The following is a 144,179-nucleotide window of genomic DNA, read 5'->3' as shown; positions in this document are numbered from 1 at the left end:
TCTTTCCGTCCCCAGCAATACCTTGAATACCCTACGATACTGCGATAGGGTTCAGCTTTAATGGTGTCTTGTCTGGAGTCTCAATAACAAAATAACGTGGCCAATACTCAATCGATAGAGACTGGTCTGTGGTCAGTATCGACAGGATCAATTTCAAGTGGACGTTTTGTTTTGTTTTGTTTTGTTTGAGGGGGTATGTCATAAGCCATGGTTGGTGTCTTTTGGTTCATCATCCGATCTCCCCACCCACCACGGAGTATCACAAGGACAATGCTAAAGCAAGCGGGCCTCCAGCTTACAGCACCAAGGATACCCGGATGATATACTCCAGTACAAGAAGCATAAATAATTAGTCTACCAGATTGGCCCATGAGCCATCGCCTTCTGGCACAAGACTCTAGGTAAAGTTCATATAATTTGGATAATTCACAATCGAAAACGTTACAGATCAGCAGTAGTGCCAACACCGAAATTCACAACAATTCCAAATCAAATTTGTGTAATGACACATACATAGTCCATGCACAGGGCTTGGCATGACCAGCCGATTGGTTGAATCGGGCCAATTCAAACACCCGTCTAGGTGAAGTAAGGGCCAAAATGGTGTGTTGGGCAAATGGAATGCAGTTAAAAGGCCAACTGCCCTCAACCACCAGGATCCCGTCCTCCACTGACACGGGACGCAACCCACGGCAAACAGGTTGCCCAATTTAGTCGCCTCGTACGTCAAGCAATGGTGTGCTGTGGACACATTCTGTCCTGGGTCCACACGGAATAATCGAACTTGAACTACAACAAACAATGCTTTTACATGATGAGATATAATTTTGTCTCAAGTAGTTAATAAACATGAACACTATCTCGGGAACGTGATCTTTGACCACCTTACTATTAAACTCATGATAGAGTCGTATTCATAAGGGTTTTATCGCATCTGTTCCCCCCCCCCCCCCAACCCCCAAACTATTCTATCCCGTTGTTCTATCCCTTCACATGCCTCACACATTGTACCTATTAAACACGGATCTTTAGTCATTGTGTTAATCACGATTTTTTGGAATATTTAATATTTATGCGCAATAATACACTTGCACCTCAGTGCATGCAGTCCTTATGTGAAAACATTGAGGTGTAAATGCTTTGATTCGTCTAATCAGAGCATGTTCAGTTTTAATTATGGCCTAGCATGCCTATGTTATTTTTCCACAACCATTATTTTGATAAAATTAAATTGAATATCCATTACGTAAGAATTACATTTTTCCTCAACATTATAAATACCTTTCCGGAGATCATCATGCCATCAGATGTCAAGTGTAGTGACAATGTCGAAGATGGAAATACTCAAGAAGGAGCTGGTGAAATACGACTATGTCCGATTTGCTCTTTGCGATTTGAATGGCATGAGCTGTGGTCAAGTCGTCAGAGGCTGTCATGCTGCAAAGTATCTTGACAAGGGGCTGACTATGTATGAGGGTACGTATTATAAAGACGATGTTGATGTTCGCTGAGTGAGTGAGTTTAGTTTAACGCCACTCTCAGCAATAATCCAGCTATATGTAAATAATCGAGTTTGGATCAGACTGAGTAATATTATCTTTGGTGATCAACTGTCTGACTTAGAGATTGAGATATGCAAAAAATAAATAAATAAATAAAACAAAAAAATAACCCAAAACGGTGGGATGTGCTACCGCCGATGAAATATGAAGGAAAATATCAGAGAGATATTGTACGTGTTTTCAGAGTAAAGGGCTTACATGTGTATAAATACATTGACTGCACGAGGAATGTAATATAAACTTAACTTTGATATTGTTCGATGTCCAAAATTATCTCTGACTAAGTTCTTGAAAGGCATTAAGAAATTAGACGAACATGAATACATGTGCTTTATACGATGTTTTACTGGTGAACACATGTAAGATGATCCACGACCTGATAAATGACCCCAATTTGCATACTTGGAAACGCCCCACAGAACGATCCACTTGAAACAAGAGGGAGACAGGTTGTCTGATAAATATCGAGAAGTTCATTTTTCCAGTGCGTTTCACGCATGAATTGTTATAGCACACACGATTTGGGAACAGGTAAAATCCCAACGAATTGAATCAACACAATATACTGAGCAAATATGTTTAGGACCACCGATCCATTTCACGAAGCAAATGACATTTTCCTGGGGGTTTTTTGTAACACAACTGTTGAATATCTAAAATGCTTGTCAGTGCCCCAATCATCTACTTGTCTTCGTCTTAACTAAAGGTTAGCGTGGAATATCAGTATGTTATGCCTGAAATTACAGTCTTATCATTCGAAGGAATATGCAGTGTTGTTTTAATGGGTAAAATTGACTTTTCGTCTGCTAACTATTAAATAGATAATAACTACATATAATTAATTGTTTTTCAATTAACTTTTTAATATGTTAAAAGTTATCTGTTACTGAATGGTGGTGGCTAAATCAGAGTAGCAAGGGGGAAATATTTTTATCCCATAATTTTGTTCCTATTTCTCTGTACGGGCTGATTTTCGTCCATAATTTCGCTGGTGATCGACCGGGAATACATGTCTTGGAAACTTATATAACCGGTTCCAGAGAAATGGTTAGTATTCAAACAATATTTCCAAATTTCTGTCATATTTTTATTGTGGTCACCAAACTTGTGTACAGAAAACTGAAAATACCTCTTGACATTGATAAGTCAGTGACAAATGTCTTTGTACACAAATTGGTCGGTTTAGGGATTACTCAGTATTAGACTCAGTAGGTTTATCAGTGACTAAAAATATAAAATACAGACAACTCACCAAAGATTACTCTTTTTTATGACACAGTATGGGAACAGTAAAAACCTGATATAGTATGTGTCAGTTATTATACAGGACACAACAATGCTGGAAAATTAGGCGGACTTACTGATTTATGCCTTAATTATCACTCTCTGAGTCAGCCTCGGTGTCTGAATCACTTGCACGTGCTAAGTCAATCTCACTAGTCTGTCAATTTCCCTTTCTACTGCGATTTCGCGTTGCCAGTAACCATCTTCAATTGTTTTAACATGTTTACAACATTCCGACCATTCTTTTGCACCGATTGCAGACATCCTTTCATTTTTGGCAACTCTTAAGGAACTTTTTGTGAACTGCAAGTTTTGTGAAGCGACATAATTTTTCACATTTGCCCAAATTAACTCAATCGGATTTCTGCGTGGTATGGAAGGAGACGTAGTACATCATGACCATGTTGCTTCAACATCATGTCTGCTCTGTAGACAGGGCCCGATTTGTTGGATTTTGCTAGAAACAATAGTTCGGCTTTAAGCATTTTCTCATCAAATGAGATATTGTGCCTTTGTAGCCACTCTATTATGTCATCATTTCTGTTGGCGGTTGGCGGACATTTGTCCACTTTCTTGCTATGATATGGTACATTATCCATAACGATGACAGAGTGCAGTGGAAGGTTTGGGATCAACTTTTCCTGGAGCCATTTGGAAAAATTATCAAAGTTCATCTCGTCATGATAGTCTGCTGATTTGAGTTGGAATCAAAAACAAGCAAAGCATTTGGAACAAAACCGTTTTCACCCCGTGCATGAACCACAATAAGCCGAGGTCCGGTGCCACACGGAGGTTGAACCCCATTTATTACGACTTCACTTTCAAGTTGCCAACAGTTTGGGACGATGTGGTGTACATGCACACCGGCCGAAATCATCAAGTTTGTAACTGCAAGTTTTGGGTTTGCGCAACTTGGTGGGACTGATAAATGTAGGTCCACTCGCACTCCTACCACCTTCTGCCTTAATGCGCTTTAAAGATGCCGTTGAGAGTACAACTTAAATCTGTTTAACAGTATTGAGACAGGTGTAAAACAGTAGCAAGACTGGTGTTACACGGTAACGAGACAGGTGTTAATCAGTAGCGGTGTTGATTTCATGTCACGGTTAGCATGTATTGCACGTGCATAATCGTCAAGCTACCTGTAGCAGCCACGTGTACTCGCCCAATTCGTTGTACCGTCTCTCTTGTCACAAATGCGTTTAGTGCGCAGGATTATCTAGTATGTGTCTAGCAGTAGACCTAATTCCTGAGATTCATCAGATCACAAAGTGAATATATATAATATATATGTTTACAGAAAACGAGCTGGGAGATTTCAACATAGTATGAAGTCTGTTCGATAGGAATAATGTACAGAGATAACAATGTAACGGTGAAACCAGTAATATTAATGGTATTACAATGTAAGACAAGGCGAACGATTATTCATCATCACAGTGAATTCACTTAATGAAGGAGCAGGAATTAGCTCTTACACTTCGTATAATGAATAAACAACGTTTTTATCCATAAACACGTGACATCCTCATTATTTGCTGGGTATCTGTTGCCATAGAAGCCGCAGACTGACCTCCAGTCTATGGACATTGACAGTATGTGGTGCCATCATTAGGAGTCAGCCAATTTCATCCCAGATGTGCTCAGTCGGGGCCAAATCGGGAGATAGTGCTGGCCATGGAAGCACATCCACATTGTTTTGTGTCAAAACGTGCATGGTGTTCCTTGCTATCCGTCGCAATCCACAAAACGTTCTCTACGACGTCGCCATAGACGAACTCGCCCATCTGCATAACTGAGACGATAACGAGATTCATCAGTGAAGAGCACACCTTCCCACTGTCGCTGCGTCCATATTCAATGGGTTCTAGCCCAGCCTAAGCGACGGCATCGGTGTCTGTGTGCCAATATGGGGCCATTGTAGGAACGCCGAGCGTTGAGGCCATACTGACGTAAACCGTGCCGCATGCCGTGGTCGCTGATGATTCCACGTCTCTCCTGTATTTCCAAAGCTGTGCGTGTAGCAGTCCGGGTTTTGTTCCGATAGGCGGACAACAATGTGTTGATCTTGTCTGGGCGTGGAGACATGTGGCTGTCAAAGACGTTGACGGTCGCGGGTACTTCCAGTTTGCTGCAAGCACTGGCAGAGTCTGACGATTGAGGAATTGATGGCAGCTGAAAGTTTGAACCACTTCCCGACTTCATCCAGCATTTAAGTAACCGGGGGCTCTTTCTCGTTGTTCCCAAGTCAAACGTGGAATGGTAAAAGGGTCAATCACTGTTGAATTTTCACTTAAACTGGTGATTAACAGTGTGGAAATGTTATACTCATGTGCGTTTGTGTTATTTTGTCAGAATTTTAAAAATTACGTGCATTTCATGATTTTCATGACATCGAGTCACGAAATAGGCTGTGTTGTGATGCAACAAACTACCATGAGTCTTTTACGTGTTGAGATCCCTAGCATGATAGATGGTTCATTCATTCATACTTATCATTTCACATTTTTTTCTGTGCATCTTAGTGTGGTGTGTTTCTAAAGTTCTTCAGTATATAATGAGGTAGAATGAATTGTACAGTTTCATGAATATACTTTTGTCCCGTTGAAGGTACGTTGGCTCTTGGCCCAAGAGGATATCCAGTGAATGTAAATCACGAGAAAAACCGCTGTTTGGGCAACATGAATGTCTTTCCTGATCTCAACACTCTCAGGCCAATTCCTTGGGCACCAGAAGGCGTGAAGGTTGTTGAAATGATATGCGAATCTAGGTGGATGGAAGACGACACCCCTCAACTGGCTTGTCCTCGGTATGTTGCAAGAAAACAGATTCAAAGGTTAGAAGATCTTGGGTTTGATTTGTATTCTGGCTATGAAATTGAATTTATAATCCTTGATGAAAACATGAAGCCAGTTTTTGATAGTGCTGCTCCATACAGTCATAGGTTAATCAACAAACACAGCAAAGTCATTTTTCACATGGATAAGCACTTTCAAGATTCCAAGATTGACGTTGAAAGATACCATACTGAATGTGCCAGGGGGATGTTTGAAGCTGTAACAAAACCAAAGTATGGAATCGAGAGTCTCGATATGACCTTCAATCTTCAGGAAGGCCTTCTAGAAATGGCGGATCTGGGCGGTTTTACAGTCACCTTTATATCCCGTCTATCAGACAGTACCACAGGGGGATCCAAGCATTTCAATGTTTCTCTCTGGACTAAATCTGGAGAAAACGTGTTCTACGATGCTGATGCTGCAGACAAATTGTCTGTTGTTGCCAAACAGTTCATTGCTGGTATCCTGAAGCATACCAAAGCTCTTTATGCATTTGCAAACCCTACTGTCAATTGTTATAGGAATACTGGCATGTTTCTTTTTCCTTCGGCAATCACCTGGGGACTCGAAGATCGAACGGCATGTGTCCGTGCAAAGAACGACGGTCCTTCGAGAACATATATTGAAAACAGACTTGCAAGTCCAATGAGCAACGTATATCTTATTGCTGCGTCTACAATTGCTGCTGGACTGGATGGAGTCATCAAGAAGATGGAGTGTCCACCCCCAGGAAAAACAGAACATGAGGAATTACTTCCGCGTTCTCTGAGTGAAGCTCTGGTTGAACTGGAAAAAGATGAGGAATTGTGTGATGCTTTAGGGAAGGATCTGGTGGCATGGTTCGTCCAGAGCAAGAGAGATGCGGAACTTGTCAAGTATGAGGGTGTTGAGACTGACGAGGAACGATTTGCTATTGAGAAAGAAGATTACCTGTAAAATGAATTTGCAATGTAGCAATACGTAGGTTATAACCTTATGTGTATGCTGCCTTTGAATTTGAAACGTCTATGCTTTGACAGAGAAATATATAAATTTTGTGTAGTGTTTGTCGTAATGGAAGATAAGTTATAGCCCCGCTACATGTATAGAGCAACCAACGTGTATGGATTACCTGTAAAATTGGTATTCGTAATGTAGCAATGCGTAGGTTATTACCTTATGTGTATATTGCCTTTGAATGTGAAACGTCTATGCTCTGATAGAGAAATATATACATTTTGTGTAATGGAAGATAAGTTATAGCCCCGCTACATGTATAGAGCAACCAACGTGTATGGATAATGTGGTAGGTCGAAATATAATATATGTTTTCTTTGTACAACAATATCGCTCACCAATATTCCAGCCTTGCGAATAACTGATTCTGGACCAGACTGTTATATGATTAGTCATTAACTCACCTCTTATAACAATCGTGGGTTGTTAGGTCAATTGTATAACATAGTCGGACCTTTATCTTGAAGTCGTTTATTGTGTTTACTTTGACACTGCAGCGTAGACAAATGAATCACTGTTTAAGTACAGCTACATAATTTTGAATTCTATGTGAGTATCTTCGATGTCGTATTAATTCAATGTATAACGAAAATATGACGAAACTAGGAAGCAGAAACTCTCGTGCCTAACACGACCAAATTGAAATTATTTCAAACTCATATAAATTCACCAAGCTTAACACGCTTTTTGACCTTATCAAAAACGTTCATCAAAATAAAAAATTTTCGACTACTTACAAATCTTCTTGGCCCCTTGAACCCCACAAGTCAGTCACCGCAATGACACAAACCATGTGCTGTTGTCGACCTCAGTCGCCCGGATAAAAACTACCGGAGGGAACATTTAAACTCCCGATCATTACCGGATGGAACGAAAACAAAACGCGGATCAGTCTACCGGATAAAAACCAAATCAAAGTATATTCTTAACAATGTATCCTTATGGAACATAATATCAAGAACATTCTGTGAGTGTTCGGAGCAATGGCCCCGAAACCAGCGGTCATGCGTTGTTAATATACAAGGTAGGATAACAAATATTATTATCAGTTGTGTGTGAGTATACCTGCTAACCAGTTAGTATATATTTTGTTGGCAAATTTATACTTGTACTCAGATCGTGTGAATGTGAAGGTTTCTTCTGCTGATAATAAACACAATATTAAAATTTCGACAAGGAACAAGTATGTTCTGATGCTAGATTTGAGGTTGCTTTCAATCGTTACTCTGAGTCGCCGAATGAACACAAAACCTCAAATGACGAGATGTTGCTTGCAATAATTAGACTTACAGAATGCTGTTGAAACAGTAAACGATGCAATTCCGACTGGGGACACAAGGATCTACAATAGGGCGTCACCAGAAACAAGAGGAGATAACTAGACTAGACTCCTTTTGTTAACAAGACCATGGAAGAACAATCAGAGGCAATGGAGGGTCGCCTATGGTTATCAATCAGTCACCCCCTGGGATCTTACGATAAACGTTTGGGATATTCAACCATGACCTCATGGGAATATCAAGGGCAGTTAATTTCACGACTTTGTTCAGAGTGGTTTCCCTTAAACTGTGCTCTATTACGATTATGAAGATAGTATAAGTGATCTACATTTGAAAAACCTGATAAATAGATAATACTGGAACAAATTTGTACAGAGACACTGTTCAGGAATACCTGTTTGATACCTGCCAGTTATATGATTTACAAGTGCATATACGAACTGTATGTTCAACCAAACACCAATCAAGTGATCGTGCTACAAATTTCACAGAATTTCCTTTAGATTTACTTTTCTGCCGAATTTTCGAATAGTGAATGCTTACCTTCAAACTGCTGCATTTCGAACAAAGATGAAAGTATTTTTCTTCTGTGTTTGTGCCTACTGTTTATCAAATTATTTAACTGACATCGATAAATTATACGAAAGTTGAATCAGATGTGCTTTTTTGTTAACACGCTACCCTTTCACCCAGCTAAAGTGAATATATTCCTTTCAGCAGACTCGATATGGTCTGATTTATAGTTTGTAGTTCTTTCAAATTGCTCTTTCACATACCTGTATTTTTCATGTTCAGTATAGTGTAGTGATCAATGTCAATCAAGAAATTTTGAGTCAGGTGGTTAAGATCAATACTGAAAGGACTTTTGTATTTGTAATAACTGACGACCGTGATTCCCCATAATCTTCAGCTTCGTGGTCTAACTTTGGTTGGGGTGACCATAACCAGTGTCGTTCATTTTTGTACATGGCACTGTCACGTGAAGAATCGTTCGTGACAGCTTTGTTCCATAGAGAACAATAAAACCCCTCCGCTGTACGCACGTATTGAAGAGTTATTATCTGGTATGTAGTTGCTCAGCACCTGACAAGTACCTTTTTTGCCACGAGAAGTGTGTTTGACTCATGCTCATATGCGTAAATTGCGTACATATACCGGCAAAAATGATTTCATGTGATGCATTCATGGCAGTATTTGAATGGTTCATACGTGACGTGTTTTACCTGTATGGTTACGGGAGAATGTTATTATCATTAACTGCATAATGATATAACACATCAAACAATAACATATCTGACCTTGTTTACAACGACACGTATACTCTAATATATGTTTAATATATGAGTTATAGTCACACTATTGCACTATACTGTACAGAGTACCTGGTATATCAGTATATTGAGTGAAGACACTTTTGAATATTAAGACAACAATCTCTATAGACTCCCTGATTCAGGTAAGGCCACACCACTGAACACAGAAGGTAGTCTTTTTTATTTTTCATTCTTTCTTAGATTACAGTATAATTACGTGTATTCGGAACAAAATCTTCCTGAAATTGCAAGCAAATCTACATGAATTCCGTGTACCCATAGTCTCGAGTGAAAAAAATGGCGGTGAACGTAGCTGCACGTTTCAATTGTTGGTTGGTTGGTTGGTTTGATGAGGGATACTCTACATAGGCTCCCTGGTTTGATGTTCAACAATGCACTCAACATTATTCCAGCTATATACTGGAACATTAATGAGTGAGTTAATATTTAACGTCACATCGGCAATATTGTAGCCATATCGTGACGAGAACGATTAATTATAAAAATACAAATGAATTAATAGAACATACATTGTAAAACCCTGTCAACGAAGGACAGTAAAACTGACTAGAATATCACAGAGTAGAATGTAAAACTAGTGAATAGACCTAAAACAATGTATCTATAGAGGACAATACAATATATAAATGAGCTATAGGTTGCCACCAACTGAAGGTAGATCACCATACTGAGGAGCATGGGGATTTACAGTACATTTGCTTCCTGCATGGACCCTAGTTGGATTTACATCATCCCATCAGCTGTTAGCAACTTAGACAAATCTAACCATAAAGTAAAAACACACTTATTCTACGATTAAAAAGCTGGAAAACTGAAATTTACTTCAAATGTTTTTTGGACTTATGTACAGGAGGACAATTATTTTACGGTACCCTTTGAGGGTACAACCATTAACGATTTGAGTTACTAATTTAATCTTCCAATTTTAAAATATTTATCATTTACAGTTCAGTTAACAAATCTAATTCCTTTAACAATGCAATAATTAAATGAGGGCTAATATTGCTAAAAGATCCTTCATAGTTTGTGAATTAAAATACTGATCCCTTGTGATGGAATATTCAACACAGTCAAGCAAGATATGCTTGACTGTGATCCTTTCATCACAGGGAATGCAGAAGGGAGGATCCTCACCTTTCAAAAGGTATTCACGAGTATATCTCGTATGGCCAATACGACATCGCCGCAAAATGACCTCCTCAAATCTGGACTGACAACCCAAGTGGGTATAACCAATTTAAGGTTTTATTGCATGTAATTTATTTGAACCCACTTGGGTGTCCCACTTCTTTTGCATCAGATCACGGATATACGATCTGATTTATAATCAGAGTATGGAATAAGAAGTGGAGTCACAGATTTGTTGAGTGCTGCCTTGGCAGCAAGATCGGCCATTATGTTGCCAGAAATGCCTACGTGGCTGGGTAACCAACAAAAGACGATGTCGTATTGGCTAGTAGCAAGGGTATTATATAATTCAATAATTTCAATTAAAAGTGGATGTTTACAAGAAATAGTTTTAATCGCCTGAAGACAAGAAAGAGAGTCTGAATAGATTATATATTGTTTATGTTTATGGTGTCTTTCAATATATTTAAGAGCTGTTAATATGGCGTTAGTTTTGCTGTAAAAAGAGAACTATAATCTGGTAATCTAGAAGATATTGTTCTGGATCCAATGACACTGGCACAAGTCCTTGGACCCATCTGTAAATAAGGATTCATAATTGCTATATTTATGTTTCAATTGATTATATTCTTGTTTATACTGTAATTAATTCGTTTCTGATTTTTTAAATGTAGTTAATGTTAGGTCAACTTGTGGCTTAACCATCTGCCAAGGAGGAGAAGAAAGAAGACGGGATGGAGCTATGTTTTCAAGCTCAATGCCGACTAAAGAAAGAAAGGGTTTAATTCTGTGCCCTAGAGGTGGAGCAGGAGAAGACTTCTTGTCGTACAAATCCTCATAAAGGGGATTGAACACACAGTTATATGCAGGGTTAGATTCATTAGAGTGTAATTTAGAGTGTAATGTATTGTAAGGATAATTTAATACGACGTTGTGTAAGAGATGGTTCATCGGCCTCAACGTAGAGACTGTCAGTGGGTGAAGGTCTGAAGGAACCAAGACAAAGTCTTAAACCTTGGTGATGGACAGAATCTAATAGTTTCAGGCTGCTTTTGTAGGCTCCACCATATACAATGGAGCCATAATCAAGTTTTGAGCGGACGAGTGATCTATATAAGTGAAGGAGGGTAGTCTTATCCCCTCCCACTTTGAATTAGAAACAACCTTTAATAAATCGAGTGCCTTCAAGCATTTGGCTTTTCGGGATTTAATATAGGGCAGAAAGGTCAAATGTGAATCAAGAATGAGTCCCAAGAATTTAGCCTTCTTGACAACTTTGACACATAGAAATAGTTCTGGGTCTTTATGAGGTTTATATTTACGACAGAAGTGTATACAATTGGTTTTTGATTTAGAAAATTTGAAGCCGTTTTTAAGACACCATTTATCTATTTTGTTTAAACACAGTTGTAGTTGCCGTTCAATAGTATGCATATTTTTACCACGGCAAGAAATATTAAAATCATCCACAAATAACGATCCATCTATTAAATTGTTTAAAACTTTTGATAAACTGTTGATCTTGATGCTAAAAAGTGTTACAGACAAAATACTGCCTTGTGAAACACCCTGATCCTGATTGTAATGATCAGACAGGGTAGAACCCACACGGACTTGAAATTGTCTGTTATTTTAAAATTTGGCTATGAATTCAGGCAAACGACCTCGCAAACCGAAATCATGTAAATCTCTTAAAATACCATATTTCCAGGTTGTGTCATATGTTTTCTCAAGATAAAAAAAGATAGACACAGCATGTTGTTTATTAATCAGTGCATTTTTCACAAATGATTCCAAACGCACTAAGTGATCGACTGTACTTCTGTTTTTACGGAAAACACATTGAATATCTGTGAAAAGGTTATAAATTTCCAAGTACCAAACAAGTCGATTATTTATCATGCGTTCCATGGTCTTGCAAACACAACTAGTTAGTGAAATAGGTCGATAATTGTATGGATCCGTATGATCACGTCCAGGTTTATGTACTGGTACCACTATGGCGTCACGCCATGAGGTAGGAAAGTTACCCGATGTCCAAATATCATCAAAAATATTTAGAAGAGTTTCTAGGCAGGATTCTGGTAATGTATGTTACAGGAGCAGTATGGAGCTCATGAATAGAAAAGGTTTCATTATAATTTTCCCATTATCTGAGTTGAAATTAATAGTTTTCTTTTCTTGTTGTTTTTGATACTGCTGGGATTTAGGTAAATGATTAGATGAGGAAGAGAGTTCAGCGAGGGTTTCACCCAGGTTATTTGCTATATTGGATTTATCCATAAGTAACTGATCTCCATGTTTAAGATGATGGATACAAGATTTAGTACCTTTACCTTTAATTTTCTGGACCATGTTCCATACTTTGGACATGGGTGTCCTCGAATTTATTTCAGATACATAATTTTGCTAAGATTGGAGTTTGTTCTGTTTAAAGGTACACCGTGCTTTAGCATTTAAGATTTTAAATTTATTTAAATTATGCACCATAGGATGGCGACGGAAGTAATGTTCTGCTTTTTTCCTTGCCGTCCTAGCGTGTTTGCAGTCATGGTTGAACCATGGTTTTCGAATATGTGGAACTGCAGAGGACTTTGGTATACACTCATCGGCTATGGAGTTCAATTCATCAGAAAAACACTTAATAGCATCAGGAACGTCAATAAAACGTTCAGGTTTAAGTTTTTCAGAACACAATGTTTCATATAAAGCCCAGTTAGCCTTTTTAAAATTCCGCCTTGATGATGGAGGAATATCAGATGGAGTTACAGATTTAGTATAGTAGGAAAATGGGCACTTCCACCATTCGAATTCATTTAGTAGTTCTGAATTGTGAGTGACAAGTCGAGAGCAGAATAAGTCCCTGTACCAGGGTGGAAATATATGCTGGAAATATCAATATAAATACATAAATCATTGTCAGAACAAAGGTCCTCCAAACATTTACCTTTAGTGTTTGTATTTACACTGTCCCAGAGTGGGTTGTGCCCATTTAAATCGCCCATTATAATACAGGGCTTCGGGAGTTGGTCATATAGAGTTTGAAGATCAGTTTTGGCAAACGTCGAAGACGGTGAAATATAAAGAGAGCATAGCGTAAACGCCACATGTAAAGTATTTCTCACTGCAACAGCCTGCATATTAGTATTAAGTGAAACAGGGCTTTGAATAACGTTTTGACTGACTAGAATGGATGATCCGCCAGTGGCCCTATCATCCGGAGGTGAAAAACAATGATATGCATTACCATGACGAAGGTCAAATGTATCTGTTTGTTTTATATATGTCTCTTAGAGACATATCGCTGAAGGTGTAAAATCGTGGACTAATAGCTGTAATTCATGTAAATTAGTCCTCAATCCTCTGCAGTTCCACTGTACAATATTATTGGAATAAACTATCTTTTGGGGGATTTATTGGGGATCTACCCCGCACTCTTCTGGAGGACGACAAGCTATGTTCCCTAGAATGGACGTTTTCAGAAACGTCCATGTCTTCAAGAGACCCTTATTTATTGAACAATTGAATTGTTTTTGTGACCCTTCAGGAGTTCTGCCACTTTGTTGTTTTGAAGCATCAGGCTTTGGCTTCGGTTTACTTTTCACCGCTTGTTGACTATGAGCTGTCGATTGAGACTTTGAGAGTGACTGAGATGATGATTTGTGATCAGAAGAAGACTTTGAGGTACTAGGAAGTGATTAGTCAGTCTGTGATGATATAGCAGGGTACAAAAGCTGTGGAGAATCGCAATTTATCCACGTCAAGGTAGTTTTGGCAGAAATCTGGAAGATCGGATCTCTTTACCAGATTTTTGGGCCTCGGAAAAAGAGATATTTTCTGTAAATTTTATTTTATTGATCTCAATTTGCTCTTTCCAAATAGGGCACTGCTTAGAAAATGCGGAATGGTCGTCTGAGCAGTTGGTGCATTTTTTGAAATCACTGTCACAATCTTCTGTTGTGTGTGTTTTCTCAACACAGCATTTAAAACACCTGAGCAGGTTGGGATATCAACTTGGATGTTGCAGTAGCCTGCCGTCACTGATTTCGGAGCATTTGGACATGAGAAAGTAAACAGATACATATTTGTTTTGATGGTTTCGTTGTTTCTGCGAGTTGAAAAGCGCTTGACATAGAGCACAACTTGATCCTTTATTTCAGATCCTATATCAAGGTCCGACATATCATCAAACAATTGACCCCGACCTCTCACGATACCTTTGCTTGTGTTCAAGGTTTTATGTGGAGAGACCGTGATCGGAATGCCCACGAAAGATTAAATGTTCATCAGGTTGGTTGATTGTTGTTTTTTTCCGCATTCAATTAACAGCGCACCCGAATGTAAGCGTCTAATGTTCTTTCCGTCCCCAGCAATACCCTGAATACCCTACGATACTGCGATAGGGTTCAGCTTTAATGGTGTCTTGTCTGGAGTCTCAATAACAAGAAAACGTGGCCAATACTCAATCGATAGAGACTGGTCTGTGGTCAGTATCAACAGGATCAATTTCAAGTGGACGTTTTGTTTTTGTGTGGGGGTATGTCACCATGGTTGGTGTCATATGGTTCATCATCCGATCTCCCCTCCCACCACGGAGTATCACAAGGACAATGCTAAAGCAAGCGGGCCTCCAGCTTACAGCACCAAGGATACCCGGATGATATACTCCAGTACAAGAAGTATAAATAATTAGTCTACCAGATTGGCCCATGAGCCATCGCCTTCTGGCACAAGACTCTAGGTAAAGTTCATATGATCATAATTTGGATAATTCACAATCGAAAACGTTACAGATCAACAGTAGTGCCAACACCGAAATTCACAACAATTCCAAATCAAATTTGTGTAATGACACATACATAGTCCATGCACAGGGCTTGGCATGACCAGCCGATTGGTTGAATCGGGCCAATTCAAAGACCCGTCTAGGTGAAGTAAGGGCCGAAGTGGTGTGTTGGGCAAATGGAATGCAGTTAAAAGCCCAACTGCCCTCAACCACCAGGATCCCGTCCTCCACTGACACGGGACGCAACCCACGGCAAACAGGTTGCCCAATTTAGTCGCCTCGTACGACAAGCAATGGTGTCCTGTAGACACATTCTCACCTGGGTCCACACGGGATAATCGAACTTGAACTACAACAGACAATGCTTTTACATGATGAGATATAATTTTGTCTCAAGTAGTTAATAAACATGAACACTATCTCGGGAACGTGATCTTTGACCACCTGACTATTTAACTCATGATAAAGTTGTATTCATAAGGATTTTATCGTATCTGTTGACACCCCCCCCCCCCCCCCACACACACACACACCCACCCCCACCCCAAAAAAAAATAAATAAAAAAAATTAAATAAAAAAAATAACAAAAGAAAACAAAACAGAAAACTATTTTATCCCGTTGTTTTCAAAGTTGAAAGTGAGTTGAGAGTGTGCCTTCAGAAATATTCCAGCAAAATTAAGTCGGGAGAGATCAGAAATGGGGCTAACACATTGCAAGTGTGTGAGTGAGTTTATTTTTACGCCACTCGCAGCAGTAGTCCAGCTAAATAAATAATCGAGTCTGGACTAGACAATCCTGTGACCGGCAGCATCAGTATCGTTCTGCGACATTGGGAACCGATGACATGTGTCAACCAAGTCAACGATCCTGACCACCCGATCCCGTTAGTCGCCTTTTACGACAAGCATTGTCGTGTTTCAGAACAAGCATTGGTTGCTGAAAGTTTATTCTAACCCGGACCTTCACGGGTCACACACATTGTACCTATTAAACACGGATCTTTAGTCATTGTGTTAATCACGATGTTTTGGAATATTTAATATTTATGCGCAATAATACACTTACACCTCAGTGCTAGCAGTCCTTATGTGAAAACATTGAGGTGTAAATGCTTTGATTCGTCTAATCAGACCATGTTCAGTTTTAATTATGGCCTAGCATGCCTATGTTATTTTTCCACAACCATTATTTTGATAAAATTAAATTGGACATCCATTACCTGGGAATTACATTTTTCCTCAACATTATAAATACCTTTCCGGAGATCATCATGCCATCAGATGTCAAGTGTAGTGACAATGTCGAAGATGGAAATAGTCAAGAAGGAGCTGGTGAAATACGACTATGTCCGATTTGCTCTTTGCGATTTGAATGGCATGAGCTGTGGTCAAGTCGTCAGAGGCTGTCATGCTGCAAAGTATCTTGACAAGGGGCTGACTATGTATGAGGGTACGTATTATGAAGACGATGTTGATGTTCGCTGAGTGAGTGAGTTTAGTTTAACGATACTCTCAGCAATAATCCAGCTATATGTAAATAATCGAGTTTGGAGCAGACTGAGTAATATTATCTTTGGTGGTCCACAGTCTGACTTAGTGATTAAAGTATGCAAAAAAAATTAATAAATAAAACAAAAAAATAACCCAAAACGGTGGGATGTGCTACCGCCGATGAAATATGAAGGAAAATATCAGAGAGATATTGTACATGTTTTCAGAGTAAAGGGCTCACATGTGTATAAATACATTGACTTTGCACGAGGGAAGTATTATGAAGTTGACGTTGATATCGTTGCCTGTCCACAATTATCTCTGATCAAGTTCTTGAAAGGCATTAAGAAATTAGACGAACATGAATACATGTGCTTTATACGATGTTTTAGACCTAATTCCTGAGCTTCATCAGGTCAATGTTGTGTCAACGCATAGAGTGAATATATATATATATATATATATATATATATATATATAGAGAGAGAGAGAGAGAGAGATATATATATATATATATATATATATATATATATATATATATATATATAGATAGATAGATAGATAGATAGATAGATAGACAGATAGATAGATAGATAGACAGAGATATATAGATATATATATAGATATAGATATATGTTTACACAACACGAGCTGGGAGATTTCAACATAGTATGAAGTCAGTTCGATAGGAATAATGTACAAAGATAACAATGTAAGGGTGAAACCAATGATATTAATGGTATTACAATGTAAGACAAAGCGAACGATTATTGAGCAGGAGAGGGTATACCGGGAAGGTCTCAGTCTCTACTTTCTTTAGATCTTCATGCTTTCTTGAAGCCTTACCTCTTTTACTAGTGGTTGGTGTTAGAATGTAGAATCTTTGTTTGCCAGGAGTAATTGGATTTTTGATGAGGTGTATCTTATGTTCCTTTCTCTGGATGGCTTTTGGGTGTGATCTATATCCTATGTATTTGTTTCCACAGCTGAATGCATACACACATCTTCTAGGGTTTGGGGTGGACTCAGTGGGACCTTTTCCATGGGACCATGTAACATGAGTTCCAAGTAGTGTTCTTTCTGATATGAAAGTGATCAGGTGAGGTGCGTTGCGCAAACATGTTTTTATCTCAACATATCCACGCTGTGCACTGGATATGTTGAGTCAGGAGACACTTGAAGAGTGAGTGAGTTTTGTTTTACTCCGCTTCTAGGAATATTCCAGGAAAATCACTTCGGGTTCACTTAATGAAGGAACAAGAATTAGCTCTTAAACTTCGTATAAAGAACAGAAGACGTTTCCATCCATAAACACGTGACATCCTCATTCTTTCTGGGTTATCTGTTGCCATAGACGTTGCAGGTTGACCTCCAGTCTATGGACATTGACAGTATGTGGTGCCATCATTAAAAAACACCCAATTACATCCCAGATGTGCTCAGTCGGGGCCAAATCGGCAGAAGTGCTGGCCATGGAAGCACATCCACATTGTTTTGTGTCAAAAGGTGCATGGTGTTCCTTGCTACCCGTCGCACACAGCAATCCACAAAACGTTCTCCACGACGTCGCCGAAGACGAACTCGCCCATCTGCATAACTGAGACGATAACGAGATTCATCAGTGAAGAGCACACCTTCCCACTGTCGCTGCGCCCATATTCAATGGGTTCTAGCCCAGCCTAAGCGACGGCATCGGTGTCTGTGTACCAATATGGGGCCATTGTAGCGTTGAGGCCATACTGACGTTAACCGTGCCGCATGCCGTGGTCGCTGATGATTCCACGTCTCTCCTGTATTGTCAAAGCTGTGCGTGTTGCAGTCCGGGTTTTGTTCCGATAGGCGGACAACAATGTGTTGATCTTGTCTGGGCGTGGAGACATGTGGCTGTCAAAGACGTTGACGGTCGCGGGTACTTCCAGTTTGCTGCAAGCACTGGCAGAGTCTGACGATTGAGGAATGATGGCAGCTGAAAGTTTGAGCCACTTCCCGACTTCATCCAGCATTTAAGTAACCGAGGGCTCTTTCTCGTTGTTCCCAAGTCAAACGTGGAATGGTAAAAGGGTCAATCACTGTTGAATTTTCACGTAAACTGATGATTAACAGTGTGGAAATGTTATACTCATGTGCGTTTGTGTTATTGTGTCAGAATTTTTAAAATTACGTGTATTTCATGATTTTCATATCGAGTCACGAAAGAGGCTGTGTTTTGATGCAACAGTCCAAACTATCATGTGTCTTTTACATGTTGAGATCCCTAGCATGATAGATGGTTCATTCATTCCAACCTATCATTTCACATTTTTTTCTGTGCATCTTAGTGTTGTGCGTTTCTAAAGTTGTTCAGTATATAATGAGGTAGAATGAATTGTACAGTTTCATGAATATACTTTTGTCCCGTTGAAGGTACGTTGGCTCTTGGCCCAAGAGGATATCCAGTGAATGTAAATCACGAGAAAAACCGCTGTTTGGGCAACATGAATATCTTTCCTGATCTCAACACTCTCAGGCCAATTCCTTGGGCACCAGAGGGCGTGAAGGTTGTTGAAATGATATGCGAATCTAGGTGGATGAAAGACAACACCCCTCAACTGGCTTGTCCTCGGTATGTTGCAAGAAAACAGATTCAAAGGTTAGAAGATCTTGGGTTTGATTTGTATTCTGGCTATGAAATTGAATTTATAATCCTTGATGAAAACATGAAGCCAGTTTTTGATAGTGCTGCTCCATACAGTCATAGGTTAATCAACAAACACAGCAAAGCCATTTTTCACATGGATAAGAACTTTCAAGATTCGAAGATTGATGTTGAAAGATACCATACTGAATGTGCCAGGGGGATGTTTGAAGCTGTAATAAAACCAAAGTATGGAATCGAGAGTCTCGATATGACCTTCAATCTTCAGGAAGGCCTTCTAGAAATGGCGGATCTGTGCGGTTTTACAGTCACCTTCATATCCCATCTTTCAGACAGTGATGTAGGTGGATCGAAGCATTTCAGTTTTTCTCTCTGGACTAAATCTGGAGAAAACGTGTTCTACGATGCTGATGCTGCAGACAAATTGTCTGTTGTTGCCAAACAGTTCATTGCTGGTATCCTGAAGCATACCAAAGCTCTTTATGCATTTGCAAACCCTACTGTCAATTGTTATAGGAATACTGGCATGTTTCTTTTTCCTTCGGCAATCACCTGGGGACTCGAAGATCGAACGGCATGTGTCCGTGCAAAGAACGACGGTCCTTCGAGAACATATATTGAAAACAGACTTGCAAGTTCAATGAGCAACGTATATCTTATTGCTGCGTCTACAATTGCTGCTGGACTGGATGGAGTCATCAAGAAGATGGAGTGTCCTCCCCCAGGGAAAACAGACCATGAGGAATTGCTTCCCAGTTCTCTGGGTGAAGCTCTGGTTGAACTGGAAAAAGATGAGGAATTGTGTGATGCTTTAGGGAAGGATCTGGTGGCATGGTTCGTCCAGAGCAAGAGAGATGCGGAACTTGTCAAGTATGAGGGCGTTGAGACTGACGAGGAACGATTTGCTATTGAGATAAAAGATTACCTGTAAAATGAATTAGTAATGTAGCAATGCGTAGGTTATAACCCTATGTGTTTGTTGCCTTTGAATTTGAAACGCCTATGCTCTGATAGAGAAATATATAAATTGTGTGCAATGTTTCTCGTTATGGAACATAATATCAAGAACATTCTGTGAGTGTTTGGTGAAAGGAGCAATGGCCCCGAAACCAGCGGTCATGTGTTGTTAATGTACAAGGTAGGGTAATAAATATTATAATCAGTTGTGTGTGTGTATACCTGCTAACCAGTTAGTATATATTTTGTTGGCAAATTTATACTTATACTCAGATCGTGTGAATGTGATGAAGGTTCTTGTGCTGATAATAAACACAATATTATATTTTCGACAAGGAACAAGTATGTTTTGATGCTAGATTTGAGGTTGCTTTCAATGGTTACTCTGAGTCGCCGAATGAACACAAAACCTCAAATGACGAGATGTTGCTTGCAATAATTAGACTTACAGAATGCTGTTGAAACAGTCCCTGTCCCTTGTCCCTGTTGAAATACGTAGTTCCATTACTTTCCATATAAAATACATACACGTTAATCATGCGTATAAAAGTCCGTATACCCCATGGTTTTCTGTATTGAGGTGTGAAATAATAGAAAGTGTCACTGACGTTGTGTGCAGTAATGCCCATGTGTGATCAAGTCGCTTTTCATTCAAAGCAGTTAAATTTTCTCTATAATATACATTTCTTGAAGTAATGTTTAAATAAGAAAGCGACCAGACAGACATCAACTCAATAAAAGTAAAGATGGTTAAAAAAGGTAGTATAAGTGATCTACATTTGAAAAACCTGATAAATAGATAAATACTGGAACACTTTTGTGCAGAGACACTGTTCAGGAATACCTGTTTGATACCTGGCAGTTATATGATTTACAAGTGAATATAAAAATGTATGTTCAACAAAACATCAATCAAGTGATCGTGCTACAAATTTCACAGGATTTCCCTTAGATTTACGTTTCTGCTGGTTTTTCGAATAGTGAATGCTTACCTTCAAACTGCTGCATTTCGAACAAAGATGAAAGAATACTTCTTCTGTGTTTGTGCCTACTGTTTATCAAATTATTTAACTGACATCGATAAATTATACGAAAGTTGAATCAGATGTGCTTTTTTTGTTAACATGCTACCATTTCACCTAGCTAAAGTGAATATATTCCTTTCAGCAGACTCGATATGGTCTGATTTATAGTTTGTAGTTCTTTCAAATTGCTCTTTCACATACCTGTAGTTTTCATGTTTCAGTATAGTGTAGTGATCAATGTCAATCAAGAAATTTTCAGTCAGGTGGTTAAGATCAATACTGAAAGGATTTTTGTATTTGTAATAACTGACGACCGTAATTCCCCATAATCTTCAGCTTCGTGGTCTAACTTTGGTTGGGGTGGCCATAACCAGTGTCGTTCAAAGTTGTACATGGCACTGTCACGTGAAGAATCGTTCGTGACAGCTTTGTTCCATAGAGAACAAGAAAACCCCTCCGCTGTACGCACGTATTGAAGAGTTATTATCTGGTATGTAGTTGCTCAGCACCCGACAAGTACCTTTTTTGCCACGAGAAGTGTGTTTGACTCATGCTCATATGCGTAAATTGCGTACATATACCGGCAAAAATGATTTCATGTGATGCATTCATGGCAGTATTTGAATGGTTCATACGTGACGTGTTTTACCTGTATGGTTACGGGAGAATGTTATCAACATTAACTGCATAATGATATAACACATCAAACAATAACATATCTGACCTTGTTTACAACGACACGTATATTCTAATATATGTTTAATATATGAGTTATAGTCACACTATTACACTATGCTGTACAGTGTACCTGGTATATCAGTATATTGACACTTTTGAATATTAAGACAGGGACAATCTACAACAATCTCTATATAGACTCCCTGATTCAGGTAAGGCTACACCACTGAACACAGTAGGTAGTCTTTTTATTTTTCATTCTTTCTAAGATTACAGTATAATTACGTGTATTCGGAACAAACTCTTCCTGAAATTGCAAGCAAATCTACATGAATTCCGTTTATCCATAGTCTCGAGTGAAAAAAAATGGCGGAGGACGTAGCTGTACGTTTAAAGTATTGGCTGGTTGGTTGGTTGGTTTGATGTTCAACAATGCACTCAACATTATTCCAGCTATATACTGGAACGGACTACATTATACAAATTTTCAGTAAAAATATGGACTTCAGAGTATGTAATATGAACGAAATGACCGCACTTGAGCATACACACTCGTCATAGAGGTCGTCAGTCCGATATAGCCCGAAATAGACCAACACTAATGTTCGGAAAAGCCCGACGAGTGTTCGGAATAGCCCGACGTCATTGTTTGGAACAGCCCGACATCAATGTTCGGAATAGACCGACGTCACTGTAAAATTATTCATCATCTACAGTTCAGTTAACAAATCTAATTCCTTTAAAAATGCAATAATTAGATGAGGGCTAATGTTGCTAAAAAGATCCTTTATAGTTTGTGAATTAAAATAATGATCCCTTGTGATGGAATATTCAACACAGTCAAGATTGATATGCTTGACTGTGATCCTTTCATCACAAGGGATGCAGAAGGGAGGATCCTCACCTTTCAGAAGGTATTCATGAGTATATCTCGTATGGCCAATACGACGTCGTCGCAAAATGACCTCCTCAAATCTGGACTGACAACCCAAGTGGGTATAACCAATTTATTGCATGTAATTTATTTACAACCACTTGGGTGTCCCACTTCTTTTGCATCAGATCACGGATATACGATCTGATTGCAGCTTTATAATCAGAGTATGGAATAAGAAGTGGAGTCACAGATTTGTTGAGTGCTGCCGTGGCAGCAAGATCGGCCATTGTGTTACCAGAAATGCCCACATGGCTTGGTAACCAACAAAAGCGATGTCGTATTGACTAGTAGCAAGATCATTATATAATTCAATAATGTCAATTAAAAGTAGATGTTTACAAGAAATATTTTTAATCGTCTGAAGGCAAGAAAGAGAGTCTGAATAGATTATATATTGTTTACGTTTAGGGTATCTTTCTAAGGATTTATGATTGCTATATTTATGTTTCAATTGATTATATTCTTGTTTATACTGTAATTCATGAAGGAACCAAGATAAAGTCTTAGACCTCGGTGATGGACAGAATCTAATAGTTTCAGGCTGCTTTTGCAGGCTCCACCATATACGATGGAGCCATAATCAAGTTTTGAGCGGACGAGTGATCTATATAAGTGAAGGAGGGTAGTCTTATCCCCTCCCACTTTGAATTAGAAACAACCTTAAATAAATCGAGTGCCTTCAAGCATCTGACTTTTCGGGATTTAATATAGGGCAGAAAGGTCAAATGTGAATCAAAAATAAGTTCCAAGAACTTAGCCTCCTTGACAACCTTGATAGGGGTGCCACTTAGAAATAGTTCTGGGTCTTTATGAGGTTTATATTTACGACAGAAGTGTATACAATTGGTTTTTGATTTAGAAAATTTGAAGCCATTTTCAAGACACCGTTTATCTATTTTGTTTAAACACAGTTGAAGTTGCCGTTCAATAGTATGCATATTTTTACCACGGCAAGAAATATTAAAATCATCCACAAATAACGATCCATCTATTAAATCGTTTAAAACTTTTGATAAGCTGTTGATCTTGATGCTAAAAAGAGTGACAGACAAAATACTGCCTTGTGGAACACCCTGATACTGATTGTAATGATCAGACAGGGTAGAACCCACACGGACTTGAAATTGTCTGTTATTTTAAAATTTGAATTCAGGCAAACGACCTCGCAAACCGAAATCATGTAAATCTCTTAAAATACCATATTTCCAGGTTGTGTCATATGTTTTCTCAACATAAAAAAAGATAGACACAGCATGTTGTTTATTAATCAGTGCATTTTTCACAAATGATTCCAAACGCACTAAGTGATCGACTGTACTTCTGTTTTTACGGAAACCACATTGAATATCTGTGCTAAGGTTATTAGTTTCCAAGTACCAAACAAGTCGATTATTTATCATGCGTTCCATGGTCTTGCAAACACAACTAGTTAGTGAAATAGGTCGATAATTGGATGGATCCGTATGATCACGTCCAGGTTTATGTATTGATACTACTATGGCGTCACGCCATGAGGTAGGAAAGTTACCCGATGTCCAAATATCATCAAAAATATTTAGAAGAGTTTCTAGGCAGGATTCTGGTAAATGCTTCAGGAGTTGATAATGTATGTTATCAGCTCCTGTAGCAGTATCATGAGCTTGACAAGAGCAGTATGGAGCTCATGAATAGAAAAGGTTTCATTATAATTTTCCCATTATCTGAGTTGAAATTAATAGTTTTCTTTTCTTGTTGTTTTTGATACTGCTGGAATTATGTAAATAATTAGATGAGGAAGAGTGTTTAGCGAGGGTTTCACCCAGTTTATTTGCTATATTGGATTTATCCGTAAGTAACTGATCTCCATGTTTAAGATGATGGATACAAGATTTAGTACCTTTACCTTTAATTTTCTGGACCATGTTCCATACTTTGGACATGGGTGTCCTCGAATTTATTTCAGATACATAATTTTGCTAAGATTAGAGTTTGTTCTGTTTAAAGATACGTCGTGCTTTAGCATTTAAAATTTTGAATGTATTTAAATCATGCACCATAGGATGGCGACGGAAATAATGTTCTGCTTTTTGTCCTTGCCGTCCTAGCTTGTTTGCAGTCATCGTTGAACCGTGGTTTTCGAATATGTGGAACTGCAGAGGACTTTGGTATACACTCATCCGCTATAGAGTTCAATTCATCAGAAAAGCACTTAATAGCATCAGGAATGTCAATAAAGCGTTCAGGTTTAAGTTTTTCAGCACACAGTGTTTCATATAAAGCCCAGTTAGCCTTTTTAAAATTCCGCCTTGATGATGGAGGAACATCAGATGGAGTTACAGATTTTAGTATAGTAGGAAAATGGTCACTTCCACCATTCGAATTCATTTAGTAGTTCCGAATTGTGAGTGAAAAGTCAAGAGCAGAATACGTCCCTGTACCAGGGTGTAAACATATGCTGGAAACATCAATATAAATACATAAATCATTGTCAGAACAATCATTTACCTTTAGTGTTTGCATTTACACCACCCCAGTGTGGGTTGTGCCCATTTAAATCGCCCATTATAATACAGGACTTCGGGAGTTGGTCATATAGAGCTTGAAGATCAGTTTTGGCAAACGTCGAAGACGGTGAAATATAAAGAGAGCATAGCGTAAACGCCACATGTAAAGTATTTCTCACTGCAACAGCCTGCATATTAGTATTAAGTGAAACAGGGCTATGAATAACGTTTTGCCTGACTAGAATGGATGATCCGCCAGTGGCCCTATCACCCGGAGGTGCAAAACAATGATATGCATTATCATGACGAAGGTCAAAAGTATCTGTTTGTTTTAAATATGTCTCTTAGAGATATATCGCTGAAGGTGTAAAATCGTGGACTAATAGCTGTAATTCATGTAAATTAGTCCTCAATCCTCTGCAGTTCCTCTGTGCAATATTATTGGAATAAACTATCTTTTGAGGGAGATTTATTGGGGATCTGCCCCGCACTCTTTTGATGAGAGACAACCATGTGCCCTAGAATGGACGTTTTCAGAAACGCCCATGTCTTCAAGAGACCCGTATTTATTGAACAATTAAATTTTGTTTTGTGACCCTTTAGGAGTTCTGCCACTTTGCTGTTTTGAAGCATCAGGCTTTGGCTTCGGTTTACTTTTCACCGTTTGTTGGCTATCAGCTGTCGATTGAGACTTTGAGTGTGACTGAGATGATGATTTGTGACCAGAAGAAGACTTTGAGGTACTAGGAAGTGATTCCTCAGTCTGAGATGATATAGTAGGGGATAAAAGCTGTGGAGAATTGCAATTTATCCAAGTCAAGGTAGTTTGGCAGCCTGTGGTTGATGTTGTTTTAGAGCTAGACCCAGATCAAGTTTTTGTTACTGTAGCATAACCTTCTGGAAGATCAGAGATATTTTGTGTAAATTTTATCTTATTGATCTCAATTTGCTCTTTCCAAATAGGACACTGTTTAGAAAATGAGGAATGGTCGCCTGAGCAGTTGGTGCATTTTTTGAAATCACTGTCATAATCTTCTGTTGTGTGTGTTTTCTCTCCACAGTGAGCACACACAACAGACAATGTGCAGGTATTCACACCGTGTCCATATTTTTGGCACTTAAAACACCTGAGCGGGTTGGGGTGTCAACTTGGATGTTGCAGTAGCCTGCCGTCACTGATTTCGGAGCATTTGGACATGACAAAGTAAACAGATACGTATTTGTTTTGATGGTTTCGTAGTTTCTGCGAGTTGAAAAGCGCTTGACATAGAGCACAACTTGTTCCTTTATTTCAGATCCTATATCAAGGTCCTACATATCATCAAACAATCGATCCCGATCTCTCACGATACTTTTGGTTGTGTTCAAGGTTTTATGCGGAGAGACCGTGATCGGAATGCCCATGAAAGATTTAATGTCCATCAGGTTGGTTGATTGTTGTCTTTTTCCGCATTCAATTAACAGCGCACCCGAATGTAAGCGTCTAATGTTCTTTCCGTCCCCAGCAATACCTTGAATACCCTACGATACTGCGATAGGGTTCAGCTTTAATGGTGTCTTGTCTGGAGTCTCAATAACAAAATAACGTGGCCAATACTCAATCGATAGAGACGGTCTGTGGTCAGTATCGACAGGATCAATTTCAAGTGGACGTTTTGTTTTGTTTTGTTTTGTTTGAGGGGGTATGTCATAAGCCATGGTTGGTGTCTTTTGGTTCATCATCCGATCTCCCCACCCACCACGGAGTATCACAAGGACAATGCTAAAGCAAGCGGGCCTCCAGCTTACAGCACCAAGGATACCCGGATGATATACTCCAGTACAAGAAGCATAAATAATTAGTCTACCAGATTGGCCCATGAGCCATCGCCTTCTGGCACAAGACTCTAGGTAAAGTTCATATAATTTGGATAATTCACAATCGAAAACGTTACAGATCAGCAGTAGTGCCAACACCGAAATTCACAACAATTCCAAATCAAATTTGTGTAATGACACATACATAGTCCATGCACAGGGCTTGGCATGACCAGCCGATTGGTTGAATCGGGCCAATTCAAACACCCGTCTAGGTGAAGTAAGGGCCAAAATGGTGTGTTGGGCAAATGGAATGCAGTTAAAAGGCCAACTGCCCTCAACCACCAGGATCCCGTCCTCCACTGACACGGGACGCAACCCACGGCAAACAGGTTGCCCAATTTAGTCGCCTCGTACGTCAAGCAATGGTGTGCTGTGGACACATTCTGTCCTGGGTCCACACGGAATAATCGAACTTGAACTACAACAAACAATGCTTTTACATGATGAGATATAATTTTGTCTCAAGTAGTTAATAAACATGAACACTATCTCGGGAACGTGATCTTTGACCACCTTACTATTAAACTCATGATAGAGTCGTATTCATAAGGGTTTTATCGCATCTGTTCCCCCCCCCCCCCCAACCCCCAAACTATTCTATCCCGTTGTTCTATCCCTTCACATGCCTCACACATTGTACCTATTAAACACGGATCTTTAGTCATTGTGTTAATCACGATTTTTTGGAATATTTAATATTTATGCGCAATAATACACTTGCACCTCAGTGCATGCAGTCCTTATGTGAAAACATTGAGGTGTAAATGCTTTGATTCGTCTAATCAGAGCATGTTCAGTTTTAATTATGGCCTAGCATGCCTATGTTATTTTTCCACAACCATTATTTTGATAAAATTAAATTGAATATCCATTACGTAAGAATTACATTTTTCCTCAACAATATAAATACCTTTCCGGCGAGCATCATGCCATCAGATGTCAAGTGTAGTGACAATGTCGAAGATGGAAATAGTCAAGAAGGAGCTGGTGAAATACGACTATGTCCGATTTGCTCTTTGCGATTTGAATGGCATGAGCTGTGGTCAAGTCGTCAGAGGCTGTCATGCTGCAAAGTATCTTGACAAGGGGCTGACTATGTATGAGGGTACGTATTATAAAGACGATGTTGATGTTCGCTGAGTGAGTGAGTTTAGTTTAACGCCACTCTCAGCAATAATCCAGCTATATGTAAATAATCGAGTTTGGATCAGACTGAGTAATATTATCTTTGGTGATCAACTGTCTGACTTAGAGATTGAGATATGCAAAAAAAAAATAAATAAATAAAACAAAAAAATAACCCAAAACGGTGGGATGTGCTACCGCCGATGAAATATGAAGGAAAATATCAGAGAGATATTGTACGTGTTTTCAGAGTAAAGGGCTTACATGTGTATAAATACATTGACTGCACGAGGAATGTAATATGAACTTAACGTTGATATTGTTCGATGTCCAAAATTATCTCTGACTAAGTTCTTGAAAGGCATTAAGAAATTAGACGAACATGAATACATGTGCTTTATACGATGTTTTACTGGTGAACACATGTAAGATGATCCACGACCTGATAAATGACCCCAATTTGCATACTTGGAAACGCCCCACAGAACGATCCACTTGAAACAAGAGGGAGACAGGTTGTCTGATAAATATCGAGAAGTTCATTTTTCCAGTGCGTTTCACGCATGAATTGTTATAGCACACACGATTTGGGAACAGGTAAAATCCCAACGAATTGAATCAACACAATATACTGAGCAAATATGTTTAGGACCACCGATCCATTTCACGAAGCAAATGACATTTTCCTGGGGGGTTTTTGTAACACAACTGTTGAATATCTAAAATGCTTGTCAGTGCCCCAATCATCTACTTGTCTTCGTCTTAACTAAAGGTTAGCGTGGAATATCAGTATGTTATGCCTGAAATTACAGTCTTATCATTCGAAGGAATATGCAGTGTTGTTTTAATGGGTAAAATTGACTTTTCGTCTGCTAACTATTAAATAGATAATAACTACATATAATTAATTGTTTTTCAATTAACTTTTTAATATGTTAAAAGTTATCTGTTACTGAATGGTGGTGGCTAAATCAGAGTAGCAAGGGGGAAATATTTTTATCCCATAATTTTGTTCCTATTTCTCTGTACGGGCTGATTTTCGTCCATAATTTCGCTGGTGATCGACCGGGAATACATGTCTTGGAAACTTATATAACCGGTTCCAGAGAAATGGTTAGTATTCAAACAATATTTCCAAATTTCTGTCATATTTTTATTGTGGTCACCAAACTTGTGTACAGAAAACTGAAAATACCTCTTGACATTGATAAGTCAGTGACAAATGTCTTTGTACACAAATTGGTCGGTTTAGGGATTACTCAGTATTAGACTCAGTAGGTTTATCAGTGACTAAAAATATAAAATACAGACAACTCACCAAAGATTACTCTTTTTTATGACACAGTATGGGAACAGTAAAAACCTGATATAGTATGTGTCAGTTATTATACAGGACACAACAATGCTGGAAAATTAGGCGGACTTACTGATTTATGCCTTAATTATCACTCTCTGAGTCAGCCTCGGTGTCTGAATCACTTGCACGTGCTAAGTCAATCTCACTAGTCTGTCAATTTCCCTTTCTACTGCGATTTCGCGTTGCCAGTAACCATCTTCAATTGTTTTAACATGTTTACAACATTCCGACCATTCTTTTGCACCGATTGCAGACATCCTTTCATTTTTGGCAACTCTTAAGGAACTTTTTGTGAACTGCAAGTTTTGTGAAGCGACATAATTTTTCACATTTGCCCAAATTAACTCAATCGGATTTCTGCGTGGTATGGAAGGAGACGTAGTACATCATGACCATGTTGCTTCAACATCATGTCTACTCTGTAGACAGGGCCCGATTTGTTGGATTTTGCTAGAAACAATAGTTCGGCTTTAAGCATTTTCTCATCAAATGAGATATTGTGCCTTTGTAGCCACTCTATTATGTCATCATTTCTGTTGGCGGTTGGCGGACATTTGTCCACTTTCTTGCTATGATATGGTACATTATCCATAACGATGACAGAGTGCAGTGGAAGGTTTGGGATCAACTTTTCCTGGAGCCATTTGGAAAAATTATCAAAGTTCATCTCGTCATGATAGTCTGCTGATTTGAGTTGGAATCAAAAACAAGCAAAGCATTTGGAACAAAACCGTTTTCACCCCGTGCATGAACCACAATAAGCCGAGGTCCGGTGCCACACGGAGGTTGAACCCCATTTATTACGACTTCACTTTCAAGTTGCCAACACTTTGGGACGATGTGGTGTACATGCACACCGGCCGAAATCATCAAGTTTGTAACTGCAAGTTTTGGGTTTGCGCAACTTGGTGGGACTGATAAATGTAGGTCCACTCGCACTCCTACCACCTTCTGCCTTAATGCGCTTTAAAGATGCCGTTGAGAGTACAACTTAAATCTGTTTAACAGTATTGAGACAGGTGTAAAACAGTAGCAAGACTGGTGTTACACGGTAACGAGACAGGTGTTAATCAGTAGCGGTGTTGATTTCATGTCACGGTTAGCATGTATTGCACGTGCATAATCGTCAAGCTACCTGTAGCAGCCACGTGTACTCGCCCAATTCGTTGTACCGTCTCTCTTGTCACAAATGCGTTTAGTGCGCAGGATTATCTAGTATGTGTCTAGCAGTAGACCTAATTCCTGAGATTCATCAGATCACAAAGTGAATATATATAATATATATGTTTACAGAAAACGAGCTGGGAGATTTCAACATAGTATGAAGTCTGTTCGATAGGAATAATGTACAGAGATAACAATGTAACGGTGAAACCAGTAATATTAATGGTATTACAATGTAAGACAAGGCGAACGATTATTCATCATCACAGTGAATTCACTTAATGAAGGAGCAGGAATTAGCTCTTACACTTCGTATAATGAATAAACAACGTTTTTATCCATAAACACGTGACATCCTCATTATTTGCTGGGTATCTGTTGCCATAGAAGCCGCAGACTGACCTCCAGTCTATGGACATTGACAGTATGTGGTGCCATCATTAGGAGTCAGCCAATTTCATCCCAGATGTGCTCAGTCGGGGCCAAATCGGGAGATAGTGCTGGCCATGGAAGCACATCCACATTGTTTTGTGTCAAAACGTGCATGGTGTTCCTTGCTATCCGTCGCAATCCACAAAACGTTCTCTACGACGTCGCCATAGACGAACTCGCCCATCTGCATAACTGAGACGATAACGAGATTCATCAGTGAAGAGCACACCTTCCCACTGTCGCTGCGTCCATATTCAATGGGTTCTAGCCCAGCCTAAGCGACGGCATCGGTGTCTGTGTGCCAATATGGGGCCATTGTAGGAACGCCGAGCGTTGAGGCCATACTGACGTAAACCGTGCCGCATGCCGTGGTCGCTGATGATTCCACGTCTCTCCTGTATTTCCAAAGCTGTGCGTGTAGCAGTCCGGGTTTTGTTCCGATAGGCGGACAACAATGTGTTGATCTTGTCTGGGCGTGGAGACATGTGGCTGTCAAAGACGTTGACGGTCGCGGGTACTTCCAGTTTGCTGCAAGCACTGGCAGAGTCTGACGATTGAGGAATTGATGGCAGCTGAAAGTTTGAACCACTTCCCGACTTCATCCAGCATTTAAGTAACCGGGGGCTCTTTCTCGTTGTTCCCAAGTCAAACGTGGAATGGTAAAAGGGTCAATCACTGTTGAATTTTCACTTAAACTGGTGATTAACAGTGTGGAAATGTTATACTCATGTGCGTTTGTGTTATTTTGTCAGAATTTTAAAAATTACGTGCATTTCATGATTTTCATGACATCGAGTCACGAAATAGGCTGTGTTGTGATGCAACAAACTACCATGAGTCTTTTACGTGTTGAGATCCCTAGCATGATAGATGGTTCATTCATTCATACTTATCATTTCACATTTTTTTCTGTGCATCTTAGTGTGGTGTGTTTCTAAAGTTCTTCAGTATATAATGAGGTAGAATGAATTGTACAGTTTCATGAATATACTTTTGTCCCGTTGAAGGTACGTTGGCTCTTGGCCCAAGAGGATATCCAGTGAATGTAAATCACGAGAAAAACCGCTGTTTGGGCAACATGAATGTCTTTCCTGATCTCAACACTCTCAGGCCAATTCCTTGGGCACCAGAAGGCGTGAAGGTTGTTGAAATGATATGCGAATCTAGGTGGATGGAAGACGACACCCCTCAACTGGCTTGTCCTCGGTATGTTGCAAGAAAACAGATTCAAAGGTTAGAAGATCTTGGGTTTGATTTGTATTCTGGCTATGAAATTGAATTTATAATCCTTGATGAAAACATGAAGCCAGTTTTTGATAGTGCTGCTCCATACAGTCATAGGTTAATCAACAAACACAGCAAAGTCATTTTTCACATGGATAAGCACTTTCAAGATTCCAAGATTGACGTTGAAAGATACCATACTGAATGTGCCAGGGGGATGTTTGAAGCTGTAACAAAACCAAAGTATGGAATCGAGAGTCTCGATATGACCTTCAATCTTCAGGAAGGCCTTCTAGAAATGGCGGATCTGGGCGGTTTTACAGTCACCTTTATATCCCGCCTATCAGACAGTACCACAGGGGGATCCAAGCATTTCAATGTTTCTCTCTGGACTAAATCTGGAGAAAACGTGTTCTACGATGCTGATGCTGCAGACAAATTGTCTGTTGTTGCCAAACAGTTCATTGCTGGTATCCTGAAGCATACCAAAGCTCTTTATGCATTTGCAAACCCTACTGTCAATTGTTATAGGAATACTGGCATGTTTCTTTTTCCTTCGGCAATCACCTGGGGACTCGAAGATCGAACGGCATGTGTCCGTGCAAAGAACGACGGTCCTTCGAGAACATATATTGAAAACAGACTTGCAAGTTCAATGAGCAACGTATATCTTATTGCTGCGTCTACAATTGCTGCTGGACTGGATGGAGTCATCAAGAAGATGGAGTGTCCACCCCCAGGAAAAACAGAACATGAGGAATTACTTCCGCGTTCTCTGAGTGAAGCTCTGGTTGAACTGGAAAAAGATGAGGAATTGTGTGATGCTTTAGGGAAGGATCTGGTGGCATGGTTCGTCCAGAGCAAGAGAGATGCGGAACTTGTCAAGTATGAGGGTGTTGAGACTGACGAGGAACGATTTGCTATTGAGAAAGAAGATTACCTGTAAAATGAATTTGCAATGTAGCAATACGTAGGTTATAACCTTATGTGTATGCTGCCTTTGAATTTGAAACGTCTATGCTTTGACAGAGAAATATATAAATTTTGTGTAGTGTTTGTCGTAATGGAAGATAAGTTATAGCCCCGCTACATGTATAGAGCAACCAACGTGTATGGATTACCTGTAAAATTGGTATTCGTAATGTAGCAATGCGTAGGTTATTACCTTATGTGTATATTGCCTTTGAATGTGAAACGTCTATGCTCTGATAGAGAAATATATACATTTTGTGTAATGGAAGATAAGTTATAGCCCCGCTACATGTATAGAGCAACCAACGTGTATGGATAATGTGGTAGGTCGAAATATAATATATGTTTTCTTTGTACAACAATATCGCTCACCAATATTCCAGCCTTGCGAATAACTGATTCTGGACCAGACTGTTATATGATTAGTCATTAACTCACCTCTTATAACAATCGTGGGTTGTTAGGTCAATTGTATAACATAGTCGGACCTTTATCTTGAAGTCGTTTATTGTGTTTACTTTGACACTGCAGCGTAGACAAATGAATCACTGTTTAAGTACAGCTACATAATTTTGAATTCTATGTGAGTATCTTCGATGTCGTATTAATTCAATGTATAACGAAAATATGACGAAACTAGGAAGCAGAAACTCTCGTGCCTAACACGACCAAATTGAAATTATTTCAAACTCATATAAATTCACCAAGCTTAACACGCTTTTTGACCTTATCAAAAACGTTCATCAAAATAAAAAATTTTCGACTACTTACAAATCTTCTTGGCCCCTTGAACCCCACAAGTCAGTCACCGCAATGACACAAACCATGTGCTGTTGTCGACCTCAGTCGCCCGGATAAAAACTACCGGAGGGAACATTTAAACTCCCGATCATTACCGGATGGAACGAAAACAAAACGCGGATCAGTCTACCGGATAAAAACCAAATCAAAGTATATTCTTAACAATGTATCCTTATGGAACATAATATCAAGAACATTCTGTGAGTGTTCGGAGCAATGGCCCCGAAACCAGCGGTCATGTGTTGTTAATATACAAGGTAGGATAACAAATATTATTATCAGTTGTGTGTGAGTATACCTGCTAACCAGTTAGTATATATTTTGTTGGCAAATTTATACTTGTACTCAGATCGTGTGAATGTGAAGGTTTCTTCTGCTGATAATAAACACAATATTAAAATTTCGACAAGGAACAAGTATGTTCTGATGCTAGATTTGAGGTTGCTTTCAATCGTTACTCTGAGTCGCCGAATGAACACAAAACCTCAAATGACGAGATGTTGCTTGCAATAATTAGACTTACAGAATGCTGTTGAAACAGTAAACGATGCAATTCCGACTGGGGACACAAGGATCTACAATAGGGCGTCACCAGAAACAAGAGGAGATAACTAGACTAGACTCCTTTTGTTAACAAGACCATGGAAGAACAATCAGAGGCAATGGAGGGTCGCCTATGGTTATCAATCAGTCACCCCCTGGGATCTTACGATAAACGTTTGGGATATTCAACCATGACCTCATGGGAATATCAAGGGCAGTTAATTTCACGACTTTGTTCAGAGTGGTTTCCCTTAAACTGTGCTCTATTACGATTATGAAGATAGTATAAGTGATCTACATTTGAAAAACCTGATAAATAGATAATACTGGAACAAATTTGTACAGAGACACTGTTCAGGAATACCTGTTTGATACCTGCCAGTTATATGATTTACAAGTGCATATACGAACTGTATGTTCAACCAAACACCAATCAAGTGATCGTGCTACAAATTTCACAGAATTTCCTTTAGATTTACTTTTCTGCCGAATTTTCGAATAGTGAATGCTTACCTTCAAACTGCTGCATTTCGAACAAAGATGAAAGTATTTTTCTTCTGTGTTTGTGCCTACTGTTTATCAAATTATTTAACTGACATCGATAAATTATACGAAAGTTGAATCAGATGTGCTTTTTTGTTAACACGCTACCCTTTCACCCAGCTAAAGTGAATATATTCCTTTCAGCAGACTCGATATGGTCTGATTTATAGTTTGTAGTTCTTTCAAATTGCTCTTTCACATACCTGTATTTTTCATGTTCAGTATAGTGTAGTGATCAATGTCAATCAAGAAATTTTCAGTCAGGTGGTTAAGATCAATACTGAAAGGACTTTTGTATTTGTAATAACTGACGACCGTGATTCCCCATAATCTTCAGCTTCGTGGTCTAACTTTGGTTGGGGTGACCATAACCAGTGTCGTTCATTTTTGTACATGGCACTGTCACGTGAAGAATCGTTCGTGACAGCTTTGTTCCATAGAGAACAATAAAACCCCTCCGCTGTACGCACGTATTGAAGAGTTATTATCTGGTATGAAGTTGCTCAGCACCTGACAAGTACCTTTTTTGCCACGAGAAGTGTGTTTGACTCATGCTCATATGCGTAAATTGCGTACATATACCGGCAAAAATGATTTCATGTGATGCATTCATGGCAGTATTTGAATGGTTCATACGTGACGTGTTTTACCTGTATGGTTACGGGAGAATGTTATTATCATTAACTGCATAATGATATAACACATCAAACAATAACATATCTGACCTTGTTTACAACGACACGTATACTCTAATATATGTTTAATATATGAGTTATAGTCACACTATTGCACTATACTGTACAGAGTACCTGGTATATCAGTATATTGAGTGAAGACACTTTTGAATATTAAGACAACAATCTCTATAGACTCCCTGATTCAGGTAAGGCCACACCACTGAACACAGAAGGTAGTCTTTTTTATTTTTCATTCTTTCTTAGATTACAGTATAATTACGTGTATTCGGAACAAAATCTTCCTGAAATTGCAAGCAAATCTACATGAATTCCGTGTACCCATAGTCTCGAGTGAAAAAAATGGCGGTGAACGTAGCTGCACGTTTCAATTGTTGGTTGGTTGGTTGGTTTGATGAGGGATACTCTACATAGGCTCCCTGGTTTGATGTTCAACAATGCACTCAACATTATTCCAGCTATATACTGGAACATTAATGAGTGAGTTAATATTTAACGTCACATCGGCAATATTGTAGCCATATCGTGACGAGAACGATTAATTATAAAAATACAAATGAATTAATAGAACATACATTGTAAAACCCTGTCAACGAAGGACAGTAAAACTGACTAGAATATCACAGAGTAGAATGTAAAACTAGTGAATAGACCTAAAACAATGTATCTATAGAGGACAATACAATATATAAATGAGCTATAGGTTGCCACCAACTGAAGGTAGATCACCATACTGAGGAGCATGGGGATTTACAGTACATTTGCTTCCTGCATGGACCCTAGTTGGATTTACATCATCCCATCAGCTGTTAGCAACTTAGACAAATCTAACCATAAAGTAAAAACACACTTATTCTACGATTAAAAAGCTGGAAAACTGAAATTTACTTCAAATGTTTTTTGGACTTATGTACAGGAGGACAATTATTTTACGGTACCCTTTGAGGGTACAACCATTAACGATTTGAGTTACTAATTTAATCTTCCAATTTTAAAATATTTATCATTTACAGTTCAGTTAACAAATCTAATTCCTTTAACAATGCAATAATTAAATGAGGGCTAATATTGCTAAAAGATCCTTCATAGTTTGTGAATTAAAATACTGATCCCTTGTGATGGAATATTCAACACAGTCAAGCAAGATATGCTTGACTGTGATCCTTTCATCACAGGGAATGCAGAAGGGAGGATCCTCACCTTTCAAAAGGTATTCACGAGTATATCTCGTATGGCCAATACGACATCGCCGCAAAATGACCTCCTCAAATCTGGACTGACAACCCAAGTGGGTATAACCAATTTAAGGTTTTATTGCATGTAATTTATTTGAACCCACTTGGGTGTCCCACTTCTTTTGCATCAGATCACGGATATACGATCTGATTTATAATCAGAGTATGGAATAAGAAGTGGAGTCACAGATTTGTTGAGTGCTGCCTTGGCAGCAAGATCGGCCATTATGTTGCCAGAAATGCCTACGTGGCTGGGTAACCAACAAAAGACGATGTCGTATTGGCTAGTAGCAAGGGTATTATATAATTCAATAATTTCAATTAAAAGTGGATGTTTACAAGAAATAGTTTTAATCGCCTGAAGACAAGAAAGAGAGTCTGAATAGATTATATATTGTTTATGTTTAGGGTGTCTTTCAATATATTTAAGAGCTGTTAATATGGCGTTAGTTTTGCTGTAAAAAGAGAACTATAATCTGGTAATCTAGAAGATATTGTTCTGGATCCAATGACACTGGCACAAGTCCTTGGACCCATCTGTAAATAAGGATTCATAATTGCTATATTTATGTTTCAATTGATTATATTCTTGTTTATACTGTAATTAATTCGTTTCTGATTTTTTAAATGTAGTTAATGTTAGGTCAACTTGTGGCTTAACCATCTGCCAAGGAGGAGAAGAAAGAAGACGGGATGGAGCTATGTTTTCAAGCTCAATGCCGACTAAAGAAAGAAAGGGTTTAATTCTGTGCCCTAGAGGTGGAGCAGGAGAAGACTTCTTGTCGTACAAATCCTCATAAAGGGGATTGAACACACAGTTATATGCAGGGTTAGATTCATTAGAGTGTAATTTAGAGTGTAATGTATTGTAAGGATAATTTAATACGACGTTGTGTAAGAGATGGTTCATCGGCCTCAACGTAGAGACTGTCAGTGGGTGAAGGTCTGAAGGAACCAAGACAAAGTCTTAAACCTTGGTGATGGACAGAATCTAATAGTTTCAGGCTGCTTTTGTAGGCTCCACCATATACAATGGAGCCATAATCAAGTTTTGAGCGGACGAGTGATCTATATAAGTGAAGGAGGGTAGTCTTATCCCCTCCCACTTTGAATTAGAAACAACCTTTAATAAATCGAGTGCCTTCAAGCATTTGACTTTTCGGGATTTAATATAGGGCAGAAAGGTCAAATGTGAATCAAGAATGAGTCCCAAGAATTTAGCCTTCTTGACAACTTTGACACATAGAAATAGTTTTGGGTCTTTATGAGGTTTATATTTACGACAGAAGTGTATACAATTGGTTTTTGATTTAGAAAATTTGAAGCCGTTTTTAAGACACCATTTATCTATTTTGTTTAAACACAGTTGTAGTTGCCGTTCAATAGTATGCATATTTTTACCACGGCAAGAAATATTAAAATCATCCACAAATAACGATCCATCTATTAAATTGTTTAAAACTTTTGATAAACTGTTGATCTTGATGCTAAAAAGTGTTACAGACAAAATACTGCCTTGTGAAACACCCTGATCCTGATTGTAATGATCAGACAGGGTAGAACCGACACGGACTTGAAATTGTCTGTTATTTTAAAATTTGGCTATGAATTCAGGCAAACGACCTCGCAAACCGAAATCATGTAAATCTCTTAAAATACCATATTTCCAGGTTGTGTCATATGTTTTCTCAACATAAAAAAAGATAGACACAGCATGTTGTTTATTAATCAGTGCATTTTTCACAAATGATTCCAAACGCACTAAGTGATCGACTGTACTTCTGTTTTTACGGAAAACACATTGAATATCTGTGAAAAGGTTATAAATTTCCAAGTACCAAACAAGTCGATTATTTATCATGCGTTCCATGGTCTTGCAAACACAACTAGTTAGTGAAATAGGTCGATAATTGTATGGATCCGTATGATCACGTCCAGGTTTATGTACTGGTACCACTATGGCGTCACGCCATGAGGTAGGAAAGTTACCCGATGTCCAAATATCATCAAAAATATTTAGAAGAGTTTCTAGGCAGGATTCTGGTAATGTATGTTACAGGAGCAGTATGGAGCTCATGAATAGAAAAGGTTTCATTATAATTTTCCCATTATCTGAGTTGAAATTAATAGTTTTCTTTTCTTGTTGTTTTTGATACTGCTGGGATTTAGGTAAATGATTAGATGAGGAAGAGAGTTCAGCGAGGGTTTCACCCAGGTTATTTGCTATATTGGATTTATCCATAAGTAACTGATCTCCATGTTTAAGATGATGGATACAAGATTTAGTACCTTTACCTTTAATTTTCTGGACCATGTTCCATACTTTGGACATGGGTGTCCTCGAATTTATTTCAGATACATAATTTTGCTAAGATTGGAGTTTGTTCTGTTTAAAGGTACACCGTGCTTTAGCATTTAAGATTTTAAATTTATTTAAATTATGCACCATAGGATGGCGACGGAAGTAATGTTCTGCTTTTTTCCTTGCCGTCCTAGCGTGTTTGCAGTCATCGTTGAACCATGGTTTTCGAATATGTGGAACTGCAGAGGACTTTGGTATACACTCATCGGCTATGGAGTTCAATTCATCAGAAAAACACTTAATAGCATCAGGAACGTCAATAAAACGTTCAGGTTTAAGTTTTTCAGAACACAATGTTTCATATAAAGCCCAGTTAGCCTTTTTAAAATTCCGCCTTGATGATGGAGGAATATCAGATGGAGTTACAGATTTAGTATAGTAGGAAAATGGGCACTTCCACCATTCGAATTCATTTAGTAGTTCTGAATTGTGAGTGACAAGTCGAGAGCAGAATAAGTCCCTGTACCAGGGTGGAAATATATGCTGGAAACATCAATATAAATACATAAATCATTGTCAGAACAAAGGTCCTCCAAACATTTACCTTTAGTGTTTGTATTTACACTGTCCCAGAGTGGGTTGTGCCCATTTAAATCGCCCATTATAATACAGGGCTTCGGGAGTTGGTCATATAGAGTTTGAAGATCAGTTTTGGCAAACGTCGAAGACGGTGAAATATAAAGAGAGCATAGCGTAAACGCCACATGTAAAGTATTTCTCACTGCAACAGCCTGCATATTAGTATTAAGTGAAACAGGGCTTTGAATAACGTTTTGACTGACTAGAATGGATGATCCGCCAGTGGCCCTATCATCCGGAGGTGAAAAACAATGATATGCATTACCATGACGAAGGTCAAATGTATCTGTTTGTTTTATATATGTCTCTTAGAGACATATCGCTGAAGGTGTAAAATCGTGGACTAATAGCTGTAATTCATGTAAATTAGTCCTCAATCCTCTGCAGTTCCACTGTACAATATTATTGGAATAAACTATCTTTTGGGGGATTTATTGGGGATCTACCCCGCACTCTTCTGGAGGACGACAAGCTATGTTCCCTAGAATGGACGTTTTCAGAAACGTCCATGTCTTCAAGAGACCCGTATTTATTGAACAATTGAATTGTTTTTGTGACCCTTCAGGAGTTCTGCCACTTTGTTGTTTTGAAGCATCAGGCTTTGGCTTCGGTTTACTTTTCACCGCTTGTTGACTATGAGCTGTCGATTGAGACTTTGAGAGTGACTGAGATGATGATTTGTGATCAGAAGAAGACTTTGAGGTACTAGGAAGTGATTAGTCAGTCTGTGATGATATAGCAGGGTACAAAAGCTGTGGAGAATCGCAATTTATCCACGTCAAGGTAGTTTTGGCAGAAATCTGGAAGATCGGATCTCTTTACCAGATTTTTGGGCCTCGGAAAAAGAGATATTTTCTGTAAATTTTATTTTATTGATCTCAATTTGCTCTTTCCAAATAGGGCACTGCTTAGAAAATGCGGAATGGTCGTCTGAGCAGTTGGTGCATTTTTTGAAATCACTGTCACAATCTTCTGTTGTGTGTGTTTTCTCAACACAGCATTTAAAACACCTGAGCAGGTTGGGATATCAACTTGGATGTTGCAGTAGCCTGACGTCACTGATTTCGGAGCATTTGGACATGAGAAAGTAAACAGATACATATTTGTTTTGATGGTTTCGTTGTTTCTGCGAGTTGAAAAGCGCTTGACATAGAGCACAACTTGATCCTTTATTTCAGATCCTATATCAAGGTCCGACATATCATCAAACAATTGACCCCGACCTCTCACGATACCTTTGCTTGTGTTCAAGGTTTTATGTGGAGAGACCGTGATCGGAATGCCCACGAAAGATTAAATGTTCATCAGGTTGGTTGATTGTTGTTTTTTTCCGCATTCAATTAACAGCGCACCCGAATGTAAGCGTCTAATGTTCTTTCCGTCCCCAGCAATACCCTGAATACCCTACGATACTGCGATAGGGTTCAGCTTTAATGGTGTCTTGTCTGGAGTCTCAATAACAAGAAAACGTGGCCAATACTCAATCGATAGAGACTGGTCTGTGGTCAGTATCAACAGGATCAATTTCAAGTGGACGTTTTGTTTTTGTGTGGGGGTATGTCACCATGGTTGGTGTCATATGGTTCATCATCCGATCTCCCCTCCCACCACGGAGTATCACAAGGACAATGCTAAAGCAAGCGGGCCTCCAGCTTACAGCACCAAGGATACCCGGATGATATACTCCAGTACAAGAAGTATAAATAATTAGTCTACCAGATTGGCCCATGAGCCATCGCCTTCTGGCACAAGACTCTAGGTAAAGTTCATATGATCATAATTTGGATAATTCACAATCGAAAACGTTACAGATCAACAGTAGTGCCAACACCGAAATTCACAACAATTCCAAATCAAATTTGTGTAATGACACATACATAGTCCATGCACAGGGCTTGGCATGACCAGCCGATTGGTTGAATCGGGCCAATTCAAAGACCCGTCTAGGTGAAGTAAGGGCCGAAGTGGTGTGTTGGGCAAATGGAATGCAGTTAAAAGGCCAACTGCCCTCAACCACCAGGATCCCGTCCTCCACTGACACGGGACGCAACCCACGGCAAACAGGTTGCCCAATTTAGTCGCCTCGTACGACAAGCAATGGTGTCCTGTAGACACATTCTCACCTGGGTCCACACGGGATAATCGAACTTGAACTACAACAGACAATGCTTTTACATGATGAGATATAATTTTGTCTCAAGTAGTTAATAAACATGAACACTATCTCGGGAACGTGATCTTTGACCACCTGACTATTTAACTCATGATAAAGTTGTATTCATAAGGATTTTATCGTATCTGTTGACACCCCCCCCCCCCACACACACACACACCCACCCCCACCCCAAAAAAAAATAAATAAAAAAAAATAAATAAAAAAAATAACAAAAGAAAACAAAACAGAAAACTATTTTATTCCGTTGTTTTCAAAGTTGAAAGTGAGTTGAGAGTGTGCCTTCAGAAATATTCCAGCAAAATTAAGTCGGGAGAGATCAGAAATGGGACTAACACATTGCAAGTGTGTGAGTGAGTTTATTTTTACGCCACTCGCAGCAGTAGTCCAGCTAAATAAATAATCGAGTCTGGACTAGACAATCCTGTGACCGGCAGCATCAGTATCGTTCTGCGACATTGGGAACCGATGACATGTGTCAACCAAGTCAGCGATCCTGACCACCCGATCCCGTTAGTCGCCTTTTACGACAAGCATTGTCGTGTTTCAGAACAAGCATTGGTTGCTGAAAGTTTATTCTAACCCGGACCTTCACGGGTCACACACATTGTACCTATTAAACACGGATCTTTAGTCATTGTGTTAATCACGATGTTTTGGAATATTTAATATTTATGAGCAATAATACACTTACACCTCAGTGCTAGCAGTCCTTATGTGAAAACATTGAGGTGTAAATGCTTTGATTCGTCTAATCAGAGCATGTTCAGTTTTAATTATGGCCTAGCATGCCTATGTTATTTTTCCACAACCATTATTTTGATAAAATTAAATTGGACATCCATTACCTGGGAATTACATTTTTCCTCAACATTATAAATACCTTTCCAGCGAACATCATGCCATCAGATGTCAAGTGTAGTGACAATGTCGAAGATGGAAATAGTCAAGAAGGAGCTGGTGAAATACGACTATGTCCGATTTGCTCTTTGCGATTTGAATGGCATGAGCTGTGGTCAAGTCGTCAGAGGCTGTCATGCTGCAAAGTATCTTGACAAGGGGCTGACTATGTATGAGGGTACGTATTATAAAGACGATGTTGATGTTCGCTGAGTGAGTGAGTTTAGTTTAACGCCACTCTCAGCAATAATCCAGCTATATGTAAATAATCGAGTTTGGATCAGACTGAGTAATATTATCTTTGGTGATCAACTGTCTGACTTAGAGATTGAGATATGCAAAAAATAAATAAATAAATAAAACAAAAAAATAACCCAAAACGGTGGGATGTGCTACCGCCGATGAAATATGAAGGAAAATATCAGAGAGATATTGTACGTGTTTTCAGAGTAAAGGGCTTACATGTGTATAAATACATTGACTGCACGAGGAATGTAATATGAACTTAACGTTGATATTGTTCGATGTCCAAAATTATCTCTGACTAAGTTCTTGAAAGGCATTAAGAAATTAGACGAACATGAATACATGTGCTTTATACGATGTTTTACTGGTGAACACATGTAAGATGATCCACGACCTGATAAATGACCCCAATTTGCATACTTGGAAACGCCCCACAGAACGATCCACTTGAAACAAGAGGGAGACAGGTTGTCTGATAAATATCGAGAAGTTCATTTTTCCAGTGCGTTTCACGCATGAATTGTTATAGCACACACGATTTGGGAACAGGTAAAATCCCAACGAATTGAATCAACACAATATACTGAGCAAATATGTTTAGGACCACCGATCCATTTCACGAAGCAAATGACATTTTCCTGGGGGTTTTTTGTAACACAACTGTTGAATATCTAAAATGCTTGTCAGTGCCCCAATCATCTACTTGTCTTCGTCTTAACTAAAGGTTAGCGTGGAATATCAGTATGTTATGCCTGAAATTACAGTCTTATCATTCGAAGGAATATGCAGTGTTGTTTTAATGGGTAAAATTGACTTTTCGTCTGCTAACTATTAAATAGATAATAACTACATATAATTAATTGTTTTTCAATTAACTTTTTAATATGTTAAAAGTTATCTGTTACTGAATGGTGGTGGCTAAATCAGAGTAGCAAGGGGGAAATATTTTTATCCCATAATTTTGTTCCTATTTCTCTGTACGGGCTGATTTTCGTCCATAATTTCGCTGGTGATCGACCGGGAATACATGTCTTGGAAACTTATATAACCGGTTCCAGAGAAATGGTTAGTATTCAAACAATATTTCCAAATTTCTGTCATATTTTTATTGTGGTCACCAAACTTTTGTACAGAAAACTGAAAATACCTCTTGACATTGATAAGTCAGTGACAAATGTCTTTGTACACAAATTGGTCGGTTTAGGGATTACTCAGTATTAGACTCAGTAGGTTTATCAGTGACTAAAAATATAAAATACAGACAACTCACCAAAGATTACTCTTTTTTATGACACAGTATGGGAACAGTAAAAACCTGATATAGTATGTGTCAGTTATTATACAGGACACAACAATGCTGGAAAATTAGGCGGACTTACTGATTTATGCCTTAATTATCACTCTCTGAGTCAGCCTCGGTGTCTGAATCACTTGCACGTGCTAAGTCAATCTCACTAGTCTGTCAATTTCCCTTTCTACTGCGATTTCGCGTTGCCAGTAACCATCTTCAATTGTTTTAACATGTTTACAACATTCCGACCATTCTTTTGCACCGATTGCAGACATCCTTTCATTTTTGGCAACTCTTAAGGAACTTTTTGTGAACTGCAAGTTTTGTGAAGCGACATAATTTTTCACATTTGCCCAAATTAACTCAATCGGATTTCTGCGTGGTATGGAAGGAGACGTAGTACATCATGACCATGTTGCTTCAACATCATGTCTACTCTGTAGACAGGGCCCGATTTGTTGGATTTTGCTAGAAACAATAGTTCGGCTTTAAGCATTTTCTCATCAAATGAGATATTGTGCCTTTGTAGCCACTCTATTATGTCATCATTTCTGTTGGCGGTTGGCGGACATTTGTCCACTTTCTTGCTATGATATGGTACATTATCCATAACGATGACAGAGTGCAGTGGAAGGTTTGGGATCAACTTTTCCTGGAGCCATTTGGAAAAATTATCAAAGTTCATCTCGTCATGATAGTCTGCTGATTTGAGTTGGAATCAAAAACAAGCAAAGCATTTGGAACAAAACCGTTTTCACCCCGTGCATGAACCACAATAAGCCGAGGTCCGGTGCCACACGGAGGTTGAACCCCATTTATTACGACTTCACTTTCAAGTTGCCAACACTTTGGGACGATGTGGTGTACATGCACACCGGCCGAAATCATCAAGTTTGTAACTGCAAGTTTTGGGTTTGCGCAACTTGGTGGGACTGATAAATGTAGGTCCACTCGCACTCCTACCACCTTCTGCCTTAATGCGCTTTAAAGATGCCGTTGAGAGTACAACTTAAATCTGTTTAACAGTATTGAGACAGGTGTAAAACAGTAGCAAGACTGGTGTTACACGGTAACGAGACAGGTGTTAATCAGTAGCGGTGTTGAGTTCATGTCACGGTTAGCATGTATTGCACGTGCATAATCGTCAAGCTACCTGTAGCAGCCACGTGTACTCGCCCAATTCGTTGTACCGTCTCTCTTGTCACAAATGCGTTTAGTGCGCAGGATTATCTAGTATGTGTCTAGCAGTAGACCTAATTCCTGAGATTCATCAGATCACAAAGTGAATATATATAATATATATGTTTACAGAAAACGAGCTGGGAGATTTCAACATAGTATGAAGTCTGTTCGATAGGAATAATGTACAGAGATAACAATGTAACGGTGAAACCAGTAATATTAATGGTATTACAATGTAAGACAAGGCGAACGATTATTCATCATCACAGTGAATTCACTTAATGAAGGAGCAGGAATTAGCTCTTACACTTCGTATAATGAATAAACAACGTTTTTATCCATAAACACGTGACATCCTCATTATTTGCTGGGTATCTGTTGCCATAGAAGCCGCAGATTGACCTCCAGTCTATGGACATTGACAGTATGTGGTGCCATCATTAGGAGTCAGCCAATTTTATCCCAGATGTGCTCAGTCGGGGCCAAATCGGGAGATAGTGCTGGCCATGGAAGCACATCCACATTGTTTTGTGTCAAAACGTGCATGGTGTTCCTTGCTATCCGTCGCAATCCACAAAACGTTCTCTACGACGTCGCCATAGACGAACTCGCCCATCTGCATAACTGAGACGATAACGAGATTCATCAGTGAAGAGCACACCTTCCCACTGTCGCTGCGTCCATATTCAATGGGTTCTAGCCCAGCCTAAGCGACGGCATCGGTGTCTGTGTGCCAATATGGGGCCATTGTAGGAACGCCGAGCGTTGAGGCCATACTGACGTAAACCGTGCCGCATGCCGTGGTCGCTGATGATTCCACGTCTCTCCTGTATTTCCAAAGCTGTGCGTGTAGCAGTCCGGGTTTTGTTCCGATAGGCGGACAACAATGTGTTGATCTTGTCTGGGCGTGGAGACATGTGGCTGTCAAAGACGTTGACGGTCGCGGGTACTTCCAGTTTGCTGCAAGCACTGGCAGAGTCTGACGATTGAGGAATTGATGGCAGCTGAAAGTTTGAACCACTTCCCGACTTCATCCAGCATTTAAGTAACCGGGGGCTCTTTCTCGTTGTTCCCAAGTCAAACGTGGAATGGTAAAAGGGTCAATCACTGTTGAATTTTCACTTAAACTGGTGATTAACAGTGTGGAAATGTTATACTCATGTGCGTTTGTGTTATTTTGTCAGAATTTTAAAAATTACGTGCATTTCATGATTTTCATGACATCGAGTCACGAAATAGGCTGTGTTGTGATGCAACAAACTACCATGAGTCTTTTACGTGTTGAGATCCCTAGCATGATAGATGGTTCATTCATTCATACTTATCATTTCACATTTTTTTCTGTGCATCTTAGTGTGGTGTGTTTCTAAAGTTCTTCAGTATATAATGAGGTAGAATGAATTGTACAGTTTCATGAATATACTTTTGTCCCGTTGAAGGTACGTTGGCTCTTGGCCCAAGAGGATATCCAGTGAATGTAAATCACGAGAAAAACCGCTGTTTGGGCAACATGAATATCTTTCCTGATCTCAACACTCTCAGGCCAATTCCTTGGGCACCAGAAGGCGTGAAGGTTGTTGAAATGATATGCGAATCTAGGTGGATGGAAGACGACACCCCTCAACTGGCTTGTCCTCGGTATGTTGCAAGAAAACAGATTCAAAGGTTAGAAGATCTTGGGTTTGATTTGTATTCTGGCTATGAAATTGAATTTATAATCCTTGATGAAAACATGAAGCCAGTTTTTGATAGTGCTGCTCCATACAGTCATAGGTTAATCAACAAACACAGCAAAGTCATTTTTCACATGGATAAGCACTTTCAAGATTCCAAGATTGACGTTGAAAGATACCATACTGAATGTGCCAGGGGGATGTTTGAAGCTGTAACAAAACCAAAGTATGGAATCGAGAGTCTCGATATGACCTTCAATCTTCAGGAAGGCCTTCTAGAAATGGCGGATCTGGGCGGTTTTACAGTCACCTTTATATCCCGTCTATCAGACAGTACCACAGGGGGATCCAAGCATTTCAATGTTTCTCTCTGGACTAAATCTGGAGAAAACGTGTTCTACGATGCTGATGCTGCAGACAAATTGTCTGTTGTTGCCAAACAGTTCATTGCTGGTATCCTGAAGCATACCAAAGCTCTTTATGCATTTGCAAACCCTACTGTCAATTGTTATAGGAATACTGGCATGTTTCTTTTTCCTTCGGCAATCACCTGGGGACTCGAAGATCGAACGGCATGTGTCCGTGCAAAGAACGACGGTCCTTCGAGAACATATATTGAAAACAGACTTGCAAGTCCAATGAGCAACGTATATCTTATTGCTGCGTCTACAATTGCTGCTGGACTGGATGGAGTCATCAAGAAGATGGAGTGTCCACCCCCAGGAAAAACAGAACATGAGGAATTACTTCCGCGTTCTCTGAGTGAAGCTCTGGTTGAACTGGAAAAAGATGAGGAATTGTGTGATGCTTTAGGGAAGGATCTGGTGGCATGGTTCGTCCAGAGCAAGAGAGATGCGGAACTTGTCAAGTATGAGGGTGTTGAGACTGACGAGGAACGATTTGCTATTGAGAAAGAAGATTACCTGTAAAATGAATTTGCAATGTAGCAATACGTAGGTTATAACCTTATGTGTATGCTGCCTTTGAATTTGAAACGTCTATGCTTTGACAGAGAAATATATAAATTTTGTGTAGTGTTTGTCGTAATGGAAGATAAGTTATAGCCCCGCTACATGTATAGAGCAACCAACGTGTATGGATTACCTGTAAAATTGGTATTCGTAATGTAGCAATGCGTAGGTTATTACCTTATGTGTATATTGCCTTTGAATGTGAAACGTCTATGCTCTGATAGAGAAATATATACATTTTGTGTAATGGAAGATAAGTTATAGCCCCGCTACATGTATAGAGCAACCAACGTGTATGGATAATGTGGTAGGTCGAAATATAATATATGTTTTCTTTGTACAACAATATCGCTCACCAATATTCCAGCCTTGCGAATAACTGATTCTGGACCAGACTGTTATATGATTAGTCATTAACTCACCTCTTATAACAATCGTGGGTTGTTAGGTCAATTGTATAACATAGTCGGACCTTTATCTTGAAGTCGTTTATTGTGTTTACTTTGACACTGCAGCGTAGACAAATGAATCACTGTTTAAGTACAGCTACATAATTTTGAATTCTATGTGAGTATCTTCGATGTCGTATTAATTCAATGTATAACGAAAATATGACGAAACTAGGAAGCAGAAACTCTCGTGCCTAACACGACCAAATTGAAATTATTTCAAACTCATATAAATTCACCAAGCTTAACACGCTTTTTGACCTTATCAAAAACGTTCATCAAAATAAAAAATTTTCGACTACTTACAAATCTTCTTGGCCCCTTGAACCCCACAAGTCAGTCACCGCAATGACACAAACCATGTGCTGTTGTCGACCTCAGTCGCCCGGATAAAAACTACCGGAGGGAACATTTAAACTCCCGATCATTACCGGATGGAACGAAAACAAAACGCGGATCAGTCTACCGGATAAAAACCAAATCAAAGTATATTCTTAACAATGTATCCTTATGGAACATAATATCAAGAACATTCTGTGAGTGTTCGGAGCAATGGCCCCGAAACCAGCGGTCATGCGTTGTTAATATACAAGGTAGGATAACAAATATTATTATCAGTTGTGTGTGAGTATACCTGCTAACCAGTTAGTATATATTTTGTTGGCAAATTTATACTTGTACTCAGATCGTGTGAATGTGAAGGTTTCTTCTGCTGATAATAAACACAATATTAAAATTTCGACAAGGAACAAGTATGTTCTGATGCTAGATTTGAGGTTGCTTTCAATCGTTACTCTGAGTCGCCGAATGAACACAAAACCTCAAATGACGAGATGTTGCTTGCAATAATTAGACTTACAGAATGCTGTTGAAACAGTAAACGATGCAATTCCGACTGGGGACACAAGGATCTACAATAGGGCGTCACCAGAAACAAGAGGAGATAACTAGACTAGACTCCTTTTGTTAACAAGACCATGGAAGAACAATCAGAGGCAATGGAGGGTCGCCTATGGTTATCAATCAGTCACCCCCTGGGATCTTACGATAAACGTTTGGGATATTCAACCATGACCTCATGGGAATATCAAGGGCAGTTAATTTCACGACTTTGTTCAGAGTGGTTTCCCTTAAACTGTGCTCTATTACGATTATGAAGATAGTATAAGTGATCTACATTTGAAAAACCTGATAAATAGATAATACTGGAACAAATTTGTACAGAGACACTGTTCAGGAATACCTGTTTGATACCTGCCAGTTATATGATTTACAAGTGCATATACGAACTGTATGTTCAACCAAACACCAATCAAGTGATCGTGCTACAAATTTCACAGAATTTCCTTTAGATTTACTTTTCTGCCGAATTTTCGAATAGTGAATGCTTACCTTCAAACTGCTGCATTTCGAACAAAGATGAAAGTATTTTTCTTCTGTGTTTGTGCCTACTGTTTATCAAATTATTTAACTGACATCGATAAATTATACGAAAGTTGAATCAGATGTGCTTTTTTGTTAACACGCTACCCTTTCACCCAGCTAAAGTGAATATATTCCTTTCAGCAGACTCGATATGGTCTGATTTATAGTTTGTAGTTCTTTCAAATTGCTCTTTCACATACCTGTATTTTTCATGTTCAGTATAGTGTAGTGATCAATGTCAATCAAGAAATTTTCAGTCAGGTGGTTAAGATCAATACTGAAAGGACTTTTGTATTTGTAATAACTGACGACCGTGATTCCCCATAATCTTCAGCTTCGTGGTCTAACTTTGGTTGGGGTGACCATAACCAGTGTCGTTCATTTTTGTACATGGCACTGTCACGTGAAGAATCGTTCGTGACAGCTTTGTTCCATAGAGAACAATAAAACCCCTCCGCTGTACGCACGTATTGAAGAGTTATTATCTGGTATGAAGTTGCTCAGCACCTGACAAGTACCTTTTTTGCCACGAGAAGTGTGTTTGACTCATGCTCATATGCGTAAATTGCGTACATATACCGGCAAAAATGATTTCATGTGATGCATTCATGGCAGTATTTGAATGGTTCATACGTGACGTGTTTTACCTGTATGGTTACGGGAGAATGTTATTATCATTAACTGCATAATGATATAACACATCAAACAATAACATATCTGACCTTGTTTACAACGACACGTATACTCTAATATATGTTTAATATATGAGTTATAGTCACACTATTGCACTATACTGTACAGAGTACCTGGTATATCAGTATATTGAGTGAAGACACTTTTGAATATTAAGACAACAATCTCTATAGACTCCCTGATTCAGGTAAGGCCACACCACTGAACACAGAAGGTAGTCTTTTTTATTTTTCATTCTTTCTTAGATTACAGTATAATTACGTGTATTCGGAACAAAATCTTCCTGAAATTGCAAGCAAATCTACATGAATTCCGTGTACCCATAGTCTCGAGTGAAAAAAATGGCGGTGAACGTAGCTGCACGTTTCAATTGTTGGTTGGTTGGTTGGTTTGATGAGGGATACTCTACATAGGCTCCCTGGTTTGATGTTCAACAATGCACTCAACATTATTCCAGCTATATACTGGAACATTAATGAGTGAGTTAATATTTAACGTCACATCGGCAATATTGTAGCCATATCGTGACGAGAACGATTAATTATAAAAATACAAATGAATTAATAGAACATACATTGTAAAACCCTGTCAACGAAGGACAGTAAAACTGACTAGAATATCACAGAGTAGAATGTAAAACTAGTGAATAGACCTAAAACAATGTATCTATAGAGAACAATACAATATATAAATGAGCTATAGGTTGCCACCAACTGAAGGTAGATCACCATACTGAGGAGCATGGGGATTTACAGTACATTTGCTTCCTGCATGGACCCTAGTTGGATTTACATCATCCCATCAGCTGTTAGCAACTTAGACAAATCTAACCATAAAGTAAAAACACACTTATTCTACGATTAAAAAGCTGGAAAACTGAAATTTACTTCAAATGTTTTTTGGACTTATGTACAGGAGGACAATTATTTTACGGTACCCTTTGAGGGTACAACCATTAACGATTTGAGTTACTAATTTAATCTTCCAATTTTAAAATATTTATCATTTACAGTTCAGTTAACAAATCTAATTCCTTTAACAATGCAATAATTAAATGAGGGCTAATATTGCTAAAAGATCCTTCATAGTTTGTGAATTAAAATACTGATCCCTTGTGATGGAATATTCAACACAGTCAAGCAAGATATGCTTGACTGTGATCCTTTCATCACAGGGAATGCAGAAGGGAGGATCCTCACCTTTCAAAAGGTATTCACGAGTATATCTCGTATGGCCAATACGACATCGCCGCAAAATGACCTCCTCAAATCTGGACTGACAACCCAAGTGGGTATAACCAATTTAAGGTTTTATTGCATGTAATTTATTTGAACCCACTTGGGTGTCCCACTTCTTTTGCATCAGATCACGGATATACGATCTGATTTATAATCAGAGTATGGAATAAGAAGTGGAGTCACAGATTTGTTGAGTGCTGCCTTGGCAGCAAGATCGGCCATTATGTTGCCAGAAATGCCTACGTGGCTGGGTAACCAACAAAAGACGATGTCGTATTGGCTAGTAGCAAGGGTATTATATAATTCAATAATTTCAATTAAAAGTGGATGTTTACAAGAAATAGTTTTAATCGCCTGAAGACAAGAAAGAGAGTCTGAATAGATTATATATTGTTTATGTTTATGGTGTCTTTCAATATATTTAAGAGCTGTTAATATGGCGTTAGTTTTGCTGTAAAAAGAGAACTATAATCTGGTAATCTAGAAGATATTGTTCTGGATCCAATGACACTGGCACAAGTCCTTGGACCCATCTGTAAATAAGGATTCATAATTGCTATATTTATGTTTCAATTGATTATATTCTTGTTTATACTGTAATTAATTCGTTTCTGATTTTTTAAATGTAGTTAATGTTAGGTCAACTTGTGGCTTAACCATCTGCCAAGGAGGAGAAGAAAGAAGACGGGATGGAGCTATGTTTTCAAGCTCAATGCCGACTAAAGAAAGAAAGGGTTTAATTCTGTGCCCTAGAGGTGGAGCAGGAGAAGACTTCTTGTCGTACAAATCCTCATAAAGGGGATTGAACACACAGTTATATGCAGGGTTAGATTCATTAGAGTGTAATTTAGAGTGTAATGTATTGTAAGGATAATTTAATACGACGTTGTGTAAGAGATGGTTCATCGGCCTCAACGTAGAGACTGTCAGTGGGTGAAGGTCTGAAGGAACCAAGACAAAGTCTTAAACCTTGGTGATGGACAGAATCTAATAGTTTCAGGCTGCTTTTGTAGGCTCCACCATATACAATGGAGCCATAATCAAGTTTTGAGCGGACGAGTGATCTATATAAGTGAAGGAGGGTAGTCTTATCCCCTCCCACTTTGAATTAGAAACAACCTTTAATAAATCGAGTGCCTTCAAGCATTTGGCTTTTCGGGATTTAATATAGGGCAGAAAGGTCAAATGTGAATCAAGAATGAGTCCCAAGAATTTAGCCTTCTTGACAACTTTGACACATAGAAATAGTTCTGGGTCTTTATGAGGTTTATATTTACGACAGAAGTGTATACAATTGGTTTTTGATTTAGAAAATTTGAAGCCGTTTTTAAGACACCATTTATCTATTTTGTTTAAACACAGTTGTAGTTGCCGTTCAATAGTATGCATATTTTTACCACGGCAAGAAATATTAAAATCATCCACAAATAACGATCCATCTATTAAATTGTTTAAAACTTTTGATAAACTGTTGATCTTGATGCTAAAAAGTGTTACAGACAAAATACTGCCTTGTGAAACACCCTGATCCTGATTGTAATGATCAGACAGGGTAGAACCCACACGGACTTGAAATTGTCTGTTATTTTAAAATTTGGCTATGAATTCAGGCAAACGACCTCGCAAACCGAAATCATGTAAATCTCTTAAAATACCATATTTCCAGGTTGTGTCATATGTTTTCTCAAGATAAAAAAAGATAGACACAGCATGTTGTTTATTAATCAGTGCATTTTTCACAAATGATTCCAAACGCACTAAGTGATCGACTGTACTTCTGTTTTTACGGAAAACACATTGAATATCTGTGAAAAGGTTATAAATTTCCAAGTACCAAACAAGTCGATTATTTATCATGCGTTCCATGGTCTTGCAAACACAACTAGTTAGTGAAATAGGTCGATAATTGTATGGATCCGTATGATCACGTCCAGGTTTATGTACTGGTACCACTATGGCGTCACGCCATGAGGTAGGAAAGTTACCCGATGTCCAAATATCATCAAAAATATTTAGAAGAGTTTCTAGGCAGGATTCTGGTAATGTATGTTACAGGAGCAGTATGGAGCTCATGAATAGAAAAGGTTTCATTATAATTTTCCCATTATCTGAGTTGAAATTAATAGTTTTCTTTTCTTGTTGTTTTTGATACTGCTGGGATTTAGGTAAATGATTAGATGAGGAAGAGAGTTCAGCGAGGGTTTCACCCAGGTTATTTGCTATATTGGATTTATCCATAAGTAACTGATCTCCATGTTTAAGATGATGGATACAAGATTTAGTACCTTTACCTTTAATTTTCTGGACCATGTTCCATACTTTGGACATGGGTGTCCTCGAATTTATTTCAGATACATAATTTTGCTAAGATTGGAGTTTCTTCTGTTTAAAGGTACACCGTGCTTTAGCATTTAAGATTTTAAATTTATTTAAATTATGCACCATAGGATGGCGACGGAAGTAATGTTCTGCTTTTTTCCTTGCCGTCCTAGCGTGTTTGCAGTCATCGTTGAACCATGGTTTTCGAATATGTGGAACTGCAGAGGACTTTGGTATACACTCATCGGCTATGGAGTTCAATTCATCAGAAAAACACTTAATAGCATCAGGAACGTCAATAAAACGTTCAGGTTTAAGTTTTTCAGAACACAATGTTTCATATAAAGCCCAGTTAGCCTTTTTAAAATTCCGCCTTGATGATGGAGGAATATCAGATGGAGTTACAGATTTAGTATAGTAGGAAAATGGGCACTTCCACCATTCGAATTCATTTAGTAGTTATGAATTGTGAGTGACAAGTCGAGAGCAGAATAAGTCCCTGTACCAGGGTGGAAATATATGCTGGAAATATCAATATAAATACATAAATCATTGTCAGAACAAAGGTCCTCCAAACATTTACCTTTAGTGTTTGTATTTACACTGTCCCAGAGTGGGTTGTGCCCATTTAAATCGCCCATTATAATACAGGGCTTCGGGAGTTGGTCATATAGAGTTTGAAGATCAGTTTTGGCAAACGTCGAAGACGGTGAAATATAAAGAGAGCATAGCGTAAACGCCACATGTAAAGTATTTCTCACTGCAACAGCCTGCATATTAGTATTAAGTGAAACAGGGCTTTGAATAACGTTTTGACTGACTAGAATGGATGATCCGCCAGTGGCCCTATCATCCGGAGGTGAAAAACAATGATATGCATTACCATGACGAAGGTCAAATGTATCTGTTTGTTTTATATATGTCTCTTAGAGACATATCGCTGAAGGTGTAAAATCGTGGACTAATAGCTGTAATTCATGTAAATTAGTCCTCAATCCTCTGCAGTTCCACTGTACAATATTATTGGAATAAACTATCTTTTGGGGGATTTATTGGGGATCTACCCCGCACTCTTCTGGAGGACGACAAGCTATGTTCCCTAGAATGGACGTTTTCAGAAACGTCCATGTCTTCAAGAGACCCGTATTTATTGAACAATTGAATTGTTTTTGTGACCCTTCAGGAGTTCTGCCACTTTGTTGTTTTGAAGCATCAGGCTTTGGCTTCGGTTTACTTTTCACCGCTTGTTGACTATGAGCTGTCGATTGAGACTTTGAGAGTGACTGAGATGATGATTTGTGATCAGAAGAAGACTTTGAGGTACTAGGAAGTGATTAGTCAGTCTGTGATGATATAGCAGGGTACAAAAGCTGTGGAGAATCGCAATTTATCCACGTCAAGGTAGTTTTGGCAGAAATCTGGAAGATCGGATCTCTTTACCAGATTTTTGGGCCTCGGAAAAAGAGATATTTTCTGTAAATTTTATTTTATTGATCTCAATTTGCTCTTTCCAAATAGGGCACTGCTTAGAAAATGCGGAATGGTCGTCTGAGCAGTTGGTGCATTTTTTGAAATCACTGTCACAATCTTCTGTTGTGTGTGTTTTCTCAACACAGCATTTAAAACACCTGAGCAGGTTGGGATATCAACTTGGATGTTGCAGTAGCCTGCCGTCACTGATTTCGGAGCATTTGGACATGAGAAAGTAAACAGATACATATTTGTTTTGATGGTTTCGTTGTTTCTGCGAGTTGAAAAGCGCTTGACATAGAGCACAACTTGATCCTTTATTTCAGATCCTATATCAAGGTCCGACATATCATCAAACAATTGACCCCGACCTCTCACGATACCTTTGCTTGTGTTCAAGGTTTTATGTGGAGAGACCGTGATCGGAATGCCCACGAAAGATTTAATGTTCATCAGGTTGGTTGATTGTTGTTTTTTTCCGCATTCAATTAACAGCGCACCCGAATGTAAGCGTCTAATGTTCTTTCCGTCCCCAGCAATACCTTGAATACCCTACGATACTGCGATAGGGTTCAGCTTTAATGGTGTCTTGTCTGGAGTCTCAATAACAAGAAAACGTGGCCAATACTCAATCGATAGAGACTGGTCTGTGGTCAGTATCAACAGGATCAATTTCAAGTGGACGTTTTGTTTTTGTGTGGGGGTATGTCACCATGGTTGGTGTCATATGGTTCATCATCCGATCTCCCCTCCCACCACGGAGTATCACAAGGACAATGCTAAAGCAAGCGGGCCTCCAGCTTACAGCACCAAGGATACCCGGATGATATACTCCAGTACAAGAAGTATAAATAATTAGTCTACCAGATTGGCCCATGAGCCATCGCCTTCTGGCACAAGACTCTAGGTAAAGTTCATATGATCATAATTTGGATAATTCACAATCGAAAACGTTACAGATCAACAGTAGTGCCAACACCGAAATTCACAACAATTCCAAATCAAATTTGTGTAATGACACATACATAGTCCATGCACAGGGCTTGGCATGACCAGCCGATTGGTTGAATCGGGCCAATTCAAAGACCCGTCTAGGTGAAGTAAGGGCCGAAGTGGTGTGTTGGGCAAATGGAATGCAGTTAAAAGCCCAACTGCCCTCAACCACCAGGATCCCGTCCTCCACTGACACGGGACGCAACCCACGGCAAACAGGTTGCCCAATTTAGTCGCCTCGTACGACAAGCAATGGTGTCCTGTAGACACATTCTCACCTGGGTCCACACGGGATAATCGAACTTGAACTACAACAGACAATGCTTTTACATGATGAGATATAATTTTGTCTCAAGTAGTTAATAAACATGAACACTATCTCGGGAACGTGATCTTTGACCACCTGACTATTTAACTCATGATAAAGTTGTATTCATAAGGATTTTATCGTATCTGTTGACACCCCCCCCACACACACCCCCACCCCCACCCCCACCCCAAAAAAAAATAAATAAAAAAAAATAAATAAAAAAAATAACAAAAGAAAACAAAACAGAAAACTATTTTATCCCGTTGTTTTCAAAGTTGAAAGTGAGTTGAGAGTGTGCCTTCAGAAATATTCCAGCAAAATTAAGTCGGGAGAGATCAGAAATGGGACTAACACATTGCAAGTGTGTGAGTGAGTTTATTTTTACGCCACTCGCAGCAGTAGTCCAGCTAAATAAATAATCGAGTCTGGACTAGACAATCCTGTGACCGGCAGCATCAGTATCGTTCTGCGACATTGGGAACCGATGACATGTGTCAACCAAGTCAGCGATCCTGACCACTCGATCCCGTTAGTCGCCTTTTACGACAAGCATTGTCGTGTTTCAGAACAAGCATTGGTTGCTGAAAGTTTATTCTAACCCGGACCTTCACGGGTCACACACATTGTACCTATTAAACACGGATCTTTAGTCATTGTGTTAATCACGATGTTTTGGAATATTTAATATTTATGCGCAATAATACACTTACACCTCAGTGCTAGCAGTCCTTATGTGAAAACATTGAGGTGTAAATGCTTTGATTCGTCTAATCAGACCATGTTCAGTTTTAATTATGGCCTAGCATGCCTATGTTATTTTTCCACAACCATTATTTTGATAAAATTAAATTGGACATCCATTACCTGGGAATTACATTTTTCCTCAACATTATAAATGCCTTTGCGGCGAGCATCATGCCATCAGAGGTCAAGTGTAGTGACAATGTCGAAGATGGAAATAGTCAAGAAGGAGCTGGTGAAATACGACTATGTCCGATTTGCTCTTTGCGATTTGAATGGCATGAGCTGTGGTCAAGTCGTCAGAGGCTGTCATGCTGCAAAGTATCTTGACAAGGGGCTGACTATGTATGAGGGTACGTATTATGAAGACGATGTTGATGTTCGCTGAGTGAGTTTAGTTTAACGCCACTCTCAGCAATAATCCGGCTATATGTAAATAATCGAGTTTGGACCAGTCTGAGTTATATTATCTTTGGTGGTCCACAGTCTGACTTAGAGACTGAGGTATGCAAAAAAAAAAATAAATAAATGAGAAAAAAATAACCCAAAACGGTGGGACACGGTGCTACCGCCGATGAAATATGAAGGAAAATATCTGAGAGATATTTTACATGTTTTCAGAGTAAAGGGCTTACATGTGTATAAATACATTGACTGCACGAAGAATGCAATATGAACTTAACGTTAATATTCTCCGCTGTCCAAAATTATCTCTGACTAAGTTCTTGAAAGGCATTAAGAAATTAGACGAACATGAATAAATGTGCTTTATACAATGTTTTAGACCTAATTCCTGAGCTTCATGACACCGCAAAGTGAATATAAATAGATATATGTGTTTACACAAAATGAGCTGGGAGATTTCAACATAGTATGAAGTCAGTTCGATAAAAATAATGTACAAAGATAACAATGTAACGGTGAAACCAGTGATATTAATGGTATTACAATGTAAGACAGGGCGAACGATTATTCATTATCACGGTGCGTTCACTAATGAAAAAGCAGGAATTAGCTCTTACACTTCGTATAAAGAATAAAAAAAGTTTTTATCCATAAACACGTGACGTCCTCATTATTCGCTGGGTATCTGTTGCCATAGACGTTGCAAGTTGACCTCCAGTCTATGGACATTGACAGTATGTGGTGCCATCATTAGAAGTCAGCCAATTTCATCCCAGATGTGCTCAGTCGGGCCAAATCGGGAGATAGTGGTGGCCATGGAAGCACATCCACATTGTTTTGTGTCAAAAAGTGCATGGTGTTCCTTGCTACCCGTCGCACACAGCAATCCACAAAACGTTCTCCACGACGTCGCCATAGACGAACTCGCCCATCTTCATCACTGAAGAGCACACCTTCCCACTGTCGCTGCGTCCATATTCAATGGGTTCTAGTCCAGCCTAAGCGACGGCATCGGTGTCTGTGTGCCAATATGGGGCCATTGTAGGAACGCCGAGCGTTGAGGCCACACTGACGTAAACCGTGCCGCATGCCGTGGTCGCTGATGATTCCACGTCGCTCCTGTATTGCCAAAGCTGTGCGTGTAGCAGTCCGGGTTTTGTTCCGATAGGCGGACAACAATGTGTTGATCTTTTGACTGTCCAGGACGTTGACGGTCGCGAGTCTGACGATTGAGGAATGATGGCAGCTGAAAGTTTGAGCCACTTCCCGACTTCATCCAGCATTTAAGTAACCCAGTGCTCTTTCTCGTTGTTCCCAAGTCAAACGTGGCATGGTAAAAGGGTCAATCACGGTTGAATTTTCACTTACACTGGTGATTAGCAGCGTGGAAATGTTATACTCATGTGCGTTTGTGTTATTGTGTCAGAATTTTTAAAATTACGTGAATTTCATGATTTTCATGACACCGAATCACGATATAGGTTGTGTTTTGATGCAACAGTCCAAACTACCATGAGTCTTTTACATGTTGAGATCCCTAGCATCATAGATGGTCCATTTATTGCAACATATGATTTCACATTTTTTCTGTGCATCTTTGTGTGGTGCGTTTCTAAAGTTGCTCAGTATATAATGAGGTAGAATGAATTGTACAGTTTCATGAATATACTTTTGTCCCGTTGAGGGTACGTTGGCTCTTGGCCCAAGAGGATATCCAGTGAATGGAAATCACGAGAAAAACCGCTGTTTGGGCAACATGAATGTCTTTCCTGATCTCAACACTCTCAGGCCAATTCCTTGGGCACCAGAAGGCGTGAAGGTTGTTGAAATGCTATGCGAATCTAGGTGGATGAAAGACAACACCCCTCAACTGGCTTGTCCTCGGTATGTTGCAAGAAAACAACTTCAGAGGTTAGAAGATCTTGGGTTTGATTTGTATTCTGGCTATGAAATTGAATTTATAATCCTTGATGAAAACATGAAGCCAGTTTTTGATAGTGCTGCTCCATACAGTCACAGGATAATGAACAAACACAGCAAAGTCATTTTTCACATGGATAAGCACTTTCAAGATTCCAAGATTGACGTTGAAAGATACCATACTGAATGTGCCAGGGGGATGTTTGAAGCTGTAATAAAACCAAAGTATGGAATCGAGAGTCTCGATATGACCTTCAGTCTTCAGGAAGGCCTTCTAGAAATGGCGGATCTGTGCGGTTTTACAGTCACCTTCATATCCCATCTTTCAGACAGTGATGTAGGTGGATGCAAGCATTTCAATTTTTCTCTCTGGACTAAATCTGGAGAAAACGTGTTCTATGATGCTAATGCTGCAGACAAATTGTCTGTTGTTGCCAAACAGTTCATTGCTGGCATCCTGAAGCATAGCAAAGCTCTTTATGCATTTGCAAACCCTACTGTCAATTGTTATAGGAACAATGGCAAGTTTCTTTTTCCTTCGGCAATCACCTGGGGACTCGAAGATCGAACGGCATGTGTCCGTGCAAAGAACGACGGTCCTTCGAGAACATATATTGAAAACAGACTTGCAAGTCCAATGAGCAACGTATATCTTATTGCTGCGTCTACAATTGCTGCTGGACTGTCCACCCCCAGGAAAAACAGAACATGAGGAATTACTTCCCAGTTCTCTGAGTGAAGCTCTGGTTGAACTGGAAAAAGATGAGGAATTGTGTGATGTTTTAGGCAAGGATCTGGTGGCATGCTTTGTCCAGAGCAAGAAAGATGGGGAACTTGTCAAGTATGAGGGTGTTGAGACTGACGAGGAACGATTTGCTATTGAGAAAAGAGATTACTTGTAAAATGAATTTGCAATGTAGCAATACGTAGGTTATAACCGGATGTGTATGTTGCCTCTGAATGTGAAACGTCTATGCTCTGATAGAGAAATATATAAATTTTGTGTAATGTTTGTCGTAATGGAAGATAAGTTATAGTCACCCCACTCCCCGGGTCAAAAATACGATGAGTATAACATAGTCGGGCCTTTATCTTGAACTCGTTTATTGTGTCTACTTTGACACCGCAGCATAGACAAATGAATCATCATTTAAGTACAGCTACATAATTTTGAATTCTATGTGACAATTCTTCTAACACAACCAAATTGAAATTATTTCATATTCATATAAATTCACCAAGCTTAACAAGCTTTTTGACCCTATCAAAAATGTTCATCAATATAAATAATTTTCGACTACTTACAAATCTTCTTGGCCTCTTGAACCCCACAAGTCAGTCACCGCAATGACACAAACCATGTGCTGTTGTCGACCTCAATCGCCCGGATAAAAACATTTAAACTCCGGATCATTACCGGAGGGAACGAAAACAAAACGCGGATCAGTCTACCGGATAAAAAACAAATCAAAGTAGATTCTTAACAATGTATCCTTATGGAACATAATATCAAGAACATTCTGTGAGTGTTCGGTGAAAGGAACAATGGCCCCGAGGCCAGCGGTTATGTGTTGTTAATATAGAAGTTAGCTTAATAAATATTATAATCAGTATTGTGTGAGTATACCTGCTAACCAGTTAGTATATATTTTGTTGGCAAATTTATACTTGTACTCAGATCGTGTGAATGTGATGAAGGTTCTTCTGCTGATAATAAACACAATATTAAATTTTCGACAAGGAACAGATATGTTTTGATGCTAGATTTGAGGTTGCTTACAATCGTTACTCTGAGTCGCCGAATGAACACAAAACCTCAAATGACGAGATGTTGCTTGCAATAATTAGACTTACAGAACGCTGTTGAAACAGTAAACGAGAGAGAGGGCAGGTTCAGAGAGAGAGAGAGAGAAAGAGAGAGAGGTCGGGAAGCAGGTTCTCACATAGAAGGAAGTTTGGCGCTTCTCATCTTTCAAACGCCTCAATTTATGAGGTGTTTTCAAGATATGAGTCAAATTAGACGTGCGGAGTTGACTCGACATTCTCTTCGGACTGTTAGACGGATAATACTAATTGCCCACAATTATTTTTTTCATTCTCCTCTATGTCATCCTCCCTCACTCACTCGCTTCACTCCTCATCCCCATGTATTCAAGACGTTTTGCAGCGTGACGCATGTTCTGGCCTGCTGACCGTGGATGCCAACGAAGACCATCAAGAATTATTTACCTGCGCGTTTCAAGAAAGTATATCATCAGAAATACTAGTATCATTGTAACAAAATGATCAGCCTGAAAACTGATATATTTAATATAGGGTAAAAAACATGTTAATTGTGATAGGCATCCTCTGTCACGGACAAATATCAATGGATGCTGTATTGACGCCTATGTGTCTGCCTACCTACCTCATGCAGTTTGAACCATACACCATAAATGGCTCGTACACTTGCGTTCTGTCTCTGTCACATTATGTAATTACACAGACAGGCAGACGTGATACTTGTACACATGACATGTTATTATGTCTGTGGGTTGCAAAGAAACTGCATCAGTTTTTCTCAGATGAATGGATCGGACGGAAACTGATGCAAACTCAGATAAACAGTTTCAAGTCCTGCTTTGTACTTGGACGAACGACAGTTTCCAGCCACGCAGCAGTTCACATCTCTACTGAGACGATTTTTTATTGCATCGAACGCAAATTCAGAGAACATATATTTACAAAACCTACGTCTCTATGCACATTCTTTATGGATAACAACTTCTTCTGGTGTATATGATTTAGTTTGACAATTATGGAATATGAATCCATACTGAAACGACGCATCAAGTACAATAAATGAAGTTGTTATCCATAAAGAATCTGCCTGGTTTGTATTTGGACGAACGACAGTTTCCAGCCACATTCACTATCTCAGTATTTGTTGATTCGATCGAAGGCAAATGCAGAAAAACTGAGCAGGTGTTTTCAAATCCCAACATCTCTATATGCACACATCTGGGCGTATCGGCAAATTAAAAAGCCAGTTAAAGACTCCCTTACGCTTGGGTGCACGCCTACCCGCTCTCATCCAGGCTTTGTTTCGAGGGTAGTAACATTTTTAAATCCAAGTACAAAATATTGCACTTTGATTTGCGTTTGTTCGCTTACACTTTATTTTGTCACGATGTACATAATATATCATAATAAATAATATTTCTGTTTTAAATATGTTTTTGTCTGCATGCAAGCTTTAAGGGACCATATGCATAGTTTTACGATTAAGAATTTGCCGTGACAAACGATGTAAGAAACCCCCTGTACACCAGCAAAGGAGAACAAACACAAGTCAAAAAACATTCACCTTTTGTATTATTTGGCAAAGAGAGCAAGTTATACAAAGTCACAAGTCAATTTCACAATACAAATGAGACAATATCAAACGTTATATGAATGTGTGTTCGTTCTCCAACACGGCAGCTACCCTAACCCTAACCCCATATATAGCTCTATATTCAGACATTTCCCGATGGTTCGAGAACACACGGCCATCGGCACTCACGTGGAATGCCCCCGAATAATCTCCCTGAAGTAAACAAATAGAAAGTCAAGGGCAGATAATTTCCGCAGAACCTGCTGCCAAAATCTTAAAAATGCTGACCACCTAATCTACGAAGTGTGACCCATGATAACTGTTAATCAAAACACTAAACGTTGTGATTCAATAATACTTATTACTTAATTAACAACAAAATATACAGAAAATACACACTCGTAACAATAGGGCACCAATCAAATAATTTATGTGTGCCTATGTGAAACTAAGCGTGTTCATACCTTTTGATGATTTAATTAAACTTACAACATCACAATTATTATGTCATTTCAATGTGTTGTTCATAAGTCAGTATGTATCAGGGAACCTGTAAACAAGCATGTCTTTCAGTCCTTGAACACTATTTTTTGCATTCTGACCAGCCGTTTCTGCACTGCCATTTAAAAGCGCTTTAGTGACCAAAGTTTAGCTTTCCTCAGATTCTGACTCTTACTGGGGCTGCTTTTCGATGTAAATATCGTCCCAGTTATATTCTGTCAGAGTCTAAGCGTTAGTCTAACTTGTCAGCCCGAGGGATAGTGATCCCGAACACTGTCATCACTTGACTACAAGAATGTTATGCTCACTGGCATTCAAAATGGCCACGCCCATGATTGATTAAAAGATCAAGATTGTCACGGAACAGTTGGATGAAGTGCAAAATAGCTTTTGAGTGATATTTAGTTGGTCACACTTTCTATTAATTGAATCATGATGGGTTTTTTATCATTTTAGTAGTGCCGCCAGTGCGCACTGAGAATATTTCATCCATGCCATTTCAATATTTACTATGTCCTTACACGAAATGCAACAGTATTTCGATGTTTGAAATGGTACCAAACATTGGAAACAGATCAACACATTAACACATGTAGTGATCTGCACCAACAAAATATTATAGGTAAACCTTCTACTTCAATCTATGACGACTTGTATATTTGCTGCAAACGACAATATATGACACACTAAGTATCTTTTGAAAATATAGTATCAGAATTCAAAAAGCTAAATAAAACCATATGTGTGATGAACTACTTATCAAAACGTAACATTCATATTTATAACCAACGGTTAAATTCGGGGCACGGTATTTCTTCAATTGTCAATAAAGTCACGGATGCATAATAATCATAAATTGTCGATAAACGCCCGTCAGCGGATTCAGGTGTAGACGTATCTCATTACATTTAGGTCAGTGCTGAAATGAAAACTATTTGTTAGACTTGACAGCAACAACAGCAACATTTGAGGACTTTCCGTTGGATATATTAGGTGAGTTTTATCATTTCATTTTAATTATATTACCGTGACGTACAATGCTCCCTGTTCCGACTTAGGTAATGACGTCACAATATATCGATTTTGAATGGTGTTTTACCCGTTATCTCCCAAAGTGTCAATTCATATTGTTCTTGAAGATCAAACGAACGATTCTGTTCTTAAGTAACAATCGCTAGTAGTGAGTGACTGAGTTTTACGCCTCACTCAGCAGTTTTCCTGCTATATGACGGCGGTGTGTAAATAATCGAGTCGGGACCAGAAAATCCAGTGATCAACAGCATGAGCATCGATCTGCGAAATTCGGAACCGATGACATGTGTCAGCAGGCCTTACCACCCAATCCCGTTGGTCGCCTCTTACGACAATCATAGTCTCCTTTTACCTTTATGACAAGCATGGGTAGTAGTAGTAGTAGCAGCAGCAGCAGCAGCAGCAGCAGCAGTAGTAGTGAACAATTTTGTTTCTTAGAAATGTTCTTTCAAATGACATAACAGACAGAAATATTTTATTAAAGTGTCACATGATATCATACAGGTAAAGCAGGGCTTTAAGTAAAATACGTCATAATGCCACAACACTGGCTTAGGAAACACTACTAAACAGGCTTAAAACGAGTGTTCAATGCACAAAATGGACAGATTGTGTTCACAGCATAAAGTAAAATATATTAAGAATGTAACTGCCTAAATAACACTTCACTCCAGCGCTGTGCTAGAACAGTGACACAGGCGAGGATACGCCTGTATTGCCCACTACATTGTGTGTATGCGATAGAACATGAACAGTGTTAGTTCAGTCTTGTATGACTTTTGAAGAAGATGGTTGTTGTCGGCGCAGTTTCTTTCTGCCTTCACGCGAGGTCACGGAGCCACAGGGTAAAATACAATCATATAATATTCACCAAGAATATTCACCAAGAATATTCACCAAGAATATTCACCAAGAATATTCACCAACAATATTCACCAACGCTGATAACGCAGCAACGACTCATTACGACCCATTAGCACCACAATCGTAGGTTATATGATAGGCCCTTTTATGGGTATACCGTTTCTATCTGTCACATCTCTATATCAAACAGTGAGTCAGGCCAACTGGGACTAGAGACACTGTATAGCTGAGCATGTATCTAGTTGACTGGTCACTGAATTTCGAGTCGAGGAGTTTCAAGATGAATATTAACCTCATACAATTTCCATTGTGATATTTTCATATATTTTTTTCGAAATAAATACACTTGTCCCAACTATGTGTCGTGGGGTAGCCATTGTTGGTTGTGCAACATTTCTACTCTTTTAGGAAAACTGTTTGAGTGGCGATTGCAACCCGTTTGGGCCAGACAGTTGCAGAGCAAACGACATGGCGTCTGTTATCGGGGATACTTGAGATTGTTCACTATATGTCTTATGAGCGTTCCTTTTGCTTGTCTGTTTTGGGACACTCCTTCTTCATCAATATATGTTTCAATCAATTTGAGAGGGATACTATAATTTCAGCATAGTCATGATTATGTTCATTTTTACGATTGTTATGCGTTGATTCCCAAGTAAAGGCAGAAACTAACCTGTAGTCAGTCCTGTGTAAAACCAACGAAGCTATGACATATAGTTCACAAGACAACTTTTATGGAAAAGCAAGTACAATGTGAACGACCCTCACGCTCCCTTCTCATAATTGTTAAGCATAGTTGTTAAGTATGGTCGATCCAAAGTGTACACACCTAAGTATAACTTGCCCAAAATCAATACATTTGCCTCTTATGAAAATCAATAATCTCTCCCAGTGACAAGTTGGTGGATCAATGAAGTTGAAGGCTCATTTACTGAATGACCTACAAACACTAATATCTTGTGATTAGATGGATTGCATGTCACCCACCAAACACCCAACTTCACTGTTGTTCTGCATGCACAATATGTCAATGACTACAGAAAACTGTCATGCCATATCATGCTGAGACAGCAACACTTAGTGTTCTTTTCACAAACAAAACATTGTTACATATCTATCTTATTCGTCTTGGAGACAACAGGTGGAACTTTCGGTAAGTACAACAAGGTTGAAAATGAACTAAAATTTGGGTGGACGATAAAAAATTGTACTTGTAGGTAACAAATATCGCATAATCCCTTGTATTTCATGAATGTTTATATGTGGCAAACTAAATCATAGCTGGTTTATTGAAACATCAAACGGTTTGGAAACTGTTTGTCTAAATGCATAAGACATGTAAATAAACAACCAGTTTAAGGCTTTATTTTTATTTTGTCTCAGTGTATGTCGGAAAGCTGCAATCTCATTTTGATTGATGCAAATAGAAATTAACCTAAAATCATTACACCTTCAATTTATTTTCTTCAGCAAATGTTTCAAATGACATTTGTATCCAAAGAAAGCACATAGCAAATGCTCGAAAAGCATTACCAAGTTACTATAGCTAAACTAGTATCATTTTCACAACAGCTCAATCACAGTTAAGAGAGTTCGATTGCAAGTTCCTACACCTAAACGCTGATAAGCATATGAGACATTGAATGGACAGTCCATGTTGTGTTTGTGGATATCAGAGTGAAAACACCCTACGCTATTTTGTTCACTTGGTATAATTATATCAAATATATATTATATTTATACTTATGGTTATCACATGGATATCAATATAAACGAACACACATACCTTACGCACTGTGATTGCCAGAAAATAGTTGAACCCGTCCACGATGCTTTCATCAAGACACAACGCGTTTAAGTTTCACAGAAAAATTATTAATTTAACTTAACTGGAACATTCGAGAACGGAACCACATGACAGTGAAGACTCCAGAACAAATAACAACCTTGAGGGTTGGCATGGGAGGTTAAAGAGCATTGTTGGAAAGGTTCATCCTAACGTTTTCGAGATGATAAAATACTTATTGGTGGAGCCACAATTGATAAAATGAAAATGCTGCATTATAATGCCGGCCAGACAGTGCCCCCAAAGAAAAGGAAATATCAACTATCCAATATAATATATACAACACAGACTTGCGGGTGGCATTATTGATATGTTGTATTACATAGATATCTCATGGAAAGATACCTGCTTAAAACAGTTTGATATTTGTAAATATGAATTGTGACTCTATAGTGATATTGATAAAGTAATTACTAAACAGCCAGAACTGAATTGTGCATACAGTGAAAAATACATGTTTGTTATTGGTAATAATTGGTGCAATATTTGATATATCAATATTTCATGTGATATGCTTTTCTCTTGTGATTAATAGTGGTAACAGCAAACACTAGTAAATTATATCATGAAATATCAAATATCAGTTCAGATATTAATTGTGGATGCTGGTGTCCCCCAAGGTTCCGTTTTAGGACCGCCTCTGTTCAACATCTATATTAATGACATTGTTGACGGTGTAGATAGGAACAATCGCCTTTTTGATAAATCGATGATAAATCGATATATGCTATAATAGATTACCATATTGTAGCAGCCGCAACTATAAACACAGATTGGTAAAAATTCAGATTGGGCTGAAAAGTGGCAAGTTATTTTTAAAAAACTTGAAAAATGCAAAAGTATGACAGACCGTACTTATTATAATGAACGGCGAAATGTTTGAAAATGATGATAACCATAAACATCTAGATATAACACTTCAAAGCGATTGTTCTTGGAAAGTTCATTCAGGCGACATGATAAAGAAGATTAGTCCAATGATCAATCGTCTGGGAAGTTTGAAGTACTGTTAGTCTCGGAAAACATGTATTTTACATAATTCGTCTATATTACCACTTTTTGATTAATTCAGTCATATATGGGATAACTGTACGATTGAACAGGCAATCTTATTTGAGAATATATCTATATGCGGTGCGGTTCGTCGTACACCTCATGATAAACTATACATGGAAACCAATTATAGCACACTGAAAGAAAGACGATATCGCTCTAAAATGTATCATCGTCTGACTCCAGATTATATGAACGATCTTGTATTAGATAGAGTACTTGAACAAAGCAACAAGGCAGTCTTAGGAATAGTGCTTCCATTCAAATTATTAAATGTAGAAAGCAAAGATATTCTCAATCATTTTTACCAAGTGCGATTATGTCATGGAATTCATTGCCCGCTGGAGCTGTTAACGCTATTTTCCTTAATCAATTTAAAACCATGATAAGCCCAACATAAGCTCATAACTACTCTGATTTGAATTTTGGATCTAGATTTAGTCCAATCTTCCTCTGTCGCTTCAAGTTCGGCTGCAGCGATCGAAACGCGGACAGATATAATCGACATAATTATATCGGAAACATCCAAGTGTTCATGTGGTCATTATAACGAAGACGTTATTCACTGTCTCTTTATATATCAGAACTATAAGAATCTTAAGACAACTATGTATTTTTATACTCAAGGATGTGATGTTAAAACTACTATATACGGTAACGGCGCATTGAATAACTCAACAAGTCGTGACATTCTCAACTCATTACACCAGTTCATTAAAAAAAGTAACCGTTTTCAGTGATTTCCACCTCAATGCATATATCCTCAGTGTCAGACAAGCTTGATGCACATTGATTTCCTACAGCAGCGTTGCTTGTTACTCACTCCAATGGTTTTAGAATTCTACTTCTCGGGAACTAATCAACAATAACTCAAACACAATAACTGTTGTAACCTACAAATACGGAATGTTATCAAAGAATGCACATGTTGCCAACGACTCTACTGTTTATCGCTTGATATCATGCAAACTATTACTTTCATCACCAAGATCAACTTGTTTTCTGACATTTCAGTGAAAAGGTTTTTATTATATCACTATAATAAAGTCTTAACTGATCAGTTTTATGATTTGCAATAGTTTTCTCCAGTATAAATTATGTTATATTAGCTTATTGTGTTGTGTGTTTCATTTTGTCAACAACGAATGCATGTTAGATACAACTGAGTCACGGCATAGAATATCCCAGCTGGACTCCATGTCATTCTAATTGTAGCAACCATCTCAATTCACTTGCAATCTGGTGCCTTTTTATGACAGTAATAACATTGAAAACATCACTAAAATTGAAGTAGGTTAGTTGTGACAGCTGTCATATGCATGCTATGTTATTGTGACATGGGCTTATTTATATACCTGTATGTGTGATGTGTGTGAACATGTAAAATCACTTATTAATCACCAAGATGTTGCTGTTACAGTGTCTTGTTTTACTGTCCTTTGACGACAGGTTTTTATAATACTTATATATTCCATTCCAATGTTATGTTCCCGTCACGATATGGCTGAAATATTGCCGATCTGACGTTAAATATTAATTCACTCACTCACTCACTCGCTCACTCACTGTTACAGTGTCGAATTCAGGACAGCCATCGTCTAAATATTTCTAAAGACACCAAACTATGTAATCAAGCCATGTAAGACTTATTTTTATATATTTAGTCTACATTCCTAATCCTAATCCGCATTGTACATTGTGTTGTCAGCCACTTTGTTACTTTCATTAATTACTACATGTAACATTCATAGCCTCATGTACGCGGTACTCATGCTATGTAACGGGCCTGCCTAATATAGAAAACTTATATCGTCTAAACAAGTAAGAATTGAAAATCCTCCAATAATAACAAGAGGCGATTTGCACAGTCTTGATTTGTGGGTATACCATGAGTTTGCTCGCTTAACTTGCCATTCTGTTAACATGGTGTGCATGCACATACGAATACCCATTCGCTAGCTTGCATCTCTAACCAGGTGAACTGTTGATAATGGGTGGTTGCTGCTTACCATAGCATAGCTTAGCATAATATACATGCATAATACATTGTATACTGTCTGTGCAGCATAGCACACAAGCAGTGTACGTGTGTAGGATGTGATATATGTGTCATGAGCTTGTAGTATAACACATAGGCATTACGTGATGTGTGACTAGCATAGGCTATGCAACTGGTGTGTGTAGCACACATTCTTGTAACTTGTGTAATATATCTGTAGTATATCTGTATATCTGGTGTGTAGCATATGTGAAGCATACTGTAATATGTGTGTAGTATATATATAGTATACATTCTTGTAATATGTGTAATACATGCGTGGCGTACATTGGTGTGTGCAGTATATGTGCAACATTCCGGTAATGTGAGCAGTATATGTGCAACATTCCGGTAATGTGTGTAGTATATGTGCAACATTCCGGTAATGTGTGTAGTATATGTGCAACATTCCGGTAATGTGTGTAGTATATGTGCAACATTCCGGTAATGTGTGCAATATATGTGCAACATTCCGGTAATGTGTGCAGTACATGTGCAACATTCCGGTAATGTGTGTAGTATATGTGTAACATACATTATTGAAATGTGTACAGTATGTGTGCATCTGTGTGTACGCATGTATATGTGCGTATATGTGGACACTTATGGATGGTTTGATGAAGGTAATGATGTATACAACGGTGAACCCACACGTTTGGATATAGATGTGCATATTGTGTAGATATCTACCAAACTAGCGTGTAATTGCTTCTCTGAAAATTCTCCATTGTTTCTAGGTTGTCTCTTGGTTGTTCCTTCCATAACAAACGCATATTTGTTTGTTTCTTTCATGAAGCCATATAATTGCTATGACTTCTTTTATCTTCCTCTCTTTTTTCATTGTCTTTGTTTTCATTATTTCATTCAAAAATCATGTGACACGATGTAATTTGACCTATACCTACATCAAATCAAACAAACGTTTTTACATGTAGTAGTAACGTTAGTTACATACCTTTTGTTCATGTCTGCATCCATTGAATCGCCCACTGGAAACCATTGTCCCACCTGTTACAACTATATGTGATATTTGTTTATGGCTGATATTGAGCAATACAAACAGGCAGTGGGTTCATTTGCAGCTAAACTACATTCAAAATTTGCTGTCCGATTTATGAAATCCATACATAGTTGTGTCTCTATAGTATTCGGGTATCTGTAACTGCCTCTCTCATCATACACTGCTGGGACGATATCCACCATAATCCGGGGCCGAAATATTTTAGAGACCTTAAAATAATACATTTAAACGTATTAGTTTGAAAGACAAAATTGAGGACTTGACGCAGAACGCCGATTTTATGACGTCATATGTCTTTCAGAGACCTGGTTGCATGCAGACATCCGCAGTTTTGATATAGCAATTCCTGGATATCATCAATAATTCAGGAAATACAGGCAAACTCGTGGTGGTGGTGTCGCGATCTATGCTAAAAGCAATTTACACGCCAGGCTCATGGACAAGGTTGACACTCCCGGGCTTGAGGCGGTGTGGGTACGGTAAAGTGTAAACACTGTTCTTCCCCAACTGGATCCGTCTATCGTGCAGACACGAGCGGAGGGTATTGCCATCTGATTGAGGAATCCATTGGCAATGCTGTCGACCTGAACATGTACTCGCACCGGTATGCTATCGTTGTCGGTGATTTTAATACAGATGTCCTTCGGTAAAATCGAACAAAAATTGACAGTCTTCAATTGAATCGTGACCTCAAATAGATTATAACAGAGCCAACTAGAATTACACCATATTCAAGTACTCTAACGGATCTGTTTTTTTCTTATGAATATTAAAGCTGTAAATGACTAGTGAGTCCTTGACCTTATCTGCAGTGACCAGTCTCCGATATTTGTATCTATCAAAGAACCTCCGTATAAACCATAAGAAGAAAGGTTATACCTATTCATTGGCTGCTACTGAAAGCATGAACAGGGGTGTCGGTGATATTGATGGCGAAACATTATTTTCTTCCAACATCATAGATAAGATTGCAGTCGATTTAACATCAGCAAAAACGAAAACCTGCGATCAGCACATGCCAGATAGGACCGTCAGTATTAGATCTGCCGATCCGCTCTGGATGATGAGTCAAATTCGTTTTTTGATTCGTTCTTCTGAGTCTACATAAAATCCCAAAGACAAGCAATTAACAAACGAAATAAGCTAATTTCAGACCCACTAAAAAGGTTACCTCCGCTATCAGAACTGCTAAACAGGTTTTCGTCTCTATAATTGAAGATTCTGCTAATACCTCGCTCGGTACCAAATCGTGGTGGCGTTTGACGAAAGCATCCATAAAATCATGCAACAATGCCAATCAATTTGGAACAATTACAACGACTCTATAAAAATCGCAAATGTTTTAAACAATTACATGTACTTTATTACTCAGTCGGTCACTGCAGACCTAGATCGAGACACCGAGATCCCTTGCAACGCAGTATTAACTAACATCACCCTAACCTGCGATGACGTCAGAGATATTTTAATGTCACAGTACGCTTCAAAAGCGACCGTTCCGGATGGGATAGGAAATAAAGTACTTAGATATACCACAAATAGCTTAACATCCATGCTTATGAAATTATTCGATTTATAGCCGAATCATGTGGATATTGATGGATACATTCCTCGAAGAAGGTAATAGCCTGACATTGCTCCTATAACTTCAATTTTAATATTTGCATTTTGGTTTTTAATACGTTGTCGTAGCTTTCAACAGAATCATTGTTTTCGTCGTTAAGTGTAATGATCCAGACGACATACACTAGGGCTTGGGTGCGAATTATGATTAATTCATATAGGAAAACTATGAAATGTCTACATATTACATTCCTGATATACATTCGCAGATCGCGTTTTTACTAAGTTTCAAAATGCATACAAGTATGATTATAAAGTAATTAGGATTATGAGACCAAGTATATTTACAAGTGTCTACATACTGGTGAGTGAACGTTACAAACCAAGTATATTTAGCAAGTGAAGAAATTTATCGCGCAGTATTTTCACTTCGACCCCGACCTCGCTTAGGTTATGTTACAGGTTGTGTCAAACTCCTGGTAATGATTCAAATACATATTTATGTACTTTTGATTTTCTAACTTGATGAGAACAAACTATGCATAATCTCATTAATTCAAATGGATTTGACTTCATGATTTTCAAAATTGGCGGCGCCCGGTCTTGGGATGAATGCTATTTGAGTTTGTTTTCACCGACTTACAAAAGGAGAATTACTTTCTACTGGTGGTAAAATATGTATTTGATTGATGGACAGTAGGATTTTTGCGTGACATTGCTTATAACATAACAATTTCACTCTTGGAAGTGAGGTGGAGGTCAATATAACATTGCTTGCATAATAAATGTCACTTCGACCCCCACCTTGCTTCCTTCAAAGAAGTCCTTATGTTAAAAGTTGTATCATGCAAAATCCTTTTGGCCATGATTCAAATGCATATTTATCTACTAGTAAAAAGTTTCCGAGGAAAAAAGCGTTACATCCATGCAAAACCCTTTGGGTCAGCAATGTGTACTAAGCAGTCTTGATTTTATAAACTCGATGAAACTTGAACGTGAACTCCATTTTCTATCTTGGAAGCGTGGTAGGGGGCGAACCATCCGATTTAGTATATACCACAGACTTCCACAAAGCTCACTTCGTACACACAAACAACCAATTTAAGCACAAACTACGGAGTCTGGTGGAAATCTGTGCATAGTGACACCATCTCCCGACCCCAAGGAACAATTGACTGCACCACAACAATTCGGCATGCCTTTGGTGACGTCGAGAAATCAGCAAAATGACGAGCTTCCTACACATTTTCTATACATTTAACTGGAAACCTTTCCTTCTATGGCGTCTCTGTGGGGCTCTGGCGACAGAGTTACGTAACCTGTCTGCATTTTCGTTTGCGGGCGAGAGAGAAGCAGACTTTTAAGCGCTTGGTATTAATTAACCACAAGTTTTTAAAAAAAGAAAATGGTGTTTCGTTTATGACTAACCAAAAGTCTTTCATATGCAGTGATAAAAAGAGTACCAAAAAATTGAGTTTAGTGGTCCTTTAAACCTCGTCGCCCCACTGACTTCAACCTTGTGCATCAAATGCTTGAATTTCTTTGGCATGGGTAATTCACAATTTTTGGCATGCTCATGCCTCTCCAAACATACATCATACATGGGATGGAGATGGGCAATTTGCAGTTTCCTCAACATAATACAGTATGCCTTCCACAAACGTGTCGGTCGTTTGTCAAAAGTGTAAAACATATTAAAAAGGCGTCGCGCATTTAAAATGCTGTTATCCTGGTAGTTCTATTCCTGCTCTACACGCCATACACGCCCAAAATGGCCGCCGTAGCGAGTCCTATACTGCTACACAGCTTGTGTCAATGTCGGCTCTAAGGACCTTTTGTTTCACATACAGTGTAAACAAAAATCAAATCCCTGATTACATCAGGGTACTTAAAGACTTTGGGCACACAATTCAAGGAGAGGACGCACCTGCAGTCTCTCTTTCAATTAATAACCCAATGCCGAGTACCAGTGCTTGTTTAACTACTACTAACTTAATTATCGGTATAATTACAAACAAAACACAATCAGGGCTAACTAACAAACTAACAAACTAACAATCTAACAAACACTGGCTTATACGATATGGTTGCAGTGTACATATCCCACACAACAAGAAAACAAACAGTGAAAATTGACTAGAAAACATATATATTTATATGATCAATTCTGCAGGTTTATGACAGTGGCGATGTCGAAGTTCGAGGAAGTGAAAAAGGAGATATCCCAGTATGACTACGTGCGGTTTGCCCTCTGTGACCTGAATGGCATGAACCGTGGTCAAGTGATAGCTGGCCGCTATGCCGCCAAATACATGGACGAAGGTGTGGACATGTACGAAGGTAAGCATAAGTCTAAAATTTAGTTCTCATGTCATTTCGTTAAATGCCCAGCAATATATTAGACATTAATTAAATCATATACTTTTAATTAATGGGGGTAAATGTCAGAGACACATGGACAAGAATCTTGAATTATGACAGTTGATCCCAGTATTGTGTTCTTATAGATGTATGACCTCTAACGGTGACAGTCTATTTATTTCTTATCGTCGATAAGGGTAACATTGTGTGTATCTGTAGAAGTATCGTCATTAATTGTGACATTGTGTGTATCTGTAGAAGTACCGTCATTAATTGTGACATTGTGTGTATCTGTAGAAGTACCGTCATTAATTGTGACATTGTGTGTATCTGTAGAAGTACCGTCATTAATTGTAACATTGTCTGTATCTGTAGAAGTACCGTCATTAATTGTGACATTGTCTGTATCTGTAGAAGTACCGTCATTAAGGGTAACATTGTGAGAAGAATTATCGTCATTGTGGATAACATTGTGTGTATTTGTACAAGTATCATCATTAAGGGCGACATTGTGAGCATTTGTAGCAATATCGGTCTGTATCGGTCACTATACATAGAAAGTGCACAAATATGGTCATTGAGGTTTATAAAGTGTGTTGTATACATATTGTCATCACAAGGTTTAGATGAAGCGATCTTTTTGAACCATGGTCATTAATGTGTAGTTTGTGTGTCCTTGTAGAACCATGGTCATTAATGTGTAGTTTGTGTGTCCTTGTAGAACCATGGTCATTAATGTGTAGTTTGTGTGTCCTTGTAGAACCATGGTCATTAATGTGTAGTTTGTGTGTCCTTGTAGAACCATGGTCATTAGTGTGTAGTTTGTGTGTCCTTGTAGAAACATGGTCATTAATGTGTAGTTTGTGTGTTCTTGTAGAACCATGGTCATTAATGTGTAGTTTGTGTGTCCTTGTAGAACCATGGTCATTAGTGTGTAGTTTGTGTGTCCTTGTAGAACCATGGTCATTAGTGTGTAGTTTGTGTGTCCTTGTAGAACAATGGTCATTAGTGTACAGTTTGTGTGTCCTTGTAAAACCATGGTCATTAATGTGTATTTTGTGTGTCCTTGTAGAACCATGGTCATTAATGTGTAGTTTGTGTGTCCTTGTTGAACCATGGTCATTAGTGTGTAGTTTGTGTGTCCTTGTAGAACCATGGTCATTAGTGTGTAGTTTGTGTGTCCTTGTAGAACCATGGTCATTAATGTGTAGTTTGTGTGTCCTTGTAGAACCATGGTCATTAATGTGTAGTTTGTGTGTCCTTGTAGAACCATGGTCATTAGTGTGTAGTTTGTGTGTCCTTGTAGAACCATGGTCATTAGTGTGTAGTTTCTGTGTCCTTGTAGAACCATGATCATTAATGTGTAGTTTGTGTGTCCTTGTAGAACCATGGTCATTAGTGTGTAGTTTGTGTGTCCTTGTAGAACCATGGTCATTAGTGTGTAGTTTGTGTGTCCTTGTAGAACCATGGTCATTAATGTGTAGTTTGTGTGTCCTTGTAGAACCATGGTCATTAATGTGTAGTTTGTGTGTCCTTGTAGAACCATGGTCATTAATGTGTAGTTTGTGTGTCCTTGTAGAACCATGGTCATTAGTGTGTAGTTTGTGTGTCCTTGTAGAACCATGGTCATTAATGTGTAGTTTCTGTGTCCTTGTAGAACCATGGTCATTAATGTGTAGTTTGTGTGTCCTTGTAGAACCATGGTCATTAGTGTGTAGTTTGTGTGTCCTTGTAGAACTATGGTCATTAATGTGTAGTTTGTGTGTCCTTGTAGAACCATGGTCATTAATGTGTACTTTCTGTGTCCTTGTAGAACCATGGTCATTAATGTGTAGTTTGTGTGTCCTTGTAGAACCATGGTCATTAGTGTGTAGTTTGTGTGTCCTTGTAGAACCATGGTCATTAATGTGTAGTTTCTGTGTCCTTGTAGAACCATGGTCATTAATGTGTAGTTTGTGTGTCCTTGTAGAACCATGGTCATTAGTGTGTAGTTTGTGTGTCCTTGTAGAACCATGGTCATTAATGTGTAGTTTGTGTGTCCTTGTAGAACCATGGTCATTAGTGTGTAGTTTGTGTGTCCTTGTACAACCATGGTCATTAGTGTGTAGTTTGTGTGTCCTTGTAGAACCATGGTCATTAATGTGTAGTTTCTGTGTCCTTGTAGAACCATGGTCATTAATGTGTAGTTTGTGTGTCCTTGTAGAACCATGGTCATTAATGTGTAGTTTGTGTGTCCTTGTTGAACCATGGTCATTAGTGTGTAGTTTGTGTGTCCTTGTACAACCATGGTCATTAGTGTGTAGTTTGTGTGTCCTTGTACAACCATGGTCATTAATGTGTAGTTTGTGTGTCCTTGTAGAACCATGGTCATTAATGTGTAGTTTCTGTGTCCTTGTAGAACCATGGTCATTAGTGTGTAGTTTGTGTGTCCTTGTACAACCATGGTCATTAAGGTCTATGTTGTGCGTTCCTGCAGTGTTCTGGACCCACCTGTATCAAACTTTACCGAAGCATTAACGTGCCATTAAACATTAATTAAATAATTAAATAATGTGTCATTAAATTATGTTGTACTGACGTTTTTACATAAGCGTGTTATTATTAACTTAATGAAGGGTCTGGGGTATCATTAACTTCCTGGACCCGTTTGTATCCAACTTTAATGAAGTATTAATTTGTCATTAAACGTTCATTAACTAATGTATCATTAGATTCGGTTGTACTAAGGTTTCAATGACATCGTGTTGTCATTGACGTGCCATTACGTTAATGAAGGTTCAGGAGTATCATTACAGCGTCATTAACCTCCAGGAAAAGTGAACTTTGCGAAAGATTTTCGTTTGCGAAGCCCTGGATCCACCAACCTACAGCTATGAAGTTAAACAGAAAAGTAGAAAATTTTAATTGCCTATCCCATAGTATAAATTCAAATGAAAATAGTTTGGCTGTGTGAAAAATAGACACTGCTATACGTTATCCCGAATTTTGCCATGTGTTCAAAACAGGTTCTCGTGCACTGATAAAAGTACTGTGTACTACATTTTTATTGATATCTTTACGGAAAATGTGGACGCACAAAATACTATCTGATGTCTGAACGACATAAGTATATATTGAAATATTTTGTGTGCTTATGTATAACGTTATACACGCAATCTTAAGAACGACTCGCAATATTTGTTGAAAATTAATTTTCCTCTTTGATGCCAAATGACAACATAAAGGTCATGCGCCTATACAGATAAGATGCATTACTGCGCTATGCTTAACACTAAGTCATTGTCACTCATGATCAGATGACGTGGAGAGAATTTCCTGTGGATAAGGACATAATATTTCCGTGATGTTTTGTCCACTGAATAATCAAAAACAACGTTAAAACATTTATAACGAACACGCACCTGGCCAATTGTTATACGCCACTGTTTTGTCTATGAAACACAATAAACAAATTAAGTGAACAAGAAAATTCCTGCAAGTTCTGTGCATATACATTTCATGAAATAAATATTTCATTTCTATTAATTTTGAGAGTTTTTCGCTGGTTTAAAACACTAAACGTTGATAATGAAATTAGTTTCATGAATCATATACATTAATACTAACCGTGTAACTGCATGCTACAACTGAATGGATTGATGTCTATTTAAGGAAATTCTGCACGGTATAAAATCTGATTTCAGTTTTGTTTACATTTATAGGAAGCGCTGTGTTATAAGCACACACCAAATATGTTTCGTTTTCACATAGACACTTGGTATAAGTTACTAAGATCATTTGAAATTTGATTCAACATTGTATGAGGAATTCAACGATCCATTTGTCACAACTGACTAGCAAATATAAGTGAAGTAATTGGTGCACTGTATGACTGATCGTAACGAAATTTGATTTTGTAAACACTATCCAATATGGCAGAAAGTCCATTCAGCATTCGTGTATTTTCCAAAACACCCCAACAGACTCTAGGCGACGTTTCAGAATTATTGAGATGTGTTTCTTTACAGATGTTGAAATATATGTTTGTGTTTCGATGTTTAGCCGTAAAAATGCCATTTTGACGCACGATCGAGAGTAAAGATTATATGTTTACGTTGGTAAATAGAGGGAAATATTTAGAGAAATCCCCGAATTTAATAGAAATATGTACATTAGGACGTCATTAGCTAATGATGCCCTAAAAAGTGTTTGATACAACTTTCTTTAATGATGTCATTAAGTAATGATCCATTAAGGGTTTCAGGTATCATTAGGGTTTAATGTTGACATCAGTTAATGAAGCAATGATAACAACAACAATAACTACTGCAACCGATGGACAGTCTGCTCGCTCCTGTTTTGATTCTATATTCTTGAATAACCACCATATGAAGGTCAAGATTAAGGTCAAGGACCGAAGTCATATAACCAACGTAGTGAACTACATCATGTGGAGAACTTAGGCAAGCCTTCCAACGGTGCTATGTGATTATTGAACTATTATTTGTTAGCTGAGTTTACACTTCTTTGCAATCTAGGATTATCAGGGTGTTAACAATCGTGTGTGTTTTTGAATGTTGTTGTTGTTACAAAGTAACCATTCTGCAAAATGGTATTATTATACCAACATATTCAATAGCTGTTAGTGGATCACAAGTGTATTAATCTGTGCCACACAAAATTTGCTTCGTTTATCATACATATCTTGGTTTCCTTGCAGACACGTTGCTATTTGGCCCAAGAACTGAAGTTGTAGAATTATCCCACGAGAAGTGCTATAAGCTTGGAAACATGTTGATCTTCCCTGACCCAGACACACTCCGACCAATTCCATGGGCTCCAGAGGGAGTGAAAGTAGCCGAGATTTTGTGTGAGTCTCGATGGAAAAAAGATGGATCTCCACAAGAAGCTTGTCCTCGGTATGTTGCAAGAAAACAGTTTCAGAGATTGAGTGACCTTGGGTTTGATTTGTATTCTGGCCATGAAATTGAATTTAAACTCCTTGACAATGAAACCTTGGAGCCAGTGTTTACGGGAGAAGATGTGTTCAGCCACAGACTATTCAACAAGCATAGTAAAGTGCTATTTAACTTTGATAAGCAACTTCAACAATGCAAGATCGATGTTGAAAGGTATCATCTGGAATTTGGCCCTGGGATTTTTGAAGCAGTGACTGAACCAAAATATGGAATTGAGAGCGCGGACATGGCCTTCTGTCTGCAGGAAGGCCTCTTGGAAATGGCTGATGCTGAAGGTCTTAAAGTCAGTTTCATGTCTCAGTCTGTATATAACGAAATGGGAATCTCCAAGCATTTTAATTTTTCACTTTGGAATAGATCTGGTCAAAACATATTTTACGACGAAAGTTTTCCAGACAAGCTGTCGGAAGTTGCCAAGAAATGGATTGCTGGTATACTGAAACACAGTAAAGCTATCTGCGCTTTTGCAAACCCTACCGTCAACTGCTATAGGAACCTGGGTAAACTTGTGTATCCGTCAACTATCTATTGGGGAATTGAAGACCGACAGTCATGCATTCGTGTTAAAAACGAAGGGCCTTCCAAAACCTACTTTGAGTGCAGACTAGCAGGGGGAAAGTGCAATCTATATCTCTTAGTGGCGTCTACTATTGCTGCAGGACTGGATGGCGTCATTAAGAACATGGAGTGCCCACCCCCGGGCGAACCAGAGGACGGTGAATCTCTACCTCTTTCCTTAGCTGAAGCTCTGGATGAGCTGGAAAAGGATGAAGATTTGTCCAATGCTTTAGGTAAAGAGCTGGTGACATGGTTTGTCAAGTCCAAGAGGGATTTGGAGGTCGCTAAGTACAGATCGGTTAAGACCGACAAAGAAAAATTTGTTATGGAAACAGCTGCATATCTCTGAGGTGTCAAACTCCCGAGCTTGATCTTCCTATATGTTCATTTTGTACTTTTGTTTGACTGGACTGTCATAACAATATGCCTCTGATTAAAACAACCTATTTGAATCTGAGCGTACGCTGAAGCACATGTGTATGGGATGGAGCACAGTTACTATTAAAAAACAGGCGTCGGCAAGTGTAAAAGAATACTTGTGGAAGATCTGCAATGAAAGAGCTGAAGCAGTCACCAACAGTTTAAACAATTTCAAAAATTAGCACAAGTTAGCACAATAATGTTATTAATATGAAAGCAACTGCTAATTACTTGAAGTATTTTCTCAGTTAAGAAAAAACCCCACTAACGTATGATTATCAATATTTGATCTCTTACTCACATGTGTTCTGTGGAACAATGTGGACAGGTGCCTGCCGTATTCGTGTTCACGGTACCACTAAACCAACATTGATTGTCGTTTGATTTGCTTCTTTATTAAATCTTAATGTTTATGTCATGAATAGTGAGTTCTCACGTTTGACACAAACATCTTTCCATCTTAGCGATGACATGTTATTGAATTTGATTTTTGCTCAGGATATTTCCATGGATTTTCTTTATTATTGTATTGTATTGAAGGCGTTACTTTGTTTTCACTTCACTGCTGCTGGCGATATTCTGTGTGATCTCCGTGCTTCAGTGGATAAAGCTTCTTCCAAGAGTGGGGAAGGTCTGTGATTGGTAAGCTGTTTGTGCACAGCTGCAGATTTCGTCCACGAACAGGTGATAAATGTGCTGATGATTTACTATTTAAATTGTATTTTCTGTTCTCTTAGGCACAGTTTTGCACACATACATAAAGATTACTGTTGTACGGTTTCGGTGAGGCGGACACAAGTAGTCAGATGTTTCGCAATTCAACCTGTGATTCAGTTGAAAATTGGCTTGTGCAGTGACTGTCAGTATAGGTTCAATGATCGAATGACAACCTTATTTTTATTTTTACTACAAATTGTAAGTAAAAGATAATGCAGGATAATATTAACGTGTGAAACTATTTGAACGGAAACGATGGAGGACTTATACAATCCTGCCACAACCAATTAATGGCAACAAAATGGAATTAAAGATTAAATACGGAATTGCTCCGTGAGGACTGTAAGCCAATTTAGTCCGCAAATCTGTAACATTATGAATAAAACAACATAGAGTTAAAGTAATAATCCTAAGTCCTTATGAATGTGCTGAGGGAATATATATATCATCTGTCAGAACTATCATGAAATACAGCAATGCTCTTCACATAATGTAACCCTTGTTTGTCTTTGAACTGAAGTTTTGTTCCCGTGTTACATATCGGTGCCATTTCTCGTTAGTCAGTTGAGACAGCACAGGGACATGTATGTACATGTCAACCATGGTTCATTAATAAAATCAGTTCATTTAATCAACAACCAACAATCTATCCGCGTTTGACATATCCACATCACACGATTCCACTGATCAATCAATCAAGGTATTATAGGTTAAGCGTTTGACGGTTACTTTTCGCAAATCAACTGACCATTCCTCTCCGGGATATTGCACAACATGTAGTGCATATACATTCACTGCCTCGAACCGGTGTCCTGACGGGTACTTCCTTGAGTGCCGGCAGGAGCGTAAGGTAGGCAAAGCAATGAAGCTTGCTAATCCTCAGACAGTGGGGGATTACGGGGGACTCATCTTAAGTGAACCAAATTCAGAAATTCCTGAAATTCAGATCTGACAATTGTAATCGTGTCTTGAGAGAACGAAAGCTTACTATTTGATTGAGAGTGATATAATGGATTAAACTTAAAACAACGCCCGGTGGGGTATATGTAAGATCATCATACATTAGAATATCATGTCACAATGCCTAGTGTTCCGTCTTATATGTCTGCCTGTCTGTCTGCAACTTCAGTCACTGACCACACGCAGTTAACAGCTATACGCCATAAACAAAGAGCAAGCTAAGCATGTCAGCAAATGAACCTGTGGCCAATGAAAGAGCTGCATTACACTTGAGTGCACATCCACCGGCTCTAGGTAGATAATCCGAGTGCTGCATCAGGTGAATTAGGACATACATAGGTGTAGGGCATACACCTTAAAACATGCCCAACTGTGGAGTAGTAACTGTTGTATAGTCTGCTATGTGCCTGATAAAGTACGGATCGTAAAGTATAGTTTCAGAAGTACTTTATAGTCATTTTTAGATATCTGCTTTGGGATTTACTGTTTTGTTACGGTTTTCTAAAAATATCCCATTTGTCATTCTGTAACTCTATTTAGAAATATACATTTGGAAATATGTGAATAGCTACTAATAAATATGTTAAAATATGCATGAAAAGTTTCTTAATCTTTTAGTAGCATCAGTGAGATTTATTTTTAAAAAATAATGAAAACAACAATAAACAGCCATCCAATGTACGAGTGCTTCGGTCATGTTAAGTACCACTGGAATCAAACAGGAATGAAGTTATCGTTCTGATGTTCATGCGCCAATATCCTGATATCCTTCCAGAGCGGACACGAGGCGCTGGTTCCATCCAGTATAAGTCAAATTAATCCTGGAAATGACGTGGTTGAACATGATGAAAGTTACCAATCTCACGTACACAATCGTTATTGCGTCACTATATTTTGTTGCTGCAGCCGGTTTTGGATGGAATATGTAACACATTTATTGTCAATATTCATAGACGTAGCACAAATCAATGTCAATGAAAAAGGCAATTTTTCTAGTATAAAGGCGAAAAAAGGCTGTTGTGTGCTCAAACATTTTCTGTCAAAGTAGGGCGGTGGTTAAAGCGTTCACTTGTCACTACCAAGGCCCGGGTTTGATTTTCCACATTGGTACAATATCTGAAGCCAATGTCGGGTGTCCACCGCTGAGATATTGCTGGACTATTACTAAACGCTGGATAAAGAGTAAACTCACTCACTACCTACATTAATGCCATCGAACGTCTCCCTTTCTCTTGTTCCTATATTAGTGGAGACAATTAAATCTTGATATGCCCAAAATGCATAGTTCGTGAACATGTCCATGTAGTGCGCAGACATTATGTACATTATGTATGTCTACTACATTCAGAAAATGTCAAGTGTATTCTCTCTTAATTCCTTTCTATGAGCGTTTTTTATTGATGTCAGTCAACACCTCTATACACCTTCGTTTTAGGTAGATACAATTGTGTCATCCCATTAGTCATACGTCCCACTAGTCATACGGGTTAAAACAACATATGGTATGACTGCACCAACAACTACCTTTGTAGTACCTTTGTCATATAATGGAGTGACTCAAGAAACAAAAATACAGCTTCATATCAGTGAACTTTAAGGATCTGTTGTCAGCAAGAATACATAGTAACATATTGTAAGCACTAGTCACAATCTATAAATGTTTAGGAATATATTTTATTATAAATATATGTCTTATCTTTGCTCTTATAGTGCTTTTAACATAGACACTTTAAGCACTTTAAACACTAGTCATTTGAATTCTTATTATGAGTGTGAAGCCCATTTTCTGGTATCCCCCGCCGTGATATTGCTGGAATATTGCTAAAAGCGGCGTAAAAGTAAACTCATTCACTCACTCTTATTATGACTTACATAAATTCACCACTGAAGGTCGTTGGGTAGAGGTGCTTCAAGTTGGTCCCACAATCGGACAAGTCTGTTTTCTTTTCGTGATACACTTGCTTTCTTCCCTGGATGGCAGCAGCAAAGTCGATTTGACTTCCCAATCTGCTTGATCAGTTCAACAAAGTGACGGATATTTGCATGAATGATGATGTAGCCGAGTCTTGCTCATACGGTAGAGGAAGCCTTCAAGATTATTATTTGTTCGAGGCCCAAGGGTGCGATGGTGATTCCATAGAGGGATGGGGAATCTTGCATTCATTACCTAAGAGTGTAGCATTCTTAGTGTTACAGATTAAACTAACTTCAAGCTCTCCGATTTGTTTTATTATGTTATGATAACTTCAGTGTAATGTACTCTAATAACATTCGATCATATGTTTTCATTACCTAAGACGGTGGCATTCTCAATGTTAGAGGTTAAACTAACTTCAAGCTCTCCAATTAGCGGGCTACTTCATTTTGTGCAAAGGGTATATGCCTGTTGTTGTTTTAATTAATCCCTAATTTGCTGTATAACAAGTGGGAGTATGACTAATGGGACATGAACAAATACAATGTGACCACTGATCTCTCTGTGTGTTACATTATACTTCTAATTAAAACACCAGCCAAAATCATTGAGAGAAGCGGGCCTATTTTAGCCTTCAACAATAAATCTGGCTGTTGTCGTCTAAACTTCACCCTGGGTTTTTTTCTTTCATAATTCCCAGGCAACTACACATGAAAGACATCGTACTGTCCCTTACACAGTTTTAAAATTTGTCGAAATATGCCTTTACTATCGATAGCTACCAACATATTAATGCGATATATACCGAGTCAAAACAGAAACTTCACATTCTTTCCCAAGGGCACTATAAAAGAACACGAGATGGTAAGATGGTTAAATTATTTCATTTCTGAGATCAGTGTGTGACGTACTCAATACACTGGCAGTGCCACAATCAGTTCCATTAGGTTCCACCGCCGTTCCAAAACATATGTAAACATAATGTCAAGTCACAAGAATAAAAGTTCGAAATTTCTAAGTTCAGTATTGTGTGTGGCCGCCCCGCGTATTCAACACTGCCACACATCGTCTCGTCATCGACTGCCTGATGCTTGTGGTTGGGGATTCTGCGCCATTGCTCTTGCAAGGCAGCGCCAAGTTCCTGCAAATTCTGAGGTTGGTTCCTAAGACCACAAAGCCTTCGCCCAAGTGAACCCCACACGTGCTCTATTGGATTAAGGTCAAGGGACCTCCATGGCCAGTTCATGACGTTGATTCCAGCGTTTTGTCAACATCACGGTGTGCGGTAGACGACCTCACAAGGCATACACAGTACGACGGCTGCATCATATTGCTCTTGCGACGTCAATAACCGATCTTTCCGCTTGGAACATGCCAACGGCACGTTCACACTGCACATCTGACAATCCTGGCATTTAAAGTATCGTTAGATCTGTCGTTTAAAACTGTTTGATTTTCAATTCTTGTGACCAATGCAAACACGTGCAAATGAAGAAACCTTCGATGCCAAGATCACAGGATCGACTGCACGAGCAACACCTGATTTGGCACTGACGTCATTTGCACGACGAATGGATGGATTTGAGTGGGTTTTGCTAACGTTTTTCTACAGACGAAAGATAGGAATCCATTTCGGATACATAGATGTATCATCTGAGAAAAATAAAGTGTTCATTATTTTTAAAAATTACATTTTGTGAAGTTTCTTTTTTTGTATATTTACCTGTCTATTTTTACAACTATGCGCACTCACAGTCAACTCTGGGCATGTGTATATTTACACATTCAAATTATATACATTCATTGTGAAAATGGATCCGTCGTTATTCTTATGTCTCAGCGCAAAGAATAATGGAGTCGCATTGACCGGCGTTATCACCATATTATGCATATATCCTGTAATCTTCTTCTTCATGTTTTCTTCGTATTTGTTTCTGTAGAATAGTGTTAGTAACAACCTTAGACAGTAGTAAGCACATTAAGTAAAGTATAGTGGAATTATAAATTTTATTCCTCTGATTAATATACATAATGTATAATATACCACCAGATACACTTGTTATCAAATAGGTAACTCATTATCAAACAACTACAAAAAAATCTAGATATCTGTGTTCACAGGGGTGATTGAAGTACGTAAAATATATGTGAAGGTGTAAAGGCAAATAATGTCAAAGATGCCATACGATTCCACTACAACGATAAACGAGCGTTTCTTCATTTCACTAAAGGTGCTTATTACTTATCAACATCACCTATAATTTCAATACAAGGAGTCATATTTCTGTCGCAAAACACAATGTTTCAAAAAGTGAACGATGTCACTTTTCATAGATAGTCTTCTTTTTCCACAGCAAACAATTCTTCTTTAGTCTCAATGCCTTCATACTTGGCAAGTTCTCCATCTCTCTTACTCTTGACGAACCACGTTATCAGTTCCTTCCCCAAGGCATTGCACAGAACCTCATCCTGTTCCAGTTCACACAGAGCCTCAGCCAGGGAACAGGGGAGTGATTCCCCGTCTTCTTGCTTACCCGAAACTGGGCATTCCATTTCCTTTTCAACTCCATCCAGACCAGCAGCAATGGTAGATGCCATGACAAGATATATGTTGCTCTTTCCTCTTGGAAGTCTGTTCTCAATGTATGTTTTCCATGGACCTTCGTTCTTGATGCGAAGACACGATTCTCGATCTTCTATTCCCCAGTCCGAAGTCGTTGGTTTAAAGAGATCGTTGAAGTTCCTGTAGCAGTTGACCGTGGGGTTCGTGAAGGCATAGAGCGCTTTACTGTGTTTAAGGATACCAGCAATCCACTGTTTAGCAACTACAGACAGATTGTCCGAAGCATCCGCATCATAAAACATGTTCTCTCCAGACTTATGCCACAAGGAAAAATTGAAATGCGTAGCCAATCCAGTTTTATCATTGGGAGACAAATAAGACATGAACGTTACTCTAAGACCTTCCAGATCAGCCATTTCCAGAAGACCTTGCTGCAAATTGAAAGCCCCATCGGCGCTCTCAATTCCATATTTCGGTTTTGTCACCGCTTCAAAAAATCCTGGCCCAAATTCAACATGGTATCTTTCAACATCAATGTTTGATTCTTGAAAGTTTTTATCAAAGTGAAATAGAACTTTACTGTACTTGTTCAACAGCCTTTGACTAAAGTATGAAATGGAATTGTAAACTGGCTCCAAGGTTTTATTATCAAGGAGCTGGAACTCAATTTCATGACCTGAATACAATTTAAATCCCAGATCATCCAACCTCTGGAGCTGTTTTCTGGCTGCATACCGAGGACACGCTTCTTGTGGGGAGTTGTCCTTCCATCGAGACTCACAGAGCATTTCGGCAACTTTCACCCCCTCGGGCGCCCACGGAATGGACCTCAGAGTGTCAGGGTCAGGGACGATCGACACATTGCCAAAGTTTGTGCTTTCAGCCTGGTCTATTTGATTAAGCTCTGTTTGGGGACCAAATGCCAAGACACCTGAAATGACACCAGTCCGTTTTAGTGATGTTGTTGTTTTCCAAACTAAAATATGGTGAAAACATATGGTTAAGAAATGCACAGCTTTTGTGTTTGGGTCCGAATCCCACGTCTTCGAATCACAAGGACGTGACATCTCAAACGCCCCCAAGAGCATTTGTGATGACAATGCAGCTATATGAACACAAAACCATACTGCACGTGTCATATCATTCTCTTCCCTCAGAGGTTACTCCTGTCATATCTTCCTACGTTGAAAGCACAGATGATGAAATTTGTGCAGTTATGATCAATCAGATCATACAAGGGAGCACTGAAATTAGGAATCTAAGATTACGTAGGAAGATATGACAGGAGTAGCCTCTGTGGGAAGAGAATGGTGTCATATGTGCACTCAGCTCGTATAAAAGTACAGGTTGAGATATGGCTATCATTCACACTCGCAATGCCAAAACCCAGTGGAACCAAGCAATTAGAATGTTGCATGCTTGCCAAACACAGAGAGACGTTGTCAATGAATGAGTTATTATTTAGCCTCACAGATGTTGTTAATAACTTCCATCCCCACCAGACCACCGTTTCTAGGCTACAGCATCAACACGTGTAATTCTCTGTAAACATTGCAGTACTGCTAACAAGTCATCATAATACCATTTCCTGTATCCTCATATGTATTTTTTTGACATACGAGAAATATATTTGACGTTTAATCCAGATTGTGTGTATGTGTATGTGTGTGTGTGTGTGTGTGTGTGTGTGTGCGCGTGTGTGTGCGTGTGTGTGTGAGAGGGAGAGAGAGAGAGAGAGAGAGAGAGAGAGAGAGAGAGAGAGAGAAATGTGATGAAAGGATCAAAGAAAAGTGTCTGGACCAGACAATCCAGTGGTGAAGTTACCAGAAAAGACCTAAAATATATGGTACAATCAGAAAGTAGGTCACTTCATTCGCTGAAGAAAGAAAGTGAGGTCCCAGTGATAAAGATAAAGCGAATGTTATTCTTACAAGGAGGGAAACGCATTTAAGAAATCTAGTCTCCTAGTAATATTAGCATTTGTAAATATAAATATGTAAAATTTGGGCAAGCAAAAAATCCCCTTCATTCAAAAACACGCTCTGCTGATCACAGCTGGTGGTTTCATATTATTTGTTGGAACAATGCAGTTGACTACAGGCGACCTAGTAGTGTTCATCTGGCTGAGTTCTGTCAGTATTTCAGAGCTGATGTTGTATTGACTGACGGACATAGCGATGCGATAGCTAATGTTATGAATTCATTAACTCTCTGCTGGAAGGACTAAAACTCTCTGCTTGAAGGAGACCGTAGTCAGCCCACATACTGAATTCGGGAAATGAACGACTGTTTGTCTTTTGGTATCCATTTAGATGAGGTTACCCACTCCTGTCAATATGTTTATACGATGTCAAGGCCCAAAATCTAATTCTAAAGCGTCTATCAACGTTTGTACCAACTTTTGTGCTTGTATTGAATAGCTGACAGTAATTAAACGCAACTTGACGATTGGCTCTCTGCCGTACGACATATGCAGAGACCAGTTGATATTAGCGACATTCTCTGTTGTCAATAATAGCATGTTGAATGCCCTACAATCATATCACGAGATTGACTAAGCATTTATTCATTAACCATTCTCACAAGTTCAGAAGCACGTTGTGTTACAACGATCTTTAGGAACCATATTGTAAAATGATCAAACTGTTTTTGCAATTAGCATACATATAATATTATGTCCATTTTAAATCAAAATCTGAGCATTCCAAAACAACTATTTTGATGATACTCGGCCAATCCAAAATGGTTTAAATTATACCATCCATCCAGCTATTAGTTAAAATATTTAGATAACTGACATGATATGTTGCACCTAAAAAGGACCCATTCACCTTAATCATGCACGGGTAGCGGACGACCACCGGATTTAAATCAAAGCTAAATCATTCATAACTGTGGAAAAATACACCCCATTCGGTCGCCAGAACTGCACCACATTTTTCACCATTTTGGTGTCTAGACCATTCCCGGGTTCCTGAAGTCCAATTCTCAGATGGATCGTCACGGACCTTATCCGAATGTTTACCCTTATAAACATATGCGGGCATTGGCATTTAACAGTCGAATACGTCAGGTGGTCATGATCTGATCAGAAAGTGTGCACAATGCTTCCCAATATAACTGTTTTGGACTCAAATGTAAGGCTTAAAGATAATATATTATGTACATCTTACACTAAAACATTATTGCTACAAATGTGAAATTGTAGGATGAAATCCTGAAGGCACTAAAAATCGGGGTTGAATACAATACATACACAACACTAGGGCTATGTGTTACACATACACAACATAAGGGATAGATGCTACTCATGCACAACATATGTTACACATACATAACATGAAGGATATATGTTTCACATACACAAACTCAGGGATATATGTTATACTTACACAACATCAAGGATAAATGCTACACACACACAGTATCAAGGATATAAACTGCACATACACAACATCAGGAGTATCTTCCACGCCTGCCCAGCATCAAGACTAAGTACTGCACATACCCATCGGAAGGGCTATATGCTCCACACTCCCAAATTCAGGACCCTATGTTGCACATACCCAATATCAGGGTCATGTGCAACACATGACCCCCACTACTCCCACCATCATACTACAACTACTGGTGTCTCTCCAGGTTCCCCATAAAATGGTGTGACAAAGACTCTTTTGTCTGTGGTTGCCCTATACCTGATTCCGACAGCTGACACCTCCCTCATCAGTACCCTACCCTGGATGTGTACCACGGGGTTGGAGATAACGGTCCACCGCATATAACTTCCTTTATCATACTACATCCACTGGTGTCTCTCCAGGTCCCCAGATAATGGCGTGATGGTCCTTTTGTCTGCTGTTGCGCCTTGCATGATTTCGACAGCTGGTAACACTCTCTACCTCATTCAGGGTTCATGCCGTGAGTTATAACTCTGCACATGTTCCCCTTTTCCGTTCATGACTAGTGCAAAGACATTCGTACTTTCAGACCTATACTGTGCATTTAACGGGTTATTGTTTAATTAATGTCCCTGTGGATTTCCTTTGGACAGTTTAGATATGAAGATAACTTGCATGTGTAATTACTCTGGGTCAGATTACTGAAATGGTATAGAATAACGGCTACAACGTACTGAAGTGTGTAGTACTCATTTGAGCATGTAATAAATATATTAAGAAAATTCTATCCGATGGCTGGCTTCTCATTAATATATATACATGACTTACAATATTTGATATTCGATACATACTCATACAACAGTGTGTTTCATTGCATTCATTTGGGCGTTAGTCACTCATATCCTGATTCCGCATCAGATTTTGGTACCTAGCTTCTGTTTGTCTTCTAAGTCACTTACAATCATTAATTAGCCTCACTATCCTATACTACTATACCAGAGTGACAATGACGGATTTACCATTTGTTGTCGACTCTGTTTATACAGTCAATTTATTAAAGAACGAATAAACTCAGTTTTGGGGTACTCTTTTTTCCACTGCATATTAAAGACTTCTGGTCAGTCATAAACGGAACACCATTTTCTTCACAAAAATAAACTTTCCACAAGCTTAAAAGTTGCTAAAAAGCCGTGTGCTTCTCTCTCGCTCGCAAATGAAACCACAGACAGGTTACGTAACTCTGTCGCCAGAGTCCTGCAGTGACGTCATAGGAGGAACGATTTTCAGTTAGTTGTACAAAAAATGTGTAGGAAGCTCGTCATTTTGCTGATTTCTCGACGTCACCAAATACATGCCGAATTGTTTTGCTGCCGTCAGTTACTCCTTGGGGTCGGGTGATGGTGTCACTATGCACAGATTTTGTATGTGTGTGCGAACCGAGCGCTGTGAAAGCCTGTGGCATACATTAAATCGGATGGTTCGCCCCCTACCAAGCTTCCAGGATAGAAAATGGAGTTCAAGTTTCACCGAGTTTATAAAATCAAGACTGCTTACTACACATTGCTTACCAAAAGGATTTTGCATGAATATAACGCTTTTTCCTCGGAAGCGAGGCTGTGGTCGAAGTGCCAGAATTATCGTAAGTAATATTATATCGACCCCTGCCTCGCCTCCAAGAGTAAAATTGTTATGTCGTCTGTATCATCACACTTCACGACGAAAACAATGATTCTGTTGACAGCTATGACAACTAAAAAAAATGCAAATATTAAAATTAAAACAAATTAAGGTTATAGGAGCAATGTCAGGCTATTACCTTATTCGAGGAATGCATCCATCAATATCCACAAAAACGAGTCATATATAATTCATCTGTTTGTGCACTGTCTGAGATCCATTACTGCATACACCGTTTACTGCTAGACACTACTGAACCTGTAATCATGACACTTACCCTGAAACACGTCAACACCTTTTTCCAGATAATGCCTAACATGACGTCCAGCAACCACTTGACCACGACTACTGCCGTTTAGATCGCAGATAGAAAATCGAACGTAGTCATATTTGGCAATTTCTTGCTGGAAATCTTCGAACTTAAACATGTCTTCCCAATGTTTTGAACAAGTGTTTCAGTGCTGGTTACCGATCAGAGACACATGTGGGAATGATTAAAGGTAATGTGTTTAGGAATATCTCGTAAAAGATCATTTGGTCTCGATTATTCATGAATACAACAGGAAAAAATGAAATTAGTCGAATGTATCAAATCAGTCACGTGTGGTTAATATCAAATTTGATGACCGGAAAATGATATGTCTGCTTCTAGATGAAGACTGTCTCCATTGCATTCGTCCACATTTTTTATTGGCCAGCGATTAACTGAACTGGAGGATCATTGTATGCATATGTTGTTTGATTTAACCAAAAGTATTGTTTATGCCAGGCAGCAAGAGAATTTCTATCAACACGACTCCAAACGTCTAAGTTTATCCACGAGACTGAATACAAGAAATGGACAGATCTAGTGGCAGGAATGTGTAATGATGCGGACCGTTATCTCCCACCCCAACAGAACAGGCGTGGTACACCTCCTGGGTATGTCACTTCACAACGCGTTTCACAGATAAAATTATTCGATCACATATCCATTCCATTGTACAGCAGGCAAGCGTCATTTTAGCACAAAGCCCAACACCACACGGCAAGATTGACAACTGCATTTTCCCGAACCATAACATCCAAGTACTGCCATAGAGCTCAAGGCCTCAAGATCCATATGAACATGATCAACCTCCAACAGTAGGGAGAGAGGGTTTATATTTCCCAGACAATTTGGAATCTGACTGGTTCCTGGCAATGATGCCAGTCAGTTCTGAAATTCTCATAGGATGTTGAAAACAGACGAATTTCAACCCTGGTTAACCTTTATCAGTGAAAATATTTTGTGCAAAATTTGATCAATTTATCATCTGTTATTATGTATAAAATACATAAAGTCACCAGAACACTTTTGAGGTCATTTTTCCGGAGTTTACTTACCTTACAACAGACACGGGTGCAGTTATCTGCTTCTTATGCAACCTTAAACTGTGTAGCTAGCATTAATACACAACGCAGTGCCCTTGAATTGTGTCACGCGGATTTGTATTAAGTAATGTGCATCACCTGACTATATTATGGGTCAGTGTCATTTTACTGAATAATACTGTCAGGCTGAATTGCGTCACTCGGATTAATGCTTACTACTGTTGCCTCCCCATTAGGTTTACTCTCATGTTGCCTACGTTTCATTCTGCCTACAGACATAATAAAAGTGTAGGCAGAATGAGAAAAATCAGGCCGCCCCCAATTTAGAAATGGCATTGCCCATGAGAATAACCTAACACCATACTGATTTATTCATATTGTATTTATAGTAGAAAACATGATAAATATGATATAGAGACATTTGTATAACAGACATACCACATTTGTCTCATGTGTCCCTGTCACTATTATCGCTATTACAATCGTAATAACACCATCATCAGTTTACAATTTCAATTTCAAAAGATGTCCGGAGGCATCTAAAAACTGCAGCTTTTTCCTTCGACCTTGACGAAGGGCCTCATTTAGTCTCTCCAAATGAGGATCCAGTACACGATAAACTTGCTTTCTGCCATTCGATTTACCACCATGATCCAGTTGAATTTTCTTCTTTCTGTCTGTTGATTCAATGTCCTTCAACATGCTGATAAACTCAAACAGGTTTGGGTGTGACTTGCCAAGGGACCTGTTCAATCTAGCGTGCCAGCGCTCCAAGTGATTATTGGTGCGGGGACCAGTATTATCATGTTGGTTCCACATCGACCTATGGAACAAGACATCATCGTCCAGCCAGGTATTCGTGACGTAGTTCTGACGTGACGTGCAGAAGTCCTGTACAAGAGGCATGTCGGGTCTTTCATCGAGGATTTCAACCCAGCCATCCTAAACCTGATCCAGAGGGAGCAATGGCAAACAGACAGCTCTACGGACTACAGTTTGGACGGTGGGCTCCTCTCTGTACTGTTGAACCAAACCCAAGCTCAAAGTCAGTTTAGATGGTAGTTGAATCTAGATCTGCACCTGTTACAGTATGGCCAACATTCTTCAATTGCTGGAAGAGCCTGGTGAAGGTCACTCTTTGTCTATTTACCAACGCAAAGGGGAACATGGTGGAACCTGAGAGACAGTGAACGGCATATAACTGTTCCAAAGGCTGGAACAGGAACAGAATGTACCATCCATGAATAGGGTGTCAGCACTCTGCATAGTCTCCATTATGCCTTCTGTGGAGAACACCAGGATTCTGTGACACCATCGTCTATTGCGAGGAATTCACTTACGTCACTGGTCTCAGCCCACTGGACGTCTATGCACACATGAGCCAGTGTCTTTTTGAATATTTCATGTTTAAGGGGAAACACAACAAAGGGATGAAAGGTGGACAAGAGAGAAACCAGTCTGGTCATAATATTATAAAGTCACTTTGTAGAGAAAACTAATCAATCCGAAGAAGAAAGGGATTAAAGGTGGATTAGAGAGAATCCAGTTTCGTCATTATTTTTCTAAAGATACTTAATACAACTAACTAATTAACCAGAAGATAAAAGGGATTAAAGATGAATTAAAGAGAAACCAGTCTATTCAATGATTTTAACTGATAGGTAAAAATAAGAAAACAATAAGTAAGTAAAGACACCAAAAAGTCAGACTGTTCCACTTTTTCATGTGGGGAGGTTGTGTCAAACGGTATCTATCACTTTCTCATTCCGCCTACACAGTTGTGACCAACAGACCATGACTTGTGTTGGTGTTAGCTGTAGGCAGAATGAGATGTAGACAGAATGTGAGTACACCCCCTATCAACAGTTTTGTTATGTTCGGACCCCCCGCACGACCATAAAAGCTTGATTCTTTAGCAGACAGAGCTACTTTGCTACAGCCAGACGTTTTAGACGTCATGCTCCGACACGAGGACATGAATGTTTACACAACATGAAAAAACGTCATTTCCCAGTCTACACCATACTAGGAAATAAAAGTAGTATCCACGGTCCATATGATCAACGTTTGAAATGATCGTAACATTTAGCCCCCTAACTTCCATTTGTCTCGCAGGTAATGAATAAAAGAGTATTTAAGAAACTGAGAGCGTATGACAACGGTGTACATATGGCCATATATATACGAGTAACGAGTAAATAATTTTAAATATTATTCATTTATGATACAAGTTCAAATACCCTTGAAATCGTGTATGACTAGGTTTAGGTTTACATTTATCGTATATTTCATTCATTCACCAGGCCATTCTAAATGTATGTCAATGTTTATGTCAATGGTTCGCGAACATAAAACATAATATTGTCAACTCTGATTCGTTTCCCGTCAACACCAACAGCAGTGACGTAATGATGGAACTGGTAACGTGTCGTGGTGGTCAACGTTAACACAGACATTCCAGGTTTCCTGTATAGACTGAATGTTTGTTATCCCCGATTTCATCACTGCACTGCATGGATTGGTGGCAGGTTTAACTTGGTATAGGCGTATTGAGAATACAGTGCTATATTTTTTATCACGAAAAAATAATGTGAATATGACTTGATATGCTAACCGTATGGTCCAGACTCGATTATTTACCAAACAGCTGAAATACAGCTGAGTACTTCGATAAACAACAAACAAATCAACCAGTCAATCGATATTTCTCGAGTTTCTACAGAAACAAAACGTTTTCTGGCAATTACAGACCAGAAACCGACATGACTCCTTAAGAGAAGTTCTTTAGACGTGAATTCGTGAGCGGTACCTCGCCATTATAGAATGTCACAAGCGTCGTTTCGATCTAATCTTCCAGCTATGTCAAAATTTGTGGACTGCAATTTCCACGAGTCACGATATTACATGACTGATATTCTTCGTAATCATGCCAAGGTTCTTCAAGGGAAACTTTGGAAGCCAACGAGCCACAGGACATCTACTAATGTTGAAAAGTAGTAAATGCTGGTTCTGGTTTCATTGGTTTACTTCACTGGTTTAGGCTTCATGACGTCAAGGTGTCACGCGTGTTACGAGAGTGTATTTTATGTAAATTAATCAAATAATAATTATCACTGGGTCACAACGTTTAGTGTTTTAAGTGATAGTTATTATGGGTCACATTTCGTATCAGAAATGTTCACTAAGTTTTAGTATTTTTGGCAGCCGGTTTTCAGGAAGTGCTTTACAGTTAGCTCCTCTTGAGTTTGTTTTGATTATTTGTGCATACTACCGGGAGACTGATGACAGCGATGGCCGTTTGTGTCCTAACGTTTAGGAAATGTTGACTTTATATGTAAAGGCTAGTTGCCGTGTCATCCACACAGATACAGATTAACTGGAGTACATATCTGCCAATCTCCGTCAACGCTTTATCTAGCATAACCGCTGCATGATCGCTCGCTGTGTTACATTCTGCATAACTGTTTCTCACTCTCCCACCAGGACTTCGGTGAGTTGATATTATATTTGTGACTCATTACATTAGAATTGACTCAGTTGAATCTCTATATTTTGCCTTTGTATCTTGTCTTTATTTTTGCCACATTGGTAGAACTGGCAAGTCCTTGATGATGAATATATTCAGCCTGACTGTGCTAGGATCAACTGAAACCTCATTGCCACAATCGCAGTTAGCTGAGAATGATCGGACTATCCAGATAACGTACCAGCACGGTCAGTCATGACAGTTGGCAAGTGCATTTGCAGATTAATTTGATTTCCAGACTTGTCGTAAGAGGTGACTAACAGGATCGGTTCGTCAGGCTCGCTTACATGTCATTGATTCCCATTTGCACAAAATGATGCTTATGCTGCAGTCTAGACTCCCATTTTTGTGGAAGTCGCGGTGACTGACTTTGTGTGTCGGTGGGCAGGAAAAAGAAGATCACTGAACAGTGTGAAACCCAATGATCAACCTGTGAAGATTCTCTGTACACTTTCTGTGAAGCATTTGATGTTATTGTTGATAGCTTGCAAGCACTGGAAAAAAATGGGGATTCTAGAGATCGATCGTTACGGTTGTCAATTCTCTCCTTTCACTTTATCGTTGGCCTCCTTGTGTCACAAAATGTCATGCATTACATTGTGCTGTTATCGAAACCGTTGCAGTCTCCTGGTATTGATTTAATGAAAGCTTCCAGGCTTCAGCTGCCATTAGTATTCTCCGGCAAACCCTCAAAGATTATGATGTATGGCAAGAATTCTTTGACGATAGATCACAGCTTGCTAGAAAATATGAACTGATCCCTGTATGCCAAGGTGTGTTGGACGTCAGACACTGCGAGACTATGGCCCTGCTCCAGCGCCAATGCTAAACTGGAAGAGGAACCTATGCAATCCTGTTCTTGGCCTCATCTCTCACAAATGAACCACAGCACAACCTTACTAATAAAATTGCAGGGAGGGTATTTCAACAATTTGTTGAACTGCATCAAAGCGATATTGAGCAACTGAAGGGTGAGGTTCGACGGTGGAAATGCCGTTGGCAGGACGTAACTATTGAAGAAAGGCCATGTTGTCTGCTAACAACTCTCGACTTTGCCAAGACGGATTTTTATTCTCACGCCCATTTGGCCCTGAAAACCTTGGCTGCAATGCCAGTGTCCACAGCAACAGCCGAGCGTTCTTTCAAAGCAATGACACGCACTAAGGCATAACCCCTGTTAACTGATAAACTGTCTTTACTTACACTTATTCACGTACCTCGTGATGTTTGATAAACATTGACAAAGTCGGTGACATTTGCGCTAGAAGACTGGCTCTTCTCACTGACTAACATCTATGAAGACCTAGTGTTGCTGATTGTCAAATCCTCTCAGTCGTCATGGGATCATATGCTTTGAAGTTGAAGCGTTTCATTCAGAGGGTTTCGAGTCTTCTCACTTCTTTCGGTACTTTACTATTTGCAATAAATTCCTGACCAGGATCGGCTTGAGTTTGATCTGCTACTCTGCAGTGGATGTTAGCCTTAATTTCAACATGTATTCAGGAAAATGCTTTACCCTTAGAAGTGGTATATTCTCCTTGGTTTCAAAATATTTCATTTGTGCTCACTCTCCGTATTTTCCTGACTATGCAGCTGAACGTACTTGTCTAATCAAGACGTGTGGATGACGGATCGTCGCTACGGTTAAGCTGGAATTGTGCGGAGAACTGATACGGTTTGCATGTGACTTTAGGGACACATCAATGCATTCTTATATAATACATATGGAGGGAAAATACTGAATCTGCAGTCAGCCCTTACATTTCCTATCATGACAACCACTTGGCCACGACTACGGCCGTTACATTCCATTCACGGCCACTCACCCCTCTTGTATCTTCCAAGAAGACTCGTCCCCCTCTCGATGCTTGTTATGTGCTGAAATACGATAAACCATTCACAATAATGACACATAAAAAGTTTCTTTGCACACCGAAAATATTAATAAAAGCACATAGTGTCTTGATACATATAGGCAGGTGAACACAGCAGGTACTGGATACAATCAAACACTTATGCACGTGCGTTACTGCAGGTGCAGCCCGTCAGCTGCACACAATATGTGAAACTCAGAAATTGCTGTGAGTGTCAATAGCTTGGTCTTTGGTCATTAAAACGTTCAAAATTCACATGATAACTCACACGCACATCATGCCAAGATTAACATCTGCTCAACGTCATGAATCCATTGGAATGGTTCCTACAGGAATGAACCAACAAGGGGCAGCACATTTCCAATGCCACCGCAAACCATATCTGCTTTGGCCAGGGCGATATCGAAACACTAATGACGTCTCCGACCACCCACGTTCTGGTCGTCCCCGAGTATCGACACCAAGACAGGACAGGTAGATTTCGGTGATTCATTTCCGACACAGGTTCCAGACGCCAGTGACCACGCCCCAGACCATACCATGACTGCGCCGTATCCATCCGAACAGGATTCGTTTCTTACGTCAGTTTTGGATTCGACCGCGACACATTCTGACACAACGTCATAGAGACAACCGGATACGGTGATCATACTCTTACTTGACTTTGTGACTTTGTCGTGTGACTCCTTGCTCGATTTTGAACTTCTCACTTCATCGTTAAAGATACCGTTCATGGTTCTTTTGACATTTTGTTTTGGTCCGATAGTTCAGCTTTTAAAGTGTCTACGTCATTTCGTCTTTGCTGTGTTGTATTCCACTTCTGAATGCATTTTCTCTGTGCACAATTTCTTTGTGTGGCTAGTGTATAATCCCGAGTGCTTAAATAGTTTATGGCATTTTGCCATTCTTTAAAAATCATAGAACATATATGTCGTCACTTTGAAAGTCAAAGGAACGTGACTAACACAATCGCGTTGCCTCATGTGAAGTTTTTCATAAGGATAATGTCATGGATGGTGAGAGATTCGAATACGCGCACGTGCGATTGTTTACAAAAGGCTCTCGTGATCCAATACAAAAGGCTGTCGTGATCCAATTCAGTGCATTTCAGGCAACCGTGCGGGCTTGTTTTGAAGATTGTACGCGCGTTTCCAGCATATTTATGAAACATGATTATAAACCGCAACGAGTTTTTTAACAAAATTTTTACATCTATATATAACTAATTTTAATCTGTAACACAGAGCTTATATATCACATTCCTGAAGATATTTAAGTCTGTTGCCTTTTTTTACACGAATTACAGCTTACAGTCTTCTCTGGAATTTACTGTAACTGAAAAAGTATTATTTTATTAACACATTTGGAAATATCAGGTGAACAGCTTTTACTAATTATGCTAGAATGTGAATAAAAATAATTTTTCTCTTCATCTTTCAGTTGTCTCTTCATCTTTAAGTTGTTTCAAAGAGATTTAATTCCTCGAAATATACAAATAAAAACACAAACAATCAGCAATACAATGCTCGAGTGCTTCGGTGATTTTAAGTACCATTGGAATCAAACAGGAATGGAGTTATCGTTCTTGTTTAAAGTAGTTCTGATGTTCATGCGCCAGTAAGAAATCCTTCGAGAAGGGACATGAGTCGCCATTCGGCTTGTCCAGGAATAACACGCATTGGTCTCGAACAGTTCCATCCACAGGTGTAAATACATGCCAAATGAATGCTGGAAATGACATGGTTCAGGACTCTAATATAAAGTACACAATCGTAATGGCTTCACGAAATTTTGTTGCTGCTGCCGGGTTCGATGGGAATATGTAAAACCATAATATTTATGGGAATATGCTTCTACATAAAACGATCATTGATCGAAGCGGACCTACTTTACCCTTCAACAATAAACCTGGCTCCTGTCACTTCATTTTGAGGTTGTTCTTCAATGATTCCAATGCAACTACCCATCAAGCACAAAGTGAGTGAGTTTAGTTTTACGCTGCACTCAACAATATTCCAGCCATATGGCAGCGGTCAGTAAATAATCGAGTCTTTACAATCCATGGGCCAGTGATCAACAACATCGATCTGCGCAATTGGGAACCGATGACATGTGTGAACCAAGTCAGCGAGTCTGACCACCCGATCCCGTTAGTCGCCCCTTACGACAAGTATAGTCACCTTTTATAGCAAGCATGGGTTACTGAAGGCCTATTCTACACCGGGACCTTCACGGGTCCCAAGGTTAAAGAGTATTGTCACTCGACAGATGTAATGTTACTCGTTAACCCTACACTAACTCAAAGCAAGTAGTTCTAGATTATGGGGAACAAAAACAGCGTGCTCGTGTGAGTGTGTGTGTGTGCATGCGTGCGTGTGCGTGTGTGTGTATATTCACATGTTCTTCGTGATGTTTCTGTAGAATGGTCTTAGCAACAATTTTAGCAATAGTAAGTACATTCAGTGAAGTATAATGGAATTAAAACTTTTATTCCTCCGAGTGATATACAAGATACATTTGTCATCAAGTAGGTAACTCACATCAAACAACTACAAGAATCTATCTGGGTGATTGAAGTACGTACAATATATGTGAAGGTTTTAAGCAAATAAAATCCAAAGATGCCATACGATCCCACTACAACTAGTAACGAGTGTTTCTTCATTTCATAAAGTTGCTTATTGTTTATCAAATCACCTAAGATTTGAATACAAGGAGTCATGATTTTTACGCAAGACACAATGTTCCAAAAAGTGAACACTGTCACTTTTCATAGATAGTCTTCTTTTTCCACAGCAAACATTTCTTCTTTAGTCTCAATGCGTTCATACTTGGCAAGTTCTCAATCTCTCTTACTCTTGACGAACCACGTCACCAGTTCCTTCCCCAAGGCATTGCACACAATCTCATCCTGGTACAGTTCACACAGAGCCTCAGCCAGGGAACAGGGGAGTGATTCCCTGTCTTCTTGCTTCCCTGAAAATGGGCATTCCATTTCCTTTTCAACTCCATCCAGACCAGCAGCAATGGTAGATGCCATGACAAGATATATGTTGCTCTTTCCTCTTGGAAGTCTGTTCTCAATGTATGTTTTCCATGGACCTTTCTTGATTCTCGATCTTCTATTCCCCAGTCCGAAGTCGTTGGTTTAAAGATATCGTTGACGTTCCTGTTGCAGTTAACCGTGGGGTTCGTGAAGGCAGAGAACGCTTTACTGTTTTTAAGGATGCCAGCAATCCACTGTTTAGCAACTACAGACAGATTGTCCGAAGCATCCGCAACATCATAAAACATGTTCTCTCCAGACTTATTCCAAAGGGAAAAATTGAATTGTGTAGCCAGTCCCGTTTTATCATTGGGAGACAAATAAGACATGAACGTCGCCCTAAGACCCTTCCAGATCAGCCATTTCCAGAAGACCTTGCTGCAAATTGAAAGCCCCATCGGCGCTCTCAATTCCATATTTTGGTTTTGTCACCGCTTCAAAACACCTGGCCCAAATTCAACGCGGTATCTTTCAACATCAATGTTTGATTCTTGAAAGTTTTTATCAAAGTGAAATAGAACTTTCCTGCACTTGTTCAACAGCCTTTGACTAAAGTATGAAATGGAATTACAAACTGGCTCCAAGGTTTTATTATCAAGGAGCTGGAACTCAATTTCATGACCTGAATACAATTTAAATCCCAGATCATCCAACCTCTGGAGCTGTTTTCTGGCTGCATACCGAGGACACGCTTCTTGTGGGGAGTTGTCCTTCCATCGAGACTCACAGAACTTATCGGCAACTTTCACCCCCTCGGGCGCCCACGGAATGGACCTCAGAGTGTCAGGGTCAGGGACGATCGACACATTGCCAAAATGTCCCTGGTGTATTCGATTACGCTATGTTTGGGGACCAAATGCCAAGATACATGAAATAATACTAGTCCAGTGATATACATATATACAATAACAAATACCTAAATTCCCTACTTTATGTGAAGTTTATATAACGCACATATCCATGCAACTTTTGCTGGTATATGTTTCCCTCGATCATTGGATGTCAACCTCAGCGTCACATCGTATTAACCTCAACTCCCTGGGGAGTATACAAACTCTTGCTGCCACTAGGCACACCGAGTTGATTGTGGCTCAACTTCACAGCTGAGTGGACTGGGACACATAGTCACAGTACTTTTTCCATTTTTACTGCACTAAACTAGGTGTTTGCATGTATTTATGTGGCCACCATCTGGTCATCTACCAACGGATTCGTGGGTTCTTTTAAGTGCACATGGTTGTGTCCTGCAGACTAGGGGTTGTGACAACACGGAAAGAGTCTGCACACAAAGTTGACGCCAAGGTTTTTACACCCGGTCACAGGAGGGCTCGATCCCGACGCCTCAACCTCGCTGGATCACAAGCCTCACTTCTGTGTCAATGAGAAAATAATGAATTAATAGTACTGACGTCGTATTGTCGACGCTAATCGACTGACGAGCATAGTGATGCGATAACTATTGTCAATTCTTTAACTCTCTGCTTGAAGGACAACGTAGTCAGCCGACATACTGAATTCGGGAAATGAACGAGTGTTGGTCTTTTGGTATCCATTTAGCTTATGCACTCCTGTCAATATGTTTATACGATTTCAAGGTTATCTAATTCTAAAGCTGCGTCAACGTATACCAGAATTTGGGGTTTGTATTGAATAGCTGATAGTAATTAAATGGAACTTGACTATGTTACACTTACACTACATCAGGGCTATATGCTAGACGAACCTAACAGTAGGGTCATATGCAAGACATATCCAACACTAGGGTCACATGCAACACATACCCAACATCCGAGTTAATGCAATACATACCACATAAATCAGAACAGATTTGGTTCTACCTCCCTTATTCTGGTGTTGACATAATCACCAAGTGTCATGCAGTTTTCGTCAAGGCAATAGGTAATCTGATCATTGACTGGTTTGTGGTCTAAATATGGTTCTAAAGTTATTCTAAACTCTTTCTACATACACGCAATATATCTGTCATGAACGATTATACGATTGATAATATTGTCATCGCGGGGGCCTGTGGCCATCTACTCGTGGTGAATTAGTTCAGTATTAGATGAACATTACGTTGACGAAGACAGATGAATACGTTGGTGAAGACGAAGGCATAGTTTAGTTGTTCAAACTTCTTTAGTTGGTTTCACAAGACATGACAAACAAGTATACATGAATGAGGTGAGCGGACTTCCAGCTCAACCCCAGGGCATAATCCCGCGGTCGTCCCTACAAAGACAGTCGGAATGCCGGTCTCCACACTCACATCTCACCTCCAGTATAGATGTGAGCATATATATATGTATATATATATTTTTTAACAACAATAGACAGGCAACGATTCAACAATGGACAGATAGAGAAACAATAGCACTTTCTTCTACAGTTGATGTGATGACAGACACAGCCAAGTGGGATGACCAATAAAGACCATAAATGTTATACAGTAATTAATGGAAGTGAGAAAAAGGAACAAGGTAGCTGACAAAATAATATACTCTGCGGTAGTGACAAAGATCAAGATTGCAGACTGAATAATTATAACTAAATATCATATAACCTGGCTACAGAAGTTTTGGTCTGTAGAAATATTTGGACATGGCTGTCCTGAAGTAGACACTATAACGATATGTCTTCATGAATAACTATCAAACCAGCGATACCAGATATTCGGGATAGGGTTGCACTCGACACAGACACATGGAAAGGTTTGTCAATGGCACAACAAGTGTGGTATAAGCCAAAATAGGCTGTCGAGTTATTTTTTCACTGATGCTTCGAATTTGAAAATGTCCTTTCCGAGTATACAACTTCAGCTTTTCATCCTGGAAGTCGTAACCTTGTTTGAACGTATTCTGTGAAACAGTCAGGTGGCGCTCTTTAAAATCTTGTTCAAAGGGTGACCTCATTTCTCCCAATGGCCGTCGTTTCCCGGAACCATTACCACCCAGTAAATCCATGCTTATTTTATACCAAGAAGCATTCCGTCTTCTCCATTTTGTACCTGCCATTTGTTGTGAATATCGAGAGGTTGTGTAGTATATTTGTACAGTCAGTTTAAAAGGGTCTCGGCTATGGGTTTTCCTTGAAGGTTTAGGTTTGTCACATAATTTCATAACTCACCTAATCCCACTGGAGGGATATGGTCGTCACCGTATCCAAACTGATAACTTTGGTTACAGTTAGAATTGTTGATTTAGTAGGGAACAACATTCAAGACACAAACCAACACACTTTACTGCATTGTCTGTGATCCATTACTGCATACACCGTTTACTGCTAGACACTACTGAAATTGCAGTCGTGATGCTTACCCTGAAACACGTCCACACCTTTTTCCAGATATTGCCTAACATGACGTCCAGCAACCACTTGACCACGACTACTGCCGTTTAGATCGCAGATGGAAAATCGAACGTAGTCGAATTTGGCAATTTCTTGTTGGAAATCCTCGAACTTAAACATGTCTTCCCAATGTTTTGAACAAGTGATTCAGTGCTGGTCATCAGAGACACATGTGGAAATGATTAAAGGTAACGTGTTAAGGAATATCTCGTACATATACATAAAAGGGCAAATGACGCTGCTCGAAGACATTAAATCAGTCACGCGTGGTTAGCATCATATTTGATAAGCTGAATTGGTTATTCAGGGCTATTGCTACCATTATAAACGTATAGCCTGGGGTTAGACATGAGTGTTCCTCAAAACATTTGGCAAACCCTCAAATACTATCTAAATATGAAGCTTTGAAACCTATCGGCTTATATCGGCTTGTTATTGACCAACGATGAATCAGAGGGTCAGATATGCATTTATTGCTTGATTTAACCAAAAGCAATGCCAAGCAGCCGGAGACTTTCAAACTCCATGATTCCAAACTATTGCACCAGGTCCCGTAACACACTGTTTATAACCTTTGGCGAGATGGTCTAAAGTGGGTTATCTTCCACACGGGGGCAAATACCTGTATTTCCATATTATCGTTATATATCAAAAGATCTGACCGTTTTAGAACACTTCACACCTGAGGCAGACGACAGTATTTTGCAGGGTCATTACGCACGTGATCTATACACCACGGTGTGAGGAAACGTCTACCGCATTCATCCAACACGTTTAGTGCTAAGAGTAATTTTGACTGATCATCAGCACTGGCTCTGACGTCAATGGTGACTGGCACGTAGTGAGGTCACAACAGAGATGGAGACGTGTTTTCTCCATAAGTGACTGTACCAGGTGTAGAATTAGCCACACCCTGATGATGAGCGTATTCGGCCTGTGATAGGATCACCCGAATCCTCATTGCCGCAACTGCAGTTAGCTGAAAGTGATCGTGCTATCAACATAACGTATCCACGTATAGTGAGTGAGTGAGACGAATTTAGCAATATTCCAGCAATATCACGGCGGGGGGACAGCAGAAAATAGGCTTCACGCATTGCACACATGTGGGGAAACGTATAGTTTAGCAATGTCAGTCATTACAGTTGACCCGTGAAGGTCCGGGTGAGAACTGATCTTCAGTAGGGTGGTCAGGATCGAGGACTTGGTTTACACGTCATCGGTTTACAGTTGTGCAGATCGATGCTCATGTTTTTGATCATTGGATTGTCTGGTCCAGCCTCCTATACAATACTGTTTCCTGTCACAGACCATGAGTGGCGTTGCAGAATATGTTAGTGTTAGGTGGATGTAGAACTTATTTATTATTAATATGGGCGACGTGTGTAGGCACAGTTACCAAACAAGTGATACCGCAAGCAAGGCTACATAGAAGCCTAAAAATTAAGCTGAATTACATTTACACAGTTAATAAGGTTGATTTACAAGGCTGTGGCATGTTAACACAATAAAGAATTATAACACAAGGAGAATATTGCCTGTGGGGGGATTCACGGGGGATATAATAGACAAGAGAGTAATGGGACTGAATACATTGAATATGATATATTCGTTTTACTGTCATGTAGCACCAGTGGAAGAATAATCAGGTAACACCTGTGATGGATCTGTTGTAGGTTATATCCTGCTTCATTTAGTCATTTCCTGTCAGTCTGTTGACGTTCTAGTTGAAGCAACTATCACTTTTGACTTTAAAATGTCGAAGTTAGAGGAAGTCGCACAGGAAATTGCCAAATTCGACTATGTAAGATTTTCCATCTGCGATCTAAACGGCATGAGTCGTGGAAAAGTGGTGGCTAGCCGCCATTCCAAGAAATATCTGGAAAACGGATTGGAAATGTCCCAAGGTAAGAAACTGCTGACGCTGAAGCTGTAATCATATAGAAAGTATAGGACTAGAGGATGGGATAGACCCCTTCAACTCACAGCGTCTCAAGTCGGGAGTCATCTCAATTTTTTTTATATATTTAAAAAAAATCTTTAATCCTCGCCATGAGGACCTTTGCTTCAACTAGCTAAGTTTATTTGTTGGTTAACGTCGCACATAGCAACATTGAGTCTGACCACTTGAACCACTGATATGAGATACCTTGAATGTGATGACCAGCTTAAACATAACAATGCAACATTTACGCTCATCAGGTGTCGCATAATTCTTTACCCTACGTGTCCCTTATTCTCGAAATGTTCGTAGAAATAAGATTTTCTTAAACTACCGTACCTAATGTGATAAGAATGGGCTTAGGAAGTTCGGAGGGTTACAAACGTTACGAGAATGGGTAGCCTGGCCTGAAATGCGTATGCATTGCTCTTTTTTAAAGATTAAACTACTAGATCCACGAGTCCATATATGGGGAGTTGCGCCTTCAGATGAATCAGAAACCAATGTCCGTTGGTTCCAATCTGCACCATATCTGTGGTCGTGAGTTTCACACAAGTCAAGGGGGCATATCTTTCCTTGACACTACACAACAGCGTCTTCAGCTTGACCTGATCACGTGACTAATGCATTGGGTGATCGTGTCACAACTAGCTGGGTCTGTTGTTGTGAAGGGGCACACTTTTGTCAGTTGATTGTTAACATGTACGTATAGCCGAGACAATGTGTTGCCGTTTGACATCTTAATGGCGACAAATTGTCAGCAATGTCCGAATTTTCTTTCAAAAACATGTAAACATGGTTTTTATGACCCTATTTTAATGAAATTAACTCGATCTGCCGTGTGTGCGATTTGACCTCCCGGGTCATGCTTATGTACATCAGAGCATGCTGAACAAGCATAAAAACAGCATACTATGTTGATCCAGTTGTAGGCAAATACACATTTACACAAATGACACAGGGCTAGAGTTACATTAATATGAGCTTATTCATATTGGTAGTTTCATGGAAATGGATATATATATAGGGATAGCATAAATAATTAACATAAATTTTGAACAGATTGCCGTAATGTATGAATACCCAATGTAGAAGCCGCGGTGACTGTGCGGTTAGGCGTCTGACTTTGTGTGCTGGCGATTAGTTGCCTGGCTCTGAAGATGTGGGTTCCAATCCCGGGTGGGACTCAACAAAGGTTCTTGAACCCGTAGTCAAATATAACATATGTTATCTATAACGTAATGTAGAGTAAATACACGGAAACTCTTATATCAATGTTTCGTATCGACTGGTGCTTTGCATGATTTCAATAAGATAAAATGTGTTACTCCTATTTGATACCACCATTAAATCTGCAACCAGTGAAGATACGGGGTAGAAAAGGTCTCCAACAACCTATGCATGCCATAAAAGACCACTATGCTTGTCGTAAGTGGCGACGGGATCGGGTATCAGGATCGTTCACTTGGTTGACAGATGTCTGTGGTTCCCAGCTGCGCAGATCGATGCTCGTGCTGATTATCACTGGATTGTCTGGTCCAGACTCGATTATTTACAGGTCGCCACCGTGTAGCGGGAATAGTGTTGGGTGCGGCATAAAACTAAACTCATTCACTTAGATAAATCTGGTATTTTCTTCGTGGTCCTCGAGGGAATCCAATCACCGGACATTCTCCATATCAAATCAAGCAATGTTACACTGCTGATGGATAATGATCATGATGAAGTGCCGTATCGAATTATGAGAGTCAAACATCTGATAGAGCCCGGGGTTTAGTTTCACATCGCTTTTAGCAATATTCCAGCGATATCACGGCGGGAGACACCAGAAAAAGGGCTTCACACATTGTAACTATGTGGGGAATCGAACCCGGGTGTTTGGCGTGACGAGCGAACGCTTTAACCACTAGGCTATCCCACCGCCCTCAAACATCTGAATTAGATGTTGCTTTTGTATGCAGTTTTGAAGCACCTTCATTATCAGGTAACATTGCATTCGCAAAGGTAGGGCGAAGTGTAGGCTTCTGTTTGAAGGGATATTTTAGGATTAAAATACGATGTCATCGTTCACTAATACCATACGTCTCAACTTTCGATAGCGATACTCTGAGTGGGAGGGGCACGGTGTGACTAATTACACTGTGATTAATGTTTGTTAGTGCCTTTATCACGTTTTATTCATGCACAGTTCTTTCATTTCAGATATTTTGTTGCATGGCCCCAGAACACTGAGTTTGGACTATATGAAGTATGACTTAGGCAGCGCATTAATCGTTCCCGACCTAGATACCTTGAGAGCCATTCCCTGGGCTCCAGAAGGGGTGAAGGTTGCTGAATTGTTGTGCGAGACTCGATGGAAGACAGACAATACCCCACATGGGGCTTGCCCTCGTTACGCTGCAAGAAAACAGCTCCAGAGGTTAGCTGATCTAGGTTTGACCTTTTATTCTAGCCATGAAATTGAATTTCAACTGCTTGACGGAAAGACTCTGAAGACAGTTTTTGATGGACATGATTCTTACAGCCAAAAGGTCTTTAACAAACACGCCAAAATTATATTTCACTTTGACAAAAATTATCAAGAGTCCAAAGTTGATGTTGAAAAACATCATGTTGAATTGTCACCTGGGGTATTTGAATTTGTGACAAAACCAAACTATGGACTTAAGTCGATGGATATGGTGTTCAATTTGAAGGAAGGTCTCCTAGAAATGGCAGATCTAAAAGGTCTTAAAGCAACCTTCATGTCTCATTTTACCTCTAAAGAACAAATAGCACTGAGTACAGATTTAAATTTTTCCCTCTGGAATATATCTGGGGGAAACGTGTTTTATGATGCCAATGCTCCTGATAAACTGTCCACAGTTGCCAAACAGTGGATTGCTGGTATTCTGAAGCATAGTAAAGCTCTCAGTGCATTTGCCAGCCCCACGGTCAACTGCTACAGAAACTTCGACTGTCAGCTGAAACCTACAGTTCCTAGCTGGGGAATAGAGGATCGGGAAGCATGTCTCCGCATCAAGAACGAAGGTCCTTTGAAGACATACATCGAGAACAGACTACCGACTGGAAAATGCAATGTGTATCTGGTTGCAGCATCTACTATTGCTGCTGGACTGGATGGAGTCATCAAGAAGATGGAGTGCCCACCCCCAGGGACATCAGAGCATGATGAATCTCTCCCCCGTTCCCTTGCTGAAGCTCTGGATGAGCTGGAACAGGACGAGGAACTGTGTGATGCCTTAGGGAAGGAGCTGGTGGCATGGTTTGTCAAGTACAAGAGAGATACAGAAATTGCAAAATATGAAGATGTCAAGGCTGATGAGGAAAGATTTCTTTTCGAAAAAGAAGACTACCTTTAGCTATATTTGTTCTGCAACTATATCGTAACTGGTTGGGTGTCCACAAACATTAATGGTGGTATATTTATGATGCATAATACCAATTGTCTCATGACATCACCTACCTTTAGTAATTCATAAACACGTGGTTATTACATAGGCAGAAAGGTACAGAGGACGTTTTATGGTGATGGTAATGATTTTGTCGTGTTTAAACACATCTAGCAGAAGTATGATGTTAGTATGCCCATCTTGCTGATACATAGTGTTCATTTCCTTTCAACGAGTAAAATGTGTCTTTGCTCTTGTTGTTAGTCTGTGCTGCTGGTAGCTCTCGCTGCTGACTTACAGGACCGTGGACTTGTCATATTGGAAATTCTATGAAATATTTAACTAAAATTCCACTAAATGTATCACAACTTTATTGGAAGTGTGGATGCTGTGGAAGCATATGCCAAGAATGAGCAAAAGGAGTGAGTGAGTTTAGTTTTACGCCGCACTCAGCAATATTCTAGCTGTATGGCGGCGGTCTGTAAATAATCGAGTCTGGATCAGACAATCCAGTGATCAACAACATGAGCATTGATCTGTGCAAATGGGAACCTATGACATGTGTCAATCAAGTCAGCGAGCCTGGCCACCCGATCCCGTTAGTCCCCTCTTACGACAAGCATAGGCGCCTTTTATCTCGAGCATGGTTTGCTGAAGGCCTTTGCGTTTAATTATGAGGTGTTGTCAGAGCTATAAAGTATTATTTTAGGAAAAGATCGTCACTGCAAAAGAGCGTCATAAGTTGTCTGAACATCGGAAGCATCCGTGGGCATGACTTATGACGCTCTTTTGCAGTGACGATCTTTTCCTAAAAAAATAATTTATAGCTCCGACAACACCTCACACCTAAACGCATTCAACACGGGTGGTCAAACATGGATAATTATGAAAATGAAAACAGTAGAAACTAAAAACAAAACTCACCGAGACGGGTGATCATTCCAAAGACGCCATTTTTTGATGTGTGGGTTTCAGGACGCGACCGACAAGTCACGGAACTGAGCCGAGAAATCTCCGAAGATGGCCGAAGTTGTTTCACGTATTACCGATAGCAGTGTTGTGTTTATGTTATTACCGCTAAACTACCGATATCGCTGCAACTGTTTCGCGAGTGGGGTGCGTTTGTTTACATTTTAGGTGCAATGCCTTCACATTTGTCGTAATTCCTTCAGCCTGACGTGGCTATCCTAGTTACGTGTGATCAATACAACATAGATTGTTTGGTCAAAGAGCTTTACCGAAAGTTTCGTATCAAATAATACCACATACAAGGCCAGTATGTTAGCGGGAGAAGACTTATGTTTATGTTCACGGAAAGTATATAAGAGAAATGGGCCTGATATTGTACGGAATCATTGAGCCTCAGGAATCTCTTGTCTTTTGCAATATCAGAATAAGCTAAATTCATTTATTTTGAGTTTTCAGCTTTTCAAAACCAACATCCCACATGACTAGAGTAAGAAAATAATTTATGCCTCGATCAATTGTGACCCTAGACATAGTTGTGTCTCCCTGCCAAGGAGCTGAACAATGTGTAAAACACTGGGAGCAAAGGCAAAGAGAATTTTAGTGAGAAATATATGAAATGCTTCCTCATTAAGGCATGAAGTAAGCATGGCAATAGGAACCGATTGATCTTCCGTTTTACTTGTATGTTTCACAGACCTGCGTGTTTTTGCGAGAGTTAAACATTAAAAAAACACCAAACACTTTTTTAGATGACCCCCAACTCGAAAGGCTTTACGGTACAATGAATAATGGCAAGGCCGGACACTTCGATGTACCTCACCAGTCTGCTTTGCCGATCGCCACGCTCACACCGCATGCAATCAATTAAAACGTAATATAAACATATGCATGGACGATTGGCCTATCGATCACCACTCATGACACGTACCAATTCTTTCTTGTTAGTTCTTCAAGTCCATTGAAAGCCGATAATGACCCACAATGATACGATCCTGTCACAAATGGCTGATGTTGTTGTGTACATAACGAAAATGTGATAAAGCAAGCCTTTTGTAGTGGATGTCTCCTTTGAGATATATTCTCAAATAAATAAATATTTATTTATTTATTTATTTAGTAAGTTAGTTAGTTAGTTAGTTAGTTAGTTAGTTGTGGCTGTTGTTATCAGCAAATAATGCAGCTACTCCCTTGCATTGTGTTATAACTATTTGATACTGATTCATAAATACATACTCATGATAAAGCAGAATCGGACAATGCAATAAATCTGCATCTACGAGAGATTTGTGTGGAATGAGGAACATATTTTGTTACAAATATTTATATGAAGAAGCAGGATGTAATGACGTTGTGGTTTATCTCGACTTTACAAACAACATTGCCTCAGTCAACACACCTATACACACATCCTTCCCCGCTTTCCACCCATGCCAGTTGTGATGTCCACCCATACTATATTGCTGAAAGCCATCTCGCTTGCTCACTCACTCACCAGCTGTGACACATGTAAATCATGTTCAAATGTCATGTAATCATAAATACCGCCACAAAGGAAAACCAAGGTATATGTATGGCCAACTTCTTTGCTGCAAGGTGTGCGGCGTTTGGGTATATGTACGTTTTACCGCCGTTATCGGGGAAGTATTACGACCCACACCGAAGCCGTCTCACTCCATAGAACTTGGTTTTTCTTCACCTAAACAACTTCTAAAAGTCCCCCATCTCAAAGTCATACACCCACAAGTACGGACATTTATCATCCAAAACCGTTCCACAGGAGATATCGCTAGTGTGAGATCAGTAGATCAGTAGATTTTGCACAATGCCTTGACAATGCTATGACGTCATGAACTTGATGACGTCACAATGCTATGACATCGTTGCATTGCAAATCTAATGCCAGTGCAGTGTTCAGAAATATACATTTTTTCATTGAAACCTAGTGAAGAATGATTTTGGATGATTAATAGAATCTCACCCTCGTGGCTACTGAGAGCAATGATCAGCACTGCTGTGTATAGATTTTAGGCAGGTATACTGTAGACTGCATAAAGGGAGTGTGTGTGTAAAGAACTATGACTGTCCTTTTAAAACCTTCATATCAGCGAGTCAATCAATAAAGAAAGCAAAAGTATCAATCCTATAAGGCTGCATAAAAAATTAAATGTTTCTAGGGCACTTTTTTTTTCAAAAGTGACGAGGGCGGTAGGAATTTTTTTTAAAAATGTTTGATAGAAATTGAATGACGAGGGACGAACACATTTTAATTTTTTTCTCGCAGAAATACAGCTTGGAGAGTTTAGCACGTGTTAATGAGTTGTAGATTCAGACTCGTTCTTACAGACTTATATTCTTAAAGTGGACAAATGGATGGTCGGGACGCGGCAAAGTCAGTTTTTTAAATGGCAATAAAAAACTGTTACGCGAACAAATAAAAGTGACGCGCCGTTGCCCGAGAAACATTTCACATCTTTCATTTAGCTTAACTGTGATAGTTGATGAACAACTACTCCTATGGTAAACTGGAATGAGTGACGTCACAACAGGTGTCAAAAACAGTGATTTACACTACTCTGAATTCCTTAGACACGTAAAAACAAGAATCTTTTATGCAATATATTGTATCATCAACCTGAGAAATGTGTTGCAAATTGGTGACGCTGTGTAAATAAATGAGAATAGACCAAGGGAGTCTTGAACAGAGCGATCGTCTTGAGTCAATTTGTCTAACCACAGCTTCGGGTATATACCCTGACACTTGCATGAATTTTGTTCCCGCATTGGTATGTACCTTTGCCTGCCAATGAGTAAACTCGGCGTAAACTGTTGTGAAGTGTGCATACACTAAGCGGGGCAAGGTACTAGTGAGCAAAGAAAATTTTGAAATGTTCAAAATTTTCTGCCCATAATCTGTGCTGCTTGCGTAAACTAGTCGTGAACAACGCGCAGCCCACTCGCAAACACTGTGGGCGGTGCGTATCCAAGCCTGTCAACTTCCAGGACTGTGTGCATTGATTCGCAATGTCATGCATTAACCCGGTTTGATAACGAACTGTGTGCGACATGATCGCATCAGACCGCGCAAAGGTCACGCCTTCTAACTTATGGTGAAGTGGACGGACGGGACTTGACTATTGTCACGTCTTGTTCACGTGGTCATGGCACGACGAGTTCCTGCATAGTTTGCGCACGGCACGAATAGTTTGCTCATGTCACAATATCGATACACACTGGGTACGCCTACTTCACGCACTGTTCGAGCACAAATCAGCGAATACCCCGCATTTACGTAAAAGTGGGTTAACGAGGATACATTCTAACCCAGACCTTCGCGGGTCTCCAGAAGAACACGACCAGCAGCTGGTAGAAGACATGAGAAGAGACCAGACACACAGAGAGGGTGCCAAGAGGAAGAAAAATTCTATTTCTCCAGATTCAGCGGACAGTAGCAAAGGGTTGTCACTTCCCCCAAGGATATAGACACTCCTCTCATGACCCCCAACACTAAGGTTGTTCACATCTTTAACTCGTGTACATACTTTTAACTTTAACTTAATCTTTCTCTTGTAAATATGTAATGCTTTCACATTTTCATAACCTTCGTTACTGAAAACGGTCTGTTTGTGGTACTTTGGTATTCGTCGTTTGTGAGTGATATTAAAGACGAAAGTCCTTCGGGGTTTTTTTTCATAACGTAGTTGGCAGATTGTAATTTTCGAGTGAAATGGAGTTACATGCCCGTTGAAAAATCGTCCAGGACAGCTGCTGCATGAGATTGGGAAGCGTCAATTCTCTCGAACCAAATAATCTATCACGTCCGTCTTTAGAAGATACCAGCAGGGGAAAGGTTCCTGACCTATGTTGTTCCTCTTAAATTGCGATCGTATTTTTACAAACATCGTGAACACAGTCACATGTTCACGTTTAGATCGTTACGATATCTATAAATATTTTTGTCATCGTCATCATAAACAAAATCACAAAACAATCACAGCATTATAACCTATATTTCATATTATTTCAGAAGAGGTAATTGGGCTTGTCTGCGGTATGTTTCCATGGATGTATCCGGACACACCAAGAATATTCAGCACCTAATCTAAAGCAATACACAGTACATTTTTTCTTAATCTGTAATTCGAAATCTGTACACTATCCTAATACGACACAGTGACTGAAAATATGGAAATGAACATGTTTAATCACCCGTTTTAATATATTTTCTATGTGTACTTTGTCATGGAATCCTAATTTACAAACATTCACAATTCTGGACTTCATGAACTACCAGCATTTATATACAGGTATGTCACACAACCATAACACAAAGAAGATCCAAGATACCGTCTGCATGCATCTATACAGTGGTCCATCTTCCAGAAACGGGAAACCTGTGATGCAGATTTTCTGAACAGAGGATGCACAGTTATCCAACCAATTAATAGGTTTGAAATAGAAGTACACTAAATAAAATAAACTTCTTTTTCTTCAGAGATATTTAAATGCTAATTACTAGTGTACCTAAGGTGCAAAGAATATTTACTAACTTGAAAGCATTGTCAATAAAATTACATATGGGCATTATTTCTTCTTAAACGATGGTAATCTTTGTCCTATTAGATTTGAGACCATATCCCTGGAGGACAAAACATTAATTCTGATTTATTTCCTTTTCTGAGATGCCTACTAGTGTCCCCCAAAAATATATATTACAGTTGTTTCCAAATGTGTTAAAAGTCATAACTAAAGTTTAGGAAACACACAGGAAAATGCCCTAAAGCTTTCACATCCTGCAAACCAGTGTGCAATTCAATATGGAGGTCATTTTCCAATTTGTAATCAACGAAAATCCAACGTCTTGTTAAACACTACTTTGGTCTTCAAGCATTGGTGAACTCCTCAAAAGGTGATGATTTTCTAAGAAGCATCACATCAAATTTGGTTTAAAAACATGATTCAATATTCATTCCAGTGACATGCATACTCGTAATGGTCACTTTCAGGATGATTTTAGTCAATATGTTATTTGAAAAAAAGAGACCTTAAAGTAGGAAAGCAGGAACCAAGAAACTAAGTCAGTACCAACTGAATGCCATACCAGTTATTGAAAGTGACACCAAAAATGCACTTTTACGAAATATTTCTATGGGTTTTCTTTTACTTTTTAATTCTTTGAACGGAATATTTGTCTGTGTTGTTTGTATCAGTTATTTTGTAATACAACATCTGTATTTGGACTCAGATGAAAAATATGTAAATGAAAAAACTCTTACTTTAGGCAGGTATTAACTGATATTAATTAACTGACCTCGGTCCGATATGGGTGTCTTGGGATGATATGGGGCAAGATATGAGAAAATGAAGTGTAGTAATCTCTACATATCGTATAATGAAGTTAGCCGGTGATATCCCGCACACCCAATCACTATTATTGTCTTTACTACTAATACATATTTCCAGATAAACTTCCATGGTCGCACTAAAGACTACTCTGATTACTAACCCCGCGAGGTATGAAGGAGCTGTTATCCATGAATCGCAGCGTCCTATGTCCAAACTGTTCTTATTTTCCTGAGTGTTCATTCATGTTATCATTGGGCGGTTTCCCTGTTGTTCTAAACGCTTAGATTTATATGGAATTGGTAGATAGACTAAGTAAATGAAGCGATCTTGATGGTTGCTCCATAAAGAGACTCTTATTAGACTCGGGTCATTATAGGAATGGTCAAGAGCTGATCGGTATGGGACCCTATTCTTGACCGGGCCATTCTGGGACTGTTCGCGATAGGACCATTCTGGGACCCTATTCTTGATAGGACCATTCTGGGACTCTATTCTTGACCGGACCATTCTGGGACTGTTCTTGACCGGATCATTCTGGGACTGTTCTTGACCGGACCATTCTGGGACTGTTCTTGACCGGACCATTCTGGGACTGTTCTTGACCAGACCATTCTGGGACTGTTCTTGACCAGACCATTCTGGGACTGTTCTTGACCAGACCATTCTGGGAATATTCTTGACCGGACCATTCTGGCAATATTCCAGCTATATGGCGGTGGTCTGTAAATGATCGAGTCAGGACCAGACAATTCCAGTGATCAACAGCATGAGCGTCGATTTGCGCAATGTGGGAACCGATGGCAAGTGTCAACAAAGTCAGCGAGCCTGACCATCCTATCCCGTTAGTGACCTCTTAGGAAAAGCACAGTCGCCCTCTGTGGCAAGTATTGGTTGCTGAAGACTTTTCCTATCGGGGATTTTCACGGGTCTATACCAGGATTAATTTCATGATCCGACTTCATTATGGGACTTCATTTATGAAATGGCTATCATTCAGTGGTGGAGTAATAATAGGATTCTATTCATGATACCTGACTGTCATGGGGCTTCATGATAAAACTAATATTAAACTTCATTCGTGAGTTATAAGAGTATATCATTGGACGCTGTTTATGATGGGATCAAAACAGACCTTTATTCATGAGGACTATTATGGGACTATTCCTCATACGCTCAATTATGACTCTAACCATGGTTTGACCGTTCTCGGCGTGACGTACCACTATGCTAACCAACCGACCCTATTATCAAATGTAAAACTACGTTTATCGTGACTCTATCAATGATTTTATGGGCGGTTCAGTCGCCTGAAGCCCTGCAGTATTCTGTGTACGTCAGAAACTTATGATCGAATCCTGCGCCTACATTTTCGAAACTCTCTTAGCACTAAGATAGTCGTACGTGTCATACATTAACATTAACCGACGACTATCTAAGTGCTAAGAGAGATTCGGAAATCTAGGCCCAGGCTCGCTCCAAGTATGTTTCTCGCTGTGTTGGCGCCGGCCATTTACGCGTGTTCATGTTCCTCGCCAAAGTGGTGAACACTGGGCCTTCCTTGTGCATTACACGCTGTGGTTTACTTGGAATGCCGTCCACCCACCCACTCTCTGGACGCCGTTATGCAATAACTCACGAACCCTTTGGTTATGGAAACCACTGTTGACACAAATGCCTTGACTCAGTTGCCGTTGTCATTGGCTTTTAATCAAATTGGTTCAGTTTTAAAAACAATACTTAACACAGTTTGAATCATCACGGTACCAGAAATAGGAAAAGCTCATTCAAAGTGCAGGAGCCAGGTGTTAAGTACTGTTGTAAAACACTCACTGGATGGGATAACGTTTTCCTAAGAGACACTTAATGCGAGCGAGTTTATCTTTACTTTTACACCGCGTTTAGCAATATTCCAGCAATATCACGGTGAGGCCCGGGAACACTTGAAAAGGGCTTCTCACGTTGTATCCATGTTGGGACTCGAACCTCTGGCGTGACGAGCGAAAGTTTTACAACCAGCTTACCCCACCGCTCCTTTTCAAACTCTTAATTTGATCAGTTTACAGAGTCTCCCTGACATGTCATAACTATTTTTCATCATAGACTTCATCATTGTTGTCGTCGTTGTTGCTGATGCTGTTCCGTTTCTGCAATCGAACAAGAACTAGCCGAACGCCGCGATGCAGTCCTTTTACAGTGAAGACATGACTTGACTGCATTGCGGCTCTCGGCTACTCAGGAACATAACTAAACAAAAAGAGGATACTCAACGAGTTTAATGAAAATGGTATTTCACGGAAGCGAGTTTAGTAGTTTGTTTAATACTTCCAATACATATTGATAGAAACTTCGGCTACAGGCTGAGGACTCCCAAGTTTTCCTCGATTCAAACAAGGTGCAGTACCACTGCGACAGCGACATTACCATTGTGACGTCATAGCTCTGAACAGTAGTGACAAATAACCACGAGAATGTCTTGCTCACGAACATAAGTTTCAGCTATGTTTGCATACACACTGAAATCCTTGCAGACACTCTTGTTTGTGGCTCCTGATAATTCTGTTCTACTTCGTTACCGAGTCAAACGGAATTACCTCCCCTGATAAGGGCGGGTAACTCTTAATTTGTTACATAAAGATAAACATGGCTGGGCTTACGAAAACATCGATGGGGCTTAGGCGTTTTATTTATCAGATTCGTCAATGTGTGAGTATTGTTGAAACCACGATTACACTAAGATTTTTGTACCAGCAAATATTTGAGTTAATATATGATGCATGTTATAAATATTTACCGTAGCTAACAGCAAAGAAGTGAAAACAAGTTTGACATTGAAAATCGTCTCTGCGACTATGCATTGTTGCCTGTTTCAGAGAGTGTCAACTCCAATGTTTTTGCGGATGCTGAGTTCCAACCCTGTAGATGCTGGGCCCGACATGGATCCGCCAATACCACCATATGTGGAGAAGACAAATGAGAACGTTGAACTGAAAAGAGCTAGGTTGTTGTACCAGAGTCGCAAGAGAGGAATGTTGGAGAATGGCCTCCTGCTCAGGTTTGTAAGGGCCTGCTTGGTCAAAAGAATATCATTTGGTTTATGATGTTTCAGCATTGAACAAATCTTTCTCACAATGGCCACTTTATTTGAATATTGTAGATTCATTTATACAAATTTATACAGTATACAAACTGTAGGTCTGTATGTAATGTATCCCAAACCAAGCTGAATTCGGCGTTCTGGTGATTTCGGTGATTGCATTGCTAGTGCTATAGGGGAAGTACATGCGCCATCAGAGTGCAGAAACAGTTTCATCAGTAGGGTGAATGCCCAGTTACTGTCGTGAGACGTTTTATTGACAGTTGAAATCCGGAAGTTATGCAAAGTGCAAATACACATCAATATTATGTACCCTAGATCGATAATACCACTAAAATGCAAAATCAATTGACTGCATAACACAAAATAGTGAACAAAATTCAGCAAGCTCAGTAGTCTGCCCGTGACAGGTTATGTATAAAACAAGAAACCACGTGATCAAAACACTCTTGTAGTGCGCAGGGAAAGAATTGGCTCATTGTAAAAAACACATACAAAATACATGTGCCCCGATGTGGCAAGTTGCTGAAATTTTGTCGATATGATGTCATCAATGCTATTTTTGTAGGAGACACATGATGCTTTTGTGTGAAATAGACGAATATATCGTTATCATTCAAGGTTAGCAAAGTCAAAACTTAAAATGATATTAAAGATAAAAATGATGTTTTTGTCAGACATCGTCGAAAACCCCTAATACCAGAGAGCACAAACTATTGCTCACATGATCAGTCTCTGGTGGATTTTTGTAAGTGGCGATTAACAGCTAGGATCAGGAAGTGACTTGTAATTGTATGACAGTTGCTTAGATCAATGTTCATGATGTTGATCACTTGTTTGTCACGCAGACTGAGATTATTTATAGACTGCTGCCATATAAGTGGAATGTTGCCGAGTGCGGTGCTACGTTTACAACAAACAAAAGCTGTCCCCCAACCATGAGTTTGAATTCTGGAACATCATTTGTCATTATTGTGGAATTCACCAAGGTGGTGATCCTCAGAAATGTGCATCACTGTGATCACTTTAGCCACACTTCCCACATCAGCTGACACAGTAATGTAGTTGACATGCTGCTGAAAGTTGCACACACTTTTTCTCTAAACCTTGGTATGACTGAAATGTGACATTAAATATTAACTCACTCACTCTCTCACTCACTCTCTAAACCTTGGATGTTTCTGATTTGTGATAATTGAATCATTCTTAATAGTTCATATCATGTTATGAAATGTCCTGTTTATTGTGCATATGTGTACATCACTGTCATGCACTATTTGTGGAATTAAACATGCATGTGTATTTTTCATTTATTAGACACTGTTTATGCACACACAAGCAGGCACGCACACACACACACACCATTGTTTAATCACATAGACAATATTTGGGAATATTCTGTGCATAAACATGGTTAAAATTACCCAGCTCTTTCTGGAGACATGATTTATTTGAGCCCTAGTGATTAATTTGTAAACTGTTCTAGTAGTGGTTGAAGGTTAACATATATTAACTACCCATCACACTACACATGGTTAGAGAAGGATACAAGTGTGTTAGTTTGTGAATTTTAGTTGTTTTTTCTGAAACTCTATTCTACTGATCCACAAAAAAATGGACTGTGGACTAGATTGTTATGATAAATGGTGGGTACACTCACCAAAGAATATGAATATTTTCTAATGCATAGCTTTCCTAAATTGCTGAAAGGTGAAGGGATGATGTAAATCCAGCTATAGGGGCCATGCAGTAAGCAAATGTACTCGAAGTCCCCGTGGTCCCTAGTATGGTGATCTACCTTCATTTGTTGGTGATGTATAGCCAGTACTATGTATTGTATTGTCCAAATAGTGATATTAGTTATAACTTCCCACACTTAATTTTAATTGAAACTGTGATGTTGTAGTTGTTTTACTGTCCCTCGACAACAGGATTATACAATGTATACATATTCCATTTCAATATCAAACATGCCAATATGAAGTTAAATATTAACTCACTCACTCTAATAAATAGCAGTCTCTTATATGATGTCAGTAACACGCTAAAGTTCTTTGTGAAACGACTTTGACATAATTATCGTAAAACATTTTTCAGTACTTTCGCTGCCAAGCATCTGGATGATCTGAATGAGTCTCAGCTCACGCTGTATGACCGGCTCATCAACCAGCCCACCAACGACTGGGAGATCTACTACTGGGTCACCGGTAGGCCTTTACTGATTGCATTAGCTGGAGATTAGAATGGAACAAATCTATTAATGTTCACTTGGAGATAATGTCAATGGGTGGGATTGGAAAAACTCCTGGTGATCAAGTTTCAGGTCAAACTCAAGACTGGGTTTAGTTGCCGCCAAGCTGTTGACTGCATTCTGTCACTGTTACCCGAGAAGCATGGAGTGCTGCCTGTCAGATTGAAGCAGGAGGCATGCACTGTCTGCCAGTTTTAGTATAGTTTCATGAACATGACATGCTCAGTCTAAGTGAACTTAGGCCCAGTATTATTCATTACACTGCTATACTGAGTCTAACAAACCCTAGTAGGAGGTCACGTTGCCTAACCTTTTGAACTGACCAATGAGAACACAGTTTACCAAATCGCAAAAGTTAACATTTGCATATACCGTTCAAACTTTTACCTCAAAAACATTTGTACTCAAACAATTCCTAATTCTGTTTTCCGCAGGGTCCCTTCTAAGTGATATAAATGGATGATGATATCATTGACAACATTGAGTAAAGAGTCACTGAAAATGATGGTTTGTTAATATTCCAGGATGTCATCTTGGGGAAATATAAGCCAATAGTAACCTGTCATCATAACCCCCTAAATGTATATACTGCCTGTCATATGTCTATGATTTACGTGGATTCTTGTTTCTTGTAGATTAGTGTTAGTGACCAGGGAAGAGAAAATCCAAAATTACTTAAATAGTAGCCATTGTCGCATTGTTTAAATCCCTTCGGTCGTCACATGTTTGATTAGACGGTCATAGATTGCTCAAAGGTTAGCTGATGCAACCTTCTACTAGGGTTTGTTAGACTCAGAACAGCAGTGTGACACATAATACTGAGCCTGAGATTAGTAGGACTGATGAAGTGCTGTCTGTCAGTTTCAGTCACGAGGCATGCACTGTCTGTCAGTTTCAGTCAAGAGGCATGCACTGTCTGTCAGTTTCAGTCAAGAGCCATGCACTATCTGTCAGTTTAGTGGAGAGGCATTTACTGTCACTCAGTTTCATTTCAGCCAAGAGACATACACTGCCTGTCAGTTTCAGCTGAGGAGCATGCACTGTAGTTTCAGCTGCTCATTAAGTCAATATGTCCTTTGAAAGTGCTTGGCTAAATACTTTATTACGCTACAGACATTTGGTGCATGAAATGAAAGGGACACTTTTATGACTACCATTATTGTCTGACCTCCAGAGGTACAAGCACCAGAGACACAGTAAGGTACTTTATTTTGTTAAGACCTGTATGATATCTACTGTTACTTTTTCAGGTGCCAAGCCTACACCTGAAGAGTTCGACAGTGAAGTTATGACCATGTTGAAAGAACATGCACAAAACAAAGACAAGGATTCCCGGATACGCCAACCAGACTTGTACACATAAGTGTTGCATTAAGACAGTTGATATGAACGATATAAGCTGCCAGGTCATTGTATTGTCTTCAGCACAAGATCTCCAGATAATTTGTTTGTTTGAAACAATTGATATTTGTCAACAAGTCCCTGGTCAAATAGATGCCCTTCAATTTTACAAAGTCGTCAGCGTGTTGTAACACATCTTAAAGTCAGTGATGGGTTGATGTGATATATCTAGAATGCAAATGATGGGTTGTACTGACAAGGGACATACTTTGATGGTGTATGTAACTTAATTATATGTGTGGATGATTTCTTGTTGTCAAGGATGTATGTCACTAAGTCATTTGAAGACATGTTTTGTTGCATGCATTCACAGTATAAAGTGAGTTTTGTGAATATAATGATTTTTGTTGTTTTTTAGACAGCTGTCCATGTAAAAAAAATGAGCTAATAATACTTGCTGTTTTTTCTTAAGTGGCATTTAGAGTGAGTGAGTGAGTTTAGTTTTACGCCACACTCAGCAATATTCCAGCTATATGGCAGTGGTCTGTGAATAATCAGGTCTGGACCTGACAATCCAGTGATCAGCAACATGAGCATCAATCTGCGCAATTGGGAACCGATGACATGTGTCAACCAAGTCAGCGAGCCTGACCACCCGATCCCATTAGTCGCCTCTTATGACAAGCATAGTCGCCTTTTATGGCAAGCATGGCCTATTCTACCGTGGACCTTCACTGGTCAGTGGCATTTAGAAGCTGGAATGATGAAGAGGAACACTTTTTATGGAGAGACATCTTCTTTTAATTGTTGACTTCCTCACAAGCCTTGGATATGGTGATCTAATTGTCGAATAAACAGAAAATTTCAGTTGAAAAAATCAATTCCACTGATCATTGTGTATGTATTTCTTGTTCAATGCTACACTAAGAAACATTACACCTAGGTGTTGGTAGACAGTAAAGTACCGTATCAGGCCAGTTATCCAGATAATCCAGTGATCATTTGAATCCCCTTTGACATGGCTCATTTCCCTGTTTTGCCAGAATCTTGTTAAAGGTGCTAAGCCAGCTTGACACATCCTTTTGACTGTGTTTCATTCCTTAGCCAGAAAGGCTATTCCGTTGCATAGACCTGAAGGACCTCTGCATACTGGCAGCACATCTGCAGAGCAGACTTTCAACTGTAAGGAATCCCCATTATGTTGTGAGTGATCTGAAAAATCAGTTTTCCTGTGCAAGGGGCACCAAATTACCCGAGGGAAGTTGACCTATATCACAATTTGTGTAGAGGGAGAATAACGTATTCGATGCCAAGCCATCTTCTGTTTCAAATGTTTAAAAGGTCAAAAACTCTTTTGGACCATGCACTTGAAGTTAAACTGGTAATGGATGCAAACTTGATCTCATCACTATATGGCTGGAATACTGGCGATGTGATTTAAAACCCAACTCAACCCAACATTCTGCAGGACTGCATCCTGAGTTTTGTAAGATTTGCAATGCTCGTGGTTCAGAATCAAGTTTTGAAATCGGTATGTTAGCTCTGCGTTACTTTATGAGAGCTTACTCATTCTCCGTTAATTTCACATAAACTGATCCATTGTTTTCAGTATTGGTAGTGAAAGCAGAGAAATGCTAAATCATTGTTCATTTAAATAAGTATAGCAATTGCCTGAAAAATTTCCTGAGGCGAAATTAAGTGAAAACAGAGTATCCACTTGCTTTGTTGAGAGATATTATTTGGTTTATTTATTGTTTCTTACAGTTTGTTACTGTTTGATAGCAGGGTGTGAATACTCAAAGCTGGACCAGACGATCCAGTCATTGACTTCACGAGCATAATGTTCACAACTGACAGACAAGGACATGTATCAATGCAGAATAAAGTCCGAGAGCCTGACTACCTGATTCCATGTTACCTGTCACCAAGCATTGTTTGCAGTTTAAGTAAACTTAGCCCCAGTGTTATTTGTTACAAGCCTACATTGGGTCTAACAAAACCTAGCAGGATGTCGCATCGGGTAACCTTTGAGCGACCTCTGACCATCCAATCAAAAGCAAGATGGCTGAACTGATTCAACCAATCTGACAACGGCTTCTGTTTGGGTTTTGGCGTGACTTACAAAGTACACCGGTCGCCGACACTGATCGCTCAACAAACGAAAATCAGCATGTAGCACTGATATTTGACCTGCAGTATATACATTTTTTGTTTTCTGTTGACATGCTTACCATTAGCTAATATTTCAGCTAGAGGACATCCTTTAATATTTTCAAAAAAACTATTTTCAGTATTGTTTGATGAGTATGTTTTTAGAAATAGGCTTCACACATTGTGCGCATGTTGGGAATCAAACCCACTTTAACCACTAAGTTACCCCATCGTCCATGTTTGCTAAAGTTTTCTTACACTGACTGTCTTGGGTTGTAAATGTTTGTGTATGTGTTCTCTCACCATCATGGCTGACAGTGAAAACTAGGTGAGTGAGTGAGTCAAGTTTTACGCCGCACTCAGCAATATTGCAGCTATATGGCAGTGGTCTGTAAATAATCATGTCTGGACCAGACAATCCAGTGATCAACAGCATGAGCATGGATCTGCACAATTAGGAACCGATGATGAGTCAGCCAGGTCAGCAAGCCTCATCACACGATCCTGTTAGTCAGCTCTTACAACAAACATGAATTACTGAAGGCCAGTTCTAACCCTGACCTTCACGGATGTGAAAAATAGGTTTCATCATCATACAGAAGATAGCACATGGTTTGAATGGTGACTTCCATTGTCTCAAGGATGTGATAGATAGGTGCATTCCATCATCTCACAATGTAAGGACCTATGCCCATTTTTGACAACCTCATGCACTGGTTTTAAATCAGTACTAGTAATTACATTGGGTAATATTCCCGATTCTGATCCAAAACCCTATGGCCCCTTGACATGCAGTAAGGTCCAAACAGTTTTGCCCAAAATGGGGTTGAGGTGAGGTGAAATGGGGCTTTCGGTTGTACTTACAAATATTTCAATCATAGGACAAGTGCATGCATGCATAAAACAGTCATTTGGGCGGTCCTCATTGTGCTTAAGGATGGAGTAGGCTGATGCCGGATTAGAAGGCATTCAATTGACCATAAATGAACTAGCTTCTGCTGGGACCAAATTCTAGCATCGATATTAAGGGCATGATGAACTGGAGCGATGGTGGTTTTAAGGGCTTCCACTGTATCAATAATTATCAGAATGCCTGCTTTGAGCTAAAGTGACACAAAAATGTGTGAAACAAATCAATTTGTCACATCTTGTAACATTTATGGTGACATACTTATTCACGGATGTATATCAAAATATTTAGAAGTGGCCCATAAATTAACTTTATTTAGGCACTAATTGTTCATGTAACATTGTTCACCTACCTGCCCTAGAAGGTGCTGTCTGCGATAAACACCTCAAATAACTAACAAGCTGAACAAACCAAGCGACAAATAGGACTCAATAAAAACTTGTCTTTGTAGAGAAGGTTTATTCCATACACTCAACATTTTACAAAATATACAAATGCCCAAATCTACATTCGCACAATGTTTGTAAACCACAATGAAAGACTTCCACACAGGGATATTTAAGTGACATAATTTATATTTTGATGTCGTTACCTCCACCTTTAAGTAGTGGAATAGCTTACATAGAGTCTTATTTGCTTGTGGCAAATCCAACCCTGTTATTACCAAGATCAAATTCTGTGTACTGAGGTCCAATAAAGACGTCTCCAAGGATCCATAGGGGTCCACGTGGTGGTGGCACATCAAGGGGGGTGAAGCCACTGAGGCAGATGGTTGTACCACCTTGACTCACCTGAGAACAAACACCCACAGTGTAGGGACACAGAGACAGAGAGACAGGCAAGATAGACCACAACCAGCTGCTACAGGACTAGTGCTGATCCATTAAGCTGGATGCTTAGATGTAACGGGAACACATGTATATGCTTATCTACTTTCAGAAGGGATACTGAAATATTTCATACTGAGACCGGGGTCAAATACAGTGTAAACAGAGTATTCAGTCAATGTGGAAATACAGTAGGCACACCAGGGCTTTTTTTTTACATTTGTAATTCCATAAACACAGAGTGAAAGAAGATAATTCTTAATTGACTTGAAGCTGCACAAGCCAATATCAAATATCCAGGTTATCAGTAACATTCAGACTATCTCAATACTCTTTCTTAATCAAAAGTTGAATAGTATTTTTTCAAAGTACCCCGCAACACATCTAAAAAAAATCATGCTTTCACGGACTCTTACAAAACAAGTAACAGCTCAATGGATCAAGATGCTAGAAGAGTGTCCAAGGTCTCCACTCATGCTAGGGTGAAGGAGAGGTTAAAAACATGAGTCTACTGCAAGAGAATGAAGGGGAGAAAGTTCAAGAGAAATCAATGATTAAGATTATATAATATGGCTTCATGCATGCTATTTGTGCCTCTGATGTCTATAAAGTTAACATTAAAAATATTGTCCTCTGGCAAAAACATTTCATCAGGTGCATCAGAAGGAGGCATAAATGTTCTTTGGCATTAATGATAGACTTAATCTTGTAGGAATTGACCACATAGTTCAACGGAAACTTTATCCTTTATCCGCTCATCTTGTGGTTGAAGCAGCTGTAATCAATGCAGATTAAAAAACTTTCAAACCACCCTTCTCCAGCTACAGATGGAAACAAAGAACTGCAAGACAAAAGATATTAGATATGCCAAGCAGAAAGGACAAGCATGGAGGCAGAAACAGGACAATGATGACAGAGAAAAGGCATTCATGCATATGTTTGCCAAACTAGGTGTTCAATCTGCTATAGTGTTGGGTTTTTTTCTGCAACTACTCCTTGGCTACAATCAAACGATTATGATTACAACTTCTGGATATATAAGTTTTGTAAATGTTTGTTTGTGATGTTAGAAGGTCAAATACAATCCTCTAAACACCAGCAAGACCAATTATATGGACACTGAAGATTAATTAAGCAATATCAAGTGTTAGTCAAGTGTTTAAATTAGCTAATGTTACATCCAACGTTTAGTAATACTGGACAATGGAATGCATACAAGAGTGTCAATAATGCCATCAAAATTCATGCAAAGAAACGCTTTTTGCTACACAGATTTAGTCAAAGGTTAATATTAGTCAGTCTCCAGCCATACACTGTCAGGGGATTTCGTTTTAAGATTTCAAGCACTAAAATGCCAAGAAAAGCTCAAATATTCAAAAGCATACCAGACACTTTGTTGGTGCATTTTCAATTTTCGATAAGTACATTTTCAGATTTCATCCCTTCTTTACCACACATACAACTACAATCTGGGTTACACTGCAGAAATATAAACATCTTTACCAACAACAAATAAAGACTCTGATTAAATCCACAAATTAGTCATTACACCGAGATTCAAAGTTTTCAAATGTAAACATTGAGTGGTCTTTCAGACAAGATTTCACATGCTCAAATAACACTGATTAACGCAGATCACAACAAATTAGGCTGTGCCTCACTGGACAGATTTCTCCCTTCCTTGATTCATTCATTCTGTGGTCTACATACCATCCACTTATGTCTACCTAGCACTACAGTGATTCCTATGAATTTTATACCTTTAGAAATTAAAGGTGTAAAAACATAAACTGGTAACATCTGTATCTCCATGTTTTCAAGTACATGTACAAATTATTATCAATCTTGATTGTACAGTGTCATAAAGAAAATCATTAATTAGGGAGTTTTAAACTAAATCTGTGTCTTAGTCTTACACAACCAATTTTCATGAATGTTACACCAAAAATCTCACACTGCAACCTTAATCATCGAAATCAATTCAGATATAGTCAACATATCTGAAACATAAGTGTCTTCTTAACAATTTTCATGAAGTGACAACTAGTTTGCTGATTGTGCAAATCCAACACGATTTTTGCCAAGATCAAACTCTGTGTAGTATGCTCCAATGAAAACATCTCCCAAGATCCACAGGGGACCCATAGGAGGCGGCACATCCAGAGAAATAAAGCCACTCAGACAGATGCTCACCCCGCCCTCAGAAACCTGTAAAGGTACATGGCATTGTGGGTAATATTAGGCTAAGCAGGGAACGGACGGTAAGGTGAATTGAGTTAGTCAATCGTTCACTGTTTTCAGGTACTCACAATGTATATGTGATCAGAATTGTACAAAGCAATCTGAATCAGGGACATTTGTTGGGAAGACATATAAATACAGAAGTCTGGCTGTTATTCACACCATCAGTGAATGCACAATGTGCAGGATATTTCCTTGGATTTCTTGTTCTGTTTTAGAAATCATGTATCAAATGTTCAGACATGATTTCTTTTGACTTTTCATTTCTTTTATAAATCATGGGAAATAGGAATTGCGTCATCCCCATTTTTGTAGGGGAGAAAAAGAGGGGAAGAAGAAGTCATCATCACTGAATAGACGCTGAGAGGGAGAGGAAAAGGAGGTAAACAGACTTATTGAGTAACATGCGGAACATTGAAAAGCATGGCTAATAGAAGCATAAGAACACATCTCTGAGATTCATTTAACCAGTTTTGTCACATAATAACCAACATTTTTCACCAACATGGTACATAAAGTAACCAGGACATTGTGACCTCAAGACCCAATTTTGTTACCTGTTACAGCAACAGAGCTTGTAACCATAGTAATCAGGCTGGACACCGGACATGGACACACTTCGGAGAAACATGACCAAAACACATCCAAAGTTTCAACAAACCTCTCTCATGAAAGTCTACTATGGTCCCTGGTCTATTGTCTAATGGTCAAACACTGACACAACTTACCCTGAGGACATACTGCTGTCCTGTCAGACTGAATACTTTTCCTCCAATAGTGAAATTGATGACGGGCAGGCTGGGGATCTTGTTACAGTCAATCATGTACTGCGGATAGATTTACCTCATGTAGTCAACAACTTAAAATATGGACAACAATAAGTATTTCTTAAGGAGCTGTTGTAACAATGGTAACCAAGCTGACAATGCTTGACTATCCAGTCCCATAGTGATGAAGATGGGGGAAATTACTGAGAAACAATTTGTCTCAGGAACTTATCACAATGGAATGGTTAAAACAAAATCAGGATATGAGTATCCATTACTGAAATTTTTGTTTGTTCTTTAAAGTTGCAATCAGCAATATTCCAACTATAAGGCAACAGTCTGTAAATAATGGAGTTTGAACCAGAAAATCCAGCATCATTAGAATCAATCTACACAACTGACAGTTATGGCAGCAAGGGCGACCACTCAATCCTGTTAGTCTCCTCTTATGTTGCTGTTATGTTTATCTGTCCTAACTGTGATTTTCATCTTACAAAAAGCCCAAAACTGAACTTGTACACTAAGTGGCACCACAGTTTGCAGTTATTCTCCCACTGATGATATTGATACATAAAACAGAAAGATAGTAAACAGTAAGAGTTTCTTTCACATGATTTGAAAGTCCAGTCCTAAAAGTCAATCATATTTACCTCTCCCTTTGCCAGTGGTGTTGCACCAATGGCCTGGTTCAGCTTGGTGACCTCTGATGTCGGTCCAGCCAGGAGAGAGGTGCCAGTGTCTGCGATGGCATTGCAGCCTCCTTGACAGAATGACGTTGAACCAAGTGTGATGCTGAAATATTCAGTAACATTCAATCTATATAAATCTGAGTTGATATCAAACAAGCCCAAACAGAGTCAGCGTCATCCAGAGGCAGGGTTCTTAAATGTCTTCCTACTTAAGTGATCAAATTCTAGTCTTCATCCTCAATAATGAATGGGAAATTTCTAGTGCTGACTGTTGCATCACCAGTGACTGTTACAAGTTAGGATCTATCCATGTCTATCTGAAAATCAATATCTACATAAAAAACATGGGTCTTTTATCACAAAGAGATTCAAACGTGGACCAAAAACATGAAAAGGGCCAAATATATTGGACGATGCACAGGGAATGAGAAACGTTTGGTAAATTCACTAAATTTGACCAAAATGTGCATGGCACTTACCAGACAAAGGAGTGAGTTTAGCTTTACGCCACTTTCAGCAATATACAAGCAATGCCACGGTAGTGTACACCAGAAATGGGCTTCATGCATGATTGTACCCATGTGGGGCATTGCACCAGGGTCTTTGTCATGACAAGCCAATGCCTTAACCACTGGAATACCCAACTACCCCTCCTTATTTGTGAACCTGTGAAGAAGCAGGCTAGAACTGACCGTTGCATCCCAGCTACATACATCAGTGATCATGCTGTTGAACACTGCATTGTCTAGTCTGCATTAGGCTAGAATACGCCATATACCTGGAATACTGTCAAGTGCAGCTATATACCTGGAATATTGCTAAGTGCAGCTATATTATATATCTGGAATATTGCTAGGTGCAGCTATATACCTGGAATATTGCTAGGTGCAGCTATATTATCTGGAATATAGCTAGGTGCAGCTATATTATCTGGAATATAGCTAGGTGCAGCTATATACCTGGAATATTGCTAGGTGCAGCTATATATCTGGAATATAGCTAGGTGCACCTATATAGCTGGAATATTGCTAGGTGCAGCTATATACCTGGATTCTATTGCTCAGTGAAGCCATACAGCTTGAATATTGCAAAGCTCAGCGTACAATTAAACTCAATTAATCCAGATTAATGAACTGGGCATTGATCTCACCATGCATTTTTGACACACTGACTGGTAAAGCCACCAAAAATATACATTGGAAAGTGGACATCATATGAAATGAGTGAGTGGGTTTCATGTTACGTCACCTTCCGCAACATTCCAGCTATATTGGTGGTGGTCTGTAAATAATAGAGTCTGGACCAATCCAGTGATCAACAGCATGAGCATCGTTCTGCGCAATTGGGAACCAATGACGTGTCAACCAAGTCAGCAAGCCTGACCACTCAATCCTGTTAGTCGCATCATACAAGCGTAGTTGCCTTTATGGCACGCATGGGTTGCTGAAGGCCTATTCTACCCCCGATCTTCATGGATCTATTGAGGTTACTCCCATGCCTTTTCGGACAGGGTGAGCCAGTGGTTTAACACCACTTTGAAAAGTATTCCAATTATATCACACAGTACAAATATATATATATATATGCGATTCTTACATAAATGAAAATGACAAATATGTTTTTCGTATACAAAATACGAGAGCCAATTACCCATCCATTCTAAACTCCCAATATCCCTGCTTCGTGACTGGAACATAGGTGAAGTTGCCAGAGTACTTGTCTGGGTCACTGCCTCCGAAGATGAGCTCACCACCTTCCTTTGCTTTAGGGTCACTGAAAACAGCAGACAGCCATGTGGGATCAAGGTGGTGCAACATTACAAGATGAAAATCATTTCCTGAAACTCAAGCATCATGCATTGGTAGCTTTCACACCTACAGTCTGTTTGACTAGAAAGTGTCCCCATGAAATGTGAAATATATCGGTATAAATAGGCAGTTAAGAAATGTTGCGAAGCAAAATGTCCATGAACAACCATGAGCCAAACACCTTTCAATCTATTAGAAATTGTCAAGTATCACAGAAATATTTGTTAAACAAAGTATCATCAACTTAAACATGAATGTTGACGGTGGGCACAGAGGGGCACATGGCAAAGTTGGGAGTAGACAGTTACAGAGGCGATTATCTCCAAATCTACTCTGAATGATCTGAGACTTCATCATCAGTGGCTAGACTGAAACAAAATGGGGACCACAATCTGACTTAGGCAGAAGGAAAAGGCAAGATAGACAGACAAAATGGGAACCAGATGCCAACTTAGGCAGAAGATGAAGGCTAGACGGAGAGACAAAATGGGGACAACATGCCCACTTAGTCATAAGGAAAAGGCTAGACGGAAAGACAAATTGGGGACCACATGCCAACTTAGCAAAGAAGGAAAAGTCTAGGGACATTACTGATTCAGGTAAAAGACGGATTACTGGATGCTTACCGACTCAGGTAGAAGGAGAAGACAGACTGTGGAACAAGTGATTGCTGCACCATGTTGTAGAAGACAGGTACAACCTGATCTACAGAGATGGAAGAATAGCCCAATCCAAGGATTCCATCAAACTTGGCAGCAACAAATGTGATCCCAGGCTGTTTGGTGGCCTCAGCAAAGGTCTGTTTCTTCACCTCTACGCTGCCAATCTGCAAAAGGTTAAAAGGCAAACACTGCATGAGTAATTTTGTTGAACCAATCAATACACTGAGAGAAAAAAAGCACAAGCCAGGGAGCTGGGTACTGTCAGACAAATGCTAAAAATACACAATGTTTCCAGCGACTTGGTTTTCACTTGGACTTGGTTACTGCTACTGCATACGTTACAGTATAACATTCACCACAAGACACTACGTTACCAGTCATGTGGTTGCCATGGATACCTGGTACTGTTGTATGCAGCCGAGTTACCAAATAGTATAAATGATGTACTACAGCCCTTAGCACTAAGACTATTTTAAAGCTATGTTAAGGTATGGTGTTATGGTCAAGGTATGGGAGTTATGGTCATCTTAGCGCTAAGGCTATTTTAAAGCTATGTTAAGGTATGGGAGTTATGGTCATCTTAGCGCTAAGGCTATTTTAAAGCTATGTTAAGGTATATGAGTTATGTACACCTAAGCGCTAAGGCTATTTTAAAGCTACATTAAGGTATGGGAGTTATGGTCATCTTAGCACTAAGGCTATTTTAAAGCTATGTTAAGGTATATGAGTTATGTACACCTAAGCGCTAAGGCTATTTTAAAGCTACATTAAGGTATGGGAGTTATGGTCATCTTAGCACTAAGGCTATTTTAAAGCTATGTTAAGGTATATGAGTTATGTACACCTAAGCGCTAAGGCTATTTTAAAGCTATGTCATGGTATATGAATTATGGTCACCTAAGCACTAAGGCTATTCTAAAGCTATGTTAAGGTATGGGAGTTATGGTCACCTTACCGCTAAGATCGCTCTGTACAACAGCATCCTGCTGAATATATCCTGCTAATGGTGACCCCCAAACAAAATTGTCCTGACAATGTGTCATGTGAGCTTCTGACACTACAGTAAATGGAAGGTCATAACATAATTTATTATCCTTGAGGTAAATTTGTTGATTGGTTAATAGCCAAAGCACATGAGGCCATATAGGCAGATTTGACAGGGCGTATGAACCGTACACTCTTTTTAAATCTGTCACGTGACACACTAAACAGGTTGTATGAATGACCTTGACCGCAGATGGGATGTGGCTGCCAAACAGCCGATCACTCGAAATTTTAGAGTTGACATACACAATCATGACTATAAAAAGAGTAATAAAATTGTTGCCATCATTTCATTTTTGTTTGCGTCAGTAAATGTAACAAACAAACCCAACTGTTTATGTTTTTCACTTGTCGTTTAACAAAACCACAAAATTGATCATTTCTTATCATAAACAAGGTTATCTCCCTTTGTGGCTATTTAGGAAATATCAGGGCAAAACATCTTACATTTCATTCTGCCAAGGGTTGAATGTTGTTCAAAGATCAGCTAAATTAATAGATCTTAAGGGTAATAAATTTGTCACAAAGTGTTTTGAAATGGTGTACAGGACTGTAAGACTGGCTGCACCTCAGGAAATACCGAATTTACATGGGTCTTACAGTCCCCTACACCCATTCAAAACACTGTGTAACTAACAGTCTTGTGTATGGTGATGTGTTAGTGTTGATTGTTTAATGAAGCCTGTAAATAATTAGGGCTTGATAAGAACTACTGTCAGTTGATGAATTAGATCCAGAGCCAGTCCTATAAATAATCCAATATGGACCATACAATCCAGTGATCAATAATTCATGCTGTTAAGAGTATGACAATACACTCCAACCTGGGTCACCCAGCAACATGTTATACTATCAAGCCTGGTTAATCTGACATCATCTGCAACATAGCAAACTGTCAGATTAACGAGGACATCAAACTAAATGAGACTAAATTACGTTTATTCAATTTGCTACCTAAAAAAGTATTGCATAAAGCTGATTGTCAGATAAACGGAGGTTGGGTTAACGAGAATTTACTGTATTTCAGTATACACTTTCGCAGTAAAGAATATATTCTAGTACTTTTGTTGTGGGGTGGGGGCGTACACGCTCAGGCTCAGGCACCTGATGGCCACCACACCGAGTCCACCTTCTAACTCGCTCAGCCACCACGGCTTCCACATAAGTGGAAGTTGGACACTGGTAGCTTACTGAGAAAGTGCAATCTAAAATATAACATATCTTATATTTGATCTCTTTTTACGTGGCATTGTGTACCCAACACTGAATCTGTTGTAAGGTTGTTCCCAGTAATTGGACAGCATTGCCTAATGCAACAATAATCAGTCTTGTCGTCTTCATCGAGTAAACGTCTGTGATGATTGTAATGCAGGCCTGAAGACCTTACACCGTACACCTAATCCATTTAGTCAGCCCCGAAGCACCAATTCTACACAGAGATGCCAACCCTGAATCAAATGAAAGCGGAGTCATGTCTTGCCCAGAGCATGTGAAGGGGATCAGAACCCTTTTGACAGTGGGTGTCTAAGGGGGTCTCCCCTACAAAAGTAGATTTAGTCTGCTGGAAATATGATATTTCTGGGCATACTTAATCAGATACTACGGAACTCAAATGAACATATTCAAACCGCTACTTATTAAAATTCTTTCAAACATTCTAAATTTATAAACATATTTGTGTTTTCTAAAAATCGGAGTTTTTTTACAGACAAATCAGAGAGTAGATTTTGTGTTTGAAAATCGGAGTGGTTGGCATCTCTGTTTACATACAAAACTGTACTTACTGTTACATCATCAGCAAAACTGTACTTACTGTAACATCATCAGTGCTGAGGAAGCCACTGAGCTCACCAGTGCCATACTGGATGGCGAATTTTGTGCCGTTGGCGATGTATGTACTGGACTTGGTACTGTCATATTTGTTATGGAGCACTGGGGAAGAAAACACACAATATCACAAACACAGCTGGACTATGTGAGTGAGTTTAGTTTTCTGCCACACTAAACAATATTCCAGCTGTATGATGGCAGTCTGTAAACAAAAGAGTCTGGATCAGACAATCCAGTGATAACAGCATGAGCATGGACCTATGCAATTGTGATGCGATGACATGTGTCAGCCACAAAGTGCATGTCAGTTTTTAAGACACAAATCAACAATAAATCTAAGATTATAAGCATAAGTATGTCAGATGACTTTTCTTAACTTTGAATAGCTATGGCACCGAAACATTGCTGTTTACAGACACATCTCAGCTATAACATCTCTTGTAAACAGGGATCAGCTGTGTATCTGTTTTGCTATGGTTTTATGGGAAATACATTATGGAAACATGTTTCTGTGCACCAAAGCCTCGGATGTTTTAACACACAATTTTGCAACTGGTGCAATTGGGTCACCATCTTTCACATCAAACCCTGACTATGTGCACACGTTCTAGTCTTTCTTCAACATGTACAAGCAGCAGGTACTTACAACAGGCAATATCGGTCAAAGAACATTTCTTGGATGGCACCCACAAGTTGGAAGATCCGGTATCAAAGACTACCTTGAAGTTCTGGGGTGGTGTTCCAATACTGATGGGTCCATAGTACTGGGCCTGGAAGGAAACTGTTTGTCAGTGGTGGAATAAAACATCAGGCAACACCATAACAACACACAATTCATGACACTAACTACCTGGACTTACTGGTGTTTACTTATTGGTGCTCTGATACCGACAGCCCACTGCCAGCAAAAAGAGGTACACTTACATTACTTAACATCTTGGCAAACATGCAACATTGTAGTTAACACCCATCCTTCAACACCATGTCACACATCATTGCAACAATAAACATCAATTCTAGAATCAACATCAATTCAACACTCATCACCACTGGAACAAACAGAATATGTTAAAGACATTATAATAGCTCTAAATTTGGTATTTAAAACCTCATGCTATGCAATCGTTTTTAAATGAAAGTTAGAGCTAACATAATTTTGTTATATACCTCTGATTTTCCAACACAGTATGTTTATCTCCTAATTAGCCTGAAAATGACTCACATCAAGGTAGTTACTGAGAGGTTCCGGGTCGGGTCCATTCAAGTTCCTGGCAGTGTACTTCATTGTAAGGCTCTCAATAGACATGCCATGTTCTTTCAAAGTTTGACGAGTAGTCTTGAATTTGTATAGTGGAATTCTGCAAATAAAGTTTAATATTAGTGTTTGTGGTAGGATTTGTACGAGTGTGTGCTTAGTTGAAATCTTTTGCTCATGAAATGTTCATTACAATCCTTCATTTCAAAGTTTATGTTTTATATATTGCTGTTTAAACATAATTTACAAAATTAAGCAGATCAGAATCTATACATGCAAAATACTCATGCAAAATATTGTTTGTTTTCTCACTTTGTTTTTTGCATGAAACACTGAACATGAACACTGAACATTAAAAGCCGACCAAGACCGCACATATTATATATAATTACATATTATCACATGTAAAATGGAATAATAGTGTGGGGCAGATACTACATTCAAACCCTCAAAGTTAAATGTAGTCAAATGAACTAAAAACACAAATTGAGGAAAAATATATCAGGAAATATATTCCTCTATATATTTCCCTGGTCAGAAACAACAGGGAAAAAGACATTCAAGGGAAAAAAATCTTGTTACCCACACATCAGACAGCATTATTGGGACACGCTGAGGATGACAGCACCAGGCCAAATAAAAACATGTTGTGGTTCCAACTACAGCTCTTTAAAATTAGGTAGGTAGGTAGGAATATTTTTTTAACAATTTTTTAAGCATACTAAAACTAATAACATATTTATCAATGTGTAATTGTTTATTTCAACAAGTTTACAGCCATCATGTCAACTTTCTAGAAAGATTGATGTCTGTCGGTGCCAGGAAAAAGACAAACGTAGCATGGTTAGGTCATGGTGACATAAACCACCATGTGAGTGTCACACTAAGTAAATAAACTGGATCTGGATTCAGTGAACAGTCACCTCTTATGTCAAGATAACTGTGGACAATACAATGATCTTGAATTTCTATTTGTATCCATATGTTGTACTATTAGTGGATAGCTTGAAGACTGAATGTAAGCCTGATTTGAGTGGCCATGCTGGTTAAACCACAGTGAATAGCAATTCATCTACAGGTTTGCACATTGTGTCAGTTGAGCCAGTACAACTACACGAGCTTGGTTTGTTGCTGGCATATTAAGGCTAATGAATGTGAGTTCGAACGTATGATTTTCGGATCCTGGCACTCAGAAGGACGCAACTCTGTGCCTATCGTGGTGGTGTTTTTTCACTGTGCCTTTACATCAAAATATAATGTACCCTAAGAGTTCCACCCGTACGCCCTACCCCAATCAAAAGCCAAAACTACAGACTGACATGCATAGCTCACCCTAACTATACATTTAATAAACTAGAACAGGTATATATGTAAAAAATAAATCAATCAATGAACTAATTTCAGTGTTGGAATGTTACACCGGGGAAAGTGGAAATATTCCATGTGGAAAGAGAAGTGTATTGGCGGAATTCTTTCCTAATATACTTATTAATAACTAAAACATATGTTTTGATACTTAATGTTTTCCCACTGTTTGCATACATTGTGCTGTACTGATATAGCAGCAACGCAAAACCTTGACCGGGACAAAAATATAAGAAAATGTCCTATATAGTTTCTGATTACCCATGAACAACTACAATGTAACATGAAAAGGCTTGTTACCTGACAAGTCCATAGCAAGTGGCCAATAAGGCCAGACAGACGATAATTGTTTTCATCACTGTTCAGCTTCTCACTTCGCTCCACAAGACAAGATTCTGAGGAAAGCTTCGAACAGTCGTTCAGCTTTAAGCGTGAGCCCCGGAACAAGTGTATTTGAACGCAAACGCGATATAAATACTATTAGATGCACGACTGTCTATCATGGCATGTGACACCCATGCGGAGAGTCAGGCGAATCTTGTGACACACGTGTGTGTGGGATTTAGTGTCAAACAAACAGGTGCAAATGCTTCAAAGCCAAGCTGAAGTGCAAAAGTCACTGCCACAACAGTTAACTGTTGGTGGCAATAAGTGATGTTGAATCCACTTTTGTAGATGAACTTATTATTAAGTGACATTTCATGAAATGACTGCAGTACATATTGATTGTTATTGTATATTGATTGATTGTATATTGATTGTTGAACGATCTCGAAATATTGTGTTTCAAAGAAGGAAAAAAACATAAAAAAGATCTTGGTCCTATATTGTTGTTACACAAGATGATACGACATGGCCGACCCTCTTATTCATTTCAAATGGCTGAAATGACTGATTTCACAATCTGATTGTAACATACACATGTATATATTTCCAGTTTTAATCCTGTAGGCATGTCATTCATTCATATTATTACCAACGAGATTAGATACGATAAGACCTGACTAGTTATCAAGACTATTATAAATACAAACATTCGTGTTCTACTAACAAAACTGGATCTGTCACTATCGATTACCATTATGGCAATAAGATCGTCTTCAAACTGACCAGGAGGTTAAATCCACAATGACTTTTACATAATGGCTTATTTAAAGAGGACTGAATTAACTATATTCTGAAGAAATATGTGTAATAATTCTTGGGTTGCTTGTTAAAAAAATACACCTGCATCCCATTAGACTACTGCTTATCCTCTGACTGAGCAGCAGTCCCCTGGCAGTTTTTTGTTTGTATGTTTGTTTTTGTTTTGTTTTTATGTTTTGTTGTTGTTTTTTTGGGTTTTGTTGTTGTTGTTGTTGTTGTTGTGTGTGTGTGTGTGTGTGTGTGTGTGTGTGTGTGTGTGTGTGTGTGTGTGTGTGTGTGTGTGTGTGTGTGTGTGTGGATTCAGAAGTAAAATTTAAATTACAATTAAAAACTGGTGATGACTGATACGAGTTGTATGCTATGTAGCATATTTCACACTTCCGGTTATAGTTTCACTACAAATAACTGTTTGGGGCTCATGATCTAAACCATCATGTGACGCTCATGAGTTGTCTCACGTGACCCTTTGCATTAATAAACAATCCTCCGGATAGTGGTATTGGATTTTGCATAGACCAAAGCATGACAAGCTCAGACAACAACAGACGGGTGTGGTTACATGTGAAGTGTTCCACACATGTGCAGACCTGCGTACAACATTCAAGCAATATTTTTTTATATACATGGTGGCTGAGTTGATGAATAAATATGGATGGGTAAAATAAGCAGGGGTGACTGTTTGTCACACTGCACTAACCATTTAGATCGAGCCTGGGTCAGGCAAACCAATGCATGCTACAATATCATAAAATCAGGTGAATGGTGGTTGGTTTTATTTGCTCGTAAACTGAATCCCCAGATTACGTCGCCATACAACGCCAAAGGATATTTGACGAACCTAGAGCTATATAACACTTTAAATAATGTGTGAGTGAGTATATGGTTGTATCTATAACCATGCATTATCAAGGCGGGGGACACCAGAAATGGATTTCACATATTGGTACCCATGTGTAGAGAATCGAACTTTGTGTTCGGCGTGACGAGCAAAAGGGATATCTCCCCACCCCCACCCCCACCCCCAATCAGTTTTAAAATGTTGGCTATTACACGTATGTCGTGTGAAACAGAGATCGTGTATGTGACAGGATGATCGAGGATGATTTAATTTTGTATGAAAGTTTAATGACTTCACTACATTTGACCATCACATATGTAAGGATGTTTGTACTAGTTTGTAACAACCCTGTATCGTCCTGACATTCAGGAAATGGAATCTCACACCGGACACATTTTCCTGTTAGTAATCTTGCAGTTTCGCAGAGTAGGCTTAATATTTACAGTTCAATATCACCACCATCTTTCATTTTCTTCACCTGATAAAAATATGTTATTCTCATTGAAATAGTTCCTTTTATTGCATTTAAACTGAATAAAAATGGGAACTATATCCAGAGGACCCATGTGGCACCTGTAAAAGCCGACTATCAGGACCCGGTGGTGAGGCTCGTTGACTTCGTTCACTTGGTCACCGTAGCGCTAAACAAACAAACAAGCAAACAAGCAAGCAAGCAAGCAAGCAAGCAAACAAACGGGAATCCCCTTCATCACCGTGACATGCATTTGTATTCAACTTCCTTGTGAGGCATTTAGAAGGTGGACCTGTATGGGAGGATAGCAATATATTAACAACTGCTCATCTTCCGAGAGCGACCTATCCATGTCTGTTATAGCACACTAAAGTGGACAAGCTTAGTTTCCTGAAGAAGAACTTTATGCTGCACCTTCACAAGTGTACAAGCCGGCATGGTTTCAACTGTCAAAGTGATTCGTTCTAGCCATAATAGAGCCTGATTGCACTAGCTAACATGACCAACTACAAAATGCTAATTTTCCCTCAGGATCCTTCTGCTCCAGGAGCCTTCTGCTCCAGGATCCTTCTGCTTTGACGACCATTCCCTTCTGATAACAGTGATTTACATTAAACTACGAGGAAGAGAGGGGTTTTGTATATTAGTATATTAAGAAAGTGATGAGAATACCGAGCGTACAGTAGTACACATATAACAAGTAGTTTCTGAAATGATAACACGACGCGGATCTGCTCCTACATGTTTCAATATTTTATCTTCTCCATATTGAAACATGTAGGAGAAAATCCATGTCGTGTTATCATTTCAGAAACTACTTATCGAGCTCTGCTACTAAAAGGCGCTTTTATTTTCCCTCGACCATTTGATGTCAAACTCTAACAGCATATCGTATTATCAATCTTAACTTCCTAGAGATCATACAACTCTTGCAGCTACTAGGCGCGCCGAGTTGATGTGGTATTCCCATCCTTACTAGGTACCCATTCACATGTGGGTAGACTGGGACTCATAGCCAAAGTACTTTGTCCAAGTTTTACTGTACTGTGTTTGCACGTATTCATGTGGTCACCATTCATCTGGTCATTTACGAACGCATTCGTTGGTTCTTATAAGCTCCACACGCCTCTAAACTTGCACATTAACACTATCTGATGTCTTTATATGAATATTTAAACGATCTTTCAACT

The 144,179-nt window shown here is 39.2% G+C and overlaps 9 protein-coding genes and 2 pseudogenes across 10 annotated transcripts; 8 read left to right on the top strand and 3 right to left on the bottom strand.

The window, feature by feature from the left end:
- Positions 1-1,325: 1,325 nt before the first annotated feature.
- On the top strand, positions 1,326-8,644 carry LOC137262210 (lengsin-like). Its single transcript, XM_067800006.1, has 2 exons — positions 1,326-1,476; positions 5,457-8,644. The coding sequence occupies exons 1-2, from the start codon at positions 1,326-1,328 to the stop codon at positions 6,617-6,619; spliced, it is 1,314 nt and encodes a 437-aa protein (XP_067656107.1). The 3' UTR covers positions 6,620-8,644.
- Positions 8,645-16,504: 7,860 nt separating this feature from the next.
- On the top strand, positions 16,505-20,265 carry LOC137261808 (lengsin-like). Its single transcript, XM_067799593.1, has 2 exons — positions 16,505-16,658; positions 19,103-20,265. The coding sequence occupies exons 1-2, from the start codon at positions 16,508-16,510 to the stop codon at positions 20,263-20,265; spliced, it is 1,314 nt and encodes a 437-aa protein (XP_067655694.1). The 5' UTR covers positions 16,505-16,507.
- A 7,946-nt stretch (positions 20,266-28,211) lies between these two features.
- Positions 28,212-34,753, top strand: LOC137262204 (lengsin-like). The gene is made up of 2 exons (XM_067799999.1): positions 28,212-28,379; positions 32,360-34,753. The coding sequence occupies exons 1-2, from the start codon at positions 28,229-28,231 to the stop codon at positions 33,520-33,522; spliced, it is 1,314 nt and encodes a 437-aa protein (XP_067656100.1). The 5' UTR covers positions 28,212-28,228; the 3' UTR covers positions 33,523-34,753.
- Positions 34,754-43,403: 8,650 nt separating this feature from the next.
- Positions 43,404-50,727, top strand: LOC137262199 (lengsin-like). The gene is made up of 2 exons (XM_067799994.1): positions 43,404-43,557; positions 47,538-50,727. Exons 1-2 carry the CDS (start codon positions 43,407-43,409, stop codon positions 48,698-48,700), a joined length of 1,314 nt encoding a protein of 437 aa, XP_067656095.1. The 5' UTR covers positions 43,404-43,406; the 3' UTR covers positions 48,701-50,727.
- Positions 50,728-58,574: 7,847 nt separating this feature from the next.
- LOC137261815 (lengsin-like) lies at positions 58,575-61,740 on the top strand (annotated as a pseudogene).
- A 14,427-nt stretch (positions 61,741-76,167) lies between these two features.
- On the top strand, positions 76,168-82,204 carry LOC137261796 (lengsin-like). Its single transcript, XM_067799580.1, has 2 exons — positions 76,168-76,318; positions 81,039-82,204. Exons 1-2 carry the CDS (start codon positions 76,168-76,170, stop codon positions 82,202-82,204), a joined length of 1,317 nt encoding a protein of 438 aa, XP_067655681.1.
- Positions 82,205-88,195: 5,991 nt separating this feature from the next.
- Positions 88,196-93,933, bottom strand: LOC137262136 (lengsin-like). The gene is made up of 2 exons (XM_067799915.1): positions 93,783-93,933; positions 88,196-89,361 (listed from the first exon to the last, which is right to left on the bottom strand). The coding sequence occupies exons 1-2, from the start codon at positions 93,931-93,933 to the stop codon at positions 88,196-88,198; spliced, it is 1,317 nt and encodes a 438-aa protein (XP_067656016.1).
- A 9,095-nt stretch (positions 93,934-103,028) lies between these two features.
- LOC137262137 (lengsin-like) lies at positions 103,029-106,772 on the bottom strand (annotated as a pseudogene).
- A 1,595-nt stretch (positions 106,773-108,367) lies between these two features.
- Positions 108,368-112,239, top strand: LOC137261830 (lengsin-like). The gene is made up of 2 exons (XM_067799627.1): positions 108,368-108,559; positions 110,797-112,239. The coding sequence occupies exons 1-2, from the start codon at positions 108,409-108,411 to the stop codon at positions 111,954-111,956; spliced, it is 1,311 nt and encodes a 436-aa protein (XP_067655728.1). The 5' UTR covers positions 108,368-108,408; the 3' UTR covers positions 111,957-112,239.
- Positions 112,240-120,899: 8,660 nt separating this feature from the next.
- LOC137261356 (succinate dehydrogenase assembly factor 2, mitochondrial-like) lies at positions 120,900-125,379 on the top strand. Its single transcript, XM_067799098.1, has 4 exons — positions 120,900-121,001; positions 121,169-121,350; positions 123,490-123,599; positions 124,894-125,379. Exons 1-4 carry the CDS (start codon positions 120,939-120,941, stop codon positions 125,004-125,006), a joined length of 468 nt encoding a protein of 155 aa, XP_067655199.1. The 5' UTR covers positions 120,900-120,938; the 3' UTR covers positions 125,007-125,379.
- Positions 125,380-128,489: 3,110 nt separating this feature from the next.
- LOC137261109 (lysosomal aspartic protease-like) lies at positions 128,490-141,072 on the bottom strand. 2 transcript variants are annotated; one of them, XM_067798790.1, is made up of 9 exons: positions 140,834-141,072; positions 139,136-139,271; positions 138,560-138,683; positions 137,897-138,015; positions 135,004-135,203; positions 134,220-134,342; positions 132,531-132,672; positions 131,842-131,940; positions 128,490-128,836 (listed from the first exon to the last, which is right to left on the bottom strand). In XM_067798790.1, the coding sequence occupies exons 1-9, from the start codon at positions 140,887-140,889 to the stop codon at positions 128,675-128,677; spliced, it is 1,161 nt and encodes a 386-aa protein (XP_067654891.1). In that variant the 5' UTR covers positions 140,890-141,072; the 3' UTR covers positions 128,490-128,674. The 2 variants fall into 2 exon arrangements, with proteins under 2 accessions (XP_067654891.1, XP_067654890.1); XM_067798789.1 differs by having other exon boundaries at positions 128,490-131,080; positions 140,834-141,071.
- Between the last annotated feature and the right edge of the window lie 3,107 nt (positions 141,073-144,179).

The sequence above is a fragment of the Haliotis asinina genome, chromosome 14 (genome assembly GCF_037392515.1).
Source record: "Haliotis asinina isolate JCU_RB_2024 chromosome 14, JCU_Hal_asi_v2, whole genome shotgun sequence".
In the NCBI taxonomy this organism is placed as follows: Eukaryota; Metazoa; Mollusca; class Gastropoda; order Lepetellida; family Haliotidae; genus Haliotis; species Haliotis asinina.
Note: the sequence above shows the minus strand (reverse complement) of the source record. Positions and strands in the feature narration are given on the sequence as shown.

Bases quoted from the DNA above. Each gene is read 5' to 3' on its own strand.
- LOC137262210 (XM_067800006.1), top strand. From the start codon at position 1,326: ATGTCGAAGATGGAAATACTCAAGAAGGAGCTGGTGAAATACGACTAT. The intron at 1,477-5,456 runs GTACGTATTATA...GTCCCGTTGAAG, and splicing joins GGGGCTGACTATGTATGAGG to GTACGTTGGCTCTTGGCCCA.
- LOC137261808 (XM_067799593.1), top strand. From the start codon at position 16,508: ATGTCGAAGATGGAAATAGTCAAGAAGGAGCTGGTGAAATACGACTAT. The intron at 16,659-19,102 runs GTACGTATTATG...GTCCCGTTGAAG, and splicing joins GGGGCTGACTATGTATGAGG to GTACGTTGGCTCTTGGCCCA.
- LOC137262204 (XM_067799999.1), top strand. From the start codon at position 28,229: ATGTCGAAGATGGAAATAGTCAAGAAGGAGCTGGTGAAATACGACTAT. The intron at 28,380-32,359 runs GTACGTATTATA...GTCCCGTTGAAG, and splicing joins GGGGCTGACTATGTATGAGG to GTACGTTGGCTCTTGGCCCA.
- LOC137262199 (XM_067799994.1), top strand. From the start codon at position 43,407: ATGTCGAAGATGGAAATAGTCAAGAAGGAGCTGGTGAAATACGACTAT. The intron at 43,558-47,537 runs GTACGTATTATA...GTCCCGTTGAAG, and splicing joins GGGGCTGACTATGTATGAGG to GTACGTTGGCTCTTGGCCCA.
- LOC137261796 (XM_067799580.1), top strand. From the start codon at position 76,168: ATGTCGAAGTTCGAGGAAGTGAAAAAGGAGATATCCCAGTATGACTAC. The intron at 76,319-81,038 runs GTAAGCATAAGT...GTTTCCTTGCAG, and splicing joins AGGTGTGGACATGTACGAAG to ACACGTTGCTATTTGGCCCA.
- LOC137262136 (XM_067799915.1), bottom strand. From the start codon at position 93,933: ATGTTTAAGTTCGAAGATTTCCAGCAAGAAATTGCCAAATATGACTAC. The intron at 89,362-93,782 runs GTAAGTGTCATG...GTGTCATTTCAG, and splicing joins AGGTGTTGACGTGTTTCAGG to GTGTCTTGGCATTTGGTCCC.
- LOC137261830 (XM_067799627.1), top strand. From the start codon at position 108,409: ATGTCGAAGTTAGAGGAAGTCGCACAGGAAATTGCCAAATTCGACTAT. The intron at 108,560-110,796 runs GTAAGAAACTGC...CTTTCATTTCAG, and splicing joins CGGATTGGAAATGTCCCAAG to ATATTTTGTTGCATGGCCCC.
- LOC137261356 (XM_067799098.1), top strand. From the start codon at position 120,939: ATGGCTGGGCTTACGAAAACATCGATGGGGCTTAGGCGTTTTATTTAT. The intron at 121,002-121,168 runs GTGAGTATTGTT...TGCCTGTTTCAG, and splicing joins TTTATCAGATTCGTCAATGT to AGAGTGTCAACTCCAATGTT. The intron at 121,351-123,489 runs GTTTGTAAGGGC...AACATTTTTCAG, and splicing joins GAGAATGGCCTCCTGCTCAG to TACTTTCGCTGCCAAGCATC.
- LOC137261109 (XM_067798789.1), bottom strand. From the start codon at position 140,889: ATGAAAACAATTATCGTCTGTCTGGCCTTATTGGCCACTTGCTATGGA. The intron at 138,684-139,135 runs GTGAGTCATTTT...GTTTCCTTCCAG, and splicing joins CTCTCAGTAACTACCTTGAT to GCCCAGTACTATGGACCCAT. The intron at 131,081-131,841 runs GTAAGTTGTGTC...GTACCTTTACAG, and splicing joins GACAGCAGTATGTCCTCAGG to GTTTCTGAGGGCGGGGTGAG.